General features: G+C 37.4%; 18 protein-coding genes across 37 annotated transcripts in view; 11 read left to right on the top strand and 7 right to left on the bottom strand.

The window, feature by feature from the left end:
• Positions 1–7111: 7111 nt before the first annotated feature.
• Positions 7112–11639, top strand: noxo1b (NADPH oxidase organizer 1b). Its single transcript, XM_027137730.2, has 8 exons — positions 7112–7282; positions 7378–7458; positions 7856–7928; positions 8026–8209; positions 8633–8832; positions 8927–9043; positions 9138–9255; positions 9770–11639. The coding sequence occupies exons 1-8, from the start codon at positions 7217–7219 to the stop codon at positions 10344–10346; spliced, it is 1416 nt and encodes a 471-aa protein (XP_026993531.1). The 5' UTR covers positions 7112–7216; the 3' UTR covers positions 10347–11639.
• A 1967-nt stretch (positions 11640–13606) lies between these two features.
• rnf151 (ring finger protein 151) lies at positions 13607–14526 on the top strand (the record flags this gene model as incomplete). Its single annotated transcript, XM_027137758.2, has 3 exons — positions 13607–13758; positions 13844–13940; positions 14026–14526. Coding segments are annotated over 3 exons (750 nt in total), but the record flags the coding sequence as incomplete, so codon positions are not given.
• Positions 14527–15071: 545 nt separating this feature from the next.
• Positions 15072–22526, bottom strand: tex2l (testis expressed 2, like). The gene is given in 16 exon segments (XM_047817475.1): positions 15072–15288; positions 15391–15451; positions 15453–15509; positions 15673–15691; positions 15694–15849; positions 15852–15907; positions 16074–16228; positions 16573–16717; positions 17259–17318; positions 18814–19001; positions 19102–19105; positions 19165–19322; positions 19325–19416; positions 19527–19788; positions 19905–20105; positions 20550–22526. Coding segments are annotated over 16 exon segments (3006 nt in total). The 5' UTR covers positions 21786–22526; the 3' UTR covers positions 15072–15132.
• Positions 22527–24796: 2270 nt separating this feature from the next.
• neurl2 (neuralized E3 ubiquitin protein ligase 2) lies at positions 24797–26237 on the top strand. The gene is made up of 2 exons (XM_027137742.2): positions 24797–25718; positions 25932–26237. The coding sequence occupies exons 1-2, from the start codon at positions 24998–25000 to the stop codon at positions 26045–26047; spliced, it is 837 nt and encodes a 278-aa protein (XP_026993543.1). The 5' UTR covers positions 24797–24997; the 3' UTR covers positions 26048–26237.
• A 168-nt stretch (positions 26238–26405) lies between these two features.
• On the top strand, positions 26406–28008 carry msrb1b (methionine sulfoxide reductase B1b). Its single transcript, XM_047817922.1, has 4 exons — positions 26406–26613; positions 26886–27028; positions 27167–27281; positions 27399–28008. The coding sequence occupies exons 1-4, from the start codon at positions 26559–26561 to the stop codon at positions 27416–27418; spliced, it is 333 nt and encodes a 110-aa protein (XP_047673878.1). The 5' UTR covers positions 26406–26558; the 3' UTR covers positions 27419–28008.
• A 744-nt stretch (positions 28009–28752) lies between these two features.
• On the top strand, positions 28753–34088 carry meiob (meiosis specific with OB-fold). Its single transcript, XM_027137525.2, has 14 exons — positions 28753–29076; positions 29248–29327; positions 29803–29860; positions 30040–30171; positions 30263–30335; positions 30412–30607; positions 30714–30814; positions 30887–30939; positions 31029–31124; positions 31258–31356; positions 31460–31604; positions 31683–31869; positions 32155–32241; positions 33641–34088. The coding sequence occupies exons 2-14, from the start codon at positions 29262–29264 to the stop codon at positions 33737–33739; spliced, it is 1392 nt and encodes a 463-aa protein (XP_026993326.2). The 5' UTR covers positions 28753–29076; positions 29248–29261; the 3' UTR covers positions 33740–34088.
• On the top strand, positions 34006–37049 carry mlst8 (MTOR associated protein, LST8 homolog (S. cerevisiae)). Its single transcript, XM_027137533.2, has 9 exons — positions 34006–34147; positions 34379–34542; positions 34713–34764; positions 34848–35010; positions 35101–35176; positions 35258–35410; positions 35528–35652; positions 35774–35937; positions 36133–37049. The coding sequence occupies exons 2-9, from the start codon at positions 34414–34416 to the stop codon at positions 36249–36251; spliced, it is 981 nt and encodes a 326-aa protein (XP_026993334.1). The 5' UTR covers positions 34006–34147; positions 34379–34413; the 3' UTR covers positions 36252–37049.
• Positions 37050–37180: 131 nt separating this feature from the next.
• bricd5 (BRICHOS domain containing 5) lies at positions 37181–40107 on the bottom strand. Of its 2 annotated transcripts, none has more exons than XM_027137535.2 (6): positions 39813–40107; positions 39375–39512; positions 39109–39249; positions 38917–39024; positions 37845–37998; positions 37181–37511 (listed from the first exon to the last, which is right to left on the bottom strand). In XM_027137535.2, the coding sequence occupies exons 1-6, from the start codon at positions 39864–39866 to the stop codon at positions 37420–37422; spliced, it is 687 nt and encodes a 228-aa protein (XP_026993336.1). In that variant the 5' UTR covers positions 39867–40107; the 3' UTR covers positions 37181–37419. The 2 variants fall into 2 exon arrangements, with proteins under 2 accessions (XP_026993336.1, XP_047672937.1); XM_047816981.1 differs by having other exon boundaries at positions 39109–39261.
• A 153-nt stretch (positions 40108–40260) lies between these two features.
• On the bottom strand, positions 40261–42496 carry LOC113637096 (phosphoglycolate phosphatase). Its single transcript, XM_027137534.2, has 2 exons — positions 41708–42496; positions 40261–41620 (listed from the first exon to the last, which is right to left on the bottom strand). The coding sequence occupies exons 1-2, from the start codon at positions 42300–42302 to the stop codon at positions 41295–41297; spliced, it is 921 nt and encodes a 306-aa protein (XP_026993335.1). The 5' UTR covers positions 42303–42496; the 3' UTR covers positions 40261–41294.
• A 97-nt stretch (positions 42497–42593) lies between these two features.
• Positions 42594–47622, bottom strand: zdhhc4 (zinc finger DHHC-type palmitoyltransferase 4). 8 transcript variants are annotated; one of them, XM_047816979.1, is made up of 7 exons: positions 47604–47622; positions 46709–46847; positions 45031–45104; positions 44487–44627; positions 44283–44408; positions 43860–44104; positions 42594–43448 (listed from the first exon to the last, which is right to left on the bottom strand). In XM_047816979.1, exons 2-7 carry the CDS (start codon positions 46801–46803, stop codon positions 43158–43160), a joined length of 972 nt encoding a protein of 323 aa, XP_047672935.1. In that variant the 5' UTR covers positions 46804–46847; positions 47604–47622; the 3' UTR covers positions 42594–43157. The 8 variants fall into 8 exon arrangements, with proteins under 8 accessions (XP_047672935.1, XP_047672933.1, XP_026993329.1 ...); XM_047816977.1 differs by having other exon boundaries at positions 44487–44665; XM_027137528.2 differs by lacking the exon at positions 47604–47622 and adding an exon at positions 47094–47236 and having other exon boundaries at positions 44487–44665.
• Positions 47623–48196: 574 nt separating this feature from the next.
• grid2ipb (glutamate receptor, ionotropic, delta 2 (Grid2) interacting protein, b) lies at positions 48197–69714 on the top strand. Of its 6 annotated transcripts, XM_047816972.1 has the most exons (24): positions 49640–49993; positions 50631–50884; positions 51362–51688; positions 51814–51968; positions 55327–55590; positions 58049–58134; positions 59317–59386; positions 59745–60038; positions 60564–60715; positions 60880–61005; positions 61347–61429; positions 61525–61669; positions 61857–62173; positions 62274–62734; positions 62777–63209; positions 63292–63379; positions 63677–63766; positions 65620–65816; positions 65944–66099; positions 66211–66297; positions 66449–66578; positions 66699–66817; positions 68194–68358; positions 68495–69714. In XM_047816972.1, the coding sequence occupies exons 1-24, from the start codon at positions 49906–49908 to the stop codon at positions 68564–68566; spliced, it is 4359 nt and encodes a 1452-aa protein (XP_047672928.1). In that variant the 5' UTR covers positions 49640–49905; the 3' UTR covers positions 68567–69714. The 6 variants fall into 6 exon arrangements, with proteins under 6 accessions (XP_026993325.2, XP_047672928.1, XP_047672929.1 ...); XM_027137524.2 differs by lacking the exon at positions 49640–49993 and adding an exon at positions 48197–48361 and having other exon boundaries at positions 62274–63209; XM_047816971.1 differs by having other exon boundaries at positions 49641–49993; positions 62274–63209.
• Positions 69715–71807: 2093 nt separating this feature from the next.
• arhgap17a (Rho GTPase activating protein 17a) lies at positions 71808–87193 on the bottom strand. Of its 2 annotated transcripts, XM_027137694.2 has the most exons (20): positions 86697–87193; positions 81292–81331; positions 79144–79221; positions 78916–78992; positions 78559–78670; positions 78387–78463; positions 78171–78288; positions 77327–77395; positions 77154–77235; positions 76625–76752; positions 76313–76424; positions 76126–76207; positions 75906–75986; positions 75711–75824; positions 75535–75626; positions 75285–75441; positions 74713–74976; positions 73939–74057; positions 73315–73854; positions 71808–73029 (listed from the first exon to the last, which is right to left on the bottom strand). In XM_027137694.2, the coding sequence occupies exons 1-20, from the start codon at positions 86747–86749 to the stop codon at positions 72911–72913; spliced, it is 2514 nt and encodes an 837-aa protein (XP_026993495.1). In that variant the 5' UTR covers positions 86750–87193; the 3' UTR covers positions 71808–72910. The 2 variants fall into 2 exon arrangements, with proteins under 2 accessions (XP_026993495.1, XP_047673522.1); XM_047817566.1 differs by lacking the exon at positions 74713–74976 and having other exon boundaries at positions 86697–87189.
• A 4053-nt stretch (positions 87194–91246) lies between these two features.
• lcmt1 (leucine carboxyl methyltransferase 1) lies at positions 91247–98381 on the top strand. 2 transcript variants are annotated; one of them, XM_027137728.2, is made up of 12 exons: positions 91247–91333; positions 91546–91640; positions 92925–93016; positions 93194–93315; positions 93416–93492; positions 94475–94536; positions 94619–94721; positions 95783–95903; positions 96113–96214; positions 97776–97867; positions 98070–98167; positions 98242–98381. In XM_027137728.2, the coding sequence occupies exons 2-12, from the start codon at positions 91555–91557 to the stop codon at positions 98262–98264; spliced, it is 978 nt and encodes a 325-aa protein (XP_026993529.2). In that variant the 5' UTR covers positions 91247–91333; positions 91546–91554; the 3' UTR covers positions 98265–98381. The 2 variants fall into 2 exon arrangements, with proteins under 2 accessions (XP_026993529.2, XP_047673694.1); XM_047817738.1 differs by having other exon boundaries at positions 91259–91461.
• A 1346-nt stretch (positions 98382–99727) lies between these two features.
• aqp8a.1 (aquaporin 8a, tandem duplicate 1) lies at positions 99728–101762 on the top strand. Its single transcript, XM_027137729.2, has 5 exons — positions 99728–100043; positions 100274–100400; positions 100641–100855; positions 101198–101332; positions 101433–101762. The coding sequence occupies exons 1-5, from the start codon at positions 99787–99789 to the stop codon at positions 101473–101475; spliced, it is 777 nt and encodes a 258-aa protein (XP_026993530.1). The 5' UTR covers positions 99728–99786; the 3' UTR covers positions 101476–101762.
• Positions 101763–103715: 1953 nt separating this feature from the next.
• On the top strand, positions 103716–105451 carry aqp8a.2 (aquaporin 8a, tandem duplicate 2). Its single transcript, XM_027137542.2, has 5 exons — positions 103716–103998; positions 104099–104225; positions 104380–104594; positions 104828–104962; positions 105092–105451. Exons 1-5 carry the CDS (start codon positions 103742–103744, stop codon positions 105132–105134), a joined length of 777 nt encoding a protein of 258 aa, XP_026993343.1. The 5' UTR covers positions 103716–103741; the 3' UTR covers positions 105135–105451.
• Positions 105452–106681: 1230 nt separating this feature from the next.
• On the bottom strand, positions 106682–110332 carry hbae5 (hemoglobin, alpha embryonic 5). The gene is made up of 3 exons (XM_027137516.2): positions 107515–110332; positions 107207–107414; positions 106682–106905 (listed from the first exon to the last, which is right to left on the bottom strand). Exons 1-3 carry the CDS (start codon positions 107607–107609, stop codon positions 106777–106779), a joined length of 432 nt encoding a protein of 143 aa, XP_026993317.2. The 5' UTR covers positions 107610–110332; the 3' UTR covers positions 106682–106776.
• A 147-nt stretch (positions 110333–110479) lies between these two features.
• Positions 110480–111614, bottom strand: zgc:163057 (Hemoglobin subunit alpha-D-like). The gene is made up of 3 exons (XM_047816912.1): positions 111320–111614; positions 110916–111126; positions 110480–110807 (listed from the first exon to the last, which is right to left on the bottom strand). The coding sequence occupies exons 1-3, from the start codon at positions 111409–111411 to the stop codon at positions 110679–110681; spliced, it is 432 nt and encodes a 143-aa protein (XP_047672868.1). The 5' UTR covers positions 111412–111614; the 3' UTR covers positions 110480–110678.
• A 12025-nt stretch (positions 111615–123639) lies between these two features.
• Positions 123640–139616, top strand: part of rhbdf1b (rhomboid 5 homolog 1b (Drosophila)) — a 24647-nt gene continuing 8670 nt past the window's right edge. Inside the window, exons 1-4 of one of the 5 annotated variants that reach the window (XM_027137711.2) lie at positions 123640–123832; positions 136008–136149; positions 136702–136844; positions 137273–137386. In XM_027137711.2, the coding sequence (XP_026993512.2) occupies positions 136030–136149; positions 136702–136844; positions 137273–137386 (377 nt within the window). In that variant the 5' untranslated portion in view covers positions 123640–123832; positions 136008–136029. The remainder of the gene's footprint in view (positions 123833–136007; positions 136150–136701; positions 136845–137272; positions 137387–139616) is intronic. The other 4 variants (XM_027137707.2, XM_027137708.2, XM_027137709.2 and 1 more) reach the window with 4 other exon arrangements.

A 139616-nucleotide genomic window follows, 5' to 3' on the forward strand; every position in this document is an offset into this window, starting at 1 on the left:
GTTATGTATTCACTGTAATGTTCTGTGCAATAAGCCAAACACGCCCAGGCCAATGCAGTAGTGTAAATAGCGTGACAAAGCATTTCATAAGTGCACATAGAATGACCTCACTACTGAAATAGTATACTGAATAGATATACATGCATAGACAATATTCAAACATTTTTTTGTTTGTTTGTTTTTGGTTTCCCCTATTAAGGCCAGGCTGTTTGAACTATAAAAATACTCAATGACATGTACTATATGATCTCTTTAACAGTTCAACTATGAAAAGTTTGTGGTTTTGTGCTATAAGCAAATTCACTATATGAATAAATACTTTGACAGCATGTATTGTATTTATCTCATGTCATGCATTTTATTTAGTTTTGTACATTTATGAATGTGTATACTTTTTTTTATACATTTACCTATGTTTGTTTATTGATATTAGTGGTGGTTATGAGTAATATGAGCTAGGAGAGTGAGAAAAAAAAACAAACAGACAACAGATTTTAAGTTCTAATTCACCCACACAAGTATTTTAAGATATAATAATATGGAGGAAGAAAGCTGTGATGTTTTTACCTGTAGGTTAAGGAATTTGTGTTTATTAATACTAGCAAGTGTTTCCTTGCAAGATACTGTGCCTGTTTCTTGGTCTTACCTGTTAACTGGTTTGACGCTTTGATTTCCTTTTCTAAAAAAAATCCCCTACTGCTGTGTAACAAGCAGTATGCTACGACAAAGTGAAAAGCAAAACCAAAACCAGTGCTGGATAGGTTGTGCTTTCTCAATATCAGTATAAATTTTATAATTTCTTAACTTGTAATGTATATGTAGGTATGTTTCTAACTATTAGTAACTATTCTTGAACATTTCGACAAATTCTATACCTCAGACTGGATTTTCCTGATAAACTGTGTTCTACAGGCTCCATAATACCTACTATTAATCTACACACTTCAGTTAAAGTGGCAGGTTCAAGGTGAAACTTCATACATGGAAAATCATAGAAGAAGCCCAGAAGAACACCATACCCACAGTGTAGTATGGGGGTGACAGCATCATACTTTAAGGCTGCCTTTCTTTCGCCATTATCAAGGTGAAGTTAATCAAGAACTCCAAATTAATAGCAACAAATACCAGGAAATTCTATCATGATTTATCTTGGCTTCATTTATATGGACTACAAAAGCCTGGGGTGTGTAGACTGCATTCAGTACATACTTGTATCATTGTACTGAATGTCCTGTCATTGTGTCTTTATTCCTGTAGATATTAAAAGGAAAGTTGACTTTCTATATTGTTTGGCAATGCAATATCTTAGGACTTGTTCTACAAAATTCAGTGCCATTTGGATTGGTGGAATCCATGGTGGATTTTCTATTCGCATAATTTCTGTGTAAACTCTAGCAGATGAGCATTTTTGACATATTAAATCCAGCTATAGTTTGACAAATTAAACATAATTAAACACACACACACACACACACACACACACACACACACACACACACACACACACACACACACACACACACACACAGAGTACATGTGTGTGTACAAATATTGTTTGAAATTAATAGTTAAGTAATTAAGGTGGAACTATGTACAGTAGCAGTAAAAATGACTGATAGTCACTGATATCACCTAGCAGATTAATGATATTGATGGCTAATAAATTACACATGCTGCTAAGCTTGGACTTCCCTCAAAGGGCTGAAAAAGAGCTCCTGTTGACACCAGTCATGTGTGCCTAGGCTGTTCCTTTGGAGCAACTTCATTATATCGCACATTGTTTCAGGTCAGACTCTCCTAACTGAAAGTGTTATCTTTAGATTTACTGTAAGGCACAGTTATGTTTCCTTGTTTGACCACGTAAGCTTGTTATTCCATCTAACTGACTCTGCCCCTTTACCTTTTCCTAATGTAAACATGCATATTTAACATGTACACTTGCAAAACTAAAGTTAGTCTTAAGGTGCCCTGAGTAACTCTTAACAAAGGTCAATGTGTTCCTTGATTGCTTTTTGAAATTTAGCAAACAACAAGCTGTAGCAGTTCAATACCAATTCTCGTGGTGATACTTATAACTATGGGAAAACATAAATGAAATAATTTTTTCTCTCAAAGATGTGCAAAGCAAAGTGATTATAGTTTAGTGGTTAAGGCACATTGAGGCACAGCTCAAAAGACCTTTAACCATCTGCTCAGTTGAATCTTTTTCATTTTTTTTATACAACATTATAGTAATTTTTTATACAACATTATAGTAATTTTTTATACAACATTATATATGTTATCTCTATCTAAATATACAGCATTCTTATGGTGTTCTAGATTCATAACTAATTAAACATAATCAGAAATAAGTCATAATTAACTAAACTAAATGCCTTTGAGATATTTGTAGCAACCGATATAATTATACATTGTCTGGCTGACAGAATAGTTTTGGGCTTAAGAGTGGATATAAAATTTATATACACCGGGTTTAAAACTGCAGATGTTTGTGATGTAAAATGAAAAGTTAAATCATATCAGATTTGTTGATAACTAATAAAATTCAAATGAAAAACAAACAGAAATATTTTATGGGGGAAAAACACACATATTTACATTAGATCACATTATCTTTGTGCCATCCAACTGCTAAAGCCATCGTCATCAATAAGATTACTTCAGCATATACGGGATCTTATTGTTGAAAGATATTAATCAGCAGAGGCATCCCCCCCCCCCCCCAAAAAAAAAAAAAAAAAATTAGATGTACCAGGGCTATCATCAACAAGCAGAGAAAACAGGACACCACAATGACATCATGATATCACATAATAACATAATGTCTATTTACAGCTACTTCAGCTGTACAGTCAGCCAGTATTTTGGTATATCCACTGTTATTCACAGTAGCATCTATAAATGTAATTTCCTTAGCACCTTTTGCACTCATGCAGGCCCCAAATATTTTTTTTTCTTGGACACGTGCTAACTTTTAAATCAGATCTGACAATTCAGCTGTGCTGTGGCATTGTTCGTTCTCACTACCCATTGAACCATACAGAAGATTAAAAACATGCAGATGGGGTTCCTATACCAGGTGATGATGTCGTCAAATGGTAACCCTGACAGATTGGACTGCAGATGATCTTGAGCAGCCCTCTATGGAATGAACATTGGCAGTCCTTCACAGGCCTTAATGATGCTAGTGGCCTCAGATCAGCTGCCTTCCTGGATAAATAGCCAGCTTCCACTCACCACTCCTGGTTTGAAGAGACACCTGCACCATCTTTCCTCTGATCTTGCCCCATGAAGACACCATGTCATTGTGGAGAAATTGGAAATAGATGATAGCTTGGATTGACTTCTTTTGTTGTTTGATTAAATATCAGGGTAATGTCAGTAAGCCTTCTAATTTCATTTAGAAAACACACATACACGTATTTGTACACTTGTGAGGACCTTGACATGGGACAGTGTTGCGAGGAACAACTTTTCTCTCAGTGTTGTTAAAAAACAATGACAACTCACACACATGAATGCACACACATTATTTATTCTGTCCTCCATTACAAACACATTTCCAAGGATATTAAATAATGTTTTGCGTTTTGTTTGTTTGCAAAGAGAGTGCTCTCTGTACAGAGACACCTTTGACTTAAAGAGGCACACCTTTGAGCCCTCTTTTTCTTGTGCGATCTACAATGAGGAAAATACATGGCATGCTTTTAAATGAAAATAATTAATGAAGGGATTTTATTGAGTATTTGTCACAAAATATATATTTTTCAATAACAACATTTGCCAAAATATTTTATTCCTCTTATACTAAAATAATCTGACAATGCTAACAATAGTTTTTATTTTTATAAGAACAACATGTCATACATTTTTCTATTAGTAAATACTTTTTTTTATCAGTATATAACTAATTTTCTTATCTAAAATACCTGCTAGAATTTATGTTTTCTTAAAAAATAAAAATATGCAATTTGTCCAGGGTGTCCAAACATTTTCAGACAACTTTATAAAAGTCTTAGATATATGTAATCTGTTTTCTTTATTCCACTGTGGTATTTCCCAGAACTATTAATTTCAGAATCCACAGTATTACATTTACATACCTTGTGTCTTCAAAAGAATTTGAAACTGCTCTTGGGGCCTTTTAGCTTTACCTTTGCATATTATTGGTACAACCCTTATTAAGCAATATCTATAGCCAACCTGAAGAGCAGACACCCAAGCAGGCTTTTCCCACATTTGTCATGGTAAACAATTGGTGTGACTTACAAAATAAATAAAGCTTACAAGGTAGGGTAGCAAAACAGAAGCTCCTTGTTGTGGAAAATGAAACTTACAAAACTTCAAAACCTGCCAGAAAACACAACTTACTGAAGATAAAACTAATGGCAAAAAGGAGACACAAATAAGGAGTATCTGAAGGCAGCTGTAGTACAGACTGGCAAGGCATCTCAAGGGAGGAAACTAATGTATTAAATATAATCCTTACATTTATAATTATGTTAGTTTGACCAGTTACTTTTGTGCCTGTGAGCTCTTGATTGATTCATTTCAAATCAGTTGTGGTGTACATAAGGTAATATTTGCTTTAAATATATAAAATACCAAAATAGTTTTGGTTTTGAGAAGTGTTAAAAGCGATTCACTGCAACAAAACATGCAAGATGAGTCTCTAAGGTACTTAAACAAAAGTACTACAGAGTGTACATGAGACTACTTTTAACAATAGACTTCATTCACAATGCATCATTCCAAAGCAGCTTTACAGAAATGTCTAAATTTAGTATATACATTTTAAATGTATAGATTTCAACTTCAATTTAAATATGTGGTGTTCCCCATGGCTTTTTATTATAGCTTTCACTGAATTACATTCACTTAATATTTGCCTATGAAATACGTGTTTCATTATGAAAAGAAACTGTTACAAGGCAAAAATATTTGCATACGAAACTTATCATCACAGCTACTACTGAGGGCCATTGTTAAACTACATTCAAAAGACATTTTTTAGGTTACAGTATCATTGGCTTAGATTGCAGTGCTTCCAACAATGCTCATTGTCTGTTATTCAGTTCAATTAGCCTTTATAACACAGACTACAATTCACAATGGTCAGAACTCTCCACTGTACATATAAAGTGATGGGACAGCATATATGCATGCATCATATTGGCTATAATTATGTTTATATAATCACTATAATTATGTTTATATTCATAGCTTGATAAATTTACTCACGAGTCATATAAATCTAAATTAGGCAAAAGCCTTTCGTCTGAGCGTGTTTCAGTAGACAGAATGAGCTGAAGACAGAAACTGTTGTTATGTCTGATGGCCTAGAGAATAAGGAGTTATATTTGGGGTGTTGATTATGTTTCGAGCTTCCTTCAGACAGACATCTCTTATAAGTGTCTTTGATCAGTAGTACAGCTTTCCTTGTGATTAAAATGTGCTGTTTTCACTGTGCTCTGAAAAAGGAAATAAATAAAATAAAATGTGAAAAATAAATAAATAAACAAAATGTCATTTTGTCTTATAAATACTGACGTCTGCATTCAGTTTACTTAGGCATGTACGTCCTTCTACTAGTTTGCCCTAGCTGCAGTCAGTAGTGGAGACCGGGGCTGGTTGTCTCACGGGTTGGTTGTCACATTGCCTATTCCAGACACACTAGATAGCGCTGTGGTAAAATTTTGATATCAATCTGTCAGCCTTTGATAGCTTACTCATTTGCACTTGTAATTTTGCTGAGTAGACACAAAACATTGAGGTGAGGAGACAATTTTTTATTTTCATGGGTCAGAGTAAATTTTCATGTTTGTGTTGTTTTTGTGTTGAGAGCTTGTAGGATATTAGTCATTTAAAAACAAAACACTCATTAAAAAGCCAAAAGTAGTAGCTTTGTTTTGAGTCATATTTTAGCTATCAAGTAAAAGCCATGTGGCAGCTAGCTTAGCATGTTTTTCAAGAAGTCAGTTGGGGATGGTTGTCTCATAGCTCGCGGGGTTGGTTGTCACATGTGACAACCAACCCCTCAAGTATTAGAATTTGGTTTTTTTTCAACTGAGAATGTGCAGACAGTGATATATTGTGTCTTTGTTGGTAAGTCCAGGGAAGTATGGCTCAGATGTGTTCGCTGCCAAATGTGGTGTTCGCTGACACCATTCACTTCTATAGTAGGAAAAAAGAATACTATAGAAGTGAATGGGGTCCACGAATGGTTTGGTTACAAACATTTCTTAAAATATCTTCCTTTGTGTTCATTAGAACAAAGAAATGTATACGGGTTTGTAACAACATGAGAGTGAGTGAATGATGACAGAATTTTCATTTTTGGGTGAACTATCCCTTTAAGACTGTTGTTCTGTTTGTTTTTGTTTGCTGTTGTTTGCAGGGGCATACATTTGTCACAACTGTGATTCTTGTGACTCTGAATGAAGCACAGCCAGTGCTGCGTAGGGTTTCCTACTTTATTTCAAATTGTTAAGAGTATTGGACATGTGGACCTTTTAAGACTTTTGGTCTGATTGGTTTTGTTTGCTGTTAGGCAACTTACATAATGAATTGATAATAAAGAGGTTTTAGCACTAAAATTATTTCATTTTACCTCTCAACACAGTAGACAATTCAAGTAACTGATTACCCACTTTTTTTTCCCATTGTTTAAACATAAGAGGCATTGATGACAACTATCATAGGGGTGGTATTCATATTAAAACTTATTTGCAGTTTCTAGCTTAAAAAACTAAAAGGTTACACATTATCTTTTTAGATCCCAATTTATCACTGAAATCCTATGAATGAAAAAAATGAATGAAAAAAAAAAAAAAAGAACAATACATTCTGAAAGTAAAAAGTATACACATTTAAAGCCAAGTCCCCAAGTTTTAATTTCCTGTAGGAATTACTGCTGAAAGATTTTTTGAAGATGAGCAAGTCATGCATGAGTAAAAATTGTGACAACCAACCCCGGTCTCCCCTAATTGTGTATGTGTGGAAATTGTGATTGATGTAAATATGTAGCTCTATTTAATGAATTGGCCTATGGGCGTGGAGTGAATGACACGTTGGCACCGCCCACTGTGATGTGATTGGCTGGTGCAGGTGCGAGTAGAAATAGAAAGGAATACCGGAGTATGTGAGAGTGCTTTAGAGCTGTCACTAGAGTGAACACTCAGTAACGGGCTCGGATTTATGCTTTAACACCACAATGAGTGACCAACGCTATCCTCTGAACATCCGAATAATCGGCATCATGTATAAAGACAAGAGCAAAGTAAGAATTTTCTGTGATTACTAGGACCTAACATACTGATTAGAAAGCATTGCACTGACATTATAAATTAATTTATTATCTGTTTTGTATTTTAGTTGTACGTGGCATCTGTGATGTGGTCGGATGAGACTGACGTGATTGTATACAGGTCCCTCCGAGACTTCAAGCAACTTCATGTAAGAATCAGAAGATGCAGAAATTAATCAGATACTGAAACTTCAGTACTTTGTAAAACGATTGCTTAATGTTCTACAACGAGGATCAAGAGATCCAACATGTTTATATTTATTTTGTTACTGAATATCTGTTCACCATGCTGCTTTTGCAGTGCTCATTAAGTATGCAAATATTATATGAAATATTATTTATATGTATAATACTGAAGTAAAATAAATAGTTTTTTTCTTCAATCTAATACAGATTACTTCAATCTAATGCAGATTACTATGCCTCTATACCCCACTCTCTAACATGTTAAACATTCAGCCAGCTCAGTCATTCAAGCTTGCTTGTTTTTTGTTTGTTTTGTTTGTTTGCTTTTTTGTTTTTATTTATTTCCATTCATTTCAACAGAGGCAATTAAAGAAGAAAATTCAAATGGAAAACTCATTTCGCCAGCAAAACAGAGTGCTGCCCAGATTCGGAGGTACCTGCAGCTTCTCAAAGCACTTAAATTTTTTCATTTTGTGATGGAAAAAATTCAAATTTATTTTTAAAGAAGGTGCCAAACACTTTCCTGCCAGGTTTCCTGATGAAGCTGAACCTCCAGAGGAAGACTCCAGCTCAGTGTGTGCAGCGTGTAAAGGCTCTGGAGTGCTACTGCACAAAGCTGCTGTGCTGTGAGCCACATATCTCTCGATCCTCTGATCTCATTCATTTCTTTATTCCCAACGCAGAAGAGCTGCTTCCAGAGTTTGTGCAAAACAGGTATCTTAATTTCTACTCTAGCTTTATAGTAACTGTCTTGCGGTATGAGTTAGGAATATATTAGGAAGATAGGAATATACTCTCAGGAAAAAAGTAATAAATTGTGCCTTTCTTTGTCACTTGTAACTGGAGGGTACCTGTAAACATGATATAAAGTACATAATTGCACATTAATGAGGACTATTCTTGTATACCAATTAAATCTAATTGATTCTGTGGCCAGACCTCAAGTTTTCTTGTTTATTGATCTTTTTTCTTCTTTTTATCTATTGATAAAATGTTGTTAAAATGTTGTCTTGTAATGATATCAAATGTCTTCTTTTTGAAAGAATAATAGAGCAGTTAACAAATGTTTTGACCTAAGGAGCACTCTGGGTAAAAAAAAAACATTTGTATACTGTTTGGGATTTTTTTCTTTTTCAGCATTATGGTTTTTCAACCAGAAGATAACCCTAACAGAGTTGACCAGAGCAGTAAGCGTTTCAGTGTTGGGAACGTGTCCCAGCCATATATCACCAAACTGTATCGGTGTGTAGCTCCTTATGAGACCAAAGACACTAAAAACAGACCATTTAGTGTAAAAGTGGATGAAACGCTGGAAGTTCTCATTAAAGATAAAGCAGGTATGTCTCACCCTATTTCTATGCAATGACACTGAGGGATTATGTTGTCGATCGAGCAGTTATCCATGGTTTTATTTACATTTGAAATCGTCAGGATGGTGGCTGGTAGAGAATGAAGAGAAGCGTTTAGCCTGGTTTCCCGCTCCCTATTTGGAGTTGTGTGAGGATGAAGACGAGGGAGATGATGAGTTTGACAGTGAAGGTGGTCAAAGTAGGTTACAGGTTGATGAGATAATGATAAAAGTAAACATGTATAAATTGATTTGAAGTCTTTTAATCTTAAAGTTTTTCATTTTTGTCCCCAGTGACTATTTACTGTGCTATTAGGAACTACACCTCTACCAAGATGGATGAGCTATCAGTGTACATTGGAGCACTGGTGAAGGTTATTCAGAAGTCTGACGATGGCTGGTGGCTTGTTAGGTAACTCAGTCTGTCTGTTTTTGCTGATGTTGTACAAGTGGAATAAGGATGTGGTATAACAAAGTGCCAAAACACACAAAAATATAACTACTATTAGTTACTACTACAGTATAACCACTACTGATAACCATATAGTATAAATATTTAAGGGTTAAGGTAAGGTTTGTATTTAACCTTGACATAGATAAAAGGATGTCTTAATAAAATCAATGCATCAGCTATAGTTTATTGTATACAAATGCTACACTATGGGAGTGGCTCCATCTTGGAACACTTTGGTAGGGAAACTCAAGCACTCTAGTTTAAAAGGATCTACAAACGCTCATAAGTGTACACAGAGAACCCTTTTTCTAACAATGTATGCTACTGCAGAACAGATATTATTAATTATATTATACAATATATTATTACATATACAGTAAATCCCTTTTTAAATGGAATTTAGGTTTTATTTATATGTTCTTTATTATGATGTGGGTGATTCTGGCTGTGTGATATTACTTTGCTTTTACAGATATAATGGAAAGGAAGGTTATGTGCCCTCTATATACCTGCAGCCATACACAAACCCTTTGTTTAGCATGCGGAAAATGTTGCACAGCTCCAACCTAAACCTGTCCACTTTATCAACCATGCTGTCTTACCCCACCAACAAGTCTAACTTCCGCAAGTCCCAATCTATGGAGATGATATCCGAACTACCTGGCCACAGTGCTCCAGGCCAACGTGATGAATCCAACAGCCGCAGTAGCAGCTTAAGCGATGACACTGAATTCTGCTCCAGCTCCTCTGTGTCTCTGGGCCTGAGTCTGAATGGCTATGAAGAGGAAGAGAACCCAAGACAGTCAGAAATAGATACAGAATCAGACAGTCCTGACAGTGCTCTGGGTATGGAGATCCAAAGCCCTACCAATTCTGAAACGAGCAGTCCTTCCAAACTCTACCCACAGGTGCCACCTCGACCACAAACCCAAGAAATTCTCACCCGCTGTACCACTTACACCAGAAAGTCAGCCCTGGAAACCCAAGCTCGTCTATTTGATAGAACGGAGACTAAGGCCCTGAGAAAGAATAGCATATGTTTTTTTTAACAAATGTTTGGTGATTCTGGACTGATCCCATGCTAACCTATGACACTATTATTTCTGTCTGGTACAGTAAATATGTTTGAATACCATCATGTCTATTATTTTTCCTCTAGCTGATTATATGCTATTCATCGAATGTCCTGTTTAACCATTCATTTCTAAAGGGAAATGAATGGTTGCTTAAATACTAACATAGTATGAAAACACCATTTAATTACTTCCACTGGTAAGACAGGTTCTATTCTTAAGATAGGTTTAATAATAATATGTTTTCCTTTCCTTTTTTCGGTCACATGTCATGTCGTACAATAGGGCTGTCAAGGTGTCAGACAGAAAGCAGGCTGGTAATTAATTTTTAAAAATTCTGTATTCTTCCTGAAGCTGTACTGTGTCTTCCAAGGGTTTGTAATCCATATCAAATCATGTTACATTGGCTCCTGTCTAAATGAAAAAGCCTTATGCCTGTGTTCTACTGTATACTGTAATTGTTTACATTCTAACATTTTGCACCACTCAGAATAGAATGTGTGCTGTGGTTCCTTTTTTGAGTATAGTTCATCTCAAAGTATTTTCTCATGTATTTTCCTTGCCACATTCATCTATGGCTTGTTCATTTGGTATTAGGTAATTCATAAAGAGTTTTAAAGCTTCTTAGGTTCCTCTGTAACAAAAGTTAACATACAAAGGAATCTGTAACTTGGTATATCTCTCTGAATACATGACTGCACCATCAGCTTAAACAATCAGCTGTATACTTTATAAGAAATGGTATAAACAAGGTACGATTTCCTGAAGTACTATTTGTCTTTTTGTAAATTCTATTACCTGCTGTATGCAAGGAAATGGATCTGATTTTCATTGTCGTGTTCCTTGTATGTCAGCCTCTGTTTGACCTCTATTTAAGGTTTGTGTGTCATGTCATTTCACTTGTCAAAACATTGATGAATCTAGTGTAGCAAACAAATATGTAGGTTTGTCTAAGTAAATAAATTATTCACAGTCCACCTATGAAGATATTTGAATATTGTAAGTGAATAAATGTATGTATTCAGTCTACATTTCAGACATTAAAGTATTGTATGCAAACTTATTTACATTTTATACAATATTTAGGTTAGCAGCAGTTAAATGGGTGAAGCAAGACCAAAATACTACATTAGTTCAACAGTATGGGATTATGTTGGAATTTAATTAAGTATTTCCTAACTTTTAAGAAGCTTGGCTAATTATATAAGTACAGCTATGACATTCATTGTGTTTTCATCGTGTTTTGTCTTTCAGCAGTAATAATAAAATGAGAGAGTCATCATCTTTTGTGTTGGTTGATCATAGGAGACAAAAAAATACATTCTATTCCCCCTACAAATATTGAGCTCCAGTAATAGACAGTGTATAGTACATATATAGTACTGCTTTCTTTGTTACTGTGTGTATGTTTTGATCTTATTTTAAAATCCATTTTTAATTTATTGTTTTATGTTAAGTGCATGTAATATTGGTTGTCCACTGATCAAACGGTCCAAAAAAACATTAAATGTGAATTATTTCATGTACAGGAGGTAGAATATTAACAGTTTGCTTCAGTAACAAACCTTAACACTGCCAAAAAGGCCTTGTCACATGCTTAACTACCCTTCTGCTTCTGCACGCAATCCAACTTGTGCAACTGATCCAGAATGCAAGTGCATGACTTGTCTTCAACCTTCCCAATTTCTCACATACCACCCTATTGCTACTCTCCCTCTACTGGCTTTGAGTTTCAGATCAGATTTAAAACACTGATGATTTCCTACAAAGATAAAATTGAGAACATTCTCTCTAATCCTTTAACATTGTTTGGCCAGACATACCCTCTCTCAAGTTACAAGGAAGGCTCTTCTCTGTTCTGGCTCCTGGATGGTGGAATAGGCTTGCCCTAGATGTCTGAACAAGTGAGTCATTAACTGTCTTAAATCAATGACAAACAACTGACATATTTATAAAGCAAGTAATTTGCTCTGGATTAAGGGCATCTATGTTATATAAAGCAAGTCAAAAAATAAAAGCCATTTCTTTGTGCATTTACTTTGTGTGTAGTGTTATGGTTTCTTCCTCTATTCTTAAACAGGAAACCATTAAATAACCTTGAGAACCGTAAAAGTAATAACTTTAAATGAACAACTGCCAGTTTGCCATCTATAGATAAAGAATGTTGGGTCTGTTTTTACTTTTATAATTAATGGAAATGAATGGAATGAAACTGCAATAAATCATTAAAACTATGTCCTAAAATCAACAAAATTAATGCATGTGTTGTCTAATGTGTATGGTTCAATGTACATGATGGGATCCAAAATAGATAGGAACAATGTTACATCGCCATCTGCTGTCCAAACATCTGGAAAAATCTACAGGCTAAACAATCCTGCCTGCCTCAAACAACACCTTTGTTTTAAGAAAGAAAAAGGTGTTGTTTGATGCAGAAACTATGTTAATGCTATAGAATAACCTTGGCAATATTTTATTAAATAGCAAGAATATGAAAGAGGTTACTATCATACAGCATATCCACATGAGTCAACCTGCAGAAAACACCACTGTGTTCCACTGGCCATTCAGACACAACAGTGTCAAGAGAATAGAGTTTGTAGTCATTTGGAGCACACAAGCCATTGAAAGCTCAGTAGTTTCCACAGCTCTGCTTTTGTCCACTAAGTAAAACCTGGATGGTTCTAAAATTGGCCTCTGTTGCTTCTAGACAAGTGTGGTTAGCACCTGATATTTATAACACCCTATGCTAGAAAGTAAAAGAAAAATAAAATAGAATTAGGTAATAGATTTCTGAATCATCAGGTGTCAGATGTCATGGTTAAGCTGTGTTTTGATGGATGGTACTGTAGCATCTGCTTGGACTTGATGAAATACAGAACTGTTTAGGATGTATCAGTTCACTAACAGCTGTGAATCTTTAACACAGTGAAATATGGTGAGTCCGGATGTGCTTGTTTACTGTGTTTTGCATTTAAAAATTATTCAAGATTTTGTTAGAAGTACAATTAGGGTTACTAATATATATTTATCTCCAGAATTTTTATATTTCTGTAAAAAACGCTTTGTGACAATGTCAAATGTTAAAATTACATTTATTTGATTATAAATTTTCAATGAGATTTAGAATTGATTATATGGATTTAGTTTTTCTAGAATGAATAGCACTGAGATTAAACCCTTTCCATGATTTTAAGTCCCACTCCAACTAATGGTGTTTGGCTGGTTATGTTTCATATCAGAGTGGTGGCTATGAAGTGGAGCTTTTTGTAGACCCCCCAGACCATGACCTTATCTGTATCATATGCAAAGGGGTTCTACGCTGCCCTGTGCGTGTGGCATGTAACCATATCTTTTGCAAGAAGTGCATTTTGCTGTGGATGCGGAGGTATGAATAATATAAATGTAATTTGCAGTTGAGATGTAATGTTTCCATGTGGATATGCTAAAATGTTTGTACTAAATCAATCCAGACAGGAAACATGCCCATGCTGCAGGAAGCCTGTCAGCCAGCGCCTTATATTTATTATGTTCAAGCTCAGTAAATCCATTGGCCGTTTACCAATCAAGGTAAGAAAAACCTTGCTCTGAATGCTGGGGAAAGTATAATGATAATCTCAGCCAAAGAATTTTGATCACATGTTATTATTCTCAGTGCCGAAACGAGCAGCAGGGTTGCACAGCCACCTTCCCTCTCTCAGAGCAGTACCTCCACAGCTCCACATGTCCATTCGAGTGGCTGCTGTGCCCACAACAGGGCTGTGGAACTAGGACACTGAGAAAAGAAGCCCAGGCACATGCTCAGGTCTGCAGCTACTGGAAGCAGCTGTGCCCGATGGGTTGTGGCACGCTCCTGAACCGTTCTACAGAGGCCGAGCACAACTGCTATAGAGAGCTGCAGGAGCGCTATGAGACCCAGCGACAGACACAGCGAACCATTGCCTCTGCACTGCGCAGGAAAATGCAACGCATGCAAAGCCGTATGGCCAACATGACTCAACAGATCAACCTGATCTGCGAAAGCCTGGAGCTCAGAGAGAACCTGGAAGAAGGACAGGAGGAGGAAAGTCCTGCTGAGGGAACCAGCACAGGAAGAAGCTTCAGAGACAGCCAAAGGCCCATCACATTCAATAGCTCCTGCAGCAGCAGCTCTTAAGAAAGCCCTTAAGCCCTTATGTGTTTTATAAGATGTGATAATGTGTAATTTCTGATGGATTCTAAAACCCAATTGCTTGTCACATGGTCTGTGTGGTTTTATCACTAAATGAGTAAACTCTAACATCTGGGTTGCATTTACCAAGCAATACTGCTACACTAATATGTATTGAAGAATGTGAAGTCAACAGAAACTAGGTATATTGTGTTGAGCATGACCAAATGGGAGGAAAACTGAGAAACTAGAAAAACTAGAGTTTTTCAAATCTATTCCATCTTTGATGTCTTCTACTGTAAATAGCATACCAAATCAAAAAGTCCATAATGTACATAAGTAATAATGTCATTGCATATAATCGATTTATTTCATAGTGCAGTCTTCAGTACTGGAGAGATCACATTTATTAAAACCAAAAACATATGAGTTCATATGGGAAGCACATTAAACAGTGAACCCATGTTCTGCTTGCAGTGAGTTACAACAGAATATAAACATATTTAATTCTGCACTATTGCTTTTATACTGTATTTTATTTTTATTACTGAATACACCTACCAAATGCACGGTGGTTAAAAAAATTGGTTCAAAAATGGCCACAAAGAGGCACTATTCTGCAGGAAAAGAATGGTTCAGGATCCAGGTCTCACTGGAGCCCAGAGCAGAAAAGTGTGATGGATGTGTCAGATGCTCTGGTTGGCTCTCGAAAGCTGAGTGCATTATTGGAGAAAAAATATCATACATGTTTGGAAACACAAACACTTTCTGTAACACAGTTACAGAAAAACTTTACAATGAAGTGTGTGCAAGATATTAAAAACTGTAAATACATGATATACAAAAAACAGAATATAGTAAATGTTTAACCTGAAACTCATCTTCAAGTTTTTTCTCAATCCATTCAGTGACATGACAGAAAGTCACTTCCCATCCCCACGTTGGGATAAACTTGTATGTCACGCTTTGGAGGCACACAGAAACTGTACCTTTAGAGGCAAAAAAAAGCTCTTCCATTAAACATTTTACCAATCATGCGCTGTCAGGACAAATAAAATTAGAGGATTGTAAGATTATTTTATGATCAGATATTTAAGATTACCAAAGAATGTAATGTAATGTAAAAGAAGTGTTTGTGAGCATGGACTGTACCATATTCTCTCCGTAGGGGAGGTGGAAAATTGACAAGTTCTCCAATAAGGTCTTTAACCTCAACAATGAGCAGCAGAGGCATGTTTGACATTTCCTCAATCTTCTTTTTGATGTACTCATTTTCTGTAGCCTTCTGGAAGTATATGGATTTAGCAATTTTGTCGACAACTCTCAAAATCCACTCCTGCCTTTAGATAAACTGCTGGAAAGAGGAGAAGTTAGAGATGTTCGACAGCTGGACGGTATTAAGCATTAGACAAAAAAGATTAAAAACAGCTTTGACACGGATCTAGACTAAATCTAGATTTGAAAGCAGTTTAAAGATATAATCTATGCATCACAATGTAAAAAGCTAACTGCCTTCCGTGCATTAAAGAATATTTTTTGGATGTATCAGTCACTTCTCAGCACCAGAACTAGTGTCCCTCTCTACCCGAGTTTTCTGAGGCTTGGTGGATGGAACTTAATCTTCATCAGATGATCCTGCACTTGAGGATACCTCATCAATGTCAGCCAGTACATGAGATTGGTCCAGAAAGCCAGACAATAATATTTTCTATTATTATTATTAGGTGATTATAGGTAAAAAACATCTTAAAAACTCTCTGCTATCTGCTAGACAAACTGCAATTACATTGAATTCAACAAGCCTTCATTTCCCATGTGGAAAGAACAGCACTGAGAAAGTATTTTTAGTTTTGACTAGGTAATTTCTGGGTCAGAAAAAACTATTTAAAAAAAATGTAAACTATACCCTGAAATCAAGAACCCAGAGATCCATTGTATCGTCATATTGCAAATCATAGTTGCTTCAAGAAATTTTTGAAACAATATGAATAACATGAATGGATAATATAACAAACTGCATCATTAAAGGTGTTCAGCACAAACTAACCTTACATGGTAGGTCTGCATCACTTTCAGGAGCACTTTAGGTGCTTCTTCTTTGTCCAGTTTTGACAGCTTAATTTTTGTCTCTAATCTCATCTGCAGGACTCCTGTATACTCAGTATTCAACTGGAGCCACAGACCTAATATAGAGAAACTTAATACAGTGATAACCTGCAATGGATTTTATACACATACACAGATTTGTTTATAGCTTTTTCTCATATGCTTTAAGCCCATTCCTCACACATGTCACTACATGATACTTACTATATTTACTGAAATTAAAATAAATAACTAAACGATAATATGAGATTTTAAAGACTTGAATTATTTGTTTGTATATATGAAACAACAGCATAAAAATATATTTTTTATAGTTATATTTTTTATATTAAATATATACTATATTTTTCCCCAAAACAATCTATACGTCATGGATAAATAAAAAAATAAAATTGGTAAAATGGGTCATAATCAGGGTCTTGGTTGAGAGCATTAAAGGATTCGGATCACACAGACTATGACAAACTATTACAGCAGATTATGAGGCCCAAATCGCATGATAATGAGTGTGAGAGATCTGTAAGTGGGATGAAATGTGATTAGAACAGCAGGACTGTGATGCGAAGAATTACATAACAACTGCAGATAATCAGGCAGGGAGCAGCAAAAGTCAGACACACAGATAGTCTCACAGGCCATTCTTTTTCACAGAGAATATTCTAGTCTCTTTCTCAGAGAACAGATCTGGACATCTTCAAACAGAGATTGACTTTAACACTGATATGCATAAACACAAATCACACAAAGTTTAGAAACACCTGAGCACCAAAATCAATGTATTAAAAAATATTACAGGGAAATGGCAGAGCTAGGAGTCACAGACCTTGTTGACATTGCTGGAGTTTTTTCCAGTATTTATAGGGATTATATTTGATTGAAGACACACAAACTACAGGTTTATAGTAAATCTAAATACAGAAATGGATATCTGGAGCACTACACAGATACAAATAGTGCCACAACACTACACATTACACACTTTTTTTGACCTATCAGGGGTGACTTCAATTGACTTGAGTCACTTCAAAGCAAGAAGCTTTTATTGTTACTTCAACCATATACTTTATAGCTGATGCAGTACATAGTGAAATAAAACATTTTTTCTCCAGGTCTATGCTACTACATAAAAACAAAGTGCTACATGAAACAACACAGGGCAAATGACTTAAATTAAGTTGTCCTAGTCACATAAAGTGCCTAGTGCAAACAGTGTGAGACAAAAAACAGACAATACAAAACACTGGAGGAAAGATATACAAAATAGTTCTGACCAGCATACATTCTGTAATTGAGCATTTGAGCAAAATAAGAGGACTGTAAACAATAAGAGGGGTTCTGGGTAGCATACAGTATCTCACAGAAGTGAGTACACCCCTCACATTTTTGTAAATATTTTATTAGACCTATTTATGTGACAACACTGAAGAAATGACACTGTGCTACAATGTAAAGTAGTGATTGTACAGCTTGTATAACAGTTTCAATTTGCCATCCCCTCAAAATAACTCACCACAAAGCCATTAATGTCTATACTGCTGGCAACAAAAGTGAGTACACCCCTAAGTGAAAATGTCCAAATTGTGCCCAATTAGCCTTTTTATCTCCCCAGTGTCATGTGACTTGTTAGTGTTACAAGGTCTCAGGTGTAAATGGGGAGCAGGTGTGTTAAATTTGGTGTTATTTCGCTCACTAGCTCATACTGGTCACGGGTAAGTTCAACATGGCACCTCATGGCAAAGAACCCATCACATGCAACAGCTCCAGTGGCAAGAAATATGCCCCTTATGCATTTTATAAGATGTGATAATGTGTCATTTCTGATGGATTCTTAAACCCATTTGCTTGTCATGTGGTCTGTGTGGTTTTAAAAACTTAATAGCAGCGGTTTGTGGCAGCACTGAATTGTGGTGTGCAGAACAGTACAACTCTATTTCACCAGCATAATAATGTTCCATTCAGCCTGCAGAGACATATGCACAGACACTTAAAAAATAACATCTATTCTGTTCTTGTAAGAATATCTGTTGAGGCTTGCTTACACACCTCAGGCATCGACCATCAACCATAGAATGCTCAGTTACAGTCAGTTCAAACATGAAACAAGGCAACTGTGGAGGAGGAAATGATTAACACAACTGACTTTTTTGAAAGACAACGATTCATTCCTTGCTCTCATTCATAATATACTGATTTATTTTGATGTGAATCTTTTTTTGGTGATATTTGTGGCTTACTCTTATTTTGCTCAGCTTGCACTGAATATTGTGGGCAACTTGATCAGACCAGTGCTTCTCACAGAGAAAATCCTAGAAGATACAACCAATCAGGGCATTAATCCAGACAGGCTGCATTCCTTCGCCGTGATGAAATGCATTCTAAATAAAACAAAAATAACAAGAAATTAAAACAAAAAGAAAGAAAGAAAATTTTAATGACAGTTCATGAAAGGTCAGGCACATTCTTTTACACTTTTACTGCTCTAACAAAAAATATAAGCATGATAAAATGAATGCTGTATATTAGCAATTCACAATTCACTGATTTCTTTGGTTGTATTGGCATAATAGTTTCTTAACTGTGTTCAAATGCAGCATGCCGGCTTTAATTGGATCTTTTTCGGTTTGCCTGCTGTTATGGCAGAAGCAAAATGAAGATGTTCCTTGAACTGAAGAGATTAGATCAGTCATGTAGGTGGTGTGTAGTCATAGCTAGACATAGATGAGATATTTTCAGTGCTTCCAGAAACCTGCACTTATTTAGAAGATTTTACCTCTTGTGATACCGGGATATCTATTTGTGGGGAAAATTACTAGTATAATTAACAGGATTGTATCAGTCATTTGAAAAAATATAGCATTCATTTATTTTGTTTTATAACTTGAAGCATAAGAGACACTTACCAGATTGATTCTGGCCATCATTTCTGTACAAGGATGCTGCACGAAGGTGATGGAACCACTGCTCTTTCTCCCTGCCTGTTCTGGCAAAGAGGTAGAGTGTGCTGCTGCGATTGGCTTTAGATAGTGAAAGGAATGATTTCTCATTAAAATGTGCATCCTGTTGATCCTCTGTAATTTCCTCTGAACTTGCTGCAGTGATGCATATGGGATACTTTCTGTTCCACAGTCTCTTCTGTGCCAGGGTAGGGGGCAACAGGAATACCTATTGCAAAAAGAACCTTCTTCATGTTTTTGTGTGTAAAACAATGTGCAAATAAAACAAGAGACACAATAAGAAAAAATGCTGTAGTAGTATTGAGTTCAATGCGTAGCACAGACCTTGCTGCCGTCCAGGCGAAACCTACGAGAGTGGGTGAAGCTTTGATCATAACATAGCTCATTAAAGGTGGCCCACTGGGGATTGTTGCTGCAGGGATAGTCTAACTGAATACATGGCCCCTCCAGTGTCGCATACACAGAGTGCATAAGAGAAGGGTGGTATGTTTCTGGATCATAGGAATACATCTCATTAATCCAGCCCTGAAATGCAAAACAATTTTTTGTCCATCTTTTATGTAAAAATAAATAAATAAATAAATAAATAATTTTTAAAAATTGGTGTTATGGTGTTACTATTGTTGAATTCCCTACATTGTTTCAGATATCTCAATATGTTTATAAATTATCGTTTAATAGAAATAGGTTAAGCAGATTTGGTGACAGCCAGACTTCGAAACAATTCTATCAGTAAAGGCAGACATGTTAAAAAGATGCCAATTTAATTTAATATACAGGGTTTCTAATCTTTTGTCTCCTTTGACAAAGTGAAACATTGGGCTTTCCTTTTCAGAGGTCTGATTCCAAGAATGTGATAAACACATCAATAACCATTCAAAGAACAATTGAGAAATTATGTTGTACACACTTTATTTGTACTACAACATTAGTACTAAATTAAAAGGAACATGCATTTTAATAGATTACCTTAAGTGTGTTGATTTTGCTCTCACCATGAATACAGTCATGTGTGGTCTGATTAAACCTTTCTGAGTGAAGAGAATAGTGATGTCTGGTCAATTCTAATTGAATAAGGTGGAGCCCCAGCATGAAGCCAAATGCCAAGCCAAAAATCATTCCAGACCAATAAGGGGACACAGGCAAGATGAAAAAGCAGTATGATAAAACAGCAACGCAGCTGAGACCCATCCCCGGGACTTGGGAACAGGGCTGCTCTGATGCATGCGTGACTGCCAGATCACTTTTATTTGTCAAATTTATACCATCTTCATGTTTGAAGATCACAAAGGGCTCTTCAGCTCCCAATTTGTTGAGTTTACCATGGAAATGGTATTTTCTGCAGTGAATGCATTTCCTATTGAGCCTCACAGGCTGAGTAGACATGGCCAGTCCCCCACATTCTAATTTATAGCTTGTCCTAGGACTCTCAGTCTCTGAAAGTTCACCACTTGAACTTCCAGACTCTTTAGAGTAGAAAGAATCAATGGAACCTGTGCTCTTTTGGTGCTTAAGCTTGCCCGTGCTGTCCTCACGCATGATCTTACTGAACACACTGAGAGGCTCGTGCATGGCCTCAGTAAGCTTACGACAAGTGTCTTCTAGCTCCATTTTAAAAAAGCTTGTTTTAGCATCAGTTGGTGAAAGATCAACAGGAGATGGAGGAGCAGTGTGAGAGGCTCCAATATGGCCTTTAGTTTGTGTCAGCTGGGTCCACAGGTTCAGGCTGAGCTTAGAGTCTGACTTGGATTGGGACACCTCAGGATTGCTGCGAGAAAGCTCAGTGGAGATGGACTTCACCAAGCTGATGAAAGGTCTGGGCTTGAGTGATGAAGTGCATTTTAATTCCAGCTCTGTGGAAAGAGACTTTACCAGGCTAGCCAGAGGCTGATGAGAGGGGGAAAGGAAACCCCGCCTGGAGGATGAGCAGGCCCCAAGAGAGCTTGGTGAAGATGGGGACACAGGAACATGAAACACTGGAGAGTGGAGATCCCAGTCTTTGTCTTTATCTGTCTGCTTTTCATTGGAGGATGGCTTGGGCTGGAGGAAATTCTGGTTATTCCTGTCAAGTGTGACTGAAAGATCACCATCTTTGAGACTGTCCCATTCACCTTTTGTGCCTGTTAGCTGGATGATGATGCCAATCCTACCAGGCTCGTGCTGCTCAGTCGGCAGAGTTGGGTCTTCAATCTTATTTCCTGCCATGCTTCTTATCTCTACGTGGCACACACAAATCACCTTCAATACATCAGAAAAGAAAAACAAACCGTCAGCTGCTTTACCCTAATAATATGGCATTATCATTTCATAGCATTCTATTTATTACCCAGAAGCATATTTTATTTTTAAGATAAAGCACTGTTTAAGATGACACCAGGTTATTACTTTCCATTCTATTTTTTTATATAAAGCATTGAATATATCCCTTTTCTGTTATAAGTTACCTGTCTGCTGCTAAAAACAGTATAATGTAATGATGAGTGGCAATCTTTTGGTACTGTGAACATACCAAACTGTGAACATAACTATCAGGAAGTGACTAGAAGGCAAATATGCAATAAAAATCATTCCGTGGAAGCTAGCTGAAGACTAGTTGTGCAGTTGTGTAAGTTCAGTGACAAATTCAGCATCTGCAGGCAAACTGCCTCAAAACCTTGCATGTACCTACAACACACACCTATATAATATTTCCTAAAGCATTTCTATGCTGCATTAAATAATCCTTTGAAAGCATTAGCAAACATGCATAAATACATGGCTAAATGCGGCATGTACCTTTGATTGTCTCAACATTGTCTTGCTCCATTTCCATCCTTAATTGCTAATTATGATTTATCAAAGAAAACTCAAAATCGTAGATCATTTGTCATAATTACTATAAACATGGAAGCAGTCAAACCCAGACAGAAAGGATTCACATACGAGGAATTTGTTGAAGTACAGGAGCTCCACAGTGTAAACAGAATGGCAATGATAAGACATGAACACATATATAATAAAGACAGTTGTATGTACAGCAAATTGAAATATAAATGTGAAAATTGAAATATAAATAAGTTTGTGTAAATAATGTAAGAATAGAGTTGTTCTGTGTATGTCAAGTGTTCATCAGATGGATTGCCTGTGGGAAGAAACTGTTCCTATGTCTGGTCGTTCTGGTGATCAGGGCTCTGTAGCGTCGACCAGATGGCAACTGTTTGAAGAGTGAGTGTGCTGGATGTGAGGGTGTGTGAATATTTATTTTTAACAGAAAGTTCAAAATTCCATCTAATCAATACATCAAAAGAAAGACGCTTACCCAGATGTGGATGTTCTTTACCTACAGCTCAGTGCCTGGTTCCACTCTAGGTGCCTTCTCTCAGCGCGTCTTGAACTCTGCTTATCTTCCTGTATGCATGCCTTCAGCATTTTAACACAGACAACCACAGCATCGAAAACCAAGATCTAACCATATGAGTACTGTGAAATCGTGAAGTCGTGAAGATAAACATCTCTTCGTTTCTGCATCTGCCCTGATATGATTTGGCGAACAGCAGGTGATTATGAAATGCATGGTTACTTATAACTTTAATCCAGATTAAGTAATGCAGTCCCAACATAATCACTCTTACAACACAGAATTTGGGGCACTGATCTTGAAGTATTGTGGTTGAAATAAATAAAATATGTGAATCATAGAATTGAAAGTTACCTAGTTGACACAAAGTTACCTCCTTTTGTTCATAACATAGTGGGTAGTGTGTTGGTTTTGGATTGTTATGCATGACCACCTCAATTTGAGTCCTGCACTTGCCATTGATCCAGTATTTATTATTGTTATTACTGCATTGTCTGCTCCAGACTATTGAGCAGACTACAACAGCTCCCTGTCCACTGTTTCCCACCACTATCTATCCAATCAGATAATAGGTCCTGATCGGTACTCACACTGTACTGAGCCTTTCCCATAACAGATATAATATATCCTGCAAGTGAGCAGAGCAAAAATTAATTTTGATTATAATTTTATTTGATAAGTGTCTTCGAGAATAATACAATATATTAAATGACATCTCAGAATATCAGCCTGACAGGAGGAAGTGAATTAAACCACAATGTTATACTTGACCCCATTAACACACAGCACAGATTTGGTGGAGATCAGACAATGTACATTTTTGTTTAAGCCAAAATTAAAATTTGGTTTTGAATAAAATCTCACTTGTGCCTTTGGAAACTCAAGAGTAACATGGGAGGGTGATCAGATCTTTTGGCCAAAAAAACTTTAAAAAGCTAAACTGCTCAGTTTAATCTAAAAAATATGGAAGTGCAGGCAATAAGACTATGATGTGTATAACAATTTCTATTGTGAGATACAATGAAAATTCAAATGTGAAAATCAATGTCTAAAACTGCTTATTTGCTCTTGATTGATTCTGCACTTAACTCTTAATATTCACTAGACATTTTTACATTTTCTTGTTCATTGTTAATTTATGTATGCCTGATCATCATCAAAAATCCAATAACAGATTACCATAGAGATGCAGGAGACCAAATTTCAGACTTCACACCTCAAACTTAGAGGATGCATCCAGTTAGCTGCCATGCTGTTTAAATGTCATCCTGACTAGCTGACATGCTATAAGGGAGAATTAGCTGGGATCAAGGACAGCTAAAAATGAGAAGAAAAGGGGTAAATAAATAGTCATTTATAGGCTACATTGGTATTTGTGGATGTGGAATTTAATCAGAATTAATTATAGCAACAATGCTATATTATATGACTATATTATGACATTACAAAAAAATCCATTACAAGTACCATTTTAAAGTACATTACAAAGTACTATTATGCTACTATTTCCTAAGAAAGACCAAATTTAGGAATACAAGAAAATGTACTGAAAATCACAGTGGTGTCTTTTTCAAGCAACCTCCTTCCCTTTGTGCCTGCTTCACCCTTTGAGACTGTACTAGATAAAAAGGTAGGGCAAATTAATTATGTTCTGGCCCAGATAAAGGTTTTTAAAGTCCACAACAGGAATGGGTGCTCTTTGAATAAAATAAAAGGCAAAAATGACTGAAAACAATACATGCTAGTAAGTGGCATTGAAAAGGGTATCCTTATTTAGGGATTCTTATAACTCCACCCAGTCACCCATATCTCATCTGCATACCTTTCCATCTATTTAAACTGCCAGTGACAGATGTAGTGGATCAAAAATAGCAAGCACTCTGAAACTGGAAACTTCTCCTAGCTTCAGTGGGCTGTAGAGGTATTTGTCTTCCCCAGCGCCATGCATTCAGCAAGGATTTATAATATCTAGAAGTACATAAATAGGTTTAACAGGTAGAAGGCACATATGCTCAAGTAATCCTTGGTGTAATTTATGTCAAACAGACTTATTTAAGATTTAATTGGATGTCTTCTTAAAATGGCTACAGTTTTGGGGCAATTTATGGAGTTTCACCCAGTTCATGGTGCCAATGTGAAACTGGATTGCTATGGGACTAAGGCCACTCGTGTTGAAAGTTTTGCTAATGGAATTTGCTTTAGTAAACATCCTTTAAACCCTGGAGAGATTTTCTTGGTGGAAATCGAGGACAAGGAGATAGGCTGGTGTGGCCACCTCCGGATTGGACTAACAGCACATGACCCTCAAAAGTTGGAGACGGTACCTGAGTATTCCCTGCCTGACCTGGTGGAACAGGGAGGAAGCTGGGTGTTTGCCATAACCAGAAATCATAACAAAGTTATTGAGAATGAGGTTCAGGAGGCCCAAGGAGCAGGTGGGCAGCAAGCAGATGAGGATGAAGGCAGCAATATAAAAACATTTTTCACTGAAAGTCACTTGTATATAGATAATTTATGCATACCAAAGGATAAGTTGGTGGGACGTAGTCGGCCTGGTCGGTTCAGTCACATCCTGGATGATCTGTATAAAATGAATGCTTTGCCACCCACTGCCAGACGCAGTAGGATAGGAGTTTTGTTTGTGCCAAAAAGACAAGGTTTTGCTGATATGCATATTGTCATTAATGGAGAAGACATGGGTGCCTGTGCCAAAGGTGTTCCCACCATTCAGCCTCTCTATGCTGTTGTGGATGTATTCGCCGCTACTAAAAGTGTCAGAATTGTACAAGTGGAATATGGCCGTGAGTCCTCAAACGTTTTACAATCATACAATCTCTCTCTCTCTCTCTCTCTCTCTCTCTCTCTCTCTCTCTCTCTCTCTCTCTCTCTCTGTAGGGTGTGTATGTGTGTGTGTGTGTGTGTGTGTGTGTGTGTGTGTGTACACGTTATATTTGTGTTTCTGTGTGTATGATCTAAATTTAACTGTACTCTCCTCTCTTCTCTTTTTGTTCTAGTTCCCTCACTTCAGACACTTTGTCGAAAAACAATTCAGAAGCATATTATTCACAGAATGGCTTTGGACTGGTTGGACCTCCCAGAGATGCTAAAACATTACTGTAAATTTGAGTAACAAAGTCATGGGAGAACTGGAAAAGCTCTGACAGCAACATAAATTGCACAGCTACTGTATGAGTTGGATTATAACACATGTAAATAACAAATGGCAAACAATTATATGTATGTAACAGATATTATTATTTATTATTTATCTACCACTTTAATTCTTCCATGTTCACCTTGAATAAACTGAAGTTACAGTATCCCTTTTCTAAGCCATTTTTCAACCTTTATTAAAACTGTGCTGCATGTCAATAAGACACCAGTAAGAAAGAAAGGGTAATGGAAATGCACTTACATGGAACTTGATAATGGGAATAAACTGACATCTACTGGTCAGTTTACACACTATTAAGCTTTGTAATTGTCACGTGACCGGGATTTTCCAACAGCGCATGCGTGGTGGGGTCGCTCTGAGACGTTAATGTTGTTTTGTTAAAAATTTCATCTGTAATTTAATTTCATCAATATCTAAATTCGAGTGGCGTTGATTATACTTTACCGTCTATAACCTTAACGACAAAATGTCGTTTTGTTCTTTTTTCGGCAAGGAAGTGTACAAAGACCATTTTATACGAGGTAACAAGCCTGTGTTTTTATCTCAATCTTTGAAATATAGCTTGATTCAGTTTAATATACTGTACGGCAATAACATTGTATAGTGTTACTAATACACACAAAAACGTTTCTAATGTTATGTTTTTGCCTTTTGTGTTGCAAAAGAGTTGAATCAGGAATGAAATTACATCAATTTTATTCTGTTGAAACATTCTGTTGATATATTTAAATCACACACACACATGTATAGTTTTTTTTTTTTTAAACCTGATCTTAAATTTGATTGTCTGCAGGAATATATGTTTGCTCCCAGTGTGCAAACCCACTATTTTCAAGTAGATCTAAATTTGCACACTCCTCGCCTTGGCCAGCCTTCACAGAGACCGTCCACGAGGACAGTGTTACCAAAGTGATGGAAACACTCACAGCTTATAAGGTTAGAAGATTATAATGAAACTGTGACCTGTGAATATCAGCATCACAAAAGATTGACTGTTAAAACATAAGGCCTCTTAGTAGATCTACATCTTCACCAGTACCATTAAATAAGGTTAATATTTGGGTCCTTGTGCAGGTTCTGTGTGGCAAGTGTGGCAATGGACTTGGCCATGAGTTTCTGAATGATGGTCCAGAGGAAGGAATGTCAAGATTTTGAATTTTTAGCCACTCGCTGAAGTTTGTCCCAAAAGGTATTTAGGCAACAATAGAGATTGTCATTTAATTCGTATTTTTTAGCTATGTTACAGATCTGAAAGTTTATGAATTACTTAACTTTAAACATGAATTCCTGTTTTTTTATTTTACAGACAAGGTCGGCAAGCACTAAAGCGAGGCTGGAGGTCTGCAAACATGCACAGTAGCTGCTGTAGTATGCACATTATGGGGATGCTCATTTAATGAAGTGGACAGGGCAAAAATCCACCTGGAGGCCCTGTTCACAGATGTATTATGGTCATCCTGCTTTGTACCTCACTGTAAAACAGTTATAATATTTCAAACATGTACAATATTATACAAACAAAGACAGATGCTTTATGAGTCATAGTAATTAATAATTCTTCTTTAATCCATATTATATGGGTTAGCATGTCTCCTCTGGACCTATGGTTCTCAATCTGGGATCTGTGATGTATGGATGTAATTTATTATTACATTTTAAGGGAACAGTTTCTATTCGTGTTAATATTATTACACATCTGGATATAATGAACTAGTATTATGAAACAAATGGGGTTCATCTAAAGCACATAAATGATTCAGCACCTAGGAAATATATTTTGGTCATTTTAAATACAACACTGCATCTATTGTGTGGAATCTACATGAACTTTCAGGCTTCAATAATTATATATAATGTATCCTACTAATACGTGAATAATTCAACTTATTTTAAAATAAATCTGTTCTATTAATAAAGAGTGGATTTTTTTTTCACTGAAATAAGTTGTCTTAAACATGGATTTAATACAAACCTCTATAACTCAAAATCATATAGCCAATATATAATTAAATATAAATTTGTGCCTAATTTTTTGTTGTAATTGGAAAAAACAACGGCTTCAACACATAGCCAGATACATATAATTTTGCACATTTAAATATGGAGCTTAGTATCTGACCAGGGGTGTTATGTTTATAAAACATAAAAGCCTGCCCCACTGAATACCCTCAGGATGCAGACTGGGCCAGGCGGAATGGAGGTTAGTATAGCAACAAAGTGGGGACTAAATCTGTAATGAAATGTGCAAAAAGACTTCATCCCCAAACAGGGGTGCCCCCTAGTGGTGGCCACGGCCACCCCAGTATAAATTTGAATGCATAATGAAAATTCACAATAGTTCATGAAGTGAAAAATAAATAAATTTTCATAGATAGATAGATAGATAGATAGATAGATAGATAGATAGATATGGTCATAGATGGATAAATATATAGATAGAAATTGTCATAGATAGATAGATAGATAGATAGATAGATAGATAGATAGATAGATAGATAGATAGATAGATAGATAGATAGATAGATAGATAGATAGATAGATAGATAGATAGATAGATAGATAGATGCATGCATAGATAGATAGATAGATAGATAGATAGATAGATAGATAGATAGATAGATAGATAGATAGATAGAAATGGTCATAGATATAAAGATAGTCATAGGAAAGAAAAAATTGATTTTGGATAAATTTTAACCAAAAAACTTATAGACTACAGCTTTAATGTCATATTGTTACATTAACCAGAAACAAAACTAAACAAGTATAACACACACTACACTGATTTGTTTTTTTGGGTGTCACTCCAAGATTTAAACCAGTGCATTTATTCAATCCGTATACTTCTGAGGCGCCGTCAGTGGCGCGCGTGCACACCCCTTTTCTATACGCGCCACTAAACCCTTTGATCTCCCTCACAGGTCACTTCACGCGTCCAGTTAGCAGCAATGAGCTAACTGACAGGCTTGTCTCGACGATTTCTGGTAAGAACAATAAGATAAATAACGTACCTATTTAGTTAGTTAGTTAGTTAGTTAGTTAGTTAGTTAGTTAGTTAGTTAGTTAGTTTCGATTTATCACTTGTAATTTAGAAGTTAAGTGAATATTTTTAAAGATGTAACGTGTTCTTTAGAAGAAAAGCTGTTATTTTTTAGGTTTAGCTCGAAAGATGGAATATTCATCTACACAAAGCTGTGTTTCAATACGTGACTTGAGCCCGAATATCACACGTCCGGTGAGCAATTATCTATCTATCTATCTATCTATCTATCTATCTATCTATCTATCTATCTATCTATCTATCTATCTATCTATCTATCTATCTAATGAATGAATAAATTAATTAAATATTTATTTATCTATTTATTTAATAAATAGATATTATTATCTATTTATTTATCTATTTATTTAATTATTTGTTTGTTTGTTCATTTAATTATCTATTTAGTTGTCTATCAATTTAATTAATCGATTAATTAATTAATTAATTATCAATTTATTTATTTAGTTGATTAATTATCTATCTATCTATCTATCTATCTATCTATCTATCTATCTATCTATTTATTTATTTATTTATTTATTTAATACTGCTTAGCACTCAGTAGTTTTAAAAGAATTGGCTTCAGTAGTTTAGAATGCTAAATGTGTTAGCATAGCTTATAACTGGCTAACTTTTACTTCTTAAAATGTCTATATCTTAATTTCAGAATGTGGTCGGGATTATTATTGGAAAGACTGATGCAAGAGGATTCCCTGACAGGAAAAGTTAGCTATAGCATAAATTACTTTTTCTTTCATGTATTCATTCATTCATTCATTCAGTATATTGATCTATTCTGATTTCTTCTGATTTCTTTCTTCAGAATAGATCTGACTACTTCTACTACTAATACTCATAATAATAATAATAATAATGGTAATAATGTGATTGTAATCAATTCTAGATGTTGGTTCAGAGCGGTTCACTTTCAGCTACACAATTAAAGACTCTCCAGACCATTTCATTAACGTATCTTCATGGGGCACTGAAGAATACATTCAAGGGCTTTCCAGTCATATCAAAATAGGAGATTGTGGTAAGAAATAAAATATAACACTTTTCCATGTACTCAGTCCTGCATATTTCTATTGTGTCATTTAGATGTAACCGTATAATTTCTTTTTCAGTTGTCATTGAAAATCCTCTTGTTGTTACTAAAGATCCAGAGAGAGAGGACAGATTCTGCCCTTCAACCCCAAGGTAAATATCTAATGGTGCCCTATAACTGTTTATTCTTGATTCTCAAAACTATTGAAACACATTTCCTTGTCCCTAGTTTTTACAGGTTGTTGGTGACAGAAGCTCACTCAGTGATTAGAATGTGTACAGATTTAGACACAGAGAGCAGGCTGCTTTCTCTGTTCCACATACCAGTAAAGGACTCTGGGGATTTCTACACACTGGGAGACATTACTGCAAATGGACAAAGCCTAGACGGGAACTTTATTAATATTCTTGCGGCTGTGCGATCTGTAAGAAATTATGGAATGTCCATGCATTGAAACGTTAAACTCACTGTTTTGGTAAAACAATTGTTACATTTTTTTCATATGACATGTTGTAATTTGTGCCCCAAAGATTGGAGAGCCAAAGTTCTTCACTACTTCAGATGGGCGAAAAGGGCAGAAGCTAGAGATTAAACTGTTTGATGAAACTTTGTCATCCTTTCCTTTTATATGGTACATTTAGAAATTTCCAAATTGACGTTCTCAGTGTTATTATATTCTTATTAAAAATATTGTCATTTATAGCTGGGATCGAGAAACAATTCAGTTTGTGCAAACCCTGCCGCCAAGAGAGACAGGTAAAGTAACATATAAAAGGGCAACATATAAATGACTGTAATGTGGATTTGATATTTTATAGATTAATATATGTATTTTTTACTTGTAGTGCTCTTCATTGTGGATGCTCGCATCAGCTTTGATACTTTTCGTAACTGTATGGTGGCAACAGCTATCTCAAAAACAATTATTACTATAAACCCTGGTATGTTGTAGTGTCTATTGATACATGTTAAACCATTAAAATATCATTTGTATTTAGTGAACATTGGGAAAGCATTGTTATGCTTTGTGTAAAACACTCCCTGTTGTTTTGTTTTTTTTTTTGTTACATATAGATACATTAGAAGCCAATCAGCTCTTCAGTTACGCCAAAGAATTATCAGAAAGTGAACAGCTAGAGGAGCCAGAGATAGAAATGAATGTAAATGTTCCATGTAAGCATAAAATATATGTTCTTGTAGCAGTATGTGCATATGTAAAGGTTTATACAATAATGTTAGGTTGGTACTGAATCTGTTTTTATTATTTATTTCTCAGTGGACTCCATTAGTGATGTACTGACAGTGAGTCAACTTAAAGCCAGAGTACAAAAAAACTCTGAAGCCTTTTATGGTGTGATATATGGGTTCATCACCACTTTAGGATTAGATTCCTGCATTACTAAAGTCATTCGCAGTAGGTGGTAAGTCAGAAATGCGTGGTAGTGAATGCACCCAGTTTAATGGATTTTCTAGTCAGGTCTGAACTCTTCATTTTATAGTGACAGGTGCAAATTTCGTGTACATGAGGAATATGAGGTATGCACTAATACAGCATGTCCAAGACATGGACAAGCAGGTGAAGTTAGTGCAGCCTTTGATCTTCTGGTGGATGTCAGTGACCACACAGGAACTCTGCAGGGCTGCAACCTGTCAGGCACAGTCGCCGAGAAAACACTGGGATGCACTGTGAGTAGATACTAATTCTTCTTTTTTATTCCTGTCAAAGCTTCTAGTGCAATATCTAGGGTATATTGTTTACCTCTAATGAGATTAATAACACTGGATAAACAGACTGAGCATGAGGTAGACAAACATGTTCTATCAATGTATTTAGAATGGTACAGTACAGTTCTTGATGATATTACTTTTGGAAACTTTTTGGGTTTTGTTTTGTTTTCGTTTTATTGCAGTTTGAAATGTATCCCTGCTGGGAAGAGCTGTTTACAAATACAAATTTTGCCTCTCTTTTAGTCTAAGGAATTTGTGTGTCTCTCTGAGTCTAATCGGACAGCCTTGAAGTGGAGGTTTCTACTGGAAAGATGCAAAACATATATAAAGGTATATCATTGATTTCAATCACTTCCATGGCCACAGGTGTATAAAATCAAGCGAACAGACTGCTTCTACAACCATTTATGAAACAATAGGTCACTCTCAGGAGCTCAGTGAATTCAAGTGTGGTACCATGATTGACGTTTGCCACCTGTGCAATAAATCCATTCATGAAATTTCCTCAATGCTAAATATTCCACTGTCAACTGTCAGTGGTATTACAAAAGGTGGTAGCAATTGGGAACAACAGTAAGTCAGTCACAAAGTGGTGTGGTAGGCCACATAAAATCACAGATAGGGGTCAGCTCATGCTGAAGTGCACAGTGTGCAGAAGTCTTCAACTTTCTGCAGAGTCAAAAGCTACAGACCTCCAAACTTTGTGTGGCCTTCAGATTAGCTCAAGAACAGTGTGTAGAGAGCTTCATGGAATGGGTTTCTATGGCCAAGCAGTTACATCCAAGCCTTATATTACAAAGTGCCATGCAAATTGTTGGATGCAGTGGTGTAAAACACACTACCACTGGACTCTAAAGCAGAAGAGACATGTTCTCTGGAGTGACGAATCATACTTCTCTGTTTGGCAGAAAAATGCACGAGTCTGGGTTTGGTGGTTGCCAGGAGAACAGTACTTGCCTGACTGCATTGTGCCAAATGTAAAGTATTGTGGAGAGGGTATGATGATGTGGGGTTGTTTTTCAGGCGTTGGGCATGGCCCCTTAGTTCAAGTGAAAGCAACTCTTAATGCTTCAGCATACCAAGACATTTTGGACAGTTTCATGCTCCCAGCATTGTGGGAACAGTTTGGGGATGGCCCCTTCCTCTTCCAACATAACTGCACACCAGTGCATAAAGCAAGGTCCATAAAGACATGGATGAGCGAGTTTGCGGTGCAGGAACTTGACTGGCCGAAACAGAGTCCGTTAGAACACCTTTGGGATGAATTAAAGCGGAGACTGCAAGGTAGACCTTCTCATCCAACATCAGTGCCAGACCTCACAAATGCGCTTCTAGGGAAATGGATAAAAATTTACATTAACACACTCCTAAACCATGTGGAAAGCCTACCCAGAAGAGTTGAAGCTGTTATAGCTGCAAAGGGAAGGAAGGATTAAGAATGAAATGTCATTAAAGTTGTAAATGTAAAGGCAAACGTCCCAAAACATTTGTGTGTATATATATATATATATATATATATATATATATATATATATATATATATATATATATATATTTGTGTGTGTGTGTGTGTGTGTGTGTGTGTGTGTGTGTTGACCAAAAAGCAATTCTCACATTATTTTACAGATTTGCCTTAAATTTTATTCTCTCTCTCTCTCTCTCTCTCTCTCTCTCTCTCTCTCTCTCTCTCTCTCTCTCTCTCTCTCTCTCTCTCTCTCTCATATAACAGGTGTTACCATCAACAAGAAGCAAAACTGGCATGAGGACAAGCATCCTGTCTTGCACCCTTGCTGATCCAGTGGAAGTAAAGCAAAACATATCTGTCTAGAACAGATGAGTGCCAGTGGATTCACCAGTTATTAATAATACACACAGGAATTCTGATCAAATAGTGTTACTGTTACAGTATAATAATAAAGTCAGGCAAGCTTAATATTTGATCTGAAACAAATTGTTCTGAATTTTTATTTCTTGTTTGTATTCTGTTTTCGTATTTGTTATACGTATTTGTTGTTGTTTCTCAACTAGATAGTTCTAAAAAAAAAAAAAAACCCTAAAGATGTTTTTTTTTTCTCTATGCCGGAACTAGTAAATGCATTCCGTGTTTCAGTGGGAATGTGTTCGGATGGGCATCACTTGGTTTTTCCATTCTTGTAAATAAAGTATATTTAATTGGCGGTGTTCGTGTTTTTTTATTATTATTATTCTGCAGGATTAATCGTATATCTGCTAAAAGGTAAAATCTTTGTTTCCGTTTGATGATGTTAGGTAGCTTGTCGGTCCTCTAACTAGCAACAACTCATCGTGATGCTAGTTATTTAGCGCTAGTTTTTCTATAGTGTATGTTCTTTAGTGTTTGCTAACATATATTGAGAACTTGTCCTAATCAAAGAATCATTAAACTAGCACGCAGTGTTTAACTGTCACACAGAGTCTCGCTGTTTATACACGTTTATGTTTTCTGCAGTTGAGCGCCGGTGTGTCAGAACAACAGAGTTAACCATGAATGTAAACCAAGGCACAGTTGGAAGTGACCCAGTGATCCTGGCCACTGCAGGGTATGACCACACTGTGAGGTTCTGGCAGGCACACAGTGGGATCTGCACCAGAACAGTACAACACCAGGACTCTGTATCCTTCCAGCTGTAAAATGGGCTCACACATGCATGCTGTTTTATTTTTCAAATGCAACATTTGCATAAACCACATTAGATAGATAAATAGTCTAACAGACAGAGACAGACTTCATTGATGATGGTGAATATTAAATTATCCCAATGATTGCTTAACTCCAGCACCAGCAGGTGAATTCACTAGAAGTAACACCTGATAGGAGCATGATTGCAGCAGCTGGTGAGTTATTGTTAATCCACAGATTACCAATAAAAGGTGAACTTTGTGCAACGCGCTTTCTTACTGTCAACCTCTGTTTACAGGTTATCAGCACATACGCATGTATGACCTCAACTCAAACAATCCAAATCCTGTAATAAATTACGATGGCGTTAGCAAAAACATCACATCCGTTGGCTTCCATGAGGATGGCAGATGGATGTATACTGGAGGAGAAGACTGCATGGCACGCATCTGGGATCTAAGGTGATTAAAAAAAATAAATAAAGCTACCAGTGATTTAGGGAAGATATCTGTTTGAATTGTTCATTTTTATGTTGTCTTGATTTCATTCAGGTCAAGAAATTTACAGTGTCAAAGGATCTTTCAGGTCAATGCACCCATTAACTGTGTGTGCCTTCATCCCAACCAAGTAAGATTTGTGTTGTTCAAATTGAAGGCTGTGATATTGGATCTTTCATTAGAGATTAGTTGATGTTTTGTGTGTTTCTAGGCTGAATTGTTTGTTGGAGATCAAAGTGGTGTGATCCATGTCTGGGATCTTAAAACAGACCATAATGAGCAGCTCATCCCAGAGCCAGAGGTGTCCGTCAACTCTGTGCACATTGACCCCGATGCAAGCTACATGGCTGCTGTTAATAGCTCTGTGAGTATCCTTATCCTACTTTTTCTGTGTCAGGATTTTTCTGTTCTTAGATACATTGTGGCTATGCATTAAATGGCACAAATATTTTTCAAATTATTTTCTATTTTTGACCGATAGGGCAACTGTTACGTGTGGAATTTGGCTGGAGGAATTGGTGATGAAGTGACACAGCTTATTCCCAAAACCAAAATTCCTGCTCACAAGCGTTACTCTTTGCGCTGTAAATTTAGCCCTGACTCCACGTAAGAGCATCCTGAATTATTTAAAGAAATTCATGTAAAGAATTGTATATTGTTGTTTTTTTTGTCTGTTTGTTTTTGCCAATCTTCATTTTTATCTTTAGTCTGTTTTTATTCTATGTAGATTGCTGGCTACCTGCTCTGCAGACCAGACCTGTAAAATCTGGAGGACTTCAAACTTCTCACTGATGACAGAGCTGAGTATTAAGAGTAACAACCCTGGGGAGACGTCTCGTGGCTGGATGTGGGACTGTGCATTCTCTGGAGACTCGCAGTACATTGTCACAGGTACATTTTTTTCCATCATGTGCTTTTCCTTTTCTTACCTTTCACTTATGAAGAACAGTTACACTGCAGCTGTAGTTAGGTATTTGTGTTTTCATCAAGGGATAAGTTTGAATTGAAGAAAAAATATTTTGCTTAACTGAAGTTTGTACAGGTTTGCAGCTCATTCCCATTGTGTTTTTCAACATTGCTTTTCAGCCTCTTCAGATAATTTGGCACGTCTTTGGTGTGTAGAGACGGGGGAAATCAAGCGTGAGTACAGTGGGCATCAAAAGGCTGTGGTGTGTCTGGCTTTCAATGACAGTGTGCTTGGTTAAATCAGAACCAGTCTAAATCCATTCAGCAGGACTGTGTACACCCTGGTGTACTCCTACAGGACCCATAATGTTAAACTATAAGTGACAGAAGTGATAAATGTTATTTTGATTGTTATTGAAGTATTATTGCTTGTCTATAACTACAGTTTATGGAAAAACAAGAACATTAATCAGTCCGTAGCAACATCAAAGAACATGCAAGACTACAGTATGGGATTGCGTGATTTTCATTCAGCAGGCATCCTGCTAAATAAACCAATTACTTAAAATACTTAATTGTGCAACCTTAGTACCACATCTAAAGAAAACCTGGTTTATAATTTGAATAATAATAATAATAATTACACTGTTAATATCGGATTTGGTTATGATTGGTCTCATGTCCAAAAGGTGTATGCTATTAAATATAAATGTTATTTAAATATGGTTTATGATTTAATACACAGGCTGTAGATAAATTCTAAAACGCACAGAAAAAAAAAGTGTTGCAACCCAAGAATTGAGTGCACAAAGAACATACAACTCAGTATGCATTTGTGAAATGTATACCCTTGATTCTGAAATAATATTCTCTTCAGATATGTGTCCTATAAGTTATTAAACAGCATTCTGCAAGGTTTGAACCCGATTTGATGTTCGAAAGGAATCCAGTCATTATTTGTAGTAAATACTGGTTCACCACACATCACATTGGGTTTGGGGTTTGCTTTTTCTTACACATCTTTCTTGCTTCTATATCTGTATATAACTACATGCTTGTAAATGCAATCTATAACAGTAAAATACTGATTTAACTGACTGGGTCATTGTAATATTTGCTAGCTAATCACTGATTAGCACTATTAGTTTATCACCAAGGTTATTCTGTATGATTAAAATGTCCTGTTGCAGTCCCACAATATGTATCTGTATGAACTCAGGAAAAATGATTCACCCAAAATTATGACACTTTATTGTAGCTCAGCATAGCTTTCAGCTACTCATCTGCATCAGGTTATACAAATATAATATAAGCAGCAACGGGTCTCTGAATGGAAAACTATTTTAAAAGGGAGTTCTCATTGTGTTTGGCTCCTCTGGTTTGTCTCACTGATAGCAACATGAATGTGCCTCCACAACAGGAGACGTGTGTTTCCATTCCATGTGCTCAAACGCTCAGAACAGAAGCTCATTCTGGCAGGTAGTAGAAACACACAGACACACAAATGTTGTTTGGGAAGCAGATGTCAATGCAGAAGTAAATTAGTCGTTCTTTGGGACCTGTAAGTAGATCAGTGAGATCATCTGATCAGTAAGATTCTTACATCAATCACAAAATTACCTTACTTTCCCAGACCTGCCACAGTTAGTCACAACAACTCTAGAAAAGGTCACGACTGAAGTGCAGGATTATGTTTCTCAGTCATGCTTTGCTCTTTAAAGTGCTTCACGCTATGTGCCCCTGCACTTGGCTTGTTCGCCAACATAAGGCTTCTAAATGTTCCGTTGTTTGTCTTTAGAATAACAAGGTAGTGTATTAAAAATTACGAGTTAACAGTTCTTAGCTTGCTTATTTTTTCTTTTTGGAAGTTGTGTTTGTAGGCAAACGCTCACCACCAGCTCTCCTGGTCCAGTACACGGGCTTGTGCTGACAGAGAGCCTGCAGTGGTTTCTGTAGTACTGAAGCATCCACATGATGACCTGACAAAACACCTAAAAACTCAGTGTGTCTCTGAGTCTCGTTTCCCACCAGCCAGATCTGATTAACCTGAAATAATGACCACATCCATCATATTTATATACATATTAGTAGGTTAAATTACAGTTGCATTAGGTTCTATAAATACATTTATTACTGCATTGTTAGTAACAAAATGTTTTAGAAATGCATCTATAGGTTTAATAAACGTAGTTCTACCACAATTAATTACTGCTCCATTGAAATGAGAGACCTGTGATCTGATGTCAGTGAACACAATAAAAAGCAGTTAATATCTCTAATAAAATATAGCAATTCACTCCAAATGCCTATTCAGTAGGGTAAGTGGTCCCTTCTGGTGTGCAGATTGAATTACTCAGAGTTGTCTAATGGCCTCAATTAGGTGCAACGATAGAATGAAAAACTAATCTTACTCCAAAATTTCTACCTGGACAAGGATACACATCAAGTCAAGTGGAACAACCCGTCTATTCTGTGCAGATCATAACCCACCACAGGAACAGCTTGTTAAGTGCTGAGAGACGTGTGGCCAGCACAAGTCTCATGCCTGTTAACGGAAGACTGCTCTTTCCTCCCAGTAGCGACTTATAAGATGAAAAAAGCAACAGAGTGGCCATTGTGCACTTACTGGTCCCATCCTGTAACGGGATCTGTATGAGGCAGATCAGATGTACTAAGGAATTCAGAGCCAGCTAGGCCTGAGTTCGTCTGAACCTGTGCGGTCTGTTGCTCCTTTTCTGGAGTTGGAAATAAGAAAGCGGCCAAAAGCGCTCTTTAATCAACTCAGGAGGTTCCACTGAGGTTGCACTTTATTCAAGTGTCAGTCAATTTGCTAGACAAGTAGTATAGTGGCACTTAAACATAAAGGGGCCTGAAGTTTTTCAAAGATGTCAACTTCAAATTGTATGTTGATTTTTTTTTATATTAAATAAAAGAGGATTTGAGCTGCTGTTGATTAAGCATTACCTGATGTTTGGACTCATTCAAGACAACGTGCATGTTTTCATAATCAGATGTCTCCATTTGACGAAGAAAGCAGCTTTCCTGGTTGTCAGGCTTGTAGCATATTAACCCCTATACAGGAGAAATGATCTTTTAAATAATTTCCATTACATTTAGATGATTTATTAGATGCCAATAATAAAATTGAGAACTTACATGTTTAAGGTCAAAGAGCACTGTAGATGTGTGATTTGTGTGTGAGGTGACTGAGTATGTCACTACACTGTTGTGTTTGTCCACTACTGCAGACTGATTGATCAGAGCAGCAGGGTGGTCAGGAGCTATGATGCGCACAACCTGCAATGAAGACTGTACTTGAGAGCTTTATTTAGCATTTAGATTTTAGAGACTAAAAACCATTTAAGTTCTATTGTTTATTTGTAAAAGTAATAAATGCCTTAAGCAGATGCCCTGTCTCTCACCTGAGTGTCTGCTTGGAGTGTGAACTGTCCGGTGACAATGAAGGCAATAAGGGCAATGACAACAATGAGCAATGTGACAGTGAGACTGCCCCATAACACACGCTGTGGAAACCTGGAGGAGCCTATAGGGCCACAATTCTGAGACAAGAAGAAATACATAAATTTCACCCTATTACAACAATACTGCAGCCTACTTCAGTTTAATATTTTTTATGCTGGATTCTGGAGAAAATTCTGCAGAACAATTATCCTTTTAATGTAAAATGTCTTGAAGAAGTGCTTGTTTTAATGTCTCAAAAATTAATCCCAGTCGGTTTTAGAAAATCATAGATATTCTTAGAAAATTACATAAATTATTAAAATACATTTTTCACTAATTATATTTGGCAGTGTGAATCATTTATATTCAAAATGAAAAAGAGCATCATGGAAGCTCACCATGCACTGTGGCTCCTCCAGAATGGTTTCTGAGAATTTCCACCACCTCATCATTCTGCATCTAGTAGCTTCACCTCAGTCCCCAGCCCTTGATCGTCTGTATCAAGCTGTGCTCATGACTGAGACTGAGCAACAGAGTTTGCTGTATACTTGCTCAGGTCCTCAATGCTAATCTTTAACCCTCCCAACACACACTCCACACAAAACATAGACCAACCCATTGGCTGCCACCCCATACCAGACAATAAACAAAGGGGAGAGGTAGTGTTTTTTTCTCTCTGTGAACAGGGCTTGTCATCACAAAGAGGTAGTTATTTTAGAAATGCATTGCTATCGCCTTGGATTAGCTACTGCAGATGCTGTGGCCAAGGTGACTTTAACTACTGTAATTGATCATGAAAACACATAATTACATGTAACAGCCTGCAAACACTGCACCAGTCACATCTTTCAGTTTGAATTGATGCTTATTTATTTGATCTTTGTGCAGTCAGCACCTTGTTCAAGGTAAGACAAAAAAAAAAAAAGGTTGAACATTATTGATCATAAAACTGAAGTGAGTTACAGTAGATGTTATGCTTCAAACCCTAGAAGCAGGTCGAACTTTAACAATGACAAAAAAAAAAACAAGACCATGCACCTTAATAAAGAACATTCATTTAGTTCTGTGTAGTGGTGCTCATCTGAGCAAATAACCACATTGGTTGCATTATCAACCAATAAGCCATATTGTCTGTTGCAGGTCATTTTTCAGTACCTGAGGTTTGAAATACACAGCAGGGGGGGGGGGGAGCATTGTACATTGATTCTGTATTCAGTGCATATATGTATATAGGCATGTACCTATATGTTTGTAAATATCTTCAAAGAATGGCTAAAACAAATCGACTTGAACACTGTACCTGCACAATATTATACATGGACATTATTGTGGAATAACAGAGGCAGACCGTGCTAATGGAGCAGATTATTAATAGGAAACATTTTGATTTTATAGCTTAACAATAGGCAATGCATATCCTGATCAGTTTCCAATAGAAAATGCTGGATATTGGATTAGAAATCCACTCATGTTGATCCAATTCTAGTGTTTCCTACCCTCAAATACCTAAACCAAGTCATAAACTGGATCTTAGGTGTGTTGAAGTAAGGCAACATGGTACATGGCTGTGGGTCCTGAGGACTGGAGCTAAGAAACCACAGATATGAATATTTTAGAATCCTCTGTTGCAGTGGGTCTCTATCTAGTCCTCAAGACATACGAGCCAGTCAATGTTTTCTTCTGGGGAAGTTCCAAAGAGACCTAACCCAGAAATTCACCTACTATTACCTGGGACATATGGGGTGGAGGTCCTGGAGACTAAATTAGTTCAGAACTACTGTTATATAATCAAATAATCATTTTAGTTCAAAATTAAAAACCATATTTACTGAACCTGCATAAAGTGGGATACATCTTACATCCTCACAAATACTGACCCACTATGCTTGAAGTGCTGGTAAAATTTCTGCAATGCTATCAACATAGTAATCAGGCACCATCTCCTGACGTCTGGGGCATCCACTTCTTTGGTGCTCCTCTGCATCCGCTATTGTTGAGACACCAGTCAGGGTCAGCAGGGTCTTCAGACCACATGTGGAACCTAACATGATGTCTGTGTCCAGTCTGTCCCCAACCATAAGACATTTGTTTGGGTCAAGCCCGAACTGGCTAGACATGCATTTGAACATAAAGCTACTGGGTTTCCCCACCACTTGTGCATGGCGCTGTGCTGCCGTCTCCACAGCCTTTAAAAGGCAACCGGTACCTAAGGGGAAAAAAGCACACATTTCAGTGAACACTTCATTCTATTGGATTCATCATTTCACTCTAGGAGAGTTAAAGCTCAGCTCACCTGGGACTGCTTTGCCTCCCTCCAGAGGAAGCCTTGAGTCAGTGTTGGTGCCCACAAACTGACACTCAGCATTGCAGAGGTACTGTAATGCCCTGTTGAGCTTCATGTAACTGAAATGTTCGTCAAAACCCACCAGCACGGCCTTGACCTCCGGATCAACAGGAACGCTGGCCCAGTCCTTCTGTCCTCCTGACACTGGATCAGGTCCAACACCGACCGGCTCGATCCCTATCGCCTCGAGCTCTTGCTTCATCGCATTGCCTCCAATCAGGTAGACTTTTCCCTGGAGGTTGCACACGGTTTTGAGGTACACAGCTGAACAGTAAGCTGTTCCGAACACTTCGTCCTCTCTGGCCTCGAAACCCAGCTTGTTCAACTTCTCCGCGTACATTCGGCGCGTCTTTGTGCTGTTATTAGTGACGAAAAACACGCGTTTACCAGCTTTTTTCAGCGAGTTGATCACTTCAGGGGCGCCAGGAATCGCTTGATCTCCTCTCCAGATCACTCCATCGCAATCAAACAGCACAGAATCCACCGAGTCCAGCACTTGTTTGGTCACCGGACCAGTGAGTCGCGTACATTTAGACACAGACATGAAGATATGAACTGATGTCACTCTTACAGCTCGCTTGGTATTTTACGTCCTACTGGACACACTGCTCAAACCTTATACGCTTGGGTATTTATCGTTAAGACTATTTGTCGACAGGAGCAAGCAAATACCGAGACTGAAATGGAGATATCCTGTGTTAAGTAACGCACTCGTGTGTGTCAGACATCCCGACATGACATTGCTTATTGCATTACAGCACTTCCGCACCGGCTTAAAGGGACAGCAACATAAAAAACATGTCTGATCTACAGCCACATTCACATTTAGCAAACATCAGACAAAAAACATTTATTTCAAAAATCCCACTCACCAAGTCATACAAAACACATTTTGGAAACATCCAGACAAAAAGGAAATTTACAGATAGTAGAAGTGACTACAGAAATAGTCACATGACTTGTTTAGGGTCCAAAATCTTATACAGGGGCTACAGAATGGATCGATAAAAGGTAAAGACAAAGCATTATGCAAACTCTAATTTTATACAAATCACTACAGGAAAGATGGTTAGCATTTTTATAGATACCACATGTATGTAAACATTTTCATAAAATGAATCTAATCTATTTTATTTAAATCAGTTCTGTTGTCATACAAAACAAAATAATGAAGAAGATGGTGAGTTTTCAGCGCTTACGTCCTGTTGAACGTTTTATAAATAAAATTGACATACAAAGTCAGAAACCACATCAACAAGTGTTTTTAAGATCAATGAATGCAAAGCAAATGTGCAAAGATTCAGGCATGTAGTTTGCACAATGCTAAACTTTTGGCTTTTGGTTATAAGATTCTTTTACTTGATTCTTTTACTTTTGGCCAAACTCCCTTAACCAGATGCTAATTGTCTTTCTTCTGTGTAGGGCATAAAGGCCAAATTATTTCCCCAAGATTTTTAAGGATTCCTCTGTAATAAAAACCTCGCAGTGGGTTGTAGGAAGCATGGCATTGAAGTCCAGAGACAGGATCGCAGTGCTGGCAGCCATGGCCTTTCTGCTTGAACCATTCATTAGATGTCTGATTCACCAAAGCCAGGTAACAATGAAAAATGGTGTATCCTGCCACGAGGAAAAATACAAATACCACAAATCCAAGCATGAAGACTATCCTAGGGAAGGTCATGAAGAGGTGCTGTGGAGAGAGGTTTGCACTCGTTAGCCTCGGAAATGTCATTAGGCAGGCTTACATGTACATACATCCTGGACTGTGAAATTAGACTTTTTTTCCCCCAGCAGTCTCAGTAATAACAATAAGGGGATTATAATGTTTTCTGCATTAATAACGTTCCAGTTTAGCACTGCTTTAAAGTCAGCATAAGCATCTGTCTAGGAAAAGCTTTCTACATAAGGTTAGATAACAAATCTTTTAATATTGGATCAACAACAGTGAAGTCACTGTGTCGAGGGACTTTGGAGACATTCTTGTTCATAATGTATTTTCTGTCTTTCCTTCCGTGATACCTTATGTTTTATTAAAATATTTCATGCTTTTATGATTATAATATTATTCATTTATTAATGGACCTGCTCTTTGGTGACCTACCTGTATAACCATCAGAGTTCCTACAGGCTGCTGCTGACCCTCTGCATCAACATAATATGCATGCATGATTCCAGATCGCACAATAGAATGAAATAACATGTCTGCTGTGAGAAGTGCAATATCTCCTGCCATGGCACATACACTCAGCAGGTAGAGCAGGAAGAATCTAGTGTTCTGAGCACCAATGCAGTTATTTACCCACACACAGTGGTGGTCAAATCTCTGCACACATCGGTTACATACACCTAAATATGACACAAATCATAATTACAGTGAATTTAACAACAATTTTCAGGTTACAAATGTCAGTGAAGAGCACAAGAACAAGCTGATCTTTGGCATGAAATTGCTAGTTCTCATGGTGAGATTTAAACTTAAAGTTTTAAATTTAAATTGCACTTCCATGAATGAATTAATACTCACTACAGTGTTTAGATCTGGCAGGTTTCACCAGATGACATGTTTGGCAAATGATTCCCTCTTGAAACAACTTCTCATCATACTGGTACACCTTCATCTGAAATGCATGGTTTTCCTTTGTCAGTGTACCTAAAAAAGAAAGAAATTTAGCCAGACTGTCTGTGGTATTAGCACAACATATTAGTAGAACCTTTGCATGTTGCTTACCTGGATCCTTACTACAGCACAGGTAAAAGACATACGACTTAATTGCCAAGAAGAAATATGGAAGACACACGTTGAACAAAGTGGTGTCCATTTCTAAACAGAACCCGAAGATCTCATAGGAGAATTCTCCATACACAACAGCTTCGAGAAAAAAATGCAAGTAAATGAAGAGGCTGTTTCTGTTGCAGAAAAGAAAATAGATATATTATGCAATTAATGCACAAGCAAAATTTAACAATAAAAAAACAAGCTCTCTTAAAGTGGTCAGTAATATGGCATGTTGCAAGAGACATTGTAACTCAACTCTATTGTGTAATACAATACAGTAGAAAAAGAATACATCTATTAAATACACCAACACTGCAGTCCCCGTGTATTCAATACATTTTACATTATTTGAGGTATGATTGAAATAAATAAAGCATTCCTGATGCTGATATACAATGATAAGTAAATAAAGATAAATCTTAAATACTTACCATCAATGTTTTATTAATACTGACTAATAAGGTAATGTGTGGTTGGATTTGGTTGAGATTCTCACCTCTGGTGGAAGAGTCTGTGCAAACCCTTATAGCAGATATTTTGAAGACATTGTGGGATCCAAGGAGAAACAACCTGAGTAACAACAAAATGGTTATGTTTAAATCCAATTTACATTTCAGTTGAAATTTTAAAATAAATAAAATGTTTGAGGTGGACCTGTAGATTTAATGTTCAGCTGGGTCAAAGGGTAGTGTAAGCTGCATGGAGCCTGAAAAATATTCTTCTGTTACAAATAATTTGATGTTGCTAAAAATGTTTGACGTATTAAGTCCTTTTTTTCCTCATTTGTAATATATATAATGACCTGGCTTTATGTAATGTATATAATTCTTCATAGAAAATCAAGTGACTTGGCATCTAAAACAGCTCACCATTTTAGGCTGTGCAACAGGATTTATTTTGTAAACAAGTGTGTTAGCATTATTATACCAGCACACACTAAATACCACGTCTTTAGTGCATGTTACCCCATATTACCCCAGACAATCATTTTGACATGTTTCCCTGTAAGCAGAAAAAGCAGAAGAATCCAGTTAACTTGAAACTTACTTATACTGGACATCTGAGGCAGTTGTTAAGGCAGTCCATAATTGTTTAGACAAAATACTTTAGAACATAAATTACTCAGTCAAGTGTATTTACAAATCAAAACAAAGCTTCTGCATAAATATAGGGATCGTTTGAGTTGCTGTTTATGTGGAGTTTCACACATTCTCCTTGTGTCTTCGTGGCATTTCTCCCAATTGTCTCCCAATAACAAGCAGGTAGAATGTGTATGTGGAAGTGTCCTGAACTTTTAATGTGTGTGTGTGCATAATGGGATACTGACAGTCCGAACACATTTGTTGAAGATGAATGAATAAGTTGTTCTAGTGTTTGAACTCAATAAAAATATTTTCTATATATTATTTGTTTTATAAGAATGTTTCAAGTCAATATGTCATCTATTCTTTACACTCTATGTATATGTATTACAACTTTAGTAGATGCTCTATATGGCTAAAAGTATATGAACACCTGTCCATAGCACCTATAATGTAGAGCTCAAACTCAAGTAGCTTGCACAAAGCCCTGACCTCAAACCTTCTGAACACCTTTGAGATGAACTGAAACTCTGACTGTGCCCCAGGTCTCCTCACGCAAGATAAGAACTGACCTCACCAATGCACTTGTGGCTGAATGGACAGAACAAATCCTCAAGTTATTATAACAGCGAAAGCTGGAATAACTCTGGAATGCTATGTTCATCAAGCTCATATTTTGATACGTGTTTGACAAGTGTCAAACCTTTAGCATTGTAGTTTATAGTTTATTCTTTTAGCAAATCAACAGTTTGAGGAACATATTTTGTTATACTGTTTATTGTTTGAGTTTATACCTCAGAGATAGAGAGAGAGTTTATACCTCAGAGATAGAGAGAGAGTTTATACCTCAGAGATAGAGAAGAAGAAGAAGTTTTATTTATATAGCGCCTTTCCATAGCTCAAGGTCGCTTTACATTTCACAAATACAGTACATTCAGACACTTACATATACACAACACATAATACATATAATTGCAAGAGAGAGAGAGTTTATACCTCAGAGAGAGTGTTTACCTCAGAGAGAGAGAGAGAGAGAGAGAGAGAGAGAGAGAGAGAGAGAGAGAGAGAGAGAGAGAGAGAGAGAGAGTTTACCTCAGAGAGAGTGTTGTATGCTCGGCTGAATGGAGTGTGCTGCTGGCCTGAGTATCGACACACCAGGGAGATGCAAGTGAGCACCACCGCCACATAGATCCCGAATAGTGTCAGGAAGTCCATTTCCCTGGGCGCTGTGCTGTACAAACAAACAGGATTTACACAATGATTTATAAATCTACATGTATAGTTATATTATTGTTATTATTATTATTATTATTATTATTATTATTATTATTATTATTATTATTTGTAGTAGGAGTTACAACTTATTTTACGGACTTAACTATTTACTACCTCAGTTTAGTTCACGACTGTGTGAAGCGAATGTGTTTTAACTGGCCAAAACAATTAAGAAGCTCGAAAAGGGTATGAATAAAACCACCTGTCTTCATTTACAAAGCATTGTTCCACATTTGTTACAGCAAGTTATTTCCTTATCTCTCCTTTTATTCGTCACAGGTAACCAGCAGCGTGAAGCGAGTCAAAACAACACACTCCTTTTTACTCAGCGTCAATATAAAAGTCCCCAATAAGTTAAGGTAAGTGTTCAATAAATGACTTGGAATAATTAATTTAGTATGTTTGCTTCAACATTCTGATTTCCGTTATAAGCGTATTATTATTTTTATTATTATTATTAGACAAAAAATTATTTAAAAAAATGCGGCCTAGGGCTTTCGAGCCACATGCACCAAATTCGGATATGTCGTAGACCCTGGTCTGAAGTTTGTTGCTTCTATTTTTCTAAGCGATCGGAATTCCGGCATTCCCGGTACGGAAGCTCAAAGTGGCTTTTTCCCCATAGACTTCCATTATAAACTTTTGAGGTTTATAATTCGGCAGGTTTTCGAGTGATTTACACCGAACTCGGAGAGGTTCTTTAGGATCTTACTCCGGACGAAGTTTTTATTTCGGAGTTCCGACGGAATTTTCGGTTTTCCCGTAGTCGACGGTCGAACATCCCATAGACTTGAATGGGGAATTCAACATTAAGAATTGCATGTACTGTTCTATGCAGTATAATAAGTAGAATCCCATAATGACTGCAGTATTGACATGAAATGTCCAAACCCTCAGTAGCCACTTTTTGCCAAAAGTATTGGCACCCCCACCGGGTATTCTGGTGACGTCACGTGTAGCCCCGCCCCCAAAACAAGCGAAATCAAAAATTTGCACAACATGGACATGTGACATATCAAAACACTCAGCACAAAGTGGTTTTCATTTACCAGTCATAAGCTGATGCAAGGAGATCTGCTGCTGGTCTCTGGGGAAGGCATCTCTCCAGCCTTGACAAAAACAATTGAATTCAAATCAACAACACATATATATAAAACTTGTAAACTATGAACAATAAAATGTATTTCATTACACAATCCATCCTCACTAATGTAAGTGCTGTAGATATTTTTATTCTACTGATTTTACAGTCATCAAAAAAGACTGCTTTATTGTTTAGATGGTTTGTCCCCTTTTTTTGTCCAGCTCTACATGGACTATATGGCTCAGGTTGCTGTGGTTGAAACCTGGCTGGAGCTGCAAACACTTCTCAGGTTACACCACAACACAGGTGATGCCTTCAGGACCTGGTCGCACAGAAAAAAAACTTCAAGGACTTAATGTCCAGCAAGATACAGCAGTTGTAAAAAGGTATGTAAGCATATTTATCTGTGTCTTTTAGGCTGCCAGCTATTTCCTATACACTGAAGGAGAACATTTGTATACACTTTTATGCACCTGGGGACTGAGAGTAACGCAATTTCAATTCTCTGTATGTATGTACTGTACATGTGGAAGATTTGAGTATAAAGCAAAACTTGAACTTGAACTTGAGAACAGTCTGTTGGGGTAGGCTAACACTGCATTCATGTAGAACTATAACTGAACTGTTTAGTTTTTCACTGTGTTTCACTTTGAGTGTTCATTCCCTACTCAACATGTATTTGTAGCCTAAGATTCTTAGCAATAGTATTTTTAATTTATAGAACTCTGTTAAGGAAAAGGGTTATTGTATTTCAGTGCAATTTTTTAAATTGGATAAATTCCCTTAAAACAGGGGTCACTGAATCCAGTCCTGATGTCCAACACAGTGGCGAATTTCCACCAATAAAGCATCTACTTAACTGGTAATTAATTGGTAAATCGAGTGTTTTTGTAATGGGCAAATCACCAAACTGCACTGCACACTGTCCCTTCAGGACTGGAGCTAATGACCATTTGAAGTTAGTACTGACCAAGGTGCACAGTCAAGGAATTGTTTTCACTTTCTTTGAAATACCAAACTGTTTCACTGCTTTATTCTCCAGAGCATTTGAGCTGGTAAGATGAGACATTGATTGAAGAAGAGTGTCTGTTTGGCACCGGTGCTAAATAATTCAGTTAACCCTGAGTAACTTGCCTTTGTAGCTGGCCCTTTGAAACACTGTATTAATTAGATGTAATAAAAATGGGATGTTTAACTATGTTAACTAAATAAGTTGGATTATGGGGGAGATATTGAGTAGCACACCAATTTGCACCTGTGTTCTGCCTGTGGAATAAGTAGTCACTGAATCCGTATTTGCTGGCAAGCTTTCTGAGGAACTAAATCTCCCTTCACGTCTTTCCCCAGGATACACTGTCCGAGTAGGTTTCTGTCATGTGGTTGGGGGATCTTGGTGTGTATCATTTAATCTGCCTAATCCAGAGCAAGGGATTTAATTGCACTGGTGTGACTGTGATCCTCTCACAGACATTCTAATTAGCCTCCACCGTACTGCTACATCCCCATGCTGATACTGGGCCACTTTCCATCCCTTGGAGAGGGCACTAGCTGTCAGAGTATGGTAGGAAGATATTTATAGCAAAATGGGGCCTCACTTTACCCTTTTTGGAGAGAGAATTATTAAGGATCTGTGCTACACTGTCCCAGTTTCACAGTGTTGGCTCTGCAGGCAAGACTAGACAGACTTGCCAGAGATGCAGAGTCAATGTGACGGTGGAAAGGATTTCGGCACTGTGTGCTTCTTACCTTTTAGTGTGTCAAAACTCTGCGTGGTTGACTTTGATGATGGAGGGCATGGGAAGGTTTTGCTCCTTGTCTGCTAATGTTTGACTAAAGGATGTGTTGACTGCATTAGAAATCACCGAGCTGGGAGAAGCACACTGGATAATTAATTTTCTTATGACCATCGACACTCGTTGACTCGGGCAAAATGAAGAGATTCCTGCAAAATAAGAAAGGGAGGTACTCCTTACGCCAAAACCAAAAGTCTGGACAACGCTATCCACCTAAAGATTTCTGTAAGTCTATCTTAGTGTTTTAAATAGCTTGTGGGGCAGCAGAATGTGATTATAAAACATATAAGACTATATAACAATGTTAAAATGTAAAGCATCTTATAAGATCAGAGCAGAATCAGAAATTCCTTGGTCTGCCCCCAGCTGGTAAACGGTGTTAAGATTTTGTTCTACATATAACATTTTTATATTATAATATCTCTATTCTCTTCTTGTAGCATGAATGTCTCTCTTACATACATTTTAAAATAAGCACCATGCTGAACATGGTTATGGCATGCAGCTGAGAAAAAATGGTTGTGCAATGGTCTGTCCTCTGAGCACAGTTGAATTTATATTCATCAGCTGTATATTCTCAATGAGGTCAATGACGGCAGAAGGTTTGAGGAGTCAGCTGAGACTTGCTGGCTGTGAGCTTGCATCATATTCTTCTATCTCAGTGCCACTGCTTTGGCTGAATATGTGGGTATTGTCATTTACAGAGCAATCTGGCCTCCTTACATGGCTGCTTGTCAAATTGTCAATCATCCTGCAGAGAAACTAGCTTGCCTGATTCGTGAACAGGTTTGGGGTTTATTAAAACTTTGTTGCAGTTCCAGTCATGCCATCATCACATAAAGGTCTCCTTCCTCTCTTACAGTTCTGACCATGCCAGCATCTAATCAAGGCTGGCCAGAGGATTTCGGCTTTCAGCTTGGGGGCAATGGGCCCAGCTATATTCTTACAGTGGAGGAGGGTAGCAGTGCTCACTTATCTGGCCTGCAGCCTGGAGACCAGGTGTTGGAGATTGAAGGGCAAGATGTGTCCAATCTGGGAGCTCAGGCTGTCATCGCCTTGGCACAGGCCCAAAAGAACATCCCACCCAGCATTGGTGTGGTCTCCAGAATACAGCAGGTTTGTGAAATAACTCTTGGGAGGACCATGTCTGAAGCTACAGTATGCCTTCATGGTTAACATCTTTTTAATTCTATGTGCTCCCATTTCATTTTGACTGAGTTTCCAGCCAAGTTCTCAAAATATTTTCAACCTTTAATTATAGTAATTTCTGTCCTATTTAGTTAAAGCGATGGTCTGCACTAAAACCTCAATTTTTATCTATTTTATTTTTTCTTTCCCATTACAATAGCATGCGATCTCACACTTGCAAGACCTCTTGCACTCTAAGCTTCTGTATTGCGCATGTTTTACCTTGCCCCTAGACACATAACATATACATCACACTCTATTCATGTATAGGTCTAAGATGTTCTGATGATTACTTACCTTTCATTTTTAACTTTATTTCTTACTTCCTTTATAATAAATCAATCTTCTAGCTAATTCAAATGTCAAAGATACATTAATGTCACAGATTTATCTTTGCCTGTGCAGATGGATATTACCCCAGGCCCTGATGGCCGTTTTGGCTTTACAATTGTGGGAGACTGCCCCCTGCTTGTGGAGGACTGCTCTCCCTGCTCCCCTGCTGGGCGCAGCGGTCTGCGGGCCGGTGATTATGTCATGGAAGTGAATGGAATCCCTGTGAAGCATCACGAGATGGCTGCGGCCTTAATAAAGGCATCACAGGGTCGCACGCTGCGCCTCGGAGTGCTCTGCATGGGCCGGCAGAAGCGTAGCAGCAGCATAGACGAGTGGCAGAAAGGCAATGAAGGCACGCGGCTGGACCGCAAACATAAAGCCTTAGAGTTCAATAAAAGGGTGAGATCACATATAAAATTGATCTGTTCCTTAAGCACAGAAAAAGTTCACATATGTTTGAAATTTCTTGTGATAAATCAAGGCCATGACATTCATGACCATGGATTTATGAAATTGTGCCTCAGATTGATGAGGTGTTGGGGAATGAGCCTGAGGTGAAAGAGAAGCTGTTTGCTGTGCTAAAGCAGTTTGCTGCTGAGAGGAAAGTGGACTGGCTGGCTTCTGTTCTTCCTGATATTCTGACCACTGAGGAGCAGCAACAACTCATTTCTAATGTCAGGTAGGCATGAGAACTCTATGAGACAGTTATACTGTGTTCTAGTTTTTAACCTTTATTTCAGTGCTTCTCTGACCTGAAACACTTTTAGCATGTTTGCACTGTCAGGTGCCCCCTAGAGGGCCCCAGTTTTGGTTTCGTTCACTTGACAATCAGGATAATGTCCATTTAAACAGGATGTAACTCATAATTTTCATATTTTGGTGTGCAGAATCTGGTAACAACTTGCAAGAGAACCTGTAGAGTTTGTGTAAAGTCTTTGGGGTCGATTAGGGAATTTAAGCCTAGTTAGTCTGACTACATAAAGCTTTTTAGTTGGATTCCATCTTCTACTCTTTACTCAGGATTATTCACTATCTTTGCTACGTGTAATGTGAGCATGTCCATAAGTCATTCTTCTGCAAGCAAGCCACTAGTTCAGTGTCATGATATGGCATGTGCATCACCATAGCTGATCCAGTGCTGACACAGCTCTGTGCCCCAGCACAATCTGTCTGCTTGGCAAGCAAAGAAAAAAAAACTGGTTCTTCAGAACAAGAGTCAGAGAACAAGTGGTAAAGCGAAACCTTTTGAGGAAATTGCTCATCCAGGACCAGAATGCTTCATAACATCTGTTCTTCCATTTGTATGTTGGTTTTTGTTGTAATTATTTTGTGTTTGAGGCTTTAGAGTGATTTTTTTTACATCAGCATCTGTTCTGCAGTTCAGGGGCTACTACCACTTGTATTGAGACTCTACAAAAGCTAGTGCAGTCAACCCTGATGTACATGCTATATTCTATGCCTGGAACTTCTTAGTATACATGCCCCATATAGATGTGTCTACTGAGAAGTGTGACAGAGAATATCACAAATGCTGGATGTGACTGTGCAGTAGAATCAGCTGGCCGATAAATCACATGTGTATTTAAATATCACTACTATTTTTGTACCCCACCCATAAATCTGTTGTTTGTATCCTTGCTGAATAGTGATCTTCTCCATCTGAGCCCCAGATGTGTGTTTTATACTGTTTGTTACTGTTGTGTGTTTTATAGACTCATATAACTCAAATAGTCATGATATTATACATACAGCTGATATTTGGTGTAAAACATAGTATATACTCTAAGAAAGAATTTGATCCCCATTTCTAACCTACTGGGTCAGTGTTTTAACACTATGACTAATAGCACAGTTTGTGATGGACTAATGGGATGCTACCCAGCATTGTTTACTAATATTCACTTTACAGTAGATAATGATGGAAGAATTTTGTTTTCCAGGTTGTCATGGTGGCTCTAGCCAAAGTGACAGTGTTTATACAGGCAGAATATTAAAATATGTTAATCTGCAAGCCTCCAGACATTTCATATTCTCCCTTTTCTTCTCATTATTCCGTATTATGCCATTGCAGCTCATTATGAAGTGGGTGTACTCTTTTGACAGCTTCTTGCTGATTTCTGATCACACAATGACTATTCAGCTGCCTTCTCCTCTGTCACCATAGTGCCTTGCTGCATTTTTTCATTTCATTCAGTTAAAAACAACCTGAATATGAATCTTGCTGCTGCACACATCATGTAAATAAATCCAGTAAACAATAAGTATCTAATAATAAGTATTTAATTAACTTTTTTTTTTTTAAACATGCAAGTCTTCTTCTTGAAATGTTCTGAGATGCCAACGAGTAACCTGATTGCATAATATGCAGCTGGAGTTGTGTACTGAGGCAGTTGGATTATAATTTTTGAGATATTAATATTCAAATATAATTGAGAGCTCAAGTTCATAATGCACATATATACTTGTGTAGACTGGATCTACAGCTTGGTTAACAATGCAAAAGCATGTGGTAGCTCAGTGGTTAAGGCGTTGGACTACTTATTGGAAGTTCATGTGTTCAAACCCCAGGTCCACCACTGCTGGGTCCCTGAGCAAGGCCCTTAACCCTCAGTTGTAAGTAACTCTGAATAAGGGTTTCTGCTAAATGCCGTAAATGTAAAGCTCTCTTTCTGTTTGAAACCAATTTGGCTTTTTTGGATTAAGAAGAAATAAAGAATCTGATGTGGTATGTAATAGACAAACCTGCTGCTACTGACTTCATTCATAGTGCATAAAAAAAAAAAACAATTATATAATTAACATCTAGTGAACCACAAAATTTTGCCACATTAATTTGTTGTTGCAATATTTGTGTTTTCCAGAAATATCTCCTAATGCTCTGCATATATAACGTAATTATATATTACATTTTGTAATAATTTTTTTTAATTTTTAATTTTTTTTTTATTTTTTTAATTTTTGTAATTTCCAGTTTGTAATAAATGGTTCATGAAGAAGTGGCTTTGAACATTTTGCATTTTTGCAATCTAGCATTTTTGCATTCCTCCACAATCCATATTTGATTATGCTTCTCATATATATATATATATATATTATTTCTTTCCAATTCTGAATAGTAAAACAAGGTTTTATAATTTTGAAATATTTTTTTTTAAGATTTTGCAAACAACATAATTTTTGTTCAGATTTTCCTCATAAGAAATCTCTTTAATTGAAGCATGTGTTCAGGTTACTCACCAACATATTTGCAACATCTAAAATGGATGAGAGGATTTTGCACAAATCCTCTTAAGTGCTTACGGTCATTAATACAAAACAAACCAAATATTAATTATCTCAAAGATTCTACATATCATTCGAATTGTTATTAGTAATATACTTTGTAATGAAACCTGTTGTGTTAAATTTTAAAAAAATGTGCTCGGATTTTTGGTCTCCACTGTAGGCTACAGTACTATTAAAAAATATTAATTAAATAAAATAAAAAATAAATGTGTGTGTGTGTGTGTGTGTGTGTGTGTGTGTGTGTGTGTGAGAGAGAGTGAGAGAGAGAGAGAGAGAGAGAGAGAGAGAGAGAGAGAGAGAGAGCGCACACGAGAGAGGGTAAGGCGGGAGAGAGAAACAGAGAACGAATGAGGCAAGACAGAGAGAGAGAGAGAGAGATAGAGAGCGCTGAAGAGAGCAGGAGATACTCCCACACTTTTCAATTTGCTATATGCTGCGTATATGCTGTAGTGGGAGCTTGTCAGCAGGAAACCAGACTTCTTTCCTCATTTAAAAGGCTGTCATCATCTGCAGCAAGGAAGAACACTCTGTACTGCTGTAATGGATTTTTAAACAGGAAGATTTTTCCAGCTATTCTTGTTTGATCAAAGAGAAAGGAATCTGTTGTAAGCTTTTGCTTGAACACGACTGACGTCTTTGGCTGGAGCACAGAGCTGTCAGAACTGGGCTGAAAGCTAAACTTAATGGCTGTTGATAGCTGATTTTTACCTTCCCTTTCCCTTCCTCTGCCTTGCTGTTACTATGTTTGCTAGAATCTTCATCCCCAAGAAGCACCGGCAGCGGTTTGATGAAGCCGTCTCCCAAAGTCTTCTCAATCGTGTGTGCCGCAGTAAGAGTGTGAGCGAGCCAGGCCAGAACCGACTGCGCCGCAGCCGCAGCCAGGAGCATCACGATCGGCCGCATGGCTCCAAAAGGGCCAGCTCAGTTCCAAGAGATACCGGAGAGAACCATGAACGTGGGCACAAGAAGAGCACAGCAGGCATCTCCAGTATGCCCCCCACTGGAGGAAATCAGAGGTATATATATAAATATAAACATACATCACATACTATAACCTATTTTCATCCTCTTAAATTTATTGCTGAATTACTCTGTACTGTGGTTCAATCCTGGTTTTGACTCTCTGTACATCCTGGGTAGAGTCACAACAGAGTTAATTTATAAGAAAATGCTTCTGTGTATATCACCGTACATGATACACTAAACCAGGTACTGCATATGACACCAACCTGTACAGTTTGTGCTGTGCCTTTGCACCGCTCTTCCTAAAACAACAAGTGTTCTCTGTGAATATAAAAGTATGGTGAAATAAAGACAAATCTGTATGAGGATGTCTTTTCATTAAAAAAAAACAAAAAACATGAATGTTGACACTTCACAGTCTGTGGAATGTTGGAACTTGCGTCATGTGTAGGAGTGTGTGTGTGGGTGGGTGGGAACAGCATCATTGGCATATGCTTATTTCAGGACTTCACATCCATTGCTTACTGCTTTGATGTAGGTATCCACTACTAAATGAAGTTTATAGTGTAATATATTTTTAATTTACTCACACACACACACACACACACACACACACACACACACACACACACACACACACACACACACACACGTGTATATATATATATATATATATATATATATATATATATAGAGAGAGAGAGAGAGAGAGAGAGAGAGAGAGAGAGACAGAGAGAGACAGAGAGAGAGGAGAGAGAGAGAGAGAGAGAGAAATTTCAATTCACATGCACACAGGAACACAGACACACCCACATGCGCACACACACAGAACATGTGGTGCATGTGCGCATATTCCACATTGTTTAGAATTCTAGTGTACCCTTTTATTGCTCTACAATACTAAAATCTGCACCTATTCATCTCAAAAAACGGCAAGTATCTCTTCCTACAATTAAAGAGGACATACATACAGTACACTATGTACCTCATCACATGATGGCCATAAATTTCCATTATAATGCCTCTGTGGCACTGCAGAACCATACAGAGAACCCTTTATCCTGTGACATTTGTGATAAAAGATACGATATTAGATAAATAACTGACCTTTAGATTGCAGCGTTTACTATCACTTATTATCTTTGTGATTCTCTTATTAACAGATTTCATTTTACATAGATTGAAATCAGACAATAATATAAGACTTTTTTAGCAGTTCATTATATGCCGACTAAAATCACCTTGATTTGATCTTGTTAATTCATCAAGACTAAAATATTTTTATCACTTTTTAATATATTTTATACATTTTATATACATTTCAATAGAAATGTATAGAATAGAAATTCTATAGATCAGATACGATTCACTGGCATTACAAAATTCAAAAGACAACACGAAATTGCAGGCGATATTTCTTGTTTTCTGCTTGTAATTTATGTAATAATGTCCTCTTAATCAGGAATTATTGCCTTCATTTAGCTGGATGAGTTCACTTAGTGTAAATGGTATGGTATTTTTCTGCCTGTTCACCTCCAGCTTCGCTCAACATCTTCAGTATCTTTTCGAGGAGTTGCCACAGCAACCACCAGCATGCGCTTCGATGTTCAAATGTCAAATGTTCTCAGTGAGAAGCAGAAAAATCAGGGCACTCTTCTGTATTGAAACGTGAAACGCTCTTGGTTTATGTTCTCTATGCTGTGTAAATGCAGTGTTGTTTCTCTTCTATTCATGTTATTGCTTACTGTGTGTGCAGAATCCAAAAATAGAACCTGGATTAGAGCTGTTTGTTGCTGTAGGTGTGAAAATGTAATATCCATTGCTTATCTTTTTAGAGATGTTGTAGATATCTTTAGATTTTGAAGATAAGCCAAAATGCACAAACATTATAATCTGATTAGAATTAGTATTATATCTGACCACTGGCCTCTGATCCTCTTGGTGCGTACTGTTATTAATGCAAAACAAACCAAATATTAATAAATTTCAAAGATTCTACATATCATTAGAGTTATTGGTAATATACTTTGTAATGAAACCTGTTGTATTAAATTTGAAAAAAATGTGCTCAGATTTTTGAACTCCACTGTTACAGTACTATAAAAAAATTGAATAGAATAAAAAATAAGTGTGTGTGTGAGAGAGACAGAGATAGAGAGAGAGAGATAGAGAGAGAGAGACAGAGAGAGAGAGACAGAGAGAGAGAGAGAGAGAGAGAGAGAGAGAGAGAGGGGGTAAGGCATGAGAGAGAAACAGAGAACGAATGAGGTGAGACAGAGAAAGAGAGAGAGAGAGAGAGAGAGAGAGTGCTGAAGAGAGCAGGAGATACTCCCACACTTCAATTTGTTTCTCTTCTATCCATGTTATTGCTTACTACTGTATGTGTGTGGAATCACTGATTAGAATTAGTAATATGCCTGAACACATTATATTTATATATCTTTTGCAGCATCTAAAGGGTTGTCATTTCCAATTATATAGTTTACCTACTGTTGTTTTTTTCCCCTACAGGACCATCCGTGTTTACAGAGGAAAGAAGAGTTTTGGGTTCACACTCAGAGGCCATGCTCCTGTGTGGATTGACTCGGTCATTCCAGGTAGACTTAGTACCACATTGTACCTATTTCTGACAACTAATATAAAATAAATCAGAGGTCATGAGAAGAATATGAATAGATTCTTGCATTAAACAGAATTGCTCATCGGTGTACTCAAGTAAACAGTTAAGGTTTTGTGATGTTGTTGTGATTGTGATTAGAGTTGGGCAGGTCTACATTGTGTATGACAGTCTGGATTAATGTGTGAGGGGCTGGAGAGTGGGAGGTGAATGTGTGAGTGTCTGCATGACGATATTCGCCCACTACAGGCTTGGTTAGAACCTAGTTAGAACTGACTCAGCCGAGCCACGTGGGGCTGCTTATGGAAATATTGTAGGCGTCCAGTATCGTGATGAACAAACTGATTTCAAACTCTCCTAAGCACCAAACTGAGTATATGTTCTTTGTGTATCTGTAAGTAGAAATGTTAGTAAGTGTAACTCATACAGTCCCCTCAAGACACATTAAAATGGCAAGGGCAATACTTTTGTTTTCCCAGTAAAGACGTCTAATTTGAGATCAAGTTCTGTATGCAAAAATATGAGACAATAGATCTAGATGTGTTTAAACAACTTAAAACATGGCACCTTATGCTTGATCCCACCTATTTTGAGGCGATCAGAAATACTGGAACATGTAACTGACAGGTGTTTCTTCTCTATGTTTATGTTCTGTAAAGCTGCTTTGAGACAATGTCTATTGTAAAAAGCGCTATACAAATAAACTTGAATTGAACTGAATTGAAGACTCCGTTTGTGCCCTGTGTTTCACCCATGAAAACTACAGTTGTTAACCAGGATAAACCAACTTGAAGACCAGAGAGCTGTCTATGGGTGAAAAGCAAGCCATTTTGAGATCCGATCTGCCTATTTATACAGAAATGCATTCACTTTAATTGGGAATTTCAAAACACAGAATGACAATGACCCAAAAATGCACTTAACACAATAATTATCTTCATTAGGGGCAAAAAAAGTGAAATGTTTTAGACTGTCCAAGTCAATCAACAAACCATATTAGAACATAAAAGCTGTAATGATGATCTAATGTTTCATATTCTTCTTTTGACCTCAAACCCAAATATTTTTAGTACTAATTGCAGTAAATTAACTTCTAATATCATACAACAACAATAGTAGGAATATATGCATTATTACTAACCTGTCTCTTCACTTACTCCAGATAGCCCTGCTGAGGAATGTGGCCTTAAACCAGGAGATCGCATCCTGTTTCTCAATGGCCTGGATATGAGGTAATCTCCAGATGTGGTTTAAGACTCACAAAATATCAATTACACATACAGTATTTTTCAGAACAAGAGAATGAATCTCTGAGCTGTAAAAAAAAAAAAAAAAAATTGCTTGTTTCTTAGACTATAGAATATAAGAATTTGGTCATGCTGCTGATTAAAACAAATACAGTAAGATTTACCTTGTCTTAACCTTGTCAACACCACTTGTTCTCCATATTGTTTTTGCATATAAATGTTATGCTTCGGAAATTTAAAGGAGATTAAGGGGTTAATAATAGTAATTATAATAATAATGTTCAATTATACTAAGATCATAAATAATTCCCTAAATCCTTTCAAATAATTGCTGTTTGTTTAGAAATTGCTCCCATGAGAAGGTGGTGTCAATGCTGCAGGGCAGTGGTGCCAATCCCACTCTGGTGGTGGAGGAAGGGCCGGTGCTGTATTCTCCATCAGACTCTGAAACCGAAGAGACTCCCTCAGTTCCTTGCACTCAGTCCCCTGCCCTCAGCTCCCTGCAGTGGGTAGCAGAGATCCTTCCTCCTAGCATTCGTGTGCACGGTCGCACCTTCAGTCAGCAGCTCGAACACCTCCTCACCACGCAAGAAAGATACACCATCTGCAAGGCTCTCGAGACCTTCTTTCAGCACAGGTTACTGTCTCCTGTCTCCTGCTGTCATACATCAAATGCAATAGAGCACAGATTTAGACAGTTCTCCTATTATTATCATCTTTTCTGCTTTTAATAATATCGATACATCGGTATGTAGGAAACTATTTAGACTATTTAGATATGACAAAATGTGGTTGTACATCCTGGAGGGAGACAAACGTTTTAATTAATTATTGTGTAAATCCACAACAAATGTTGACAGCGACTTATTTAAACGTCTGAAGACAACTAATTAATAGTCACAGAGAGTATCATGCTTTTCAGCACAAATGTCAAAGCACAGTGTTCTCATGGTCTGGAACATTTCTTCTGCCTCACAGTGGTGAAATCAATGTACAAAGCATTAAAAATAGCTCCAACTCCTGGCACAAATAGATGCATACAGAACATTCTGCGTGGGTTTTTTGGATTTTCTATAAGAGACTTGCCATTACACTGGGACAACATACAGGGAGTGCTGCTTTACTGTCACTGAAATGTCTACCTTGTCTGTGTGGAATCCAGGAATGTGGACACGCTCATTGTGGATGTTTTTCCTGTGCTGGACACTCCTGCAAAGCAGCTGATCTGGCAGTTTATCTATCAGCTTTTGACCTGTGAGGAGCAGGAGCGCTGTAAGAGCAAGATCTCCCGCTTCCTGGGCTTCAAAGGAGCAGGTGTGCATTTGAAGACCCTTGTGTAGGCTGTGCTGAGCAATAGGCATGAATTTATTTGCTTGTATAATGTTAGACAATGTATTTCAGGCATTTTGCATTTATTTTCAGTGTTTACACTGCATATTTAATCCCTTTTTGGTGTGTGTGTGTGTGTGTGCTGTCAGAGCCTGAAGTGGGCACAGAAAATCATAGACGGAGCAGTTCCATGAGGGTGAGTGGAACATCCCACAGAAACAGTGTCAGAGAAAGAAGCTCAGATGATTGCATCATTGGCACTCATCTAGGAATGGGTACGTTTTAACTATCAGTATGGAGGCTTCTGTAAAAATGTAGATCATATTACATTAGTTCATATTAGCTACGACTTCTCCACCTCCATTTTTGCATCACGTTGTAGAATCATTTCTTCGCTCTTATGGAGCCTTAAACAACTAGCCATATCAGGTCTAATGTTTATGGTTCAATAAGATTGCTGCTGTTTGTTGAGTTTTGCAAGTAGCTTTTTGCTCAGCCCAACAATCTTACCACTAAGGTGAATTACAAACAATTGCTGTTTGTGCCTTGGTTTTCATTGGGGTTCAGTAAGCTTGCTTTGGGGTACTTTGTGCTGGACAGTGCTATTTCTCCTCAGGGACATTCACTGAGCCTGCAACCCCTGGAGAAAGACAATGTGGCGATGGGACCTCCTTTCCAGAGTCCCCAGATTTGAACCACGTGGGTACCATTCAGCACTTGCCAAGTACCTCTTGCATTTTCAATTGCTTTTACTCAGTCATGCCATTGTCATCTAACCACATAAAAACCTGTAGATATCAGGAGTGTACACAGAGCTGGAGAGTGCGTACACGCCGAAGAACAGCAAGCCTCTGCAGAGTAACCCATCACCTGGGAATGAGGGCATGAGCCATGCTGACAGCCATGCACTCACTCACTCCTTCACACATGCTAAAAAAGGTATACCCATAATACCACCCAGTGTCTCGGAAATGAAACAGTTAACTGGGGCTTGATGAGGTGAAGTATGATACAAACATGACTGCAATAAAACATATAAGTGAATGTGTAGATTGTCATCGAGATGCATGTGCATATAGCATTTTATTCATCATCCTATTAAATAAAAACATCTTGCTCCTTTCAGGGAATCGTAAGTCAGGCCTGTCTCTGACTTGGAAGGAGCCCTGTACCAGCCCTGAGTATGACCACTACCAGCAAAACATCCCTTCTCCTGGAAGCATGGACTCTAATCCCTATGTCAGCCTTGATAGCTCCCCTACCTCCCCTCAACACTCAGATGAGGCCCCGAGCCCTCAGCCACGTCGGAGAAAACTTTTCACTTTCTCCAGACCCCCACGCAGCCGAGACACAGACAAATTCCTGGATGCCCTGAGTGAACAGCTCGGCCACCGTGTCACCATTGTGGATAACTTTCTGAGTGACGAGAATGACTATGAAGAGGTGTGTGTTGTACTTGACTAATGTGTGTGTGTGTGTGTGTATATATACTGTATATACATACACAGCAATATGACTAGTGTGTGTGTGGTGTCTTTCACAGATGAGTTTCCAGGAAGAGCAGGACAACATACTGTCTCGTCAAGCAAGCAGTGCAAGCAGTGAGGACCACAGCAGTGAGGATTCAAGCTCGTTAACCTACTCGTCTGAATCAGAGCAAATCCCACCCCCTCCACGGAGCCCACCGCCCCCACCCCCACCCATTCAATTCACTGACACAGCCTCCTCCATCTGCCTTACCCCACAACACATGCCTCAACCTCCTCCAGCCTTCCAGAACCATCCCATCATACCCCCTCCACCACCCCCTCCTCGGTTCATCCTTTCAAATCGTCCATCTCTTCACCAAGTGCTGCCAACAAGCCAGGAGACAAGGTTCCATCACACACAAACCCGAAAGCCTGTATCTCAGGCTTCTGTGCCTGCCAGGCAACAACTTCACCAACCCAAAGCCCACCCCATCCTGCATTCATCCCGTCACACAACCCCACAACCTCCTCACACATCCCAAAAGCCTTCTTACACAACCCCACAACCTTCTCACACATCCCAAAAGCCTTCTTACACAACCCCACAACCTTCTCACACATCCCAAAAGCCTTCTTACACAACCCCACAACCTTCTCACACATCCCAAAAGCCTTCTCACACATCCCCACAGCCTCCACACACATCATCTCAGCCTGCTCATACATCTGCACATCCCCCACTGAAGCATCGCACCCAGTCCATCTACCAGAGCCAACAGAGCTCGGCCATGCAGCCCAAAGCAAAGAGAGATTCACCACAGTCTACCCATAAGACCTATGAGAGTACCATCTCAAAGGTAATACCACCACCCCCACCTCCACTACCCCCACCCTGTGAACCTCCACCACTGCCAAAACCAAGCCCTCAGGCATCAGATTCTAACCACATGAGTGTGAAAAGACTCCGCTGGGAGCAGGTGGAGAATTCTGAGGGCACTATCTGGGGACAGGTTAGTTAGTTATACTTTAAGCACAGTGCAATCCAAGCACGAGGGTCTGTCTGTTAATTTTTCATTTCTGCTTGTTTGCCAGCTTGGAGAAGACCCTGACTATGGTAAATTGAGCGACATGGTGAAATACCTCAATCTGGAGCTGCACTTTGGCACACAAACAGGTTCCAGTAAGTTTGGAGTCATGTACAAATATTCAAGTAAAAGTACCACCATCAAGAAACATTTACCATAGCTATTGATTACATATTGTGATGTACATACCTCATGTGTGTTGTCTATGTTTGTGCTTTTTCAGCTCATCACGTATACCATTACTCATGGATCACTTACAGTCTGTCCATTCACAGTGTCCTCCCCTCTCACTGGCATTACATTATCGTGCTTTATTCTCATGATGTTCCATTTATTGTTTCCACTGCTGGCTCCAGAAGAACGGATCCTTACAATGTAATTAAATATGTCAGTTTCTCTTCCAGAGCCCACCATTCTACCTGAAAGCTTTAAAAAGAAAGACGTGGTCGAGATTCTCTCTCATAAAAAGGCCTATAATGCTTGTGAGTATAACGGTTATTGCTTCATAGAGGAATTATCCAGGTTGCACTGAAGACTGAAATAGCTGAAAAAACAATATAAAATACTTGAGGGTGTATTGCAGTTACAAATGATGTGTAAAGAAATAACATATACCTACTCTCAGTTGTAAAATATACCTAGTCTCAATGTGCAGTCACGGAAACCCTGATCGTTACTGCAATACGTTTAAAATATCAACTAAAACATTATCTGGATATAAAATATTGAACTGTTAAGATTATTAGTACATAACGGATGAAGTGATGATGGTCTCCTGAGATTTTTCACACACTGACTCTATTTATATTGCTAAAAAAAAAAAATCCAATGATTGGCAGCGCTCTACTGGCAGAAACAGGAAAGAGAGTTCAGAGGAGAACGCAACACATTGAATTTTGACATGTTTGGGCTACAACAGTAAAAGACCACATACTGTAGGTCTTTTACACTCCTGTTAGCCATTAGCAGAAAACCGAGGCTGCAGTTGGCACAAGCTCACCAAAACCAGACAGCTGAAACTTGGAAAACTGTGCCAGGTATGATGCATCACAGATTAACTTCTGCTGCTAATTGAACATTATATGGTAATAATATGCCATCATTAGAGTGAATCAATGCACGCAACCTCAGTCAAGTCAATTCAGTCCGAATCCTTTATTGTCATTTCAACCATATATATCTGACACAGTACATAGTGAAATGAGACAATATTTCTCCAGGACCAGGAACAAAGACAAAGTGACATAGAACAACACAGAGCTTAAGGACTCATGTAAGTTAGTCCGAGCCACATAAAGTGCATCTGTGCAACCTGGTGCAAACAGTGCAAGACAAAATACTGTGCAAACAAACAATTACACAAAAGACATTACACAAAAGCAGCGCTGACCAGAGTAGATACAGTACTGTATATTCTACAGTACATGTGCCGAAATACAGGAATGAACACTTAATATAGTAGCAGCAGTTATATGAGGTGTTGTCATGTATTGTGCAAAACAGCAATTGAAGGAAATGTATTGTTACTGACCATGTCCAACACTTTATGGGCACAAATTACCCATCTTACAGTGGCTATATCCAGCATTATAAATGCATCCTGTCACAATTATAAGTCGTCTTTGAGTCCAGTGGGGTTCAGCGGCCTCTCTCTCCTATGCCCCCTTTCCACCAGAAAGAACCGGGTGCTGGTTCAAAGTGCTGGTTCAAAGTGCTGGTTCCTCTGGTTCCTCTAAGAACCGGTTTGCCTTTCCATGGGCTAGAGAGCCATCACAGAGCCCAAGTCTTACTTCATTGTATACAACATTATACAGCAATGTTAGCACAGAAGTGGCAAACACAAACACAACATCAACAATGGCAGATGTTTTTTTTTACTGTTAATGCTCATGGCTTTGCAATCCTACATTGGCATTCAAACGCAGCGAATCCTGATTCGAAATAATATAAAAATGGTGCTAATGACGTTCTCTTTTGTCTTGTTGGTCAGTAACCCCGCTCCAGGCCCTGACGCAAGCAGTTATTAAGTCTAGACCAGCAATGTTTTGGTGCTACTTAAGAACCACTTTTCCTGGTTCAGAGCCGGTGCTTTGGGTGTCGAAAAAGAAAGAACTGATTTTAAATTAGACTCTGGGTCTGAACCAGCACTCAAACTTCCTTGGTGGAAAAGGGGCACTAGTAACCAGAACTGATTCTCAGTAGAACACCTTTTGAATGGGATCAACAGAAGATTCACTGCATTAATATGCAGTTGAGAAAGGGTGTTCCTAATAAAGTGGCTGCTGAGTGTAAGAGGTGAAGTGTGCTCACTCCCTCCCTTGGTTGCTCTCCCCAGCTATCCTCATTGCCCATCTGAAGCTGTCTCCAGCAGAGTTAAGACACATCCTCATGACTATGAGCACTGAGCGTCTGGAGCCTTCTCACATTAAGCAGCTGTTGCTGTATGCCCCAGATGATGACGAGGTTAAACAGTTCCAGCAGTATAACCAGGATCCTGCCAAGCTCAGTGAACCAGACAAGTTTGTCCTTCAGGTGCACATGTTTTTTGCTGCACAGATAACACATTTTACTGCAAATCAATTCCAAGATCTTCCATTAAGAAATAGAAGGCATGTGATTTGTTTATAAATGTGTTTGACTTTGTGTGGGGCTCTCACAGATGTTACTAGTACCTGAGTATAAAACCAGATTGCGGAGTCTCCTGTTTAAAACCACCCTGCAGGAGAAAACTGAAGAAATGCGGATTGGTTATGAGTGCATCTACAAAGCATCCCTAGAGCTAAAAAACAGCAAGAAACTGGCAAAGATCCTAGAGGTAATGTACTTTTATGGCAAAAAAAAACATGAATACAGTAATAAGTTCATAAAACAATGATCTATTCTTAAACTTTTCTTTAAATATAATTGTTATAATGTTTTGTTTTAGTTTGTCTTGGCAATGGGAAACTATCTTAATAATGGCCAACCCAGGACAAATAAACCCACAGGCTTTAAAATCAATTTCCTTGCTGAGGTACAGTAGATATTAATCAAAAAGCTGGTTTCAGAGATGTTTTATTATGTTTATTAATGAGTTTGAGATTAAAAATATTACTATATAAGCTTGTTAACTAGCCAATTTTATAATAAAGTTCCAAGAATTCTAAAACATTGGGTTTCCACAGCTCAGCACAACAAAAACAGTTGATGGAAAGTCAACCTTCCTCCATATTCTAGCCAAATCACTATGCCAACATTTTCCTGAACTACTCAACTTTGCAGGAGAGCTTATAACAGTGCCACTGGCTGCCAAAGGTAAAATCAGCCAAGTGCCGATCATGTAACTTATTTATATCTTCCATCATCTATACTTGTTATAAAGTAAAAAGAAAAACAAGGACATGTTTGCTGAATACTTTTCCTCTGTGCCCCCAGTGAATCAGAGGACCATTACAGCTGACCTCAGTGATCTCCACTCCACCATCCAGGAAATCAGGACTGCCTGTTTAAAGATCCAAGCCACAGCAGAAGATCGATTTGCAGGAGTCATGAGTGTATCCTCTACTAATCCATAGCCCACAAAAACAAAAATAAAGACTAGAATTAAAGATTGTCTTGAGGCAGTTGTATGTTTTTGAAAGTGGAGTTTGAAGTCCTTAGTACTGGTACTGTACTTGGCTATAATTTTTTTACTTAATTTGTACTGATATACTAAAGTTGCTGCGATCTAGCCAAAAGGGTGTCTTCTGTTTCGGTCCCAAGCCCGGATAAATAGAGAGGGTTGTGTCAGGAAGGTCATCCAGTGTAAAATGTGCTAAATTTAAACATGCGAATCATCGGTGTCAGAAAGAGGAGTTTAAGGTGTAGGTGAGGCTACATTAAAGTTCGGCTTTGAGTACCTTCTTGTTTGCTAAGGTGATGGACAGGTTGATAGATGAAGTCAGACAGAAATCTCTGTGGACAATGATGTTTGCAGATGACATTTTGATCTGTGGTGAGAGTACAGAGCAGGTGGAGGAACACCTGGAAAGGTGGAGGTCTGCTCTGGAGAGAAGAGTAATGAGTCAGTCATAGTAAGACAGAATACATGTGTTTGAACAAGAGGAAGGGAAGTAGAAAAGTGAGGTCAGGAAGGTGCAGGAGTTTATTTGGGGTCAACCATCCAGTGCAATGGGAAGCGTGGTAAAGAGGTGAAGTGGGTGGAGTTGGGTGGAGCAAGAATGAATGAATGGAAAGATGTACAAGACAGTAGTGATACCAACTATGTTGTAAGGGTAGAGACTGTAGCAGTAAGAAAAAGAAATGAGGCAGAGATGGAGGTAGCAGAGACGAGGATGTTGAGGTTCTCTTTAGGAGTGAAGACGATGGACAGGATTAGGAACAAGCATATCAGGGGGACAGCTCAGGTTGTCTGTTTTGGGGACAAGGTCAGAGAGGCTAGATTGAGATGGAACTTCCAGGTAAGAGGTCAAGATGAAGGCCAAAGAAGAGATGTCTGATGTGTTGGCAGAAAACATGAAGTTAATTGGTGCGAGAGACAGTGCCTTGGAAATCTTGGATCTAATTGGTCAGAAGGTGCTTATGAGTCTACTTAAAAACATTTTTTTACTTAACAACAAATTGATTAAGAGAATGTATTGTTAGTTACCAAAATATCATGTGTAATTGTTGATTTTTGAAGGAGCCTCAGCCGTTATTGGAAAATATTTGACTGTTAGATAATAATGGCACTCTGTTCGGTGGTGTGATGCAACATTAATTTGCGCTTTCTTAATTATCAAATGCCATTAATTTTACAGAATAGACAGCCATGGGTAGGCTGAATCAACAGAAAATTATGTAACAGAAACATTAAGTGAAAATTCGCTTGCAGAGATGCAGATGTAGAATAATAAGTGTTAAGTGTATTGATCACTTAACTTGGCATTAGAGCTTCCTGGAAAACTCTCATCCAGCTGTGCAGACACTGGACTCTCACCAGCAGAAAGCAATGGAAGAGTTTGCCAAGGTAGCCTCTTACTTTGGAGAAGACAGCAAGGCCACCACCACAGAAGCATTCTTTGGCATCTTTTCAGAATTCATCACTAAGTTTGAGGTGAGCCTTTCGTGGAAATGAGAAAACAGTGTTCTGTGTCATAAAATAAGATGCATTCATGAGAAAAGTAATAAAAGTGATGCCATTTCAAGTGATTTTGATGAGTTTTGCTGTATCGTTTTTTTCTGTGTTGCAGAAAGCACTAAGTGAGACACGTGCCACAGAAAACCCCAGGAGTCCTCGCATTGCTTCACCTTTAGCCTGGTGAGAATATGCTTTGCAATCCCTGGTCTCATAAACGGTCCATGTGCCACAAATTCCACGAAACAAAAGGAGAAGCAAAGAAGTCAATCCAAGTTAAAGTTTATGACATACGAGTAAAGAGTGTTGACTTCATCATAAAGATATATATTTTATACAACTTTAAAGGTATTAAGGATCCAGAGATAGTTTAATTATTTTTAAAAAGTTTCCAGTCTTTTGACTGAGAAAGAGAATGTAACAAGAAATTGAGCACTTTACAAATCTTTCACTACCAGTTGTTGATACTAGTGTATCATCAGCTGTTTCTTCATTATTCCTTTTACTGATGAATTCTGACCAAAAGCTTGCAGACAGAATATAATAATGGATGGTTGTTGATCATGTTAGTCAGCAGCACATTAACATTGTAAACAGATAATTAACCTTTGCTCAGCATTAGTGCTGTACTGTCATTTGCTGAGGAGACTATGCCACTAATAATTGGTACTTATTTTGTTTGATCAGTCTGAACAGTGGCAAAGCTGTGCATATATCTGTACAGTGTAACACTACTTATTATGAACTTGTCCTCTATGAACTCTCTTGCAGTGACAAATACAAACTGAATGAAAAATGCATAAGTCTGTTTTTAGTCTCAGTGAAATGGCCTTCTGTTTACATCTTGTTTGTTTTGTTTACATCGTAAATGATTATGCAGCTTGCCAGATTTTTCCTTGAAATAATGTTTGAAATGTTCCAACAATCTGCCTGATGTTTTGTGTTCTCAACAATCTAATAGTAACCTCCTTATAAAACCCAAATGCATGGACAACAAATTGCTTGACTTTGTGCCAAAAACAAACATCCATTTTAACCTTTTTCAAGCCAGTGACAGTATTTGGGGGTTAATCTACAATTTGCATGTAGCATTGTTCTTATTTATTTATTTTTTGGCACAAATTTTATTATTCCTAATGTAGGCCTAACAATTTTCCTTTTAAATTGTATTTCACGTTAGGACATAGGTGTATTAGTGTATAGATTGTTTGTGAATAAGGCAGTATTTTTGCTGTGCATTTCTCTTTCAGCTTCAATTTCTTTGAGCCACATTGGGCTGCATTTTATTGTGCTGTCTAATTTATATATTGTGAATAAACAAAATGTCTGACAAGCGCTCATGAATACATGATTCATTTGTGTACAGACCTGCTCTTTGGCACATTGTACAACAGCACATTCAACAAGGTTGCCAGACTTTGCTGATAAAAGCAACACAATGATCAATTCCAAATAAACAGTTTCACTAAAGATGATTTAGGTAGATCTATTTAAAATAAACATAAATACATAAGTAAAACTTCTTTATTACATTTTACTATGTTTGCAGTAGGTATTTCAGAGAGGTATTTAGTCATTTCTACCGTATTTTTTCACACTTTAGTGTGTTACAGATTTAAAATGTATTAAAATGTCCTTTAATGAACGTTTAATTTGAACCTGTGGGGGGATCTCTGGCTCCCTCTGCTGTTCCGCTGTGGTCATTAGCAGAGAGTTAATTCCTTAAATAATAAACATAAACATTCCCTTGTTTTCCAAAGCTGTAAATAAAAAAGCAACACATGTTAACGCAATTAAATTTCAAATAAAATTAAATATTAAACATGGTTTACTTAGCTAAATGTCCCATGGACATTATTCACAGATTGGTGACTGAGTTTAAGGAAATTCAGATTAGCTCGCTAGTTAAAACGAGACAAAACATTCAGCTATCTAGGTTAATCCTTGTGTACCCTAAAACCATCATCCATTTTCTAAAGGTCTGTGGTCACTAAAATATGGTTTAAATATATGTGTAGGTTGTAACTTCATACATTTACAGTTTTATCCAGTCTACATCTCAGTTGCTCATACAGATCCTGAAAACCCTGAGTAAAATGGAGGAACCCTCCAAATATGAGACAGCAGTGTGGACCTTTTTATCTATTTCCAAGATTTATTTAGGCACATGTTCAATTAACACTGACTTATTTTGTCATATACGCCTTATTGTTAAAGCTCTCTACTAAAGGATTGCAGGATACTGGTGTTTTCTCAGTGCCTGCTGGCTCGACTGTTCCCTTCATGGAGCTGCCGAATGATAAACAGAACTGTGAGTCAGAGGGATGCAGCTGCACACATTGAGCTGCTTTTCCAAAACAGCCTTGCAGTGATTTACAAATACTGCACATATCTGCTAAAGGTACATAACCATCTGTTTACAGCCAAAGCCACATATAGAATTGTAACAGCTTTGCATTTTAAGCACCAAATGCGTCTACATACACCCACACATTTTGTTACACAGGACCAAAAGGGAGAGGTTGGAAAATATAGAAACATATGAATCATGTTAATACACTGAGCTGTAGAATATTTTAATTGTGGAAAAAAAGGATTGTACCACCTGTTATGTTTTCTATGCTCATGGGATTACAGTCCTTTCCATGAGTCCTCGTTGTTTGAGGCTCTGATTTCTACTGCTTAGCAACTAGCCTGTAAACCCTGACACTAGATTCCTGGATTTACGAGACCCCTTTACATACAATATACACAAATACAAGACACCTGTACGTTAAGCACTGATCGGTTTTTTTAATTCCTTGTGAGATTTCTAAAGCAACTAAGGCAGTGACAGGAGTTATATTTGGCTTATACATACTGTGAATTGACATACAGCCTAAAATGACTTACTTATTCATTGTTTTTCTCTCTCATTTCCAATATATCATTACAAGCACCCCCTTAAATGTGTTACAAACTGGAAGAAAACTCTCAACCAAGTGCCCTCTCAGTCAGTCAGTCTCAGAGTACATATCACTTACTTCATTTTTGTAGTGGAGAGGAGAAGAACAGTGAGATGGTTGTGTAATATTTCCAGTGTCACTTTGCAGGGTATTTGTGAAGGGAAAGACTCACAGGAACAGGCTCTTGTGCCGGAAGTGGAAACCATTATACACTTCTGACAGAGCCAAGTGTTCCATTCTCCCACTACCTTCCTAAAGAGCTACACAAAACCAGTCAACATCCTCATGGGCACAGGTAAATGTTATGTTATTTATAGCATTTAGGTTTCTTAGATTTCTTGTTTGTGTTAAAAATTGGATGGCCAACAGATCATCGACTCAACTGGAAGAGAGAGCGGCAAAGATCAAAAGATCCTTAGAACGCAACAATTAATATTTACAAAGGAAGATGCCACTGAAGCACATAATTAAAAACAATAAAAGGAGTTGGTATTGTGCTTTATTAATTGATCGTAAAGCAGTAATAGCAAGCATGTTGTTTCCCCCCCAATTTTCTCATTTGAAACGTTTCTCCTTTGTACACCATCAAAATTTATACCTTGAGTTCATTTTCCAAACATTATAATGGGTAAGGCAGCAAGGTAAATGCAAGGCCTGCCAACAAACATACTATAGTATATACGAGTGGCACATTTATGTGTCACTTACTACCATTCAAGACCTTGTTTTTTTTAACACAGTAAAACATTCAGTATACCACACAGTGTTCTTGTCCAACAAGTCATAGACTGTCAGGGTTTTGTCATTTGTCACTTTGTTGACCGTCTTCATATACAAAATTGTTAAACTAACACATCATCTGTTAAATGTTTCGTTCATTATTTCTTACACAGATAACCGGATTCTTACACACAGATGACTTAATGCTGTAAAATTAGTCATGAGGGATTGATCACATTAATGCCCTTGGTTTAGGAAAACAGTTGAAGACAGAATTCTAACCTTCTGTGTACATGTACATTTTTATACTGTAGGTAATAGGTTATATTGATAATAAATTGCAGGATATTCAGCTAAACATGAGAGGCATAATAAGACTTTCAAATGAAAATAGAACAACAGAGACTGACATAAGCCTTAGGGAATGTGTTGATGGAAACAAATGTAGGACATTTTCCATACATAAAATTCATAGTTGAGTATATTAGCTGACTGGAAACCTGCAGTCACAAGGTACACCCTAAAGCCACAGTATATGGTTTCTGCTTAATATCATCCCAAGCCTAATATGGTGTGTTCTCGATCACGTCTTTTAAACTAAAGCCACTTACAGTAATAAACACCAACTAGTACCTCAACCTATGTCCCAGTTCCTTCCACTAATATGATATTGATGGTGATAGCTTTAAACCTGTTCGGTGCCATGCAGTCTCCATGCCGCTATTCCTCTGGGTTCTACGAATGGTCCAAAATCTTTGGTGAAATGCAACCAAGCTGACAGGAACTTGGTAAAAGAGAAGAAGCAGCAGCATTTCAGAGAGCCCCTGGGCTGTGAGGAACAGGTAGCCGGCTTATGGCAGCCACCTTCACAGGACGGTGCTCTCTGAGTCCAAGTCTGAATCCTTTAGTTGAGCAACAGGCTGCTGATCCGGGGTTATGTCAGGAATAAGGACTCGACCCAGCCCTTTGAATGGCATCCCTGGTTCTGAACAAATACATTAAAATTAGTGTTTTTAAAATAAACTGGTTGGGCTGTTTGTTTTGCTGTAGCTCAGAGGTATTCAAATTAAAAGATTTTTAATCATCCAGTTACTTTTTTTAATATCTAGATAAACAGCTAACATGACTGAATGGGGAACTGTAATATATTAATAAATGATTTATCCAAGTGTGTAAAAACTAATATCTTTAGCACACTACAACAACAGAGGATCTGGTACATTTGCAACATTTCATGTTTTCTGAACATGAAGAAAAGACGGTGACTAACCCATCATTTTGTATGCAGAACTCCAGATGTCATTAGTGTCACCGGTGTCACTGGCCGAAGGCTGAGGTTGTGGTGGAGGAGGAATAGTGGGTCTGTTGCGTGGTTTAGGCACAGGCCGAGGCCGAGGCAGAGAGCCAGACTGAAACGGGGAAGGAACATATGTGCTTGCATTTTCAGGAGGAACCACTGAAGGTGGAGGAGTTTTAGGGGGACTGGGAGTACTGGGTGGAGATGGCTCTTCTCCTGGATCTCCAACTGCTATGGGCTGAAATGGAGTAACCTGGCTGGGGGGCTCTGGGGGTGGATGGCTGGGGGCTTGGAGAGGAGGCTGGTTGCTTAAGTGACGCCGAGGTATTGTACTAGACTGAGTTACTAACAGAGTGGGGCAAGGACTGCTTGGAGAGTGTGCTGAGAGAGGTCTTGGAGATGGAGAGAGGGATTGAGGAGTCCCACATGAAGGCTGTGGTGATGACTGATTGCCCAGCTGACCTGATGGTGAATTGGCTGGTTTAGGTGGAGCAGGAGCCGGCTTTTTTATAACTATGGCAAGCAGAGTAAAAGGTTTCAGATCAGAATTGGCAAATCATTCTTTAGTGTGTATTCACATTATAGTTGTGGGTTTACCTCTGCGTGCCATGAGAGGGCTGTGTCCTGATGATCCTGTTACTGGAGATGCCACACTCAGTTGTGAACCTCCACAGCCATTTCTCTGAGGTGTGGATGTAGCTTCACTTGACTTTGAACTACCAAAATACATGTAAATGTATGCTTTCATGAAATAAGAACAAACAGCCTTTTATGCTGTGAAGTGCATAGGAATGATTTACGGCCAAGAGATGTGGTCACAGTACTATACTGTCAAAACACCTTGCAGCAGTGCATGTGACTACCAAAGCATGCAAGAGAATGGACAACATCTAAAAACATATATTGTGATTCAGGAAAATATCCACTGTTCTTACAGGGGATACCTGCATAAGGTATTCGTTCATCAAAGGCAACATGAAAAGGGATTTCAGAACAGGCTTTTAAGCACAGTGAAAAGTGCGGGTGGAAAGGGGAGGTGAAATATGACTAATGGTTAATGTTATTTTTTCTTGCACCTGTTTAGAAGACCAAAATGACATTTATGGTGTGGATATTTCAGAAAAACTGGACTTTTTGTCTTTAAGCAACTAAAACTGTTTAACTGTAATGAATAATACCAGGGATACAAACTACGTCGTAAGACTACATGAGTGTCCCGTGCCTAGGGACGGCACATATAAATATTATAAACCGGTCTGCCTGTTCGTTTACAATGAACACAGGCCAAAAGAAATAGCAAGCAGGGCTATTTTCACACAGAGGAAAGCATGGTGCCTCACAGGTCCTGTAGAGCAATGCTATACCCCTTACCTGATCTCCTCAGTTTGTTGTGCTAGAAGCTGCTGTGCTGCTGCTAGGGCTGCCATCCCCAGTGCCAAGCTAGGATGGCAGGCCTCCATACCCAGGCCCTCTGGTGCAGGCTGCTGTAGCAGGAGCTCAGCTACAAACTGGCCTCCTGCATTACTGGCAGCCTCCACTGGGGGCAGAGGGGGCTGGAAGGCAGGGGAAGTGTGCTGCTTTCTAGTTAGTGTACTGCCTCTACGGGGATTGTGCTCCGTTAATTTGTTAGCAGAGCTGAAGGGAAAAGAGACAGTAAAGACTCCACAAGTGCAGAGATAAACCAAAGTGAGCAACACCACTAACAGAATAGAACAGGAAAAAAGATATGTGCATCCACAGCTATGCCCTCACTACCCACAGTGAAGCAGAAAGTTACAGAAACAGTGGTTCGGAAGATTAACTACAGTATCAGTGCATTGAGATTTACTAGTGGACAAAGATCAAGGAAATGTTTAAAAAGCATTAGAAGATTACCTGCAGGATTATATAGGGTGATAACAGCCTGGTAGCTGATATTTTGTGTTTATTGTTAGTGAGTGTACCTGTCTCGTCTAGCCAGGTCACCATCAGCTCCCACCATACTATTAGGCCTCTTCCTCTCTATTGTGCCCGAGTCGTAGTCGGATATGGTCAGGTGATTGACATGGTTTGTCATAGGAGTGGGCATTGAAAACATGCCTGATACATTGAACTCCACATCTAAACAAATACCATTTATATACATAAGTATTTGTTTAACAATTTTAAATGTTTTTTCTTAAGGGAAATATAATTCACTGTTATAGTTCTCACCTTCAGGGAAAAACCAGTCTGCATGTTGAATGATGGGCTCGATAATAGTTACGACATGGACAGAGGTCGCAGCTGCCATCTCTGCTAAGCTCCTGTGACAAAAGGTATAAGATTTTAGGGCTTGCAAAAATCATAACAGGCACATTTTACCAAAATAAGAAAAAAAATATTCTCACCCCTCTGTTTTTTGCCATAACAGATTTGGTCCTAAAACAATTGCAATGTTGCTAGGTGTCATCTTGTTAATTTCACTTTCTTGAGCAAGTTTAGTAAGAAACTTCACCAGATACCTTTGGAATTGGAATTATAATCAGTGATTGGGCAAATTTTATGCCTGGATGACTTATTTAAATAGTTTTGATAAAACTCACCTCAAGTTGGCTTTGTTGCTGTTTGGTAACTGATCACAGGTCACCCACAAAGCTTGTAACCTTTTGTCGGTGTCAGATATACTAGAAAGATTTGAATACAGTATGTCAAAATTTAAAAGAAGACAAAATGCAATAAATGTAAAAAAAAAATAAAACAACAATTAGGTTTCTCTCTTGTGGTTAAATTACTAGGAAAACAATATGCCATGAATTGGTTTACTTGGATGCCTGAATCCACTCATCATAGAGTTCATAGGTCATAAGAGGCTCTGGCAGTTCCCTTAGGTAGGACTTCAAAGCTCCTAATCAGATTAAAAAAAAAAAAAAAAAAATCTCTACATGAACGGAAATGACAATATTTCAATATTACTCAAAAAAAAGTGTTTTTTTTTTTTTTTTTTTTATACCAGCAACTGCATGTGGATCAGAGTAGAACTCCTCTAGCTGAGAGGTGGAGCAGTCCAGCGCTGCCTTAAGCTTTTTCAGTTTAGAGGCTCCTGCAGTTATCCGGAAAAGACCCTGGTTCGGAGAACAAAATCAGATCCATGAAGTATTTATTGAGATATGGATATGATATACATCTTCAGGTAAGGGTATTTTCCCCATTTGTCACCTTCTGATTCACTGCTATTTTCTAAATTACAAGCAAATGCAGAAAAGCGTGCTGGTTTCCTGTTGTTTTCCATTAGGGTTCAGACGACTTCTGATGTTTGTCTTACCTCTTCCTTCATGCCTGTCTCCAGCAGCATCATCACACAAGCCTCTATGGGCAGCGCTATCTCTCTGTTACTCCTTTTCAGGTGCTCATCCAAGCCTGTTCCAAATGCTGGCTTCTCTGTCCATGAGTCTGGTCAAACATACAGAATAAGTGTGAGATTACATAAATGAAACTTCCAATTTCTTAAGCGTTATTTAAAAGTTTTTTTTTGTTTTTTTTTTGTTTGTTTTTTTTACATTTAGTGAATTCTGGTTGAATTTAGGAAGCAGCTGATAAAGGAGGAATAAAGATGTCTTATTAAAGAGGTGTGACTCATAGTTCACATGCTGGGTTGTTGAGTACACCAGCCTCACACCTCAGATGAAGCTCAGAATAATTTAGACATCAAAAAAAGAAAATAACGGCTTGAAACGAACATCATATTATTGCAAATTATTGGACATATTGTTCGTTTAGCACTGGAGACCATGTAAAAAATAGACTGTTCAGTTTAAAACACAATTTAACAACAATCAGTGGAGCTGTCACACCTTGTTGTGCATGAATTGCTGGCAGGACACTTTCCAGAACAGAGAGAGATTTTCGGTGGTAATCTGCTTGAGCCTCTAATAACTGAAAACAGAAAAAGAACTTGAGACCAGTGGAAATTGAAAGATGTTAAAAGTTATATTAGAGGTAAAAATGACAATGTCTGAATACTTACCGTTACATAATAGCATGCATAGTCCCCTTCTTTTGAAAAGAAATTGTACAGGTCAGCAGAGAGTTGATCCTAAAACAGAAACAGGAAAAAAGCAACAGATAACTTCTACACAAACATACACACAGAGTGAACCACTGCATTAGTGCTTTACACAGTCTACATTTGGAAGATTTGCTCTGGGGTGAAATAATTCATTGTAGCATGGATATAGAAAGTGAAGCAGAAGTGTTTGACTAGCTGGACAATAAGAATTCCCTACTGTTCCCTATATCTTCTACCTATATGTATATCTATCTATCTATCTATTAGGGGTGGAGCCGAACCCGAATACGGTATATACACACAAATAGCGTGTTTTTTACGAATATACTTATTTTGAACAAATACTTAAAAAATATTTGTATTCGGGAACAAGAAAAACATTATATCAAAACGCTGTGTTTTCTCCATATCAATAATTATTATAATGAATATAATTAAAGAATACTTACACTATAACTTAAATTAGAAGTGTAACGCAAAAAAATGGATTTTTACGCCTATTTTTACTCGAATACAAATACTTTTACCCCCTCAACAAATACAAATACAGATACAAATACCGGCTGCTTTGCACACCCCTACTATCTATCTATCTATCTATCTATCTACACACACACACACACACACACACACACACACACACACACACACACACACACACACACACACACACACACACACACACAGCAGCTATTCCCTATGTCATAGTGGAAACTCTTGGTTTTGTATATCTCTCTGAGAATGCATGGATGAAAACAATAAAAGACTCAGTTTTTATCATATGCTGTCTTTTTTTTGGTACCTTGCAGAGCTCCATTTTGTTCATTGCTTCATCCATCTCTTCCTTAAGTGAGTCTGCCTTGGCTGTCAGTGCTTGTGTGTTTGTTCCAGAGATTATGGATTTGGTTGCCTGCAACCATCTGGGTGTGAGACAGCAATACAATAGGTGTTATTATTGACTACCAGATGACACGAATGGACCTAATCTTCTTCAATCTTACACTATAAAAATAATGACCTTGTTCGAGCAGAATCATAGTCTAGCACCAGCTTGGCAAGTTGTCTTCTCTGCTTGAGTATGTTGGGGATGTCCACCTGAAAGAGAATGTATATAATTAGAATCAGTCATTGTATAGAAAACTATACATGTCTCTATAGAGCTATAAACTAGGAAAGACTTGTGTGTTTACCTCAGCTAACTGATTTAGTGGATCTAAAACCTCCTTCTCAATCTGAATCTCATGCTGCATCAGCTCAGAAGCTAGTCTGTTCTCTGCTTCACCACACACCTCCATCGTTTTCCTACCAAGTGATAGATGAATATGCTGAAATCCACTTTACAGTCATTAGGGTTTGCCAAAGGCTGCATTAACCCATTAGCAGGCATTTTAAAAGAACGATATTATTTTTACATTGTGAATATGCAACACTAAACGTCTAGTCACTTACTCAGATGAAGACACTATTGACAGCACACATACGAAATGGCTTAAAATCTAAAGGACTAAAAAAAGTATAAAGTAACATAAAACACAGTTCACATTTACCCAATAAGAGACTCCTCTCCTAGTTGGCTCCCGCCATCTTGCATGGCCTGTGACAATGCTGTCAGTGAGAGCTTTTTCTGTAAGACACAGAAAAAATCAATTCATCTACTCCTGCAGCTCTAACAGTGTGGTGACAACACAAGGGGTGCCAGAAAATGCAAAGGAAATCTTTTTACAGTATATCCTTTACATGTTACACTATGTTATCTTCTCAGCATCTGTGCCTACCTGTCCCTGCAGACATGTAACCAGTCTCTTATGCGTATTGTGGGAAACGGCCCGCACCAGTTCCATGCGACGTTCGATCTGTGGAGAACAATACAAAACAGTGCCACAAGTACCACAACTGAATGTGCAACACCATGGTGAGGATTTTGAGACACACTGTATACAGTACACACTACTCTGCTACGAAGCATGGCATTAATCTATTCACCAATTTTCATCACTTTGTGAAAAGTGGGACAAAATGCTTACAGCAAATATAAACTGCCTTTCACACACAAAGAAACTGCTTGTAAATCTAATCGTGTTGGCTGATTACATCTAATCGTAGGGTGATTTACATCCTTGCCTAAGGGAAGATGCATAAGAAGATATGTGGGTTACAACTCTAACACACAGAAACAGGTACAATGTTCTTCTCTGAAGATGTGGCTGCCAGGTCGCTATTCTTTTTTACAATGAGGCTTCAAATAATTCACAGCTATGCATACCTCAAAACATGACTTAATCACTACAGCTGACTAAGACTGGATTTACGCAGGGGATTCTTAAGGTGTAGGTCTATTTACTTACAGAAAATATTGCCTACCTGAAATAAAAGAATTCCACAATATTGTTTGTAATAAATGATAAACCGTGTTTTGCATTCTAAAGTTGAAGGGTGTATATAAATACAAATATGAATCGTTTAATACAATTCCCAGAAGCCCAACCATGAAAGAACAAACAGATTAAAAGGGACTAGAATAAAAATTACAGACTATAATTTCAGGAATTCCACAGTGTTTTTGCAGAGAAAACTGCAGCTTCATGCCATTCACCACTCCCCCATGTCCTTCCAGTCCACCACACCTTCTTCTTGCATGGGCGTCTCCTGCAAGAGACAGGACAGAGGATACCCTCCACCTGGCGTGGGAACAAGGGGAATCCATTGACTTCTGTCTATTCTTTTTTAATGCTGAGGGAGATCCTGTTTGGGGACTGTTTGGATTAGCTAGTGCAAAGGTCTTTTATAAATGTTTCCCTGTTTCCATCCCACGCCAAACACGGACAGACCAACAGTAGACTAAACAAACTCAAACATCGGTCTGCACCATTTGCAAAGGAATCAATTTAGTATCTCTTTTTATAAGAGTTCCACAGAAAGGGGAAAAGTCACACCGACAACACCCAGTCCCCAACAGAAACGAAAGCGCACATACACTGATTACACTGAACAATTGGACTTGATCTAAAAAGATATGATATCATTAATCACCTATGTTGCCCAGACAAGCTGTCTACAACCTAAAGGCACTAAAGAAGCCTAGAGAGGAATCTCTGACATGGATTGTGGGGAAAATCCCTGAGTAAGCTGAGCTATACTTTAGTCTACACAACTGGGTGTGGAGTGATGAAGCAAAGCAATCAAAAGAAGACAAAGTGGCTTGCAGCACAAGCAGTTGTTCACAGCGTTGATCAAAATCCTAATAATACGTTCCTTAATTCTTTCCATTTGATAAAATTCTTCCTCTGTCGCAATCATATGACAAATTCACTTGCAAAATCCATTTCCCAAACAGTGATCTCATATGTGCTTCATTGTTTTTAAGAGGTTTCTTAGCTACAAAACTTCTCAGGGTGGGGCACAACATTTCTAGGACATTTCTCAGGTAATTTACCTGACACACTGTTTGCACATTCAATGCCATCCTCTTCCATGTCATGCTAAAATGTGTTTGTGTTTGTAATGTATTTGCCTAGCAGCCGTGACTACCTGACGCAACAAAGTGACTGGCATGAAGTGACTTCGGTCATTTATTTAATGATTGCTTGCAAGTCAGACTCACTAATGTGTCATTCCATTACTAAAAAAAAACCACACAACTGAAGACAGACCAGTTTCACAAGGTAAAGCAGCCACAGCCTGCAGATCACTGAAAGTGATGAATGACATTGTTTACTTGTTTAAAGTTCAGTAAGGTACTTTACTTGACATTCTTGCTGTCTTTGTTCCGTGGGTAATAAAAGGAATTCTAAAACCAGCCGGACAAACAGTTTTCATATGAAACGCTTCGATGAACCATTCATAAACCAATGATGTGGCTTTTTCCAAAGACAAGGAACGACGTTCAATACTAATAATGCAATCGTATGGAAGGAAGTAGTCACCTGTAACAGGTCATCACTGAGGACTTCTGTTTTTTCAGCTCTGTAACAGAGAAGCAGGAAAGATTTAAAAGGGTGAAAAAACAACAGGTCGACACGTTTAGCACACATCAGCTTGACATTTAGAAATTGATCTGATTAATACTCCTACAAATCTATTTATAAACACTCAAAACTGATAATCATAGCACACACTCAGTATTATGGTTACATGTGAGCTGTATTAAAATAGAGAGGATATTTATTCATTTTAAAAAAATGAGCTGCATGTGTAATGACTTTCACAACGAACAACATGTTCAAACACAGAAACACACAGACAAACTGGCAGCAGATATCTAAGTGAAAAAACAGTCTACATGCAGCAGCCCCTAGGAGAGCAGTTGGTGCACTTTCCACTTTCCCAGAGAATTTCAGCATTCCAACATTGGCCTTGTAATGCTGTTCTGTACAGATGCTTAGCTACTATTATTAGTAAACTCAGAGAGGTCTTTAGTCATGGTGCAGATTAATACCTCCCATATACAGAGTGGATAAAACACCCGTTCGGTTCACAGACAGCTTATCAACACCTTCCAAATACGAGGCAGCACCTTAGCTTAAAAAGTTAACTCTTTACTTTCATTTCAGTGCTGACGAGTGTAAACGCAGACGTCCTTATGCGCAGAGAAAGTGCTTTTGTACTCACTATATTAAAAACATCTCATGTTAGTTCATGAAGTCAGTGACTAAGAGTAGCATCAGAATGATAACCCTGTTAGTGAGGTTAGTACTGTAGAGTGTGTACAAAGCTCAATACAATACAACAGATTATCTGTCCCAATATTAGATTTGCATTTAATATAGTTAATCTGATTCAACATCAGCTCTACCTAGGAAAATGTCAGGACAATGAATATGCAAAGCTGCTATACACATATATGTGTGCGTGTGTGTGTGTGTGTGTGTGTGTGTGTGTGTGTGTGTGTGTTACCACTTCTTTTCTATGCTTTTTTTATGTACGGTCTTGTTAATACCTGAAAAGACTTAAAACAATATGGTGCTAATATTTACACAGACTCAGCAGTTTCTAGAGTTTTTCAGAAGAGTTAAAAGAAAATAAAACATCCAGTGGAGACTGTGTAATGGTGTGGGGAACGTTTACTTGGCACAATTTGGGCCTATTAAATACCAATCACTCATCACTTAAGTGCAGCAGCCTTTTTGAGCATTGCTGCTGACCATGTGCATCACTTCATGGCCACAAGTCACTTCACTTCATGACCATCTTCTAGTGGCTTCTTCCAGCATGATAAAGCACTATGTCTTCTCAAACTGGTTTCAGGAACATGACATTAAGTTCAGTGTTTTTTTTATTGGACTTCAGTCACCAGATCTGATTCCAGTAGAACACCTTCGGGACGTGATAGAACATGAGATTCAAAGCATGTAAGTGCACCTGAAAAAACCTGCAGGAATTACATGAGGCAATCACATCAACATGGATCAGAATCTCAAAGGAACGTTTGCAAAATCTTGTGGAATCCATGCCATGAGATTTGATTAGAGAGTAAAATGATTCACTACCAATTAGTAGTCCTGTATTAATATAATGCTGCATGAATGCATATTGAGCACTTGTGCAGTTTACTTATATTAACCTATAAATTTGCTGAATAGTCTACCACCAACCGCATATTAGTATTAATGTCTGAAGGATCACAGGAAATTTGCATTATTAATGTTTACTGTATTTGTGTGAAGCTTTAACATCTACAGCTCTGGACCTGACTCACTGTACTGTACCATGCTGCACATAAGTTCGAGCGGTCTCTCACGCTGATGCACTTTAATAACCTCAAGACAGTGGTAGACAGCTGCTTTCAATTAACACAGAGGAGCAAAGAAATTGACTGAAAAAAGCCTGAAACCAAACCCAGACAGAATTCAAAAGACATTTTGGAATCATGCCTGGGCCAAGCTGTTGTCCCATGTCCAGAGAGAACCTCAAATCACTAATGCATGACAAACTCAGAAACACGGTGCCATAGGATTTCAAACAGAATGAGAAAAACATACTAAAACACTATATATAATTTAGGACCTGCCACTGGCCATGTTAGCTATAACCAAACAGAAGTGAAAGCACCTTTGTTTAAAAATATAACAAAATAGTAGTTACAAGTAATCTCCGATTGCATCTTGTCATCAAAAAGCGCTTATACTCAACAGAACCTGGAGAAAGATTTTTATTCTCTGATATTCTATAGTATATACCTATAGAAATGAGTCAATAAGTCCTATAAATCTCTGCTACACAGGGGAGATGTGTGAGGTCCAGGGTCACAGGAAATTAGATCAAAACATGAGAGCAAGATGACTGCAGGAGAAACTCAGAAGATAAACCTGCATGTATCCGCTTAGAGGCTAAATATTGGTCACAACTGGACTTTCTAGCTGAGCAACAATCCAAAGCACAAAGCCAGATGGAGCCTGCAGTATCTGGAGAAAAAAGATGAAGAATCCTGGTGTTTCCCTCAAAGTCTACACACTTTACCATCAGTACAGGAAGAACCACTGAAACACATAAGCTCTTCCAATAACAAATTGAGCCAGCATGGGATTCATAAATAAAAAACAAAGGAGTGCTAAAATAAGTATAATACTCAAACAGGATCATTATCTTCAACTAAACGGATAAATCAACAAAAGACGCAATTACGAGATCTACTCAACTAATGAGCACAGTGCTGCTGCAAACCCAGCCGGTTCCTCATGCTATGAAAAACCCCTGCAGAGATCTGAACAACAGTTTCCTCTTAGCTAGCAGACTGAACAAATGGTACTGAAGTACTACTATGCCTCGGGTTTAGATGAATTAAGCAGGGTATAGGTGAGTAAAGATGATCTTTTCTTTTAAGCGTGTGGCCAGTGAGCAGATGTTCAGAGTTATATGGCCCATTGCTAATAGACTGATGGTCTGCAGTAAAACAATGAATGACTACGGTCTTAGAAACTGTATAGATTTTGTTTTTATTAGGAGGAACACCTTCCTTATTGTTCCTTAAAGACACTGATAGCCTCACTACAAGGGAATCATTATCTGACAATTAGACATCCTTCAGTTGTAAAAGAAACAGCAAACAGCTGGAGTCCTCAGCCTACCCCACTTATAATCAGCACTCAATTACTCTTAAATAAACAAAAGCAGAATTATAATCCAGTCACTGAGTTTTAGAAAATCATTAAATCTGATCTACAGTGTATTACAGTTGTTGTTTTATATATAATTAATTATAGAATGCATAAAATAAAAGCAACAAAAGCAAAAGACATTATATAAATAAAGAAAAAAAATGATTTAATATTTAATTCAATTCTTAGACATAAAACTTCCCCAGGACAACTTCCTGTTTAAAAACATAATAAAGAGAGATTTCCTTTGAGGAGCTGCACGGCGAACACAGTGTACTGCCTCCTCACAATCACAGGAACTGTGGGATCAGCTGAGGCGTGTGTCCTGCCCTCTCCCCCTCCGTACAGCCCCGAACGCTTTAACACTCCGGTCTGCTTTCTGAATCACTTACTCCTGATTTACTGTTAACAAAACACACAATTTGCTGAATGACTATTCCAGGCGTATATATATCTATCATTTGGATTGAGGATTGAATTTATATTATAGGGTTTGCTTTTAAAGTTAAATTCCTGAGTTCCTCAACTAAATATGCTGCATAAGATGCAGCATCTACTTTTAATACTGTTACAGTCAATCTCAGTTTAAATTAGAAATGTTACACTTCCTGGCCTTAATAGATATTATTCTTGTATGTTCAACTGCAGTCCATCACAAGCAGTGATAATACTTAGGGAAGCAAATACTTTAAATGTATTGGAAAACCCCTCTTCTACCTTGCACAAGATGGGAGGGTCTGTTTCGGGATTGATCCAAACAAGCTTGGAAAGAGAGCATATTGGAAACCTATTTTCCAAAGAGACTATTATTAGTGAAAACTATGATTAGTCTGGATTATCTTCCAATGCAGGAGACATTTGAGCAACAAATTCATTAGTAAGAAGCGATGTCTGTCACAACAAGACACCACTGTGCTGCTGCAAACAGGCCTCAAGAGACTGATCAGATTGCAAACATTCAAACAGAATAAAAAATGAGCACACAATGCTAAAGGTCAGAACGCGCTAAAGAATCTGCTTCAAGAACAGCACTGCCCTTTAACCAAAGAGGTCTCTAAACATCACTAAAAACAAGAATTTTGCCAAGGATGATTTGGTCATATTACGGTATTAAGCTTCAGATAATCTTCACAGATATGCTTGTGTTCTACTGTAAAAGAGAGCACGCGATTCATGTGATAATAAAACAATGCTGCACAAAGCAAACTTTGAATCCAAACACAAATCTTAGCAGTAAAATACATGACCCGTGTTTCACGAGTAAAGCTCTATTCTGTATTTTGAAGGTTGTTGTTTTGTACATAGACATGTCCACTTCCCAAACGTAGACATATATCCATATCTAAAAGATATCATAGTGGCATATAGTAGGGTGTGTAATAACTCCAAACCACATATATGCCATGTCTCTCTGGCACACTTGTGAAGTTATTTACACAAGGAGTCTACAGATGAGCAACCGTTGTACCAAATTACAAACCCATTCATGATGAAGCCCTGAAATAGCACTGCCAGAATTCTGCGTCTCCATTGTGGGCTTTAAACTTTACCAGGTTAGTAGCCTAGAAAAACAGAAATAAAACTTCTGTATGACTTTGTTACGGTGTTTCAGTAATCCAACTCTGCAGACTGATCAGATCACAGCCATTTAGAGCCTTCGGGCTTTTCAGCAGAGGAGTTGGGAAATGATGAACAAGCGCATACCAAGTACAGAAATGACACTGGACTCCAGAGGTGGTGGACAAAATTCACTGAGCTTGTGAGAGAGAAAAACAGATTTGATTTGGCCTTTTTTTTTTGTTTGTTTGTTTTTACATTTATCAGATTAAACACTTTTTAAATGGGTTTAATGTTTCTATACAAAACATGTAGATGATGTGAACATGGTTATGGGGAGGAGAAGAGTTAAAAATGGCTCAGTCTCAGCACTAAAGTCTTCTTGTTTATATAGTAAAGTTAGATAGACTGCGATGTGCTTTTTTATCCTGTAAAACACTGTCATAAACTGCAGATGTTGTGGCCTCTGGTCTCTAAAACAGAGCTAAATGTGGCTGTAGCCGTTAGTATAATGTTGGATGTTCTCCAGAACCTAAGACACTTAGCTGAAAGAAAGCGTTTAGTGAGTTAAGTTAGAATGTTGAGGAAAAGATAAGCGTGAATAATCAGCCATAGAGTCGCTACTGTCCTGGCAACACAACAACAACAAAACTGCTTAACAATTAATAGCTACTTGCCTGCCAACTGTCTGGTTGGCGAGTTGTTTCATCCGATTAAACTGCTTCTTCATTTTGGTCTCGTACTCTACAAAGTCCAAATTTCGGGAAATAGAAAGCTTCGAGATGCTTCATTCGCCGAAGATCGTGTGAATCATCATTGGAGTCGCTGGGAATGTTGACCGGCTGATGATTAGCTAGCTGAGTAGCAGCCTAGCTGTAGCTGGATACGCTAACAAGCGCAGCACCAAATAACTACATGTAGATTAGCATCAAATATAGCCAAGGTTTGACAACAGCAGTAAAAATGTTACGCCTTACAATAATGTCCTTCAGCATAAACGATAGCTAAATGTGCGCCTCATTTTGTGCCAGTGCGTGAAATAAAAAATAAATAAAAAAAGGAGAAAGTTGACATCCACTGGTGGAGAGTCTGAAAGTGACGCGGTGGCTAAGACTCCCAGCCCTGTGATGATGATGATGATGATGATGGTGATGGTGGTGAATTCACCCCTTTTTGAAGACACACCTCTGAACCTAGGAAGAAATCACACACACAGACACACACACACACACACACACACACACACACACACACACACACACACACACACACACACACACACACACACACACACACACACACACACTCATATTTCCATATGAAACTGTTGTGATTTGAATTCGTTCCATTTTTTACCCTTTTATTTCATCTAAAATATACCCGTGTAGAATAGGATTAAACATGATCAAAGCTTTAAAAGAAACTCTTGTAAAATTTTAATTATACTGGTGGAAAGAAAGAAAGAAAGAAAGAAAGAAAGAAAGAAAGAAAGAAAGAAAGAGAGAGAGAGAAATGAAGTTTGTAAGTTCTCTAAAATTACACAAAAACTACATAAAAATCCAAAACATTGCGGGTACTTGTATAGTGCAGTAATGTATAGTGCATTAATATTTGTATAAAATTATATATTATATTGTTTCGATGTTCTGTATAGCTGCTTTGAGGCAATGCACATTGTTAAAAGCACTATACAAATAAATTGGAATTGAATAAAAACCATCCCCTTAGCAGCATTGAATGTCAATTATATTTAAAATGTGTACATTACTTTCTGTTTTGATAAGAAATGTAGTTTGATTTTTATTACAAATAATAAGAATAAGAATAAGAATAAGAATATCATCATCATCATCATTATCATCATAAGACGACAATGGTGACGACGAAGAACAACAACAAAAAAAAAAGCATAATAATACCAAAATTAATTCTGTAACTGTAACTTCATAATTTGTACTTTCCTATCATGGGTTGGTAAATAATTTAGTCTCATTTATTATACTACTACTGCTACTACTACTACCATTAAGTTAAAATAATTATACATAAATAAACAATCAAACAAATAAATAATAATAATAATAATATGTTATGTATATTAATATGCTATTATGTTAATATGTTTCTTCTTCTTCTTCTTCTTCTTCTTATTATTATTATTATTATTATTATTATTATTATTATTATTATTATTATTATTATTATTATTATTATTATGTTATAATAATATTTCCTTGCACCTCTTGGTTTGGGAGATTGATTCCAGCCTGTGCCCAATGTATGGAGTTTGCAGGTTTGCAGGTTGAAAACATGGGTTTTCTTCTGTGTTACTTGGTTTCCTCCCATTGTCTAAAATGCAGGTAGGTGAACTGGCTGTACTAAATTTCCCTTACATGAATGCTGTCCTCCTTGGGCTGACATCCTATTTGGGGTAAATACTCCTACCTTGCTACTAGTGTTACCAATCTCAGACTCTGATATAATAATAATAATAATAATAATAATAATAATAATAATAATAATAATAAGAAGAAGAAGAAGAAGAAGAAGAAGAAGAAGACGAATGAGAATAAGATTGAGAATAATAACGAACAACAACTCACCATAATTATATTCATAGCATAAGTACTGCATTATCAGAACTGTCAGTCATCACATCATCTGTGTATGTTACACACATTACTGCTGCATATTGTACAAAAGCATAATATTGCACAATATTGTTATTTGCACTACAATGTATTCTCACACTTTATGTACATAACTGATCAGTCATATATTCTGTATTCATATTTAATACTCATACTGTCTTGTCTGTTGTATCACATCTTGTCTGTTTTGTCTATTGTATCACATCTGTATTGTCTTGTATAGTATAGAGTTATTTATGTCAGTATTGTCTTGTATAGTATAGTATAGTATAGAATAGTATAGTATAGTGTTATTTATGCCAGTATTGTCTTGTCTTGTATAGTATAGTGTTATTTATGTCAGTATAGTATAGTATAGTATAGTATAGTATAGTATAGTATAGTATAGTATAGTATAGTATAGTATAGAGTTATTTATGTCAGTATTGTCTTGTATAGTATAGTATAGTATATCCATCCATCCATCCATCCATTTTCTACCACTTATCCGGGGCCGGGTCGCGGGGGCAGCAGTCTAAGCAGGGACACCCAGACTTCCCTCTCCCCAGACACTTCCTCCAGCTCTTCAGAGTCAGATTCCGTGTCCGGAGATTGGGTCGCCGAGGCTCCCGCCTTCGACTGCCACCCAATCCAAATTGCACCAGCCCCTTACGGTTTCTCCTGCAGGTGGTGGGCCCACAGGAGATAGTATAGTATAGTATAGTATAGTGTTATTTATGTCAGTGTTGTCTTGTCTTGTATAGTATAGTATAGTGTTATTTATGTCATTATAGTATAGTATAGTATAGTATAGTATAGTATAGTATAGTATAGTATAGTATAGTATAGTATAGTATAGTATAGTATAGTATAGTATAGTATAGTGTTATTTATGTCAGTATTGTCTTGTCTTGTATAGTATAGTATAGTATAGTATAGTATAGTATAGTATAGTATAGTATAGTATAGTATAGTATAGTATAGTGTTATTTATGTCAGTATTGTCTTGTCTTGTCTAGTATAGTATAGTATAGTGTTATTTATGTCAGTATTGTCTTGTCTTGTCTTGTATAGTATAGTATAGTGTTATTTATGCCAGTATTGTCTTGTCTTGTATAGTATAGTATAGTGTTATTTATGCCAGTATTGTCTTGTCTTGTATAGTATAGTGTTATTTATGTCAGTATAGTATAGTATTGTCTTGTCTTGTATAGTATAGTATAGTATAGTATAGTATAGTGTTATTTATGTCAGTATTGTCTTGTATAGTATAGTATAGTGTTATTTATGTCAGTATTGTCTTGTCTTGTATAGTATAGTATAGTGTTATTTATGTCAGTATAGTATAGTATTGTCTTGTCTTGTCTTGTATAGTATAGTGTTATTTATGTCAGTATTGTCTAGTATAGTATAGTGTAGTGTTATTTATGTCAGTATTGTCTTGTCTTGTATAGTATAGTGTTATTTATGTCAGTATAGTATAGTATTGTCTTGTCTTGTATAGTATAGTATAGTGTTATTTATGTCAGTATTGTCTTGTATAGTATAGTATAGTGTTATTTATGTCAGTATTGTCTTGTCTAGTCTTGTATAGTATAGTATAGTGTTATTTATGTCAGTATAGTATAGTATTGTCTTGTCTTGTATAGTATAGTATAGTGTTATTTATGTCAGTATTGTCTTGTATAGTATAGTATAGTGTTATTTATGTCAGTATTGTCTTGTCTAGTCTTGTATTGTATAGTATAGTGCTATTTATGTCAGTATTGTCTTGTATAGTATAGTATAGTGTTATTTATGTCAGTATTGTCTTGTCTTGTCTAGTATAGTATAATATAGTGTTATTTATGTCAGTATTGTCTTGTCTTGTATAGTATAGTATAGTATAGTGTTATTTATGTCAGTATAGTATAGTATAGTATAGTATAGTATAGTATAGTATAGTGTTATTTATGTCAGTATTGTCTTGTCTTGTCTTGTCTTGTCTTGTATAGTATAGTATAGTATAGTATAGTGTTATTTATGTCAGTATTGTCTTGTCTTGTCTTGTCTTGTATAGTATAGTGTTATTTATGTCAGTATAGAATATTATAGTATAGTGTTATTTATGTCAGTATTGTATTGCCTTGTCTTGTCTTGTCTTGTCTTGTCTTGTCTTGTCTTGTCTAGTATAGTATAGTATAGTGTAGTATAGTATAGTATAGTATAGTATAGTATAGTATAGTATAGTGTTATGTCACTTTTGAGAACCACAAACAGCTGGAAACAAATTCCTTGTGTGTCAACACATTTGGCCAATAAACCTGATTCTGAATAATAATAATAATAATAATAATAATAATAATAATAATAATAATAATAATAATAATAATAATAATAATAATGTACTGTGTATTTATTCTTCATTTTATTGTACATATGGTCGTGTATTTGCACTTGATGTAATCAATGTTATATTGTTATTTAATGCATTTTGTTTCTATCCATACAGTAAGAGATGTGTATAAAGAGTGACATAAAACAAAACAAATACATCTTGACTTGACTTGACCTGCTAGTGACAGTAGAGGGCGGTGTGCAGCCTGCTTTTTGTAAACACACACAGATACAGACGAGGAAGGTGCAGGCGTGGTGCATTGTGGGAACAGCGAGTGGCTAAGGGTGTAGCGTTGAACCAACGCTAAGTAAATATTGTGTATTTCGAACCTGAATAGAATTTAAATAATGAAGTAAAGTGATCATGTAGCCTTCGACACGATTTAAGTGAAATTTAAGCTGTTAACTAATTAAAGCTGAAAGTATAAACCGTTCGGTATGTGTGTAATAATGTTGAAGATGTTGTGTAAATAATGTTGCAGTTTCAGATGTAAGTTATTCGGATTTAATTGTGATTTAGTAAGTGTTCATGGCGTCCAAAGCACCTTTCACTGATTCTGACACCGCTGATGAAGCTGTCAGGGCGACATGTGACGATGCGTCGATATGCAAAAGGTACAGATGCTGTGATTAGATGCTGTGGTCAGGTCTGTGATCAGATCTGTGATTGATCAGATGCTGTGGTCAGATCTGTGATTGATCAGATGCTGTGGTCAGATCTGTGATTGATCAGATGCTGTGGTCAGATCTGTGATTGATCAGATGCTGTGGTCAGATCTGTGATTGATCAGATGCTGTGGTCAGATCTGTGATTGATCAGATGCTGTGATCAGATCTGTGATTGATCAGATGCTGTGATCAGATCTGTGATTGATCAGATGCTGTGGTCAGATCTGTGGTCACTTTACCAGACTGTTTATCATCACTGAGGATTATTAGAGCTGGGCGATGAGACAGTAACATCATCGATATGTATCCATCGATTCATGTCACCATATTCGTCACGATTGTTTCCAAAACTTATTAATTTTTAGTTAAAAAAACATTTTGTTTATGAAAAATATAAAATCTGAATCTAAGTAAATAAAACTGAATCTGTTACTGTGATTTTTACTGTATGAAATTTATATAAAAAGTAAAAAGTCTGTAAAAACATTTCATAATTTTACAGATCGGCTGCACCCTTTCAGCTCCCCTTTTTAAAGCCCATTTTTAATCATGATATGTCAGAAAGCAAGTCGTTTCCATAATATTACAGTCCTATCGCCCAGTTGTAATAAAAAGTCTGAGCAGCGGTGTGGGGCTGTAAGGGCTCAGAGAGATAAGACATTAAAAGGTCATGTAAAAAGTTTTTATTCACATACTGTAACTGAAGTGTGATGATTCTCTGTGTTTATACTTTATGACCGGAATAAATGGTGTAACTGCTGGAGTGCATGTACCAATCTATTAGTATGACTATGTTAGAGTTTATTTGTTGTACCAGAAGTCACAAAGAAAAGAGGGAATTACAGTAATCTGAGCAGAAAGTGTTGAAAGCATAAATCAAGGTTTCAGTCTTCAGGAAATAATGGTTGAAGCCAGGCAATGCTGTAGAGCTGATCAAAATCGTGAGAACCTTTGTATTATATTTGCATTTAGACAAAAGAGTTTTGGGGTAATGGATTCTTTCAGATTGTGGTAGCAACGTACTGGTAGGAACACTCGAGCTAACAGACTTTTAGAATCAAAGTTTGTATGTTTTATGCATTAAAGTATCTTACACTGAGGATGTTTTTTGCTGTGAAATATAACTTGAGTTTAGGAAAGCCATTTTGACTGACACTGACTATTGATTATTGATTATTGATTATTACTGATATGTCATATTAATTTCTATTTGCTTTTATTTATTTGTAGGTTTGCAACCAGTAAAGGATACTGGTCTGACCCTTACATCCAGTATTTTGTGCGTCAGACAGGTGAACGCAAGGCTCCTGAGATTAATAGAGGTGAAGTGTATATCGTTCATGACATTCGCACATAACACAGATTGATGCCTGGCCTGAATACTGCAGATACTGTACAGTATGTGGCAGGCATCGTCATCTTACTGCTCAACTGCTCAGGCCATGATGACATTTTAAAATATATATATAAGTATAAACATATATTGATTCTTGTTGTAGGCTATTATGCCCGTGTCCATGGAGTGAATCACCTGCTTGATGCATTTCTTAAAAAGACTCAGTGTGACTGCCAGGTGGTGAATCTTGGAGCTGGACTGGATACCACTTTCTGGAGACTGAAGGTAGACTTCAGCAACATTTTTTTCTATCATTTCTTTTCATTTGGTTTATTTTTGATCAGCTGCCAAAATATTGCCTCAAACCTCCTGTATTAATCGTTAGGCAGAGAACACTTTGCCGAAAAAGTACTTTGAAGTTGACTTCCCTATGATTGTTGCCAGGAAGATACACCATATCAAGTAAGGTGTAGAATTTAGTTTTCTATTTATGCAGTTGTGTCACCACCTGTTGTTAGCTAATGGTACTGTTTATGGTTATGACATGTCATTTAAATTAAATGCCTGTAGAGGGAAACAAAGGCTATGAAAATATGAAATATGGACAAGACAAAATCATTTTGTTATAAGTCACTATGTAGTTTCGGGGTTTTATTTAACCATACTGTTATCTGTTTTGTTTTTAACACTATATCTCACAATCTCTCAGTATTGTCAGTAGCTTCATTGTGTAGCTGCAATGCTAAGTTTTGTCAAGTGTAACATCTCTCTCTCTCTCTCTCTCTCTCTCTCTCTCTCTCTATGAATTAGTGTAGTATACTATATAATACACACAGCACGATTATTTACTGCAGTTTCTGAGACATATTTAACATACACCAAGAAAATCAACTGCCTGTCAGTTAAATGTACTGAATTCTGTCCTTCAAAAGTTCTTCATCCTCACGGTTAATGTTACTGAGTCTTTGTTTACTTTTAGTGCTTAAAGGCATAAAATTCTAACCGAAGCAGTAGAATTTAGAATTGCATTAGCTTTAATGTACATCCTTAAAAAAAATACAGAGCTCTTTAAATGATATAAGGTGTCCCAGCGTAATCGGAAATGATACGTTTCCATACTTTTTTATAAAAATATTTTTCATTCTTAGTTTATTATATTTTTTTTCAGATAGCCTTTAAGAATGCTGTTGACAAAAAAGGCCATGGTACACCAGGAGAAGATAAAGCACAAAGATCATTTATAGGAACACAAACTCAAAGTGCAGTTAGATGCATAACACCAGACGTGAAATGTAAAGCATATTGAAGATGTTGTGTAAATAATGTTGCATTTTGCTAAAAAATGTTAGCCTGAATTTTTATAATAATATTGTTTTACTTGGAGAGAATATTAGTGTTCACAAATCAAAACCATGATAAGATTTTTAAGTCCTTTTTTCTGCAGGACAAAACCTTCTTTGTCAAAGACCTTGATTGAGACCCATTCAGCTGATTCACTCCTATTAGGTAATGATAAAAACTTGAGCTTTTCTGATGGTAAATGTTGTCCTTGGTGCTGCTCTTATGCTTGTATGTGACTTTGAAACAGATGGCCACAACCTGGACTCAGACAGATACTCTATCATTGCTGCTGACCTCAGAGATCTTCCAGGCTTGGAGGGAAAACTCAGAAAGTTCCACATTAATACAGAGTAAGCCATGTATTTTTGGAAATAGAAGAATAATCTCATAGGATAGGCTTTTTCATTAAATAAAGAATATCACATTTATTTATTCATCCATTTGTAGTTCCATTTAATGCTGTGGCGGTGATTTGTTTCTGTTTAAGTGTATATGTACGGCGTATAGTTCACCTTTACAGTCACACGAAGGCTGTGGGATGTTGTGACTAAACTCACGTACCTGCATGACACGTTACGTTCATTGACGTAACAAGTGCAACAAATACATTGGGCTTGGCTCGCCACTTTGGCTTGATATAATTTTCACCTTTATTGTTTCGGTAAATATCCCAGTGCCACTGGCTCTCACAACAATAGTACACCAGGGATTTATTAAAATATCCACATGTGCGTCAAAAAAGCTCATCATCTCAGTCATACAACGTTGAGTCTTGGAAATGTTTACAAACGTAGAATGTCTATGACATCAGTGACCTCGATTTCAAGGGCTCTTTCTTCAGACGCCTTTCTTTAACTTCCTCTGAGTAACTCACATGTATAATATGTGGAACACCCTGTTCCAGTATGGCAGGGTCTCTGTGCACAAAGCGAAGCCCATGAAGAATTGGTTTTCCAGGATTAGAGTAGATCTCAAGTGTCCTGCACAGATCCCTGACCTCAAGCCCAATGCACACCTTTGGGATGAACTACAACACCAGCTGCACCCGAGTCCTCCTCGCCCAACATCAGGGACTGACCTCACTACTGCTATCATGGCTGAATGACCACAAATCCCCAGAGCCATAGCAATCCTTTCTGGAAGACCAGAGGTTCTTATAACAGAATTTGGCTTTGTAGTGTATCTTTTATTGCTGTTAAAATATCATTTAATATCCTCACGGAGTACCTTCTCAACCCCTAATTAAAGTGACATTGTGAAACTGTTATATACTACAGCATTCATGCCATTTGTGGTCACAACATATTGATGTTATGTTCATATCAGTGATATATAGTAGGAGAAACACAGCTGCTTACTCCACCCTGCTTGTCATTGTTTTTATTTTATGTCTTCATGTACTTTCCATTAGATTGCCAACACTCTTTGTTTCTGAATGTGTGCTGGTATACATGACCCCAGAGCAATCCTCCAAACTGGTGCACTGGGCAGCACACATCTTCCACACTGCCATGTTCATCAGCTACGAACAGGTAAGATACAAGTACAATCACTGCCAAGCAGTTAGAGTGATTTAGGATTCATTTCCCCAGCAAAAAGGAGCTGAGGGACTGTGTAATATTGAAATAAGCTACAAGTATAAATCAAAGCATGATATAGATGTGATGATAATAATCAAGCTGTAATACAATTATCTAGTGAAATGCTTTTATTCCTCTAATTGCAGTTTCTCTCATTACAGGTGAACATGGCTGACCGTTTTGGGCAGGTCATGATTGAAAATCTGCAAAGACGACAGTGTAATCTGGCTGGAGTGGATGTTTGCCAGTCCTTGGATTCTCAGGTAAACTATGCTACATTTGTTGGAGACATCAGTTGTTTTCATGGTGCAGTGTGATGGTACTGTAAAGCAGGGCTGTTTTGTAAATAGACATTTGTTCTGCTTCTAATTCTGTTTGATTCAATTTTACATTTATGGCATTTGAAAAACTCCCTCATCCAGAGCCACTTACATTTATCTAATTTTATACAACTGAGCAATTGAGGCTTAAGGGCCTTGCTCAGGGGCCCCGTCAGTGGTAGTTTGGTGTGCCTGGGATTTGAACACCTGAAATTCTGGTCAGTAGTCCAACACCTTATCCACTAGGCATGACGTGTTGTATAGCGCTTTTAACAGTGGACATCGTCACAAAGCAGCTTTACAGAATATAAATATAGAAAAAAGTTCAAGATTGAATATTAGACTTGTATTTAAATTTATATGTATTTATCTCTAATGAAGTAGCCTGAGGCGAATGTGGAAAGAAACTTCCTGAGATGATATAAGGAAGACACTATAAGAGGAGCCAAACTCAAAAGTGAACCCATCCTTATGTGCGTGACACCAGAGAGCTTGATTATAAATCATTATGGACAATGAAGAGTGTGAATTATAAATCGTTATAAACACCAGAGTGTGTGAATTATAAATCATTATAAACACCGGAGTGTGTGAATGTTCATAAACACCATAGAGTGTGATTATAAATCATCATAAACACCATAGAGTGTGATTATATATCATCATAAACACCAGAGAGTGTGATTATAAATCATCATAAACACCGGAGAGTGTGAATTATAAATCATTATAAACACTGGAGAGTGTGAATTATAAATCATTATAAACACTGGAGAGTGTGAATTATAAATCATTATAAACACGGGAGAGTGTGAATATTCATAAACACCATAGAGTGTGATTATAAATCGTCATAAACACCAGAGAGTGTGATTATAAATCGTCATAAACACCAGAGAGTGTGATTATAAATCATCATGAACACTGGAGAGTGAGAATAGCCTTTACAAGGTAATAAAGGGAATACAGCATATGTAGAATGCAATTTTATTTATTGCATGTATAATTATATATGTATGATGATTATGCAGAACTGTGTTACTCTAAAATCACATTTCTAGCTGACCTGCTGTGGGTCATACACGTTTTTACCCATAGCCAGTTCTGCTTGGTCAAGAATTAATTAAAAACTTCACTAAAATGCATGGTTGTCCATTTGACCATAAGGCTTTAATTAAAAACTTAAGATTCTCCTATTTTCATGTGAGAGCTTTGCACTACATATTACTCGTTGCAGTGTTGTACTGTTGACTGTTCAGTGCCCAACAGGTGGTTGGGCATCAGACAAAACTGTCAAGTTCAGATGTTGTGTTTTAATGCCGCAGCTGTTGCTGTTGCTGTTGAGTCCCACATGAGCAGTTTCAAAGTACAGGAAGGTTAAAATACAGCTTCACCTGAGATTAGATACTGATAACATGGTTGAAACTGTGTGCGCTTGCACTTTTAAATCTTAGCTTCTGTCTTGTAGTGAATTCAAAATATTTTTACATGAAATCTGTTTCAGAAGGAACGCTTCTTGTCTACAGGATGGGAAAGTGTGAACGCACTGGATATGATGGCAGTCTATAGCCTGCTTCCTCAGGAAGACATAAGCAGGTACAGGATGCGAAAAAAAAGCAGCTTGTGTATTGTACCAGTGGGATTTCATGACTAATCTAGTACATTGTGCGTGACAGAATTTGGGTTTGAATTGTTACATTCATTAGAAACAATGCATTTAGGATATTTGGCACCATAAAGAGATTGGGCTTGGCATTTGGCTTCTCAGAATGTCTTATGAGAATGTTTGCATTCACAGGATCGAACGGCTGGAGTTTTTAGATGAGAAAGAGCTACTCCAGCAGCTTCTTCAGCACTACAGTATCTGCTGGGCAGTGAAGGACTCACTCAATCTAGGTGAGCTTAAATATTGCTGCTTAAAACAATACTCATAAATGTGCAGAAATAATCAATATTTTTCACTTTCTCAGGCATTTCACAGATTGGGTTTTGAGTTCAACTGTGACCTGGTTGGGAGAACTAGAAGTCTTTGTGTCAACATGAATTGGCGGAAGTCATTTCAGCTTATTTTTCCTTTGTGACGTCAATAAAAAAAGATGAGACCACTAAATTGTCTTATTTTTCCTTTGTTTTCTTTTAATATCTCCCCTGTGAGGTGATATGCTGCAAATGTAAGTCTTATTCAATAATAATAATAATAATAATAATAATAATAATAATAATAATAATTATAGCAACAACTGGTAATACTACTTCTTGTAATCTTTAACTGTTTGGGTAAGTCTCAGATTCCTGTTCTTGACTGAACTGATGTCACTCGAACCTGGTGTCTGTCTGTCTTCTTATACAGTTACTGAAATACTCAAAACAAGCCCATCTGGGACCAACATCTATGCAACTATCAAAATCACAGAAATGTGAACATACCTGAAGCTCTGCATGATTTCATATGAGCAGTGCTGCCACATGACTGGTTACTACAGGTGTTCCCAATAAATTGCATGGTGTGTGTGTATCTGAATTCTGGCACATTTTGCACTGTAAGTAAAGAGCTGCCAATTTGCTTGAAGAGTAATATAATTAGTAATAAAATTATATAGCATGTCATTCATTTAGGGCTCATGCACCTTGTTCTTCACATTACACTAATCCAAACTTCAATTCAATTTATTTGCATAGCATTTTTATTACAATAAATTACATAATGGACATTGTCTTCAAGCAGCTTTACAGAAATATAAAAACAGTAAAATTATGTTTAACTTTTATCCCCAATGAGCAAGCCTGAGGCAATGGTAGCAAGGCAAAACTCCCTGAAATGATGAGAAAGAAACTTTGAGAGGAACCAGACTCACCGGACACACCGGACAGTGAATACTGTAAATGTAAATAATGTCCTCTATAATCGTTACTGTCCCTTTATATTCTTCACATTTTACTAGGGTTAGATTTTTAATGCAAAATATAAATGGTCAAGATCTCATACTGTCCATACGTTTTGGAAAGATTTTTGGACAAACAGTGGACACTGGACCCTGATGTCATCAGAGTCTGCCTTGCGTTTGAGTGCGTATATTAGGGAAACATTAACCCAGTGTGACCTTGTGCAGCACATAGTTGGTGTATGATACTGCACCTTTATCTTTTTTGGTCAGAGATGTTCATCTTTGGCTTTAAATGATCATTTTTGGGTTTGATAGATGCCAAATATTGCAGCTGCGAATTGACATGGACTACATGTGTGTCACGGACGTGCTGTTGTATATGATTTTTATGGTCACAGATAAGATTTTCAATGATAAGCAGTACCCATCTATAATATTGTACCCATCACCCCAGACTTTTTACTGGCCCGCACAAGTGGGTGGTTTCTGTGGCTACTGAATGGGAGAAAGGAGGAAGGAGGGGGACTGCCTGGTCCTCCCTCTCTCACCCTCTTTCCCTCCCACACATGCACCTTTATCAGTGGTAGATTGGAGGGCACATGGACAGTGTGTTGGTGATCATAGAGAAGCATGACTGAATCCAAGTGTGAGCTATTTACTGTGGCCAGTGAAGAGACTGTGCAGCCTAAGAAAGACCAGGACGCACCAATGGGCTTCTTCGAGCATTACGTACAGCCCTGCCTGGCAGAGCTGCTTGGTTCTTCTCTTTTCATATTTGTAGGCTGTATCTCAGTCATTGGCAATGTGGAAACCACAGGCAGTATTCAGCCTGCACTGGCACATGGACTGGCCCTTGCTATCGTTATTGCACTGTTTGGAGAGATCAGGTCAGGAGGTTTTTTCAGTTATTAACTTATTATATAATGAATAATCATATTAATAATGTCAATGATACTTTGTAAAATGTTTCATTGATATATTAATAAGATTGTGGATTTATATTGTATAACTGATGCAATGAAAATCTACTTGCTGTAGTTTGAAGGCTTGCATTCCAGTTTCACTAATTTACTCTAAGTGTTAAGATATGATTGTTATTGAGTTTTGATTTCCATAGTGGGGGTCACTTTAATCCAGCTGTAACAGTTTGCGTCTACCTTGTGGGAGGAATGAAGCTGGTCCTTCTTGTTCCATATATACTTGTGCAACTGTTTGGTGGAATGATCGGTGCTGGTCTTGCCAAAGTAAGACTAATAATTATTGTTCAATACTAATAATTACTGTTGTGGTCTTTTGGCTAATGGTAATTTTAATTAAGTCAGTACTACATTTGCTATGCATTATAATTTGAACAATAATTCTTATAATATGTCTAATTCATATTCATTTTCAAGATTTCCTTAGTTACAAGATTTTAACAAAAATTGTCTTTGTGCTTGCCTTATTGCAGATTTTATTTGAGGTAGTTATTTTGTTTTCTCTAGGCAATCTCCCCACCAGCAGAGTTCAGTAATGCCTCTGGAGCTGCGTTCACAGCTGTCAGTAGTAATGCTGATGTAGGAGCTGCTACAGTGGCTGAAATGGTGATGACTCTCTTCCTGACCATGTCGGTCAGCATGGGGGCTGTAAATGGGAGGACACGTTCCCAGTTTGCTCCTTTCCTTATCGGCCTTACAGTAACAGCAAATATCCTGGCTGGGTAATTCTTTTGAGCCACTATGGGGTTTAAATCGGGCATATACTCTTTTATTTAAGCAGTGCCCCAGTGTTAACCAAGTGTTGTCTACTGAACATATTGGTGTTCTCCCAGCTCAAAGACATACGCTCGAATCTAATACAGGTTTAGTAATGAGCTGATGGGAGTGCAGAAGCACTAAAATAATTGGACACTAGGGGAAGGGTGAAATCTGTATGACTGTTTTCAGGCTTGTGATGTAAATGTGAATCATGTGACCTCAGATAAAAGGAAAATGTTACAAAAGCTTACTCAATGACTGAAGCAGGCTTATTTAAATAAGACTGACTGATATTTATTTAACAGGGGTATGATCTCTGGGGCATGCATGAATCCAGCTCGAGCTTTTGGACCTGCAGTGGTGGCTAATCACTGGGCCTTCCACTGGGTATATTGGATTGGACCTATGACTGGTGCTTTGCTCACTGTCTGCTTTATCAGGTAGCGTACACAAAGTTTTTGGTCAGGTGTAGAATATTATAACGTGGTGTTTCTCTATATGGATTTTAAGGGGTAATTGTCTGTTTGTTCTTTGTTCTAGGTTAATGTTGGGTGACAAGAAGGCACGTGTTGTATTTAAATGATATAGCTGCAAATTATGAGGGTTATTTATAGCATACTTTTGAATAAGTAGCCATTTAACAATGGTATATGTAAAGTCTCTCAATCAATTTGATCATGTTTTATCTTGTTTAGGCATTTATTATTTCAATCAAGTTGACTGTGTTCAGACTAACAACTGTATAAAGCTGTATTGTATTTCTTCCAATCTTCTGTAAAAACAAATCTTCTACCTGTTCAATATTGTATCTGCTATATATTGATGAAAAATCTTGTATAAAATAAAACCTTTTGCTTTTGTATGACAAAACTTGAGATAAAATGGTTCCTTGTGAATGTACCAATATTTAAGCTGATGTCAAGAAAACAAACAGTGGCCTTTGGACAAAATGCTGTCCTTTTTTTACACTTCAAAACCAGGTAAGTGCTTTAATTAGTGTAAGATTAAAATTCAACAGCTTTCATATTTCAGATCAAAGATCAACTTTTTGAATGGAATATGGCAGCTGTGCAATAGCTCACGATGAAGTGATAAAGTGAATACAAAGTTGGACAGTAATCCAAACTGATAAGCAAATATAATGCACAGTTGGGGTTTTATGGTGGAAGATGTAGCCTAGATAAACAATTTCTTACACAATTTATGACATGACAAACACCTTGTTGTGATATTGGTCTTTAGCGGATATAGAAAAAAGTATATACCCCATACTGAAATAGATGTTATGAAAAAAGAGAATTGTGTGTGTTTAGCTGATGTCTTCCAAAAAAAAAAAAAAAAAAGAAAAAGAAAGAAAGCACTGCAGTAATGAGTTTTTCCAGATAAGAGATAAGATTAAAAATAAGATAATGTTATTACCTCTTGGTGAAAATTCTCCATGGACACACTTTGCCCAGCATACAAAAATGCAAGACATTAAATTGAGTAAAAATACCTTTCACCACTCTGTTGCACATTTGCCATTGCACATTAACTGTGTTCATAGATATTTAAACTATACAGAAGCAAAAATAATAAACGTGTTTTGAATTTGAATAGGATCTAATATCACGTCTTTGAGATTGCTGAATGAATATAATATTAATATTATAATATATCATAATTTAATTGTTCAATTCAGTTTCTTGATGGTTGTAGAAGACTACAATATACCTAGTGACTGAAAAGATGGTCTCTCAATTTATACTTTTAAACTACACAGTCAACTCCTAAATTCTTGCCAATTTTTATTTAAAACAAATATATATATATATATATATATATATATATATATATATATATATATATATATATATATATATATATATATATTCTTAATTAGTTTAATCTCTCACTGAATATATTTAATTGAATTCATTATTTATAAAAATGAAAGAATATACAGTACATTTAAAAAAAATAAAAAGCATTATCAATCAACATCAACATTATCAATATTATTCCAAAAAATATTTCACAATTGTTGGCAGTCCTGGACATATGAAAGCATATTACTACTTCTTTACATTAAATTGTTAAGTTCACATGAGGTAAAATCCCTTAGTCATTCATCAACATAGATTACAGAATATCCGAGTGAAATCTGAAATCTGAAAAATGAAATATGCATAAACAACACATTAACATTATTGTCATATATGAATTTAGTGCAGCATCCTTTGCCTACATGACACTACTGATTGACTCCTCTAAAGTTCAGTGGGACTACAGGATATCCTGTAGACAATAATGGTAATGTGTTGTTTATGCATATTTCATTTGATTTACTGTAATAAACAAGCTAAATGACTACAAATAAATTTTCTCCTAAACATCTTAACACAAGATATAAGAAAAAATAAACTTGTGTCCCAGTATTAGCTGAAAAAAGGGATTGTGAAGGCCATGCTATCAGACAGTATTTTTTTAATTTACCAGCAATAGAATTAGGATAAATTAATATTTGCTGCCTTGAACCTGAATATCCTATATTCTCTAAATACAGAATCCCATTACTTTTGTTGTTTGGCACATGATAAGACCAGTTACTCAGACAATCTCCTGCCAGGTTGTTTGACGCTTTTTGCAAATGTGTCATAAATGTGTGTATTGTTATATATATATATATATATATATATATATAGTCTGGACTCTGGTAATGAGGGTCAAAGTAATAACACTTCTATTGTGTCAGCCTAGTGATAGTAAAACAGAACTATTTATAAAAGCCAGTACAGAGGTTACTAGTCAATGACACTTTTGTCTTTTAGTAAAGCAGCTAATCTACAACATACCATATTTGCTTGAAGATGGAAGAAGAGAAAGTGGAGCTTAGACAGCTAGACAGATCTCTAGATGACAAGATGATCAAAAAGGCAGCTAAACCACCCAACAGGTTTGAGAGAATAATTCAGCCATGCATTGCTGAGCTTGTGGGGACTATGTTTTTTGTCTTCATTGGTTGTGTATCAGTGATTGAAAATGTAGAGGCAGTGGGACATCTGCAGCCTGCGCTGGTGCATGGGCTGGCTGTGGCTGTAATGGTAGCATGTATGGCAGAGATCAGGTAATGCCTTTCCTGTATTATTTCTATTTTTGTGTTTCTATTTTTGTAAAACTTGTGTATTTTGTTAGTAATAAGTTGTACATATGAACTGTCTTCACAGTGGGTCCCATTTCAACCCACCGTTTACTTTGGCAATTTTCTTATGTGGAGGAATGCAGTTAGCAATGGTTATCCCATATCTTATCAGCCAGCTTGTTGGAGGTGTGCTTGGTGCTGCGATGTCAAAGGTAAACCTATTTGTATACTTACATAAGTCCTGGATATTATTGATGCATTTGCTTGATGCAAAACTTTTAAAGAATTTTTAAAGAACTTTTAAAACTAGCCAGCAGTGACGCATTTGTATATAAAATAGGCTTATTAAAATGATGTGTTCTTCAGATCATGACATCAAAGAAAAACTACATAAATGCCACTGGTGCAGCTTTTACCATTCTACAATCAGATGAACAAGTACCAGGGGCTATCTTTGCTGAGATGGCAATGACCTGTCTGGTGACTATGGTGGTGCTCCTGGGGGCAGTAAATGGGAAAAGCAAAAGTCCCATGGTACCTTTCCTGGTGGGCTGCACTGTGATTGTCAACATCCTGGCAGGGTGAGACAAGAATGATCGAACAACATGATTATACTATATTCATTGCTTTATCAATATTGTGCACAATAATAGCCTCCACTCAATTCCCACTCTTTTTGCCTGGAGGAGAATACATAGATTACACAAATCAGTCAGACTTTTAAATACTATGAGAGAAAATAGGATTAATGATCAGTAAGAAATGTTTCATTGCCTGCATATTTACATTAGATTATCATTGTTTGGTATCCCAGAGGTAATATATCTGGCACCTGTTTGAACCCTGCAAGAGCTCTGGGACCTGCACTGTTAGCTGGTTACTGGGATTATCACTGGGTATACTGGGTTGGCCCCATTGGAGGAGGTTTAATAGCTGCAGCCCTTGTACGGTGAGTCTACTATAAGCTATGTAATTGTAGGCTGAACATTATAGTTTTTTATTAAAGGTATTAGACAAAATACATTCATTATGTTACATTGGAAGTGTGGGTTTTAATTTATTGTATAAATCTTTTAAGGCTCCTGCTGGGGGATGAGAAGATTAGGGTTATAATGAAATGATGCCACTATTCTGGAGTCCTTTAACACACACACAAGCTTATTTGTTTAACATCCACCAGTGTTGATGTAGTGCCTAACTGGTCATATTGCCAGCTTAACTAAATATTGATGATAGTAATAATAATAATGTAACTTTTCAACAAATAATAGTTATTAAAAGGAGGAAATTATTGATTTTGAAAAATAGAACATTTAAATTGTTTTGTGATGACTTTTATACTGAAACATGCAATAAATCAATTTTATAACAGCAAATGAAATTATCTATGGATTTAAATTCCAAAAAAAATGTTTTTTCTCTGAAGATTGTTCTGTCTGAAATAAACATTTTAATTCTAACACAAGACTAGATTTTTTTTATGCATATTTATACATATTTGCATAAACATGTGTAAATATAATATAATCTCCTGCACATATGTGGGAATCAAAGTTTTCTATGGACGTTTGCTATAGCACATTTGGGAAGCCTTTTACTTGTTTTGTTATTTGCAGATGCAAATTACTGAGAAATTTAGATATCCATATATTTTCTGTAAATGTATGTCATACAAGTTTAGATATTTGTCCTTAGAAAATATACAAAGGTCAAAAATCCCGAATTTTCTGCATCTGCGCATCACGTGTAACCACCAGACAATATATTTGCACATGAACTCAAATAAGCTCAATATAAACTCAATAAGGCTCTGTTACAGCCTATAATCATATCCTTATCAACTCACTTACGACATTGAATCAAGTCAAGTGTTGCAAGTTTTATTTCTTCTACATATTCCCTACTTTCACTACAGCCTAATAAAATGTTTTGTTAGTATGTTTTATAAGCTATGTGTTTGTAGCCTGAAATCTTTGAAAGGGGTAGGCTATAATTAGAAATATTTTAAAGAATTTTTAATAAAGTACAAAGACATCCCTTAGTCCTCACTTCTATTTGACACATATAAAGGATGAAAGCTGTATTTAATGCACAACTTCAACGTGAATGGCATTTAAACTGGTCTTTAATTACTCAGTCGTTAATTTGCATAAAATAGGTTACTTTACATTATTAAAGCATTATTGCATAGTATACAGGCTAATTAATTCATGTTTCATCATCAACCATGAAAAATGTTTATTTAAGGGTTCTTTAGGGTTTGTTGGATAATTAAGGGTTCTCAAACTCTATTAACATTTTGACTTGGAAAACAATTGGCTATAGGGTTCTGGATGACATGTAAGAGGTCTAAATTTCATTTACAGTCTGACTTCATTATTGGGATAGTAAGTTTAGATATAAAGGTTGAAATCATCAGTACTATACTCTCAGAAAAACATGCACAAAACAGTACCATGTCACTTTAGAGTACCCCCAAGGTACAGCTTTTGTACCTTGTATCTATTAAAATGCATCTGCTAAGCATTAGTCAACCAGTTGCTCACCATCTTCAAAAATGTCATCCCATCACCTTCATATATTAATCCTATAATCCTATATAAGCAAATAATTCCTGTGGATATTCAAACTACATGATTTACCATGAAAAAAAGGCACAATCAATCACTTTCCTGAGAATAGCTTTATTATTCATCGTAATGAGGCATCATTCCACAGCATTGTGTATGCAGATTGGTGAAATGATGTCTATCTGCTCATATTCTAACGGTATTTATCAGATAAGGCGAGTGCAACCCTGGCGAAGAACTTCTCCAGAGACAGGTGCGCCTCAGCAGTGAAATCTTTCGGAAAAGTTTTGGCAATCACCACAAGGACATTGTGGGACAGGATCTGAAATGATTTAAGATGAGAAAGAATTCTTTAGCTGTGCAGCACAAACTGTGTGTCAGTGATATAGAAACATTAGGCTACCCCTAAGCACATGCAAGGGATCTTTTTTAGATTCTGATTATCATTATTGAAGAAAAAACAAACATACCCCCCCACCAACACTACTACTACTACTACTACTACTACTACTACTACTACTAATAATAATAATAATAATAATAATAATAATAATAATAATAATAATAATAATAATAATAATAATAATAATAATACATATAATGAGAATGGCTGAGGAGTTTACCTTGAAGTTAACAGGATCTACTCTAAGCTTAAAGGCATGAAGCTCACTGAGGTTGCTCATCGCACCAAAAAGATCATCGATATTATTGACAGCCTCTCCAATACCCTCCATGACCTTCTTCCCATGCGCCTTCACTGAATTAGAGTTCGGGCTCAGGTCTGGCCAGTGAGAAAAGTAAGTCTTGGTCTGAGGAAAGACCAGGAACATTCTGCAATAATAGTGAAAATTGTTTTAATTCTCAGGGCTAAGAAATATCAGATCAGTGTAGATGCAGATGTAGATGCAGGAGATGATAGAAAGTTGCTTGCCTAGAGAGTGCCTCACACCCGAGCTGATCAGCAGTTGGGGAGATCTTTGCCCACAATGCCTTCATGATCACCTTGTCCTTCTCAGAGAGACTCATGATGGGTTGGTTGATGTGTCCTGTCAAGCTTAACTAGTTTGTCCATTAGCTCTCTTTTTATACGTTCGTATTAGTGCAGTCCCACCCAAGATAGCACTGACTTACGCCAGTGGAACTCTTCCAAAGATTGTGCGTGCTTTGACAGTGTGCCAGAGGTTTGTTTTCTACCATTTGCAGCATTTTTATGTGTGTAAAAACATACGGTATATATTTAGATATTCACATATTTCATGTCTTTTTCCTCTGTTTGTACTAGAGAGCTACATTAATTCAAAATGAACAAATGAAGCAGAACAAATGTGATATTATTTGAATGAAACGAGCCTAATGGTAAGCAAGACATTTAAAAAATAAATAAATTGTAGTTTAAAGGATTTATTTAGGCTCATATTTGGCTACTTTGATTCGTAAAAGATTTATGAATTCATTAGTTGGGCCAAGCAATCAAATTAGATCTAACCACACCCAAATAATGTTTTGCCTGCTTCTTATTAGACTATCTCTCTCAAGCTCTGTGTGTGTTTAAGTGTGTGTGTGTGTGTGTGTGTGTGTGTGTGTGTGTGTGTGTGTGTGTGTGTGTGTGTGTGTGTGTGTGTGTGTGTGTGTGTGTGTGTGTGTGTGAGTGAGTGGACCAGATAACGGAGCACAAGTTCCTGCATTAAACTTCATTTAATACATAGATTTGACATTATTACTGCATAATATATAGGGAACCATAATTTGATCATGTACGTGCCTGATATGCTTCTACTGATTAGAATAAACTATAACTTGGCTGTAGCAAATTATTTAAAGTAGCAGTTTTCACATCAATTAAAACCTAACCTAAAACTTCTAAGGTTACTGCTCAGCAGTTAATCTTTTTCCTAATAATACCCCATGGGAATTATTTTAGTCAAGGTTTAGAGAGGTTTAGGTTTATCACATTGCAGGAACAGGACTGGTTATGTTTTTGAAGTTCAGATCTCATTAGACTGATATTAATGGTGCCCTGTCAATGCATACAAAGGTAATGGTTAACAAAATCTCCACAATGGTCACTTTTAGTGCATAATATTAGCTTCCATTGCTATGCTGGTGAGATACAGTTGTATGTTTCAGCAAAACTCAGTGAGAAATTCTGCATAATAATGTTGATAAATTAGTAATATTAAAAGGCCAGTAACTGAAGTGTATTTATCACACCTTGGAAAGGGATGACCTCACGGTTCAATGTAGCTTCCCTGTGATGACGCTCAGCTTGTGTCTTTTGCCATCTGAAAGCCCTCTCTAATTGAATGTATGCATATGTATGCACTCAGAGCTAGTCTTAGCCATTCATTGACTGCTGGTAACAGTCCTTACAGTATGTTGGTTGCAGGGAACAAATGGTGGTTATTGGTCCATGTCACTGGAAATCTGTGAGGCCAACTATGAGTAAATAAATTGAAGTTATACATAGCCACAGGTAAGTCTGTGCAATAACTATGGATGTACCTTGAGTTCCTGTTTCAAACTCTACACTTGCCTATAAGACTCTGGTTGATGATTAGACATGGATTGTTATGGGGTTCCCTGGAGACAATGTCCTCAGGTAGAATAAATCTATTGAAGAGGTGTTAAAAGAGGGCTTTGGTAATGTGGAAGGCAATGGGAGAGTTATCAGACAACAACCTGATTTACCATTACCAGTGGCTAATTTCTGATTTTGGTATATCTGTCACAAAATCCACTATGAAACTGGTGCTTTGGTAATGTGTTTTACTATGGCAAAGAGTGATGACATCCTGAATTCTGATAAGAACTAAAAGTATATATCCTAAACCTAACCTATATCTGGTTACCTTACAAAAAAGACTTGGGTGTCACTGTCTCTTCCAATAAATAAACCCAAATAAGCATCCAAATCAAATAATCCAAATCCAAGATCTATCTCAATCCAATCTATTTCAAATCCAAGAAATAGTCATAGGAAAACAATTAGAAAAAATATGCTACACTCTGGATTTAAACCATATTAAAATGTATATAAAGCATCTTAAAATTGTCTTAATGGAACAGTCATAATCCTCCAGAGGTGTCTACAACCTTGTTGACCATAAAAGAAAGAAGCTCAGTGTTTCATCCTTTCCAGAGTAGGTGTTGACGGTGGTACAAATTCTTGATGATTAATTTATTTAAAACAACTGTCATTTTTGCACAGGTAAAACTTTACCACTCTGCATTTAATTCAACCTCCTAATTCTGATTAATGTACATTCATTACATAGTTAAGGCTTGGGGTTGTTGACTGAAAGGGCTTGTGAACAAGGCTACTGTGGGGCTCCTGAGCAAGGCTACTGCTGCTGGTTTAAGTCTATACTATTACAACATTTGCGCATTCACTTCTACTAAATTGCATTTCTGACTCAGTATTAATGGACAGTATGTGCATGCATTATCTTGTCTTGTACTTTATTTTTTTGATTATTATTAATTGTTGAGCTGTAGCTTGTACCAACCCTAATGATCACCAACACTTTTTTTTAAGATTATAATCCTGTGCAGTGTATTACACAATTATTTTCAATAAATAGCACTATTTTTATTAAATAAAAGTGGTTTTAAAACTGCAGATGTGGTAAATAGACTACTCAGTACTACTACAGTAGACTCTACTGTATATATTGATTGAAATTGGACTTAAGGAGCACAACATTTTGCCTGATCTACCGCTAGAGGGAGATAATGTCTTCAAGGCCAACACGTGGGTCGTGGGTTTTAAAGTGAATCTTATATTCAGACAGGTTTGGCCAAACTTTGTTATTATAATGCCTTCAGGTAAGGACTTCCATCGCCATTAGTTATTCTACTGATTTATCAAACACAACTAAAAAAAAAAAACAACAACAAAAAAAAAACATTTTAATGACATTAAATTGCATTTAGTTTAACAACAATAAGCTATTTACATCAATAATTACATAGCTAATAAAAAAAGATGAACCTTGTTGTCTCCCATCAGAGATGCTGAGACACGCGTGATGATGATGATGATGATGATGATGATGATGAGGAGGAGGAGGAGGAGGAGGAGGAGGAGGAGGAGGATTATCTGAATTTCTCGGCCAGAACTGCAGCATAAGCTGAGAGATACTTGTCAGTCGCTGCGTGTTCCAGAGCAGAGAAGTCATCCCCCAAATGACAAGCTAAAGTCACCAGCATACAGTGATTAAACAGCTGAGGAAAGAATTTACATTCAGTTTCAAACAAGGACTAATCATCATGTCATTTTATTTCTGCCTGATCTACGTGTAGTGCATTAACTAAACACTATCTGAGATGAACCTTGAAGTTGGTCGGATGTATTCTCAACTGATAGGCATGATATCTGCTAAGGTAGCCGAGACTGCTGGTAAAAACTGGAGTGCTTATGTGCTTCGTCCCCTCTGCTATTGCCACCACGATCTTCTTCCCGAGAGACCGCAAGTTTTCGGAACCGTGACTGAGGTCCAGGTGACCGAAATATGTCTTGGTTTTGGGAAACGTGGTAAACATTCTATGAGAGAGAGAGAGAGAGAGAGAGAGAGAGAGAGAGAGAGAGAGAGAGAGAGAGAGAGAGAGAGAGAGAGAGAGAGAGAGAGTGGGGCACTAATTAATCACACGAGTCACACACGAGTGTGTGTGTGTGTGTGTGTGTGTGTGTGTGTGTGTGTGTGTGTGTGTGTGTGTGTGTGTGTGTGCAACCCTACCTGTACAATGCTTCACTCCCAATATCCTCTGCCACTGGTACCAGTTTGTGCCACAGGTCTATAAGTATTTGTTTCTCGAGCTTTGACAGCATTGTGATCAGTAAAGGCTTGTGATCAATTTAATTTAAATCACCACGTAAGAGAAGAATATATTTGTACTACGTTAGATATTGCGCAAAGAGCAGCTTGCTATTTTATTTCACTCTGCAGTTTATTCGGTACATTAATCGAGGATAAATACCACGCACTATTTAGAAAATGTGCCGCTCAAGCAGTAAAACTCCGAGTGAATGACGTAACAATGCAGCGCTGACGTCATGACAAGGGGCATAACCAAGTCAGCCAATGTGAGAGCGATCATTTAAAAGGAGTCACTTAATTTAAGATGCTTTATTAAGATTTTCCAAGAAAATCCGACACAACCCTGAAGACCTTTTGATAAAGCCGTTAATTGTTAATGATCAAATAATAAAACATTTAATAAAAAACTTTTAATATTTTTTTTTGAAACACTTGAAAAACAATTCAAATTCGACAGACAATAAACATTCTCATGAAATTATGCAGCATAAAAGAAAATAAATTTAAGATCGAAGAAACAGACAATACACATCCTCCTAGGCTTGTTATGTAGTGCCACTTGTCTGGCAGCTTTTCTGTTGCAAGAACTTGCAATTTATTTCAAACTAAATATCTAATTTACAGCCCTACTGAGTTGATGTGATCGGGCTAGAGGTAATTAGAGGGAAAAAACTAATGTTTAGGATAGCGATTGCTCCAGATCCAGGGTTAGAAATCTGTGGACTATGGTAATAAGCTGGGCATGCAAACAGTAAAAATATCACCAATAGTCTTGATTTCTTCACATTTAAATTCCCATCTTAATAAGTAATAAAATAGATAGATAGATAGATAGATAGATAGATAGATAGATAGATAGATAGATAGATAGATAGATAGATAGATAGATAGATAGATAGATAGATAGATAAAACTAAAACTAAGAACTTACTCAAATTCTTCTAACAATAGGAAATGTATAGTGATGAACTATATCACTGGGACAAGCTAGACAGCCATCAATGGGAAAAGCTACAACTGAAAGACAGCTTGAGTGAGTTTAGGCAATTCATGAAAACTGTAATGGTTCCAAGTAAAACAGTATTGGAAATCTAGAAGTATTTCCAATCTAAAGAGCTCTTAAAGTTCTCTTTTTTCTGTAAGTGCAATTAGGTCAGATTTCAATTCTCAAAATGATGAACGTGTTGCTGGTTGTGTAGTGCATATGTCCAGATTTGTGTAGAGACTGTTATATCATTATTAGCTTCTGTTACATATAAAAGAAGGAACATGCAAAAATAGGTATGTGAAACAAAGTTTTGACCTATCACAATTTAACAGAATGGGAGGGGATCAACAGGCTTACATGCCCTCTAGACTGATAAAGTCTCTGTACTTTCCTATCAGAGGTTCATGCAGGGACAGAGGGTGTAAACTGCAGTAATCACCCATAGCTCTGCTCTTGCCCCCTCTAATGCCTCACTGCAAGTAACTAAAAAACTCATGAGCGACCGAGAAGTATCCTAAAAATTATGTATCGTATTGTAAACTTGTAATAAAACAATAAGGATCTCTTTTAGAGTTTTTGTCAGTTGTGTCCTTGTTTGCTAGCCGATAAGAATTCTGCCATACTTCTAACCACTTCTGACCACCATGTTGCTTGCATATGGGTGGAGAAAAGTTCTCTAGTTTTCACTGCTAAGTTTTCTCTGCTAATTGCAGGTTTATGATGAACTACTAAAATGCAATTATAATATGTATTACTATAACATATAGTATATTTATTCAGTAACGCTTGTTTATTTCTGAAGAAATAACAAGATAGTAAAATAAAAAAAACAGGTTTGTTCATTCCACCATCAGGTTAAAATTTTATGTGCTAAACATTGTCAAAATTGTCTATAAATGTTTAATTGCTAGAACGTTAACTGTGCTACTGTATATTTGTCAGGTTATAAACTTACTGGTTCTGAAGTAAATTTCTTTCTTTTTTTTTTAAAGAGATTTTTAGTGTTGTTTTTTTGTTGTTGTTTTTTTTTACAAAATCACATTGTTACAATTACCGTTGCTCCTAGGTCTATCATGTTCCCATTTTACTTTTTAAGGTGTTTAGGAAAAGCCACTGCACTCCACATGTTAAACTCACGTCAAGTCATATTCATGTCATGTTCATGTCTAAACACTGAGCACTACATTACGAGCATAGTACAAGTATACATTTATGCAGACACTGATTAAGAGCTTCAATCAATGTTCAAATCAAACATCAGAAGTGTAGAAAACATTGGATCTTAACCATAATGGTCAAGAAAAACAACAACAACACAACAACAACAACAAAGAAACATCAGTAGGTAGTTACAGTACCTACGGTAGTAATCTGTAAACATTTTACATATTTCTATTAAAACATAAACACTGTTAACATATATATTAAAAATTAAAATGTATTAATTAATTAATTAATTAATTAATTAATTTTTTAGATAATAAGAAGCAATTACAAGCTCTTGTAAGTATTTTAGAATATGTAAATTCTTTTTTTTTAAATGAACTATATCTTCATATTTTTTTATAGTATTTGAATTATTATTTAAAAAAAAAAGCTTAACAAGCTTAAACAAGGTTCACATTCTGTGAAAACATTAAGAACACAAAAGCCACAAAAAAAAAAAACACACAAAATGTTTCTTCTTGATGGGGATGTAAAACTTCTACTTTTATATTATTTAATGCTGTCTTGTGATGGTGATCAACAGGTGGCAGTGGTGAGTTTTGGGCTTACCATCATATAACATTGGACACATGAGACTATGAGAAGCTTGTATGTTCAATCATGTAATAAGTAAAAGAAATATCCAAGATTTTGCTGGTGTTTTGTGTTTTTTACATGTAATAATACATCCTGTACAAGTTCAGTGAACACTGACAAAGCACATCTGAGTGGAATTTTGAACAATATTAACCTGGGATAAAGAAAATATTTTAGCACATTCTTACTAAAAGCCAGGTGAACAAATCAAAAGAGCAGAAATGATGGAAGTCTACAAGATGATTGCTCCAAGTTCCACATATTTTATTCCAAGTTTTTGGACAGATTATACAATTTGTTTTAAACACCTCTCATATTTTCAGTAATTCAATTATTCTGGAGATGATAACAAGACTGCAGACATGATATATAAGTAGTAGAGTGTTAAGTAAATTTAGTTAAATTGTTCAGTAATATTATATCCAGTTATGCTGAGTTTGTCATGGGTTTGTCATGAAAAATATGATTAATTTTTGCTGTGGGCATGAGAGCAACTTTTGCTGTGTCTTATACTCTAGATTCCACTACAGAATTACACCTGACTTCCTTAGCAGAGTTTGAGAGGCATTGGTGCTTCCAACAGGAAGGATGTGGTTGTACAGCAAATTATACACCATCATTGTGCTGCAGCACAATCAATACTCTGATGTATGTGAATGCATGTGAATACGTCCGGTTTCGAAGCTGTGATGAGTGATTACCTATACACAAAAACACGCACACGCACACACACACACACACACACACACACACACACACACACACACACACACACACACACACACACACACACACACACACTAGTATTAATAGAAACATGCAGAAAAAAACAATTCAGGTACACCATAAACACATTAATCATTAGAGATTCAAAAATGTTCACACTGGTTTCGGAGAAAGTGTTGCACAGGAAACTTTTGCAACCAGCTATGCCCACGTATCAGTTACATAATGCAGTGACATTTCCATTATAAATTACAATTTGATGAATAATTTGACACCATAGCTGTTTGTTATTAAACATTTCTATAACCTCTTAGACCACCTCCATTAAGCACATTTTTAAAAGGTCCACATATTTTTCTTGCAGAATTCACATGTGGTTAGTGGTTAGTAATATTACTCTCTGATGATATAAAGGATAAATAAATACTTGTATTTACAATTTCCTCTCTTGTGATTTTGTACTACATACTGTATACAAAGCAGCAATCCAAATAATGTAACACAAATTGTAATATTTTAATGGAAGCCATTTCCATCCTAGAGCCTAAATATGTCTTCCAGCGTATGAAAAGAATATAAAGTGTCCATCAGTGGTTCTCTCCTGGGTTGTTGGATAATTAAAAGGTTGTTGGCTTCCAAAAAGTTTCTACATTGAACCTTTTCTGATAGGGAAACAATCTGTTGTAGCAGTTTAGATGGACAACCAGACAACCCCAAGGGTCCTTAATGTTCTTAAATTATACTGTATTTTGGACTGGTGTTAAAGTCCATCCAGGAATGTACAATGCAGCTTCCACTCTATGGTTGTACTGGTGCATAATACATGCCAGAAACAGAAAGTTAATGTGCTTTGGCTGTGCATTGTAATTAGGCCACACAAAGGACAAGGGGCTTTTGGATTTCCTGCACGTAAGTTAAAAAGCAAAGGACTACAAGGCAGGAATGAGCATAGTAGCCTTTACTAAGGAACATAATTTGTGTTTTGGATTAGGAGATTTTTTTAAGCATTAAGTTAAGGGCATGTTAAGGAGTCAAAGTCAGTCCATTAATATAGTTCATGTATTATTAGCAATCACTTGATGCATTGAATTTGGTCTCCACTTCACTCTACGTAATGGTAAAACATCCTGGCTCTCCAACATACTGATGAACTAAGCAATAAATTTTACAAGTCAGAAGGTTCTGGAAGAGCCTCCTTTATGTATGTCATTTACGCAGTGCAGACAAGCTGCAGAATTCCTGGCTACTCTGTTTAGAAAATAACATCAGCAGCACTCCTCACCTGCTGTGAGTCTTTGGCCCGTGGGTATATAGTCAGCTTCTGGTTCTTCTTGTTTTCCTCCTTTACTGCTCCTTACTGATGAGTGAGCTGTGCTTAGAATTCACAAGAGATTTCATGTTCTTTGTATTTCATACTTTGAGCTTCAGTGCCTCATAATAGAATGTTATTTCATTTGCTTTCTGAAGCCATGACCTGTTCTGGAGAAACATCCCTCCAAGTGGCATGGTGAAGTCATCAGAAGAAGCAGGCCACGTGCTGCTGGCCTCCATAAAGCCAAGGAGAGCAAAGCCGGTTACTGTGTTCTTCTGAAGCTCTGCCAGATTCACTTCCTGTTCCCTGGTCCTCAGTGACGGCTGTAGGGCTTTAAGGAGGGTGCAGGCCAACAGACTGCTGTAGGTAACCTGAAGACTGTATACTGTGGGTCGACTTTGGCAGAGAGTGGTTTGCTGGTCTGCAGTGCTCTTCAACTCTGTAGTTTTGTGCATTGCACATTTTTAAATGTTTCTTCTGTCTTTGCTCTTTTGAAAAAAGGGTATGTTGCTAGAAAAAACTGTTAGGACAAGCTTAATTACCGTAGTGATGTTCTAAAGAAATGTACTGAAGGCATGATAGTTTAGTTAGCACAGGGAATAATAGACCTGTCAGTTATTCTTCTGGCAAGTAGTGAAACATTACAGGCACATAAGCAAAATTATTTCTTGGTCTAATGCCTACATGACCACACTCAACTTAACAAGAGTGAATAATTCCTGGCACAACACTGCACTGGACATTGCCAACTCCCTCTCCATGGCCTGACTCTGCTGCCTGCCTAAGTGCTGCGATAAAGGAAAATGTCCAGCACAAGGCTAGAGAGAAAATGTGTGCTTTCAGTTACATGAAGTTTAACGCAGAATCTATGGACAATAAAATAGTTGGGATCTCTCTTACAAACTCGTGCCACTGAAGATGAAGCAGTGATAAAGATAAAAGAATCAGGGGCAGAGAACTAACAATACTAATTTAGAGCTGTCTAAACAGTTTCAATATTCTTGCCAGCTTTCTTCATAGGCACAGGCGCCATGACTCACATGGATTGCTAACACCTCATATTATACCAATGCTTGTGCCAAAAACTAAAAACCAACAAAACTATAGCTCAGAGATGCTCTGCCCTAATGCTTGCATGAGCTCCTGCATGTTTGTGAAGCAAATGTTTCAATTCAACTCCCAGAAAATCTAGATCAGTTTAACTTCTCATATATATTTATGTAGGCTAAGGTTTGATTAGACTTGCCAGAACTGTGAAAACCATCTGACCTGAATCTTGTTCACCTAATAAGGCATGGTTCAACATATATCACAGTTCCATTATTCATTCTGTCTAGAGGTCATGAGGACAGACAGGAAGTTCAAGTAGCAGGGTCACAGGTTATGTTGTCTATATTTAAGTGGACCTGTTAAACATCAATGTCTTACATAATTAGATTTATTGCCGTGAAAAGCATACATAGTGCATGGAGATGATGAATTTATTCCTTGTGAAAAATATTTGTCTACAGAATTCAACTCACTTATTATATACATATTAGCTGATTCAGTACTTTGCTTCACAATGTAATGAGAACTTAATGGACAGAAAGTTGTAAAATGTTGTTTTTTAAAAAAGCATGCCATCAGTGCAGATGGAGCCCTCAGTGGGAATCCATGGCCCCTCACTCTCTTGAGTTTATGGACCATTGCTGAACTTTGATAAACATTTCCTCTACTTGTGGCTTTTTTATCTCTGCACTGCACTGCAGGGAGTGAATGTACCTCTGTCTTTTTCTGTACCTCTGTGTTTTGTGGCAGTGTGCATTTAAATATGACAGACATGTGAACACTGTGTGCACTGACATCCCCCGAAATAAAACACTAGTTACCATAAATAAGCTCAAATAATTAGAGCAAATTCATTTTCACTTTTTGCACAAATCATTCAATCCATTAGATAGAGCATTTATATACACACATTGCTTTAATGTTTACTGTAATACTGTACAGTATATTGCAGTATATTTCTCAAAATGCTTCTAATTTACAATTTCACTATAGAAAAAAGAAGCTAGATATGAAATGTGTCAATGTTAAAAAAACATCAATTAATATGAGAAAATCAAGCAAAGTAGTTTGTATATATGTTTGATGTGTCAATCACTTGGTAGTGTGTCTTTGACATTGTTTGCTTTTTATTAAACTTCTACCTTGTTAGTCCATTTTGTCAGTGTTGTTAGAGAATGCAGCTCAGCTCAGGCACACTTTATCAATGGTGAGTGTGTAACCATACTGTAGCATTGCTGTAGACAAGTTGGCAGATTGTTTCTCATCTCAGCGGTGATACTGAGGTGGTGAAAAATCTCAGTATTGTGTCTGATATGCACATTCCATTGTCCACTTACTATCATATCATTACAATGCCAGTGTCATTGCTGTGCTAAGAAATACTAATTACTCAGTGGTTGTAGCTTTACACTGGTGGATTGTGTGGGGGAATAAATTGTGTGTAGCAACAGATGGGCTCATGTTAAGTGCATTTATAAAATGGCCAACAAATATACACATATAATACCATGACAACAATGTATTGCTTTGGGATCTATGAAGCACCTTAGATCAGCCATCAGTGAATGTAAAATCAGCAAGTGTGAAGGACATTGTGTAACAGACTGGGCTGTAAGCCTTTGGAACAGTGTGATTCAATGAACTGTCAACAGTTTTGTGATAACTCCAGGATGGTGTTAGGATTTGTAGTATAGGGTGACTCACTGTTCTGTTTGATTTTTCAGAGCCTCAGGACAACTCGAGATGCTAAGCCAGCAAAGCTTAATCATTATTCTAAATCTTTTGTATTTATATTTTGATCTCTTTGTTATTTTATAATAATCAAGATTCTCATTCGTTAAGCCCTGTGGCATTTAGGAAGTATTTCTAAGAATACCCTTGTATAAACTGCAATACACAGTCGCTGATTAAGGTGTTAATTAAGGAGAAAGCAGACTTTATGAGATTCCATCTGGGGTTCTTTAAGCTCTTTTACTGTTACTGATTAACAGACTTTAAGGGGCACTTTAGGTGCACTCACTCCACTGACATTTAATCGTTTCCTTTCCCTCTGTAGCTTTATCTTTCCCAAGGGAAAAGACCCCGGGTAAAGAAAAAGTTCTGTAGCAGACACAAAAACTCAGTTTAACACAACACCCAGTTATCATTTTATGAATATGCTATGTTTGTATATTTTTCACTCTACTGTTTGATTGTCTCAGACCTATGAAAAATTCCAGTCTCCATATTTATATTATACTTAAAGGTTCTTGTCAGTGAGAAGAGATTAAAGAGAGCTTTGCATTATCAAAGGTGAATTATTTAATAATCTGCCATACTCCCTTCCTGTACTGCACATATTGTTGCAAAGTTCCCCTTGGACTTAAATACATTGTTTAGAGCTGAAAAATATCTTCCTGTCACAAGCACATTTTGAGTAGTTGTAGAGAATGATGTCATTAATTACTTGTAATGTGTACAAGCAGGAGAAATTTCACAAGTAATACCTAATATCCGTATGCAGATCCTGGAAATAAGCATGGAAATTTGTAGAACCCCCCCAGGATGTTAAAGAAGAACAAGGTTAAAGCTCAGTTCAAAGCATAATGCTTTCCATACCCCGAAACTTGCCATCATCTGTGCTCTCATCTCTGCATTTCACTATCAGTATACAGAACTAAATCTCCCCTGTCTCTGCATGCATGGTTTGATTCATTGTGGGGGTTTACCTTAAGTCTCCCTTTCCCTTTCATTCCTCTTTGTAGCAAGTGTAGCCATGTTAACCTTAACCTACAGAGACATTTCTGATTTGTTCTGCTTTACTCCCCGAACCGTTGCACCAGTATGTTAAATCGAAGCTGTCCACACCTGGATGCTGGAAAAGAGAATGATTGATTGGCAAAGAACAACTGCAGCATTTCAGAGGGGAAGGCAACAGTTAATTGGACAAAGTCTGATGCTTCATGCCTTCTAGAAGCAGGCCGACAAAGAAGCAGGCCACATGAGCTGAATTGCTACTTGAAAAAAAAAAGATCAAACCGATGTATTCAAAATTATTAAATGCTCTGTTGTTCTGTTTTAGGTCACAGAGTAGATCCATCCACTAATTTCATGTAGCTGCTCACATCTGATTCAAAACACTGGTGCTTGCTCACAAAGTCAAGAGTAGGACAGCCTTCTCCTACTGTATCTCAAGGCACTTCGTAAACCCCACTTCATACCACAAGAATGGTTCAACTAAACACACCCTCACCCCTTAAGACACTAGGAAGACATGCATCAAGAATCCTAGTATCTTTGTGGTGGAACAAACTTCTGCTTGCTATCCAAACACTCTGTCTGTATTCTAACAAAGACTGAAGACTCAACTTGTCACAAAAGGCAAATATTAAATGAGCACTGCACCTTTTTATCTTAGTCAAATATGTGTACTATTTGTACTTCAGTGATTTACTATTCATGTATTGTTTTAGAAAGCATGGCAGAACGGTTCACTGGGCACCTGGCTGAGACAAGGGGTGTGCCTTGGATTTGGGATCAAACAGGACAAACCAAAAAGTTGCACAGATGGTGTTTTTTTTTTATGTGGGAACAAGTGAGTGGACAAATGTGAAGCTTGCAACCACATTAACATGATGCACACATTATGTTTAAATTAGAAATGTAATTTATTTTTTCTTTGGAGAAAGAACCAAATACTTTTTTAAACATTGCAGACAGGAAAAAAGAAGATATAGTAAGTGCACACACAGGGTTAAGAAAAAAAATTGCTAAATATCACAAACTGAGCTTGAATCCACAGACCAGGCTGACCAGGGTTTTTTTCTGCTGTTTCAGGATGCATTGTGGTAGGGGTTATTTATTTGACATGAAATATAACAAAACCAAGCAAAACACTAAAAACATCCAGTTCAGGTTTGAATCTGACTACAGATAAAGATTACATTGAGTTACACCACTACAAGGGATACATGAAAGAACTTTTGTAAGTAGTTATAGTGATAAAGGAATCTGCCAAATGTGTTTTTTCTATTAATTGAAATATTGAATAACATTTTCAAGTACATATTATTGTTAATTTAGAATTAGAGAGAAAATGTATTTTGCACAAGGTCACATCAATAACCGACTGTTGCAAACAGACTGCTTGAACCTAAATATATTTCAGGGAAAAATATAGCTAAAGGAAAGAGCCATACTAATGACAGTACTGGAAATTCCCTGACGGAAGTTTGTCCATCCTGCAGGAGGAATGCGCCTGGCTCTCATAGAGGAGGAGAAAAAGGAGGAGGAGGATAAGGAGGAGGAGACATGTCCAAATGCAGATGCCATCTATGGTATGTGTCTCACAAACGGACTTCTTTCTGCTGATATTGTTAAAAAGTATGCAGCATTTCATTCTGCTAATGCTATCTCGAGGAAACAGATGCTGCATTTCCAGCTACAATAGATTTAACAGAGAATTCTATCTACAATCTGCTCTTTTGACTTGCTGCTACTGTTTTCTAATTTCTGTGTGTGCGTGTGTGCCTTTTAATGCGAAACAAATGATGCTTTCTTTGTGTAAATTTAAACTATCGTCATCTCCTTCCACTCGACAATGCCACAAATCTTGTTATTTAAACAGAATGAATATTCTGAAAAGCCAGCAATGTAACTCAAGGTAAAACCTTGAACCAAATGCATTAAAATAGATAGCATTTCCCCCTCTCATTGTCCTCTGAAATCTAATCCAAAGCAAAAAACCTAATAGCCCAGCCATTCGGACCAGTCTGTTTGAGTTTTTTCATCATCCATCATTTAATCCAAAGGTCATTCATGAATTTCATTATATTCCATGAAATCTGAGCCACCGTGTGACCACAGAACAAATGAATAATGTCACCTAATTCATTCTGTGTGTAAAGACAAGTCAAAGGCCAAAACAGAATAGACCTGGTCAAGATGAGTAAGTAACCGTCTAGAATTCTTGAGTGATTTATCGAGCTGAATCAGGAGTAGCGTGGTGCTCTACTGGACAGATATTTATATCAAAGGCCAAGTCTATGGTTCAGTGCAGGGCTGAAATGTGAAAGCTGATACAGTAAGTACACTGGCTGGGTTTGTTTGAAGACTGAATCCACCTGGGTCACATTTTGCTCACAGACTTTACTCTTAATCCAGAACAAACATATGGCATTGAGCTAATGTATAGAGATGTGTTACATTTTAACAGTTAGTTCCAGTTCACTAATCTGATCCGATGAGTGGTGTTTCAGGAATCCATATGTTTAGTATAACCACACTGGGACATTTCATTATGTGTATAACTTTGCTTGTACATGTCACATAAATTTCCAATTCTAGTAACAATTAAATACTGTAAAACAGTTACTAAAGTATAATTGGCAGATATGGCAAATACCACACGTTTTATAATTATATCTTTTCACATCTACAGTCATATTTATGGCATTTAGAAGATGCCCTTATCCGGAATGATGTACAAAAGTGCTTTGAAGTCTCTATCAGTGAATACATCATCAGGTTCATAGGCTAAATCTCTGTTGGAGAAATTTGGGAGGATCTGTTTCTGTTAGAGCAAAACAAACAATAAACAAAAGTTCAATTACATTTCATAGAATGGGTATAAACGCAATTCTGCACTAGCAATAGTGTGGTTATACTGAATCGGCATAGCTGTGATTAGCTACAGCTACAGTAATGCTTTAACAGCCCAATACCAATAACAGTTTATGCTTAAGCTGAAGTACAATTCAGATGAATGATGTTGGGTCTGCAGTGATATTTAACTTATTTGTGAATATTTGCAAAGGGTGGTCACACCAAATATTGATTTGATTTGGATTTATTCTCTGTTCATTTAATTTTGACACCTGCCTAAAGCTTTTGCACAGTACTGTATGTCCATAATTCCATGATTGAAGTTGTAACGCATTGCTGAATCTTTACTAAGCTATATGCATCTCATGGAGTGATCTGACCAGGAAGTGCCCAAGGGGATTCCTGCTATAAAAAGAGCTGGATCATTAGCTGATGAGATGGATGAGGTGTGTCTTTAGTAGACTCTGCAAACAATATAAAGGGATGGTCAACTTTGTATTTATAGGTATAACCTTTCAGCAGAGATCTTAAGCAAAAAGTCAGTGCTCTTACTTTAAACCTCTGCTGGTCTATATGGTCCTCTTGCCAAAGTCGCCTGCTCACATCTTATTTGGATTGGTGAGTTTCTTTAGAGTTGTTTACATCTTGGTTGTGTTCGTTTATGGTAGGTTGTGGTCGCGTGTTTGCGCTCGCCGTCGGCGCGTGTGTGTTGTGACGTAAGAATTGCTTGATGTGGCTCCGCCCACACCCGTGTTTGTGGAGCGATTTAGTCAGTGTGAATCACGTTCAGCCCACGGACTGTGAAACTCACTGCCCAACGGAGATGTGGACATAGGGACATTATAACACTGCTTTCGTTTCCTGATCGCGTCCATAATTCAGTTTGTTCAGAAGATATCAGTTTGTTTTTTGCAGCCCCCCTTCACACCGCGGTGAATGAGCAGATCAGAGAGCTGAGAAGTCAGAGGAAGTAAGTAGCGCATCACTTTACACTTTAAACACTCACATAACAAATCTCAGAGGCAATCATGTACTGATATAAAGCGCGTCTTTCGTGCTGTGCATCATTCAGCTGATTTCGATATCTTTATCCTATCTGTCAAATGATTTGGCACCAGCAGACGTCGGCCAACATCTGTGTGCTGCTGATGAGAGACGCTTTATCAACTGATGCGTATATTATAACGCATAAAGCATAGGTGCGTTAATTCGGGTTGGGATTAGGATTAAATTAGGATTAGATTCCTCCGTAGGAATTTTCTCATGCGCGCGCAATCTCGGAGCAATATAGTCAACAACGCACAGGATACTACTGAAGATTATAGTAAGAAATACTAACATAATAAGATGGTTAAAAAAAAAATACAAGTATAACTCATGTTAAAGGCACCTTTCTAGTTAAAAGATATATACTGAGGGTACAAAAGTAAAACTATAAGTACAGACCCCAATAAGGAAAGGTACAGAATGACTTTTTTTTTTTTTTTTTTGAAATTGAAAAAATATTTTCTTCTGTGCAAAAAAACAAAACTAAACTAAAACATGTTTGTTTTTGAATAAGTGGATGTTTTTGAATAAGGCCCTAGAATCAGCAATGAGGCATGGTGTAGTTGTAAAAGGCTCTTTGGTGTACTTCCACTCATTCATGCAAGTTTCTTTTACTGTTTCATGCTTTCATCTTTTTTTTATAATTCGTGGTCACTGTTTCAATACCAAATACACACATTTGCCACTTTACAAGGTACAGCCACATTTTATTCTGCATTTGACTTCAATTTTGTTCACCTGTCAATTCTCTCCTACCAGCAAGCACTCGTCATCATAAAACAACCACCAAAACAGGGAGTGTGAATGCTAGCACATGCTTTCTTTAAGACATGCTGTATAGTAGCATTACACAAGAAGGAAATCACTATCTGCCCTTATCTGCATGTATAAGAAACTCATTCACAGAAACTCATGCGCGCTAGTGTCACTGTGATTAACAGCAAACAGAGAGTGTGGCATCTTTCTCACAGTCAGTTATGCTCTCTTGATTCCCAGCTACACATCATTGTAGGGAGCAACTTGCAAGGTTGGGCCACTTCTGTTGGGCCACTCAGAAGCCCAGATACACCTATATTTCAGTTTGACTTATTAGACAGTTTATTGTTCAGGTAAACATGACTGACTGTAGCCATTTAATGCTGTGTGCAAACTGTGAGCTGTCAGCAGGTGGTTGATTTTTCTTGGTCATGTGTGTTTCTGGTGTAAATGTGAACTACACGTACTGTATAGAACACTATACACCTCTAGGTGATAGTATACAAATCTACCTTTTCGGTCCACCTTATAGGCACATTATCTCCCATTTTGTTTCAGTCAGACTTTGTAGTTAGCCATTTTATGCCTTTGCAGTGTCAGAGAGTATTGAGCTCCATTACCATAAAACATTTCATGGAAGATAACATAGCATAACATATAAACCTGAATCAAAGCATTGTGCGTCTGTGACTGATGCCACTGGCCAGATAACTTGAAGAAGTTTCCAGAGACAAGTTACTCAGAGAGGTAGGGACAGGTGGAATGTTTCTTTTGGGAGCATGTGGAAAAGGATTAAAGTCTATTGAAAAATTTACTGGGAATGAGAATGAAGTACATTTAAAAAATGTTACCCACCTGAAAATAACATCTAGCGGGCAGACGTGTAGAGGGCAGATCAGGATGCAGCATAGCAAAAAGCAAATATGTTCTTATCCATACATCATCTTTACTATAAAATGAAATGCCTGGTCAAGAATTTGAAAGTTGATGTATTGTTCTCTGAATATCTTCATTTTCTGATGTCAGCTTGATTTCTCCCATCATGAAGTAACGTTGAGGAGATGTGCACTTAACCGCTCACAGCTTACTATGAAGTCCAAAAAATTATATATATATAAGTTTCTCCAGGATGTTGGATTTCATGCAGCTAATTTAAATATTATGCCAGGTTTAGTCTTTAAAACACATGCACAATGAGGGCCTGTTATACTCCTCTGCTGAAGGAATTACTTTTTTTTTTTAATCAGCAACAGTTTTGTGTGAGTAAGTGTTTTATTGTGACATTTTTTAGGGTCTGGCTGTCTCCTCTGAGTGTTGAAGGAAACGCTACCCTCACACCACCGCCACTAGTGGTCACACAGAATATTAGGTTACTTCCAGTGCAGCATCATCCTGCTTTATTTCTATCATTTACATCATTCATTCTTGTCTTTTTCTTTTGTAAATACAAAGTGGATCAGTGGTCATAGTCATATAGCCTTAATATCTGCATCGGACATGATAAGTGCAGAACTGCAATGAAGTTTACTCTTGTAAATATATAACATTGTGGCATGTAGATAATCACAAATCACTGCACGGTGACTAACAGCATCATTCAAAAAAATGTCTCAAATTTTTCTTGCAGGACTTAATGCTATGCAGACTAGTCCAGACCCATCCCACACATTGGATGGCTGCAGTTGTGAACTGTACAAATCTGTAGGCATTGCAATGTAAGCGTTAGAAAAGCTTCTGAAAAGAGAACAGAGAAGACTGTTTTGTGATTGCTCACTCCTTTATGTGGGTGTAGTCTGGGCTTATGTTTTATTCCAGGCCACATAGTCATTCAATAGGTAGCTCTGCAACTGTGTTTCCATGGCATTGGGGTTTTTTTAGGCAGTCTCTTTCATTATCCTCCATGCCAGGACTGTGTGACTGTTTTTGAAAGCTGTACCAAAATAAATTTTAAGAAATTTGCTGCAGGAAATCAAGGCATTATAATATATTACAGCTTTTTACATTAACCAAATTCTATCCATTAGGTGCAAAATTGTGTCACGGTTTTAGACTTTCAGCTTTTAGACTTTTAGGTTCAAGGCATTCAAAAAGTGACATGGAGCAGAGTTATTAACACTAGTGTCTCATTCTCTTCTTATGTACCTTTCACTCTCTCTTACACACAAACACACACACACACACACACACACACACACACACACACACACACACACACACACACACACACACACACACACACACACACACACACACGCCATCAACTACTGGGTGGTGACTTCTGTAATGTTTTTGCCAGTCTATGGAGGGTGAGACTGTCCTGTGTTGTACGCCAGCTTTGTTGTAAAAGACCAGAGGAAGAATTAAGTTTTTCCATGCTTCTAACAATGCTGTAAATCAAATGCTTAATATTTTGTGAGCTTGCTTGGTGTAGCCGCTTTACTTTTTTCAATCCCATGTGAACAGAAATACACAGATACAGTATATACACAAACAAAATGTGGATAATCACATCCACCATACTGGATTACATTTTAGCAGGAGGAATTTGTAATCGCTGTGTGGCAATTGGCTGGCAGTGGATGCAATAAAACAGGTTTTTTTTCTTTTCTCTGTAGCTAGCATCATCTTTCTAGAGCAAAGAGACAATTAGTGCTATGCTTCTGATTTGGATCTCCATGTGACAGACAATCACATGGAAGGCAAAGTCACATGCTTGGAAGAAATGCAAAAATTTTGTTTATGTGCATTTACTGATTTTAAAATCTGTTAGAAGGATATTAATAGTTTCTTAGTGCCACAGGCTTCAGGAAATTAACCATAATCTTTTAGACGAATATCTGTAATGCAGATTCACAGCTTTAGCTTTAGCTGTGATATTGTGTGCTATCTGACAGGTTGACAGGTTATTTCATAAGGTTTCAGGGCAATAAGACAAGAGCTGAGTAAGCAACTAATGATTTGAGCTTGCTTCATGCTGTTCTTTCACCTGAATAGTAGATACTGTTTAAATACAGTGAACAAAAATCCGTGTTTACTGGTAAAGCCCCACCTTTGCCTTAGGTGAATTTATTCACTCTTTGATACATGATGTAACCTCTTTTATAGAGTTACATAAAAGGGTGTTATAACAAGCTTCATGATTAATGAATAAATGTTTCTGTATGTCTCAAAGGACAGTAAGTCCTCTATTATTCTGTAAGGAAATTTTAAATGAAGCCTTCGATTCACGTGACTGAGGGAGAAGCTGGTCTACAGATCTTGTTATTTGCACATGAAATATTAGGATTTACTTCTCAATTTAGCATATTCATGTGAAATATCCTTTTTAGTGGCAATTTCCCTCTTTCATCAGCGCTGCATCTGCGCTCAATTAAAAATTTATTTTATACAGCGCAAGCCAGCAGAGGAAGTGAATTTCACAGCTTGAAGATGCTTCATAAAGAGCTCCATTGTGGAAGGAGCTCTTTCCCAGACAATAACGTGAAATATTCCACAGAACATGAATAGCTACACAGATACACAGCCTTAGCCCATCTGTAGTCCGAAAGACAGATAATCTGAACTCTTATGATGTGAGCCTGCTTCCTATGCTAAACTTACCATAAAAGACATTCACTGTAAATCATATGTGACCAAGAATATTTGTTCCCAACCACTGTACATTAAGAGAGACAGTGATTTTGAATTATTGTAAAGAGTTAGCTGAAAGCAGCCAAGTGTGAAGCGGCGGGGATGAGAATCAGCACGAGGCCATGTTTCTCAGCCGGAAAAGGGTGGCTTGCCCCTTCAGGTTGGTGGAGAGCTCCTACCTCACGTGGAGGCGTTTAAGTATCTTGTGGTCTTGTTCACGAGTGAGGGAAGGATGGAGCGGGAGATCGACAGGCGGATCGGTGAATCTTCTGCAGTGATGTGGTCGATATACCCGTCTGTTGTGTTGAAGAAAGAGCTGAGCTGCAAGGCGAAGCTCTCTATTTACCAGTTGATCTATGTTCCTACCCTCACCTATGGTCATGAGTTTTGGGTCATGAGTGAGAGGACAAGATCCCGGATACAGGCGGCCGAAATGAGTTTCCTCCGCAGGGTGGCTGGGCGCACCCTTAGAGGAGCTCGGTCACTCGGGAAGAGCTCAGAGTAGAGCCGCTGCTCCTTCACATCGAGAGGAGTCAGCTGAAGGGGTTCAGGCATCTGTTCTGGATGCCTCCTGGACGCCTCCCTGGGGAGGTGTTCCGGGCATGTCCAACCGGGAGGAGGCCCCGGGGAAGACCTAGGACACGCTGGAGGGACTATGTCTCTCGGCTGGCCTGGGAATGCCTCAGTATTCCCCCGGAAGTGCTGGAGGGAGTGTCTGGGGAGAGGGAAGTCTGGGCATCCCTGCTTAGACTGCTGCCCCCCCGACCCGGCCTTGGATAAGCGGTAGAAAATGGATGGATGGATGGAATTAGCTGAAAGCTGATTGTGTGTGTGTGTGCGAGTGTGTGTGCGAGTGTGTGTGCGAGTGTGTGTGCGAGTGTGTGTGTGTGTGTGTGTGTGAAGTGAAGTGACGTGACATACGGCTAAGTACGGTGACCCATACTCAGAATTTGTTCTCTGCATTTAACCCATCCAAAGTGCGCACACACACAGCAGTGAACACACACACACACCATGAACACACACCCGGAACAGTGGGCAGCCATTTATGCTGCGTGTATGTATGTATGTATGTATGTATGTGTGTGTGTGTGTGTGTGTGTGTGTGTGTGTGTGTGTGTGTGTGTGTGTGTGTGTGTGTGTGTGTGTGTCTGTGTGTGTGTGTGTGTGTGTGTGTCTGTGTGTGTGTGTCTGTGTGTGTGTGTCTGTGTGTGTGTGTGTGTGTGTGTGTGTGTGTGTGTGTGTGTGTGTGTGTGTGTGTGTGTGTGTGTTTGTGCGGTGCCCTGTGAAAGACTGGCCTGTGGTGTCCTTGCATGTCTACATCCCTGTCCAAGATTGAATGGCTGCTGAGAGTGTAAGAATAAATGAATGAAGCAATGAATCAGTGAATATTTTTCTCGATGATAGATTTCCGATGAGACCCTTTCAGTATGCTGCTTGCTCTAATGACTTGCTTCCATTGCTTATGCTAAATTAGAGACTGGTTTCAGGCTTCAACATTCTTTCAAGGTCCTCTAACTGTGTTTAATTCCTGGCTGTTCCTCCAATGCTAACATGCTATCCAGATCTAATTTCATTTTGATGTTTTTATTCAAATGTGGCTGTTAGTTTTGGATAAATAAAATTTTAGAATTATAGTGTGTTTGCATTTGCAGTACCATCTAAGAAGTGAATGATAGTCTCTGATATTACTGACTGAAAATCAGCTGACAGTTCCATAACTTTCAGAGTTATCTGCTTAAGCATTCTGTTACCAGCTCATTGTTTTTGGGTATGGTTGTCAGACCTTCTGTCCATCTGCTGAAGATCTGTTTGTTTTTGAAGTTCATTGGCAGAGAAATATATTCACCTCATTTTGCCTTCTGGCTTTGAAAGTTATATCACTGAGAAAGCCTTAAGAGTTTTCCACACTTTTTTGCAGCACATTTCATTACTCTGGATATGTGGAACTTGAGTTTCTCTTTAAGTTGAAGCAAGTTCCCAATTCAGACAGCTGATATTTTTTAGACAGTGAACCGTTCTGGGTGGCTAATATTCCACAATCAAGTACAGATAGCCCACACAGTGTGTCCTCTTTAACACTAAGTGCTCCAGGCAGCCATTGTGCTGGAAAGTATTTAAATGGAGATCACATGTTGGTTAGGCATACGATTCAGACACTCCTCACAGCTTCCTCCAACTGAGAAGTGGCTGCTATCCAGTGAAACAATGAGACACTTGTCAGCATGTGAGGAGAGGGACCTGGAGTTTTGCCATGACACCTCTCAATGCCTAGCAGGGCCTAGCAGTATTGATATATCGTTCCACTTTCTTATGTTATGTATTGTTCTGTTAATTTAATGTTTTGTCTCATCATGTTCACAAGAATTATATTACAGCTGATCAGGAAAGAGATAATATTATCAGGAGGATTCAATCCCAGAATACAATGTCCTCTTAGACCTTACAGTATTTAGTCAGTGTGCACGTGTCTGAGGAAGTCAAACTTAACTGGTGCTATAAACGATTGCCATCAGCAGACCGTCTGAATCTAGAAGCTTGGCCTGACCAATCTTCTTAGTCTTACTTTCAGTAGACTAGAAAAAAAGGGATGAAATTGTGGAGAACGACTTTGCCTGTGTTAAAATATGTGAGGCAGTTCGTAGCATGTGTGTACAGCACTCTGCCAAGCTGTGTGCCCAGACTAACAAGCAGATGAAAATCTATTTCAGCGCCCACTTTATTGGTTCCTGAAGGCACATGGAATTTTTTTTTTTTTTTTTTTAACAAGTAGCTCAATATACAGCCAAACGTGTAATTATAAACATCAGTAGCTGGTCATTGTCATATTCCATTTTCACTATTTGCACTTCTCCAGTGGTGTTTAGTTATACATGCTGAATGTCAGAAGTCTATTCTTTCACACAGAAGGACTTTGCTGTATTAATAACATGTGTTAACTTTGGTTAAAACACAGTGGAGAGCAGTAAAGTGAAATACACTGTAGCATCATGTTTGGTATTAAACAGACACACTTTCCAAATTCGCAGGTATGCTAATTAATTTTCCATAGTTAGTAGACATACAGTATAATTTGTGTTGTATAATTTGAGTCTTGTTTTGGATGAGTGAACATACTAGTTAATACACACATATTTGAAGCATTAAATAAGCCAAAATTGATATTTAGATGGCAGATTCTGCTGCAGAGTTTAAAGTAAAGTCATTTTTAACTTGATGGAAAACAGTTTGCATGACGTTTGGCTGAGACAGGAGAGCAGCAGCACCTCTGCACTTTCAATTCCTGTAACCGATTGTTATGTTGTGAGGTTATAAAAAGGCATTGTGGTCATTTATGAAACTGACTGACAGGCTCTGTATGAGGTGTTTTGTGCTTATGTATTTTAACCAAACCTATATTTACTACTATGTTAAATGAATAAGATCAATATGTAGTAAATAATTTTACCTCTTTGTTACATATTGAGCATTTTTGAGCAGATTATTGAGCAGAATTGCCGATGTCATACCTAACTTCTGTACTTTTTCCATGAGATACTTACCAGCCTTACCAGTCTCTTGAAACGACATAAACTCAAACAGGCTTTCAATGTGTTGATGTTCAACATATAGAAGATGCTGCCTATCAATTGCATGTGAACGTAACATCTGTGAAATAGGGTTTTTATGAAAGTTTGTAAAATATTCTTCTAAATGTAAAGCTAATAATACAGTATGACATTTTATATAACTGGTAACTACAAAGGATCTTCAAAGCACATTTATATGCATTGCCTAAGCAGTTATCACAATCACAGCAAAGTTTCACCAAAACTGAGCAGTTGAAGACTGTACTGTAAAGACTTTTTCTTATCTTTAACTGTCTAGTTTGGTTAGACCTGTGCCTAATGTAGTCACTGAGTTCTGTTCTTGGCAACAAGATTGGAGCCCAGTATGGTCTTCTGCATTTGTAGAGCATCCATCTCAGTATTTAATGTTTATTGTAGTTATTTGTGATACTGTAACCTCTTCCTGGTCATTCTACAGTGAACTCTTACCTCAACAAGGCATCTCTGCCCATAGCACTATCACTCACTAAATTATTTTTTTTTTTTAACCATTCTGTGTAAACTCTTAGCATGAAAATTCCAGATTAGCAGTTTCTGAAATACTCAAATCAGCCTGTCTGGAAACTACAATCCTGTACATGTGTTTCTATTAAAGTGGCCAGTGTTGTATACAAAAATCTAGACTTGTTTTCTCTCAGTACATCTTATACAAATGGCTATTGTTATTCCTTTAAGGTTTCTTTGGATGATACGTAAATGAGAACAAATGTCTATTATTTCACATAATGAATTCATGAAGTTCAGACTGAGTTCAGTGGGGTTTTTTTTAGAAGAGGTCTGGATTGTGTGTCCTCATTTGTGTATAATAAATGCCAGACAGTGATTATCATGGGTTATTGTTAATGGAATTACTGATTTGAGATTCCTCAAAGATTGGACTGCCTAGGAGAACAAAAACCTATATAAACACGAATCTGAAACACAGTGAGGTAACATATACACAGGGATTTCCATTTGGTATTGGTCACAGTTCAGACTGATGTTGAGGAGGAGCATAGGCAGAGGTGCACACTGCTCACAGGAAGGAAGTGTTTGCCAACTGAGGTCATCTATCACTGTCCAGAAACCAAGGACATCTGCTCCCACGCTCCCTAAATTCCCAGTTAAACACACAGACCCAACATCTCACCACAACATCTGGCTTTAGTAAAAACACTGGCCTGCATTACAACACAGCATAGAGCTCCTCTATCAGGAAAGAGGGTCACACATCATGACAGAAGGCAAGCCAATGTTATGACGGAGGGATTATTTTGGAGTATGCACTAGTGCACATCCAGATGCTTTAAAGAGAACCAAAGTCCAACATGTCATTAACCTTAAGTCTGTTAAACATATTTTTTTTTCACTACACCAGCACTGTGCTGTATAAAACAAAATTTTCAAGAATACGGCTTAAAACCCAAGAACTCATGCTGTTAAAATTGAGAGGAAGTGTTGGTCTCCTTGTGAATATGACTTCTTAACATTGTATAAACATTCTGGTAAATAAGAGTCTCTACTTTATGACTGTGTACTTTGGGGTGGAATATTAACCTTTCAGTTGTGTAATTGTTTCTTATTCATAAATAGAAATATGTTTAATAATGAGGTTCAGGCAATAAAGTCTAAATTTATAGTCTAGTGTTACTAATCACTAGTAATATATGTTCTTTTGGGTTCATTTGTTAATTTGAATAGTTTAAAGGATTGCAAAATTTAGGAAGCCTTTAATCCATTTTGCTTTTTTAATATATTAAACAACCATTTCAATGCATTAAATCACCATCTTACTTTGCTCCTGTGTATGAAAAAGGTAAAAGTACATAATTGCATGCACAAATTTTAAAACCCTGTACAGAGGAAAATAATCGTGCACTCAACAGAATGTACTATGTGCTAAAAATAGAGATCTATGAGCAAGAGCAGAGGCAAAGGTGATGAAGAATTTATGTATATTACTTCACTTTAAAAAAAAGAAAGTACACTTTAAAAGTGTACATTTGTCTCTTATGTATATCCACAATCAAGAAAATGTCATTCCGTGAAGTTTTTTGTGGGGAAATGTGGTTTGCAGTAGGATGTGGTGAGATTGTTGCCAAAGGATGCTATTTCAAGATTTGTTTTTCCTTTAAAAAAAATGTTTGGTTTCATATTCCTTTGAAAATATCACTTTAAAATATGAGTTTACATCAAACCAGAACTGGTGGACATTTTATGCATTTTATGTCTCATCCTTCCATGTGGCTGGTGCCATGGTCTATTATCCAAAAGACTTGAAATAGTTTGTGGTAGTCAGGAAGACTGACTGGTGAACCAGTTGGTGTTGAATAGCACATAGCATGTTGGCTTTGGCTGACTCACTTGGACTTTTAGTTCTTGGACCAAGCTATTTCAAAGCAAGACAATACTTCCAGTAACAATAGTAAAAATTGTGCAGTTTTTGGGCCTTTGATTTGGACAATGCATGTCGTTATGAAAAATATAAATAGCACTATCATAAATGCTTTTTGAAGAAGGTTTTTGACTTCCTCGAATATCTCTAACAAGTGATTTTCTATAACAATCTAGATCTGTGTGTCAATAAATGTGTCTGCAGGGAGGAAAAATCTCCATCTGGCCATTTATCATGCTTTGTATGACAGTCACTGTTCTCTGAGTGTGTCTTTCATCACTGGACATACAAATACAATTTCTGGTCTACTGAGCAGGACAGGAGAGACTGAGTGGCCATTACATAGTGTGGTTGGCATTTTATGAAATGCTCTTTTGTTCTTTATGATGCTTGCTGACTGTGCCTTGGGTCTGTTGTGCTGTTTTGACATGTCAATGGGTTTTCTCAAAATGGTAAAAATCTGACAGAACAAATATGTGAAATGCATGAATAGCATATTCTTCTTCAATGATGCATCAATTGTTTTCAGTTTGCGGAATATATAATTCACTACTACACGGTGGCTGAGATTGTAACCAGAGGCGGTTTTGATTCTCTGATTTTTGGCACACACTGCATGGGAAGGGGATCATAGTCATATTATAATCATTCCTCATCTCAGGCTAGAGTTTAGAGTATGGAGAGCTCAAATAAATGCTATGGGTAGGATGATGACACCAAGGGCAAAAAGGAGGTAAGGGCAAAACAGGCAGTGTGAACCAGTATCAGGTGCCCTAAATTGTTTATTGTTATTTATTGTTAACTCCCAAGGATATGAGAATCAGGCAGAGGTGGGAGTAAGTCACACATGTGCAAGTCACAAGTAAGTCTCAAGTCATGAATGTCAAGTCAAAGTCAAGTCGAGTCTTTTTTAATGTTTGTCAAACAAGTCTTAAGTCTCAAATTTGTGACTTAAGTCTGACTCAAGTCAAGTCGAATCCCCCATCTCTGAGTCATTTAACTCAAGTCCGAGTCAAGTCTCAAGTCATGAATGTCAAGTCAAAGTCAAATCGAGTCTTTTTGTAATATTTGTCAAGCAAGTCTCAAGTCTCGAATTTGTGACTTACAGTAAGTCTGACTCGAGTCAAGTCATATGACTCGAGTCCCCCATCTCTGGAATCAGGATATTCACCTTCTTTCACATTTAATAATTAAAACTCATCATGACACTGCTAGAGTATCCTGTGACCATATGTCCATTCAGATTACTCTTTCACTTTTTAGCCATGCAAACAGGAGCTGAAGAGCTGTGATATATCTGTATCGAGTGATGATATATCAGTACCCTCTAGTGGAAGTGAAGAGAGATGCCTAGTTGTTAGTAACACTGAAACCAAACTGTGTTCTATTACCATTCAATTTCATTTCACTGCATGCACACGCATTTATGTTTGTGCAACTCTTCATTTATCCAGACTATTTGCAACACTCTTATATTGATGGATGCTCCTATTCAGAGAGGTGGAAATGAGATCAGCAGTTTATCATGCAGTAATGCTTTAGTCATTAGGGGTAAAACTGTATGTACAGTAAGGGTAATTGTTCATCTGACTACCAGATGGAATGAGAGGTAGTGGTTTTATATAAAACAGTGCTGTGCTGTGCTGTGCTGTGCTGTGCTGTGCTGTGCTGGTCAATGGCTTTTGCACATACAGTACAATGAGTGTTTCCCCATTGCTGTTTTCCTCCAGCTGGCAGACAAGGGGAGGGGAGATGAGCATGGCTGAAACTGATGAGGAGAGCAGCAGTCAGCAGCGGAAGAAGCCACCATGGCATTATCTGGATTTCCCCAACCCACAGGGCCCAACAGAGGATCTAAACAACTACATACTGGTAGTGAAAACAGAAACTGAAGTTTCTCTGTTTCTATGCAGTTTACACCTGTAATTAATATTCGCAACACATACAGAGGCACAGACACGTTTACAGAGTAAATATTTAGGTGGAGGATTCTTTAGTCATAAATTACTTGGACATTAAATTATATTACAGTACTTGTAACTTGCACTGAGATATAAGGAGTGTAACCTGCTCTTTGTAGTGAAATGTGCCTTCTAGACTAGTCCATCACTCAAAAGCTGTTTCTCAAATGGACCATCACTCAAAAGTTGTATTTTATTTAGCAGTATCAAACTGTCAGGACTATCTTTCAGCCCTTGTAAAAGAAAATAAATCAAGTCTTCTGTCAGATACTAGCACCTCTGCCTGCTTGGTTCTGTGAATATGTTGTGTATCTGTGACATTTACAAAAGTTTTATGTTAGAATGTGAGAACTTAACATATCTACTCACTCAATTATTTTTTTTCCCACTCATATATAAAAAGAATATGTATTCAGTGTAATGGCTATTGCATGTGAGTTCAGTGTTCTCTTCTCTCTCCTAGCCTTGGGCACGTAACAGTCTGTATCTGCGCAGTGCCAGCGTGCCCACAGAAAACATCCAGCTCAGATTCCCAGTTGTGGATCCCTACACATCTCGAAGACCCTCAGTACTGCGCAAACCTTCCCTTTCACAGACCATCAGGAGGTATGGGAACGGATAACAGATGCGCACGCGCAATCACACACACACACACACACACACACACACACACACACACACACACACACACACACACACACAGAGGTATTAATGTAAAAGGCAAACAGGTAAACATTAACATGAAGGAGCATATTCTGTACATATTTTTTTGTACTTCTCACAGGATATAACATCTGAAATATAAAATCATTCAGTTTAATCTGCAGTCAGAAAAATGCAATGTGCAAGAATGTGTAAGAATGTGCAGTGTGTCCTCTTTTGGCTGTCTGTGCTAAACTATTTTCCAACTTCTTTAATATTCCTTTTGTAACCATTTAACTTTTAATTTCTAATTGCTTTCTAAAACTTTTCCTCTAACCTCTCGTTCTCTCTTGTTCCCCATCTCTCATTCTCTTGCTGGGTCATGTTTTCAGCCCTACAGAGAAGAGGGTACGATTTGAGCAGATGAGCACAGTGTTGGTTAATGGCCAATGCTCCTCTCGGCTGGAGGCCACCAGGCGCCAGTCGCTACCCCATATTGTCCTCAGGTACTGTAGTGCTTTGAGTGACATGCAGAAGGAGGATTACAAACCTTCCAGTCACCACTAATAGCATCTCGCCCCATTCACGTTCATCGTACATCTCATTAACACACCGCTCATTCAAAGACATAGACCAGATCACCATGTGTTCACTGGGTTAAATGTTTAGCTCTGCTGCTTGGTATGCTTCGTGGAAAATGTATTAATCTTTGTGAGAGCCATGTGGTGTGTAAATATTAAGCAGCCCAGAATACAGCTGTGTGAAACCAGGCAGCCTTACAGAGTTATGTGAGCACTTAACTCTTACTTACAGGTTGTCGAAATCCATCATTCTCAAAGTGGTGTCTGTGATGTATAGACAGGAAGTCTTTGTATAGACAGGAAGTTTTTTTTTTTAAATCTCAGTGTTACAGTGGTGGTGATTACTACCAACCACTATCATAGTTAATATCACATAGTTTATAATGTCATTATAGTTATACCCTTAATCTAAGGCTTAATTACATACTTGCCTCTATTTAAATAGGTGGATTATGACAAATATAATAAGATTTTTTACACTGCTGATTCAGTTGACTTGGGAACAGAGTAAAAAAAACCAAAAAACAGATGTCCTCAGAGCTTGTTTCTTCCTCAGTGGGGTTTGTCAGGATTAGAGATTAATTATTGACTGGTCCAAAAGCATTTGGTCTGCCAACCTTCAAAGACATGAATAAGGAAGGATAACCTGCATGAGCTTGCCTTGGCTTACTGTCTATTTTCTATGGCAGACACACACCTCTGAGAAATTTGATAACTAAATTTTTTTTAAATGCTGATGGTTGACATGATTCATAATATCAGTATAAGCTTGTGTAGAGTGCTGCCATAAATGGCTTTATGTCTTATTTACACAAAAAACCCTAAACTGCCATGTTTTATCAAAGCAGACACAGACCTGTTGACAGTAAGGCCATGAAATGTTAGAAAGGACTGAAATGATATTAGGTTTAGTGTTTGTGTCGACAAATTATGCGTGGTTGTGCACTACAAACATGTTTTTAAATCTACAGTGCCTAGTATTTTAGTTGTGAAGTTCTTTGCTTTCAGGCAGAGGCATGTCTTTACTGTCTTTTTTAACACACAAGCTGGTATTTCAGAGGGTGTTTGCACAAAGCTGAACAGAGGGGTAGTAGTTAGCTGGGCAAGCATTGTAACAGAGTCTGAGAGAGCACTCATCTTTAAAGTACACCACATAAGATCTTTCACACTGCCAGAGCTTTTCAGCTTGTGACAGTCCTTGCAGTGTCCTTCGATCGATGACAGACTTGACCAGGCCCTCATGTGCTCAGTATGACCTTTTAAGCATGACATTACTGCAAAGGAAGGAACTTACAGTGAAGCTTTTTTTTTACTGAGAATTGAACAGATTTTGTGGAATGTTTTATTATGAATTTTCTCATTCCTGCCTACTTTTGTTCTTTTCATTTCTTTTCTCTTGTCTCTCTCCACCTTGTTACTGTAAGCACTTGGGGCAACTGTACTGTAATGGAGTATAACTTAATTCATTAGGCTTATTGTTCAATTTGTATTGATTTCTACATTGCAACTATTTGTTACCTGTTTTTGTTACCCTGACTTTATTCATATTTGATTCCAGCATTTTTCTTGTTCATGTCAGTGTTTTGGAAAAATCTTTCAATGCCTACATAATTGAAAGCTTTAGACAGAAAATTCTTCAGGCATTTTTTTGTAATGTGTTGTAAAGAATAAGGTACATGTGGTTAATACTCTATAACTACAAATCATGTGTGGTCATGATTCATGTGTGTTCATGCAACAGTACTATATACAGTATAATGCTGTATATAATTTTAAAACTGAAATTCTAGAAATATCCTTCAAGGAGGACAACAATAAACTGGACTCATATCTCCACCCCTACATTCTGCCCTAAAAGGCCTTCTTCAGCTGGACTCTGTAATGACACACAGCCTGTTATTACTCTATGTCCTTTATTCTAAACATTTCCTACATCCTCCCACTCTCCCCAGTTTACACACACAATAAACAGAGAGTGAGAAAGAGAGAGAAACCCAGGTTAGTCAGTCTAAATATAATAACTTCATTCATGTACAGTTTTTGGAGCATCACTTCTGTCTAGAATTATGTTCACAATTCACTATTTACAGGCAGACTTGTAAAAACTCACAAAAGATGTTTCAGATGTTAACAGCAAGCTGACTAGTCAAGAGTG

The sequence above is a fragment of the Tachysurus fulvidraco genome, chromosome 8 (genome assembly GCF_022655615.1).
Source record: "Tachysurus fulvidraco isolate hzauxx_2018 chromosome 8, HZAU_PFXX_2.0, whole genome shotgun sequence".
NCBI lineage: Eukaryota > Metazoa > Chordata > Actinopteri > Siluriformes > Bagridae > Tachysurus > Tachysurus fulvidraco.

Excerpts from the sequence above, each read along its gene's own strand:
- noxo1b (XM_027137730.2), top strand. The coding sequence starts at position 7,217 with ATGAGTGACCAACGCTATCCTCTGAACATCCGAATAATCGGCATCATG. Across the intron at positions 7,929-8,025 it reads AGTGCTGCCCAGATTCGGAG|GTTTCCTGATGAAGCTGAAC; the intron begins GTACCTGCAGCT and ends CTTTCCTGCCAG. Across the intron at positions 9,256-9,769 it reads GATGGCTGGTGGCTTGTTAG|ATATAATGGAAAGGAAGGTT; the intron begins GTAACTCAGTCT and ends TTGCTTTTACAG.
- neurl2 (XM_027137742.2), top strand. The coding sequence starts at position 24,998 with ATGGCTACAGTTTTGGGGCAATTTATGGAGTTTCACCCAGTTCATGGT. Across the intron at positions 25,719-25,931 it reads TGTACAAGTGGAATATGGCC|TTCCCTCACTTCAGACACTT; the intron begins GTGAGTCCTCAA and ends TTTTTGTTCTAG.
- meiob (XM_027137525.2), top strand. The coding sequence starts at position 29,262 with ATGGAATATTCATCTACACAAAGCTGTGTTTCAATACGTGACTTGAGC. Across the intron at positions 31,125-31,257 it reads AATTATTACTATAAACCCTG|ATACATTAGAAGCCAATCAG; the intron begins GTATGTTGTAGT and ends TGTTACATATAG. Across the intron at positions 32,242-33,640 it reads GATGCAAAACATATATAAAG|GTGTTACCATCAACAAGAAG; the intron begins GTATATCATTGA and ends CTCATATAACAG.
- mlst8 (XM_027137533.2), top strand. The coding sequence starts at position 34,414 with ATGAATGTAAACCAAGGCACAGTTGGAAGTGACCCAGTGATCCTGGCC. Across the intron at positions 34,543-34,712 it reads CAGTACAACACCAGGACTCT|CAGGTGAATTCACTAGAAGT; the intron begins GTATCCTTCCAG and ends CTCCAGCACCAG. Across the intron at positions 34,765-34,847 it reads GAGCATGATTGCAGCAGCTG|GTTATCAGCACATACGCATG; the intron begins GTGAGTTATTGT and ends CTCTGTTTACAG.
- bricd5 (XM_047816981.1), bottom strand. The coding sequence starts at position 39,866 with ATGATGAGGTGGTGGAAATTCTCAGAAACCATTCTGGAGGAGCCACAG. Across the intron at positions 39,513-39,812 it reads TGGAGGAGCCACAGTGCATG|AATTGTGGCCCTATAGGCTC; the intron begins GTGAGCTTCCAT and ends TTCTTGTCTCAG. Across the intron at positions 37,512-37,844 it reads CTGGACCAGGAGAGCTGGTG|GTCCCAAAGAACGACTAATT; the intron begins GTGAGCGTTTGC and ends ATCTACTTACAG.
- LOC113637096 (XM_027137534.2), bottom strand. The coding sequence starts at position 42,302 with ATGTCTGTGTCTAAATGTACGCGACTCACTGGTCCGGTGACCAAACAA. Across the intron at positions 41,621-41,707 it reads GGGAGGCAAAGCAGTCCCAG|GTACCGGTTGCCTTTTAAAG; the intron begins GTGAGCTGAGCT and ends TTTTCCCCTTAG.
- zdhhc4 (XM_047816977.1), bottom strand. The coding sequence starts at position 46,831 with ATGGACTTCCTGACACTATTCGGGATCTATGTGGCGGTGGTGCTCACT. Across the intron at positions 44,666-45,030 it reads CACAGACTCTTCCACCAGAG|AAACAGCCTCTTCATTTACT; the intron begins GTGAGAATCTCA and ends TTTCTGCAACAG. Across the intron at positions 43,449-43,859 it reads GAACTCTGATGGTTATACAG|CACCTCTTCATGACCTTCCC; the intron begins GTAGGTCACCAA and ends CTCTCTCCACAG.
- grid2ipb (XM_047816971.1), top strand. The coding sequence starts at position 49,906 with ATGAAGAGATTCCTGCAAAATAAGAAAGGGAGGTACTCCTTACGCCAA. Across the intron at positions 50,885-51,361 it reads TGGTCTCCAGAATACAGCAG|ATGGATATTACCCCAGGCCC; the intron begins GTTTGTGAAATA and ends TTGCCTGTGCAG. Across the intron at positions 51,689-51,813 it reads CCTTAGAGTTCAATAAAAGG|ATTGATGAGGTGTTGGGGAA; the intron begins GTGAGATCACAT and ends ATTGTGCCTCAG.
- arhgap17a (XM_027137694.2), bottom strand. The coding sequence starts at position 86,749 with ATGAAGAAGCAGTTTAATCGGATGAAACAACTCGCCAACCAGACAGTT. Across the intron at positions 79,222-81,291 it reads TCAGTGATGACCTGTTACAG|ATCGAACGTCGCATGGAACT; the intron begins GTGACTACTTCC and ends TGTTCTCCACAG. Across the intron at positions 73,855-73,938 it reads CCCTCTCATGGCACGCAGAG|TTATAAAAAAGCCGGCTCCT; the intron begins GTAAACCCACAA and ends TGCTTGCCATAG.
- lcmt1 (XM_027137728.2), top strand. The coding sequence starts at position 91,555 with ATGGCGTCCAAAGCACCTTTCACTGATTCTGACACCGCTGATGAAGCT. Across the intron at positions 95,904-96,112 it reads TGTTCATCAGCTACGAACAG|GTGAACATGGCTGACCGTTT; the intron begins GTAAGATACAAG and ends CTCTCATTACAG. Across the intron at positions 98,168-98,241 it reads GAAGGACTCACTCAATCTAG|GCATTTCACAGATTGGGTTT; the intron begins GTGAGCTTAAAT and ends TCACTTTCTCAG.
- aqp8a.1 (XM_027137729.2), top strand. The coding sequence starts at position 99,787 with ATGACTGAATCCAAGTGTGAGCTATTTACTGTGGCCAGTGAAGAGACT. Across the intron at positions 100,044-100,273 it reads GCACTGTTTGGAGAGATCAG|TGGGGGTCACTTTAATCCAG; the intron begins GTCAGGAGGTTT and ends TGATTTCCATAG. Across the intron at positions 100,856-101,197 it reads ACAGCAAATATCCTGGCTGG|GGGTATGATCTCTGGGGCAT; the intron begins GTAATTCTTTTG and ends TTTATTTAACAG.
- aqp8a.2 (XM_027137542.2), top strand. The coding sequence starts at position 103,742 with ATGGAAGAAGAGAAAGTGGAGCTTAGACAGCTAGACAGATCTCTAGAT. Across the intron at positions 104,595-104,827 it reads ATTGTCAACATCCTGGCAGG|AGGTAATATATCTGGCACCT; the intron begins GTGAGACAAGAA and ends TTGGTATCCCAG. Across the intron at positions 104,963-105,091 it reads ATAGCTGCAGCCCTTGTACG|GCTCCTGCTGGGGGATGAGA; the intron begins GTGAGTCTACTA and ends AAATCTTTTAAG.
- hbae5 (XM_027137516.2), bottom strand. The coding sequence starts at position 107,609 with ATGAGTCTCTCTGAGAAGGACAAGGTGATCATGAAGGCATTGTGGGCA. Across the intron at positions 107,415-107,514 it reads GGGTGTGAGGCACTCTCTAG|AATGTTCCTGGTCTTTCCTC; the intron begins GCAAGCAACTTT and ends CTATTATTGCAG. Across the intron at positions 106,906-107,206 it reads TAGATCCTGTTAACTTCAAG|ATCCTGTCCCACAATGTCCT; the intron begins GTAAACTCCTCA and ends AAATCATTTCAG.
- zgc:163057 (XM_047816912.1), bottom strand. The coding sequence starts at position 111,411 with ATGCTGTCAAAGCTCGAGAAACAAATACTTATAGACCTGTGGCACAAA. Across the intron at positions 111,127-111,319 it reads GGGAGTGAAGCATTGTACAG|AATGTTTACCACGTTTCCCA; the intron begins GTAGGGTTGCAC and ends TCTCTCTCATAG. Across the intron at positions 110,808-110,915 it reads TACATCCGACCAACTTCAAG|CTGTTTAATCACTGTATGCT; the intron begins GTTCATCTCAGA and ends TTCTTTCCTCAG.